Source organism: Passer montanus, unplaced genomic scaffold (assembly GCF_014805655.1).
Source record: "Passer montanus isolate IOZ18808 unplaced genomic scaffold, ASM1480565v1 scaffold57, whole genome shotgun sequence".
In the NCBI taxonomy this organism is placed as follows: domain Eukaryota; kingdom Metazoa; phylum Chordata; class Aves; order Passeriformes; family Passeridae; genus Passer; species Passer montanus.
The window spans coordinates 4254573-4395704 of NW_024370705.1; the positions used below are offsets into that span (position 1 = coordinate 4254573).

General features: G+C 53.2%; 1 protein-coding gene across 2 annotated transcripts; it reads right to left on the reverse strand.

Moving 5' to 3' along the window:
- Positions 1–23603: 23603 nt before the first annotated feature.
- On the reverse strand, positions 23604–75241 carry RBM19 (RNA binding motif protein 19). 2 transcript variants are annotated; one of them, XM_039726077.1, is made up of 25 exons: positions 75132–75241; positions 74313–74495; positions 73789–73911; positions 73528–73566; positions 72852–73056; positions 71664–71923; positions 71117–71191; positions 70810–70888; positions 70071–70142; positions 68923–69123; positions 68218–68348; positions 67742–67863; positions 66969–67065; positions 66423–66533; positions 65782–65982; positions 65054–65171; positions 64684–64823; positions 63650–63710; positions 62331–62410; positions 61871–61926; positions 60461–60577; positions 41946–42051; positions 36340–36460; positions 30911–31019; positions 23604–23989 (listed from the first exon to the last, which is right to left on the reverse strand). In XM_039726077.1, exons 1-24 carry the CDS (start codon positions 75165–75167, stop codon positions 30928–30930), a joined length of 2826 nt encoding a protein of 941 aa, XP_039582011.1. In that variant the 5' UTR covers positions 75168–75241; the 3' UTR covers positions 23604–23989; positions 30911–30927. The 2 variants fall into 2 exon arrangements, with proteins under 2 accessions (XP_039582011.1, XP_039582009.1); XM_039726075.1 differs by having other exon boundaries at positions 30906–31019.
- Positions 75242–141132: the final 65891 nt, after the last annotated feature.

Below are 141132 nucleotides of genomic sequence, written 5' to 3' on the forward strand. Positions count from 1 at the left end.
CTCTGGAGCCAGGCTGGCAGAGCTGGGGGGCTCACCTGGAGAGGAGAAGGCTCCAGGGAGAGCTCAGAGCCCCTGGCAGGGCCTGAAGGGGCTCCGGGAGAGCTGGAGAGGGGACAAGGGATGGAGGGACAGGACACAGGGAATGGCTCCCACTGCCAGAGGAGATGGATGGGAGATTGGGAACTGGGAATTGTTCCCTGGGAGGGAGGGATGCCCTGGCACAGGGTGCCTGAGCAGCTGTGGGAGTCCCTGCATCCCTGGCAGTGCCCAAGGCCAGGCTGGATCGCTCCAATCCCTGCTCCTGCTCCCACATCTGGCCCCTGGATGTGGAACCGAAGGAGATGCAGCCAGTGCAGGTGGTGGAAGGCTCTTGGGGCTGGCCTGGCTCTGGCTGGTGATGACCCCAGCGGCCACAGTCACCCCCACGATGCTCGAGGAAAGTCACTTATAATTCTGAGCAAAGGGGGGATCAAAATCAATTAAAAAAAAAAAAGAAATGAAAAGGTGGATGTTGTAATTAAAAGCTGATTTTTCATTGAAGCTGGGTTTTTAATTTAAACGAATTACATTTGCCTTAAAAACTTAATTGAATTAAAATTAAAGTTAACATTATGGTAAACCTATGTTAAAGCCTGAAGTTAGTATAATCTATTCACATTGAAATTAAATATATATGTACATTTTAAAGTACATATGTAAAAAGATAGCTGCACATATTTGCTGTTGAAATTTTAAAGGAAGTTAAATTACTGAACCATCCAAAAGTTGTCTGCTAAGTACCTAAACCCCAAATTACCAGAGTGGCCTTTGCTAATAACATCCAGTGTGTAAAATACTTCTTATTTTATTTCAGTTTTCTCCATGGGTGCTGCTCAAAGGCTGGTTTGTCCAAGTTGGGAGGGGAATTGGCAGGCTGAAGGCAGGAAAATGTGGTTTTGTCTTTCCCCTGGAGCAGGATAGAGCTGAGTGAGGAGTGGTTTGGGTCCCTTGCTGAGACAACATCCCCAACATCCAAGAACTGATCCTGTTTGATGCGCAGGAAATGCAAGACCTTTTATTCTTATCTATTCAGCATATACAGGATTTAGTTAATTTATATCAAAAATGTGAAGTGCTATTTCTGTACATGTTGGACTGAACTCCAGCTCCCATCTGACAGAAAGATTGATAATGACCCCCAGGGCCAGGTTTGGGGGCAGGACTGCTGGGCACTCCGGGCACCTGCAGGGAGTGGGGTGGCAGTGCCAGGGCTGGGTGACCCCAGCAGCTCCTCCCAGCACCCGTGGATGTGAATTCCCATTCTCCTGCCTCTCCCAGAGCCCCAGCCTGGTGACAAACACCCACCCACCATTCCTGGAGCACGCCAGAGTGCCCAGCAGGGCACGGCCAGGGTGTGACAGCAGCACGGGATGCCCTGTGGACACCCCTGGGCCATGCCAGCACCCCCTGGCACGGCTCTGCCCCTGTCCCTCGCTGCCAGCCGGCCCTGCTTTGTCCCAGGAGCTCCCCCAGGGCCCTGCTCGGGGTGAGCTCGAGTCCAGCCTCTTTAGATAACCTTCTGGTGGGTCTATAGAGAGCCCGATATCCCTGCTGGAGGATCTCACTACAAATGAGCCAATCCTCCTAATCTCCTTATCGTTGTAGGCCCCAGCCTCCGGGCCTGGTTATCTGCGAGGATAAAAGCAAAGGGACACTGCACAGCACCTAGCCCGGCACAGACCCCTCCCCTTTAATCCTGCCCGCCTTGTTTCTCCCTTTATCCCCGTCTCGCAAATCCCCGGCGAGCATCCCGGGCTCCCGGGGCTGGCCGGGGATGCTCTTATCGCCAGCACCTGCAGCGGGAGCGGGGCTGGGGGCGCAAATCCCCCCGGCCCGGCCGGCAGGGGGGCTGCGAGGGGCGGGGGGGGCTCCGTGCCTGATAAGTGCCTCAATCATTCCGGGCCAGGAGTCCCCCGGGGCGCGGGCTAAGCCCCGCGCATTCCTGCCGCACACAATTAGGGCTCTCTCCCCCCTCCCTCCAGACCTTTTTCCCTCGCTTTCATTCCTGCCCTCCACCCTTTCACCTTTGCAGCAGCCCCCTCCTCCCTGCTTGGTCCCCACCCCGTCCCCATTTCTTCTCAAGTCCTCTTTCCCCCCTCAAATTTCCCTCTTTACCCATTTTTTCTGCCTCCTTCCCTCACCCCATTTTCACCCCTACCTTCCTCGCATCCTTCCTTCCCTCAGCCCTGCTCCCCTTTCCCCCTTTTCCCTGTTTGCTCTTTGTCAGCCTGTTCTCCATCCCTCAGCCTGCCTCTAATTTCTGATTAATATGTTCTTCGCCAAGGAAAGGGGAGAGCGAGAGAGAGAAAGGGAGCGGCAGAGAAAAGAAGGAATCTTCTAAATAAATCATTTAGTCATGTGAGGAGCTAATCTCCAAGTGACGGCCTGTGTTTATCTAGTTTTTAGCAGTGCATGTTAAATAGTGATATGGGACTAATTTTTTTTCCGCTGGAGCTGCTGTGAAGGGATTTTTAACTTCATTTCCCAGAAAGAAAAATGGTGAAAGCAGAGATAAGGCCCCCGAGCAGCTCTTCCCCTGAACCGGCAGCCAGTGCAATTAAACACGATGCCACCGAAAGGGCAGCCGAGCCCACGCTGCCAATTACTGATGCCTTCCCCCGTGCCAGGCTCTGCCGTGCTGGGATCAGCATCCCTGGGACCCCCTGCCCACCCTGGGCTCCTCTGGCACCCCCCTGGTGCCCTCTGCCCCCTGCCTGGCCTGGGCTTGGTGCTCGGCACAGGCTCTGCAGGACACACAGAAATCACCTCTGTGGCCCGGGGGGATTGGGATGGGTTAGTTTGGTAAAGGAACCCTCTGGCTGTGCAACAAGGTGGGCAAATATTTCCAAACCCAAAAACATTTGCCTTTTCCTGGGGTTTCATAGTTTTTTTCCCCACTCTGCACTGCACCCCTTGGCAAAGCTGGCCTGAATTTTGAGCTCTTTTGGGATCCTCCTCCTCAAGAGATGAACACATAGAATATTTTTTAATATGTGTATTATTCCCTTACTAATTGTTTTTACCTTTTCTCATCCATTTCCCTCTTTCCCTCCTGGCTCGCTGAGCAATCTCACCTTGCCAGGGTCACAAAATCCTGCTGTGATCCCTTGCAAGCCCCTCATCCTCTGGCTCATTTTCCAGAGAGGCAAAACTGTTCCCTTGTGGTCCCATGTCCCTCCTTCCAGCAGGTGCTCCCTGCTCCCAGCCTGGTGCTTCACAACCCCTTCCCCTTCCCCTGCCTCTTTTTGAGGGGAAAAAGTCCCAGAATCACAGAACCACGGAAGGTTGGGTTGGAAGGGACCTTCAAGCCCACCTTGTTCCACCCCTTCCACTCTGACAGGTTGCTCCAAGCCCTGTCCTTGAACACTTCCAGGGATGGGACAGCTCCAACTCTTGGGTGACAATTTCTGTCTCTGCTAGGTAAGGAAGGGAGGTGGCAGAGAATGCCCCAGGACTGTCCTCCCCCCAGGAGGATAAACAGTGAGAAAAGGAAGGTGAAAGCCATCCCCACAGCTCAACTTCTTTTAGACGACTTCTCCTGCTCCCAGCAGCTCCTCCAGGCATTCCCAGGTGCTCCCTGAGCAATTGCAGGAAAACATTCAATTATACAGAATTATTTTGAACTCTCCAGGCAGCTCCCATGCTAAGGGGCCCTTCCCTGGAGCCCAGAGAGCCCCTTGGGAGCCACCCAGCCCTTCTCCCTGGCTGGCTCTGGAGCCTCCTGGGTTGGCTGGATAATGAGTGGGCAGGAGAAGCAGCTAATTCCTGATGAGAGCTTGGAGGGGGAGCTCGCCAGCGATTGCAATTAAGCCCTGAGCATTAAACCCCTGGTAATAAGGGGCTGGGCTGAGGGGAGGCAGAGCAGTAATTTAAATGATGGCCAGCTCAAATCTGGAACGTCTGAATGCTCTCTCTGAGAGATTTATACGAGCACGGGCCCACCTCGCTCATTTATTTCCTTAACGAGCTCCTCATTGGTGCCTCTGCTTGTGGAAGAGGGGTGGGAAGAGGGATATGGGATCCGTGGTGGGATCATCCCTGGCTGTGCATCCTGCTGAGCTCCCTGTGCCCCGCGAAGGCTTGGGCAATGCCTCCCATCCCAAAATGAGGATGCTGAGGAATTTCCCCCTCCTTTGCAGCTCCTTGGTGCAAGATCTGTGAGGTGATGGAGGGTTTGGGGCTGGGGGGCTCCAGGGGCACTGCGGGGCTGTGGGCAGCTCCCCTTTGGTGTGGCCTCACCCTGAGTGTGGCCAACAGCTTCCCATCCTGGGGAATCAGGGGGAAAAAAGCTAGATTTGCTCAAGAAGTGGGAAAATGGAAGAGGTTTGTGAGGCATCAGGGTGAGGGTGGGAGTGGGAGCACGTGCTGGAAGGAGGCACCCACCTAAAAACATCTGGAAAATGAGCCAGAGGATGAGGAGGTCTCAATGATCACAGTGAGATCTCATGACCTGTTCAGTGAGATAAAACAACGAGGGAAGGGGAAATTCCTTGAGACAGCAAATCCTCCTCATCCTCCTGGAAAGAGGAAATTCCTTGCGACAGCAAATCCTCCTCACCCTCCCGGGGCAGGGCTGGAAGCTGCTGGGAAGAACAAACCCCCAAAAGGCTGGAATGGGAACATTTCACACAGAAAGCAAAGTGCCAGCACCCAAATGCTGCCTGTCCCCAGTGGCTCAGCCCCTTGGGGACACGGCAGCGTGGGGACCCCTCCCGTGGCAGCGTGGGGACCCCTCCCGTGGCAGCCCCCCCTCCTCCCGGCTGCTCCCCCTCCGGAGCATCCCTCGGGCTGGGAACAGCTGTCGGAGAGCTGAGATCTAATGGCTGCCTGGAGAGCAGTTAGTGGATAATTAATATTTGCAGCACAGAGCTGTGATTGCTCTACATCTTCCTGCTGACAGCGGCCTGGGGAGGGAGCCCGCTCTGGCCAGGCAGGGAGACATCCCAAATCCAGGCTTGGAGCCCTGGGAGCAAGCAGGGAGCTCAGCCAGTCCCTTCACACAAAATGCTTGGAGATCCTTATCAGAGCATGGGAGAGGGAGCACAAAAAGCCCCTGGATGCAGCAAAAGGACGTCACAAGGTGGGTGTGGAGCCAGTGGGGCTCTGTCACTGCATCCCATGGCAGTGCCAAGGAAAAGCTGCCCAGGGAAACCCCCTCAGTGAGATCTGTGGGTGTGGAAATGCTCTCACCCTTCACTCAAAATTTCTTTTTTTGTCTTTGGAGAGAAGACCTAAATAGAAAGGTGACTCTGAGCTCCCGTGGAAAAAAGCAGTTCTGTTTCCTGTGCTGGGAGAGGCAGGATGGGGATGCTCCGTGTGCCCAAAGCCCTTGGGATGGGCAGCAGGAGCACCCAGCCCTGCCTGGCACAGGGAAGGGCAATGGGAGATGCAGGACAGAAAATCAGGAGCGAGGAGAGAGTGGGGGCATGAGCAGCCAGGGCATGAAGCCACCCAGGAGATGCTCCAAACACCATTTGGGAAGGCAAAACCCGAATGCTTGGCCTCGCTGAGCTGAGCTCTGCCTGCCTTGGGACAGACCCAGCCAGGCTTTGACCTTGGGCTGAGCTCCCAGCTGAGCCTGGAGCAAATCCCCAGCCCTGGCAAATCCCTCCTGGGCTCCCAGGAAAGGGAGGCTCCAGCCAAGCCACAGCTCCAGACATCCCCATCCCTCTCCTCTCCAGAGGGAGCTCAGAGCCCTCCCAGCTGGGGAAGAAAGGAAAGCAGGCAGAAGAAGAAAGAAAAGGCTCTGTGCAGCAGGCAGGGACCCGGTTATCCTTCTTTATTAGCGTTGTTTTCCCAGGTTTTTTTGGCGAGGAGCAAATCCAGCCGTCCCTGGCTGCGAGCGGGATTGCTGCAGCTCGTGGCACGCAGTTAATTCCCTGAACTGTTTAATTGAACAGGCTCTGAGCGTGCAGACAGAGCTCTGGCACCTGGCTCTTCCGAGAGCGGCCTCGGGACCCAGCCAAGAACAGGGAAAATGCAAACGCTGTGCTTGGGAAAGGCTCAGATCCCACCCGGGCCCTGCTCCCTCTGCCGGCAGCAGCTCCTGGGGCTGTGGGACGCACGGAGACCTGTGGGACACACGGAGACCTGTGGGACACACGGAGACCTGCATGGAGCCCACGGGGAGGGACCCCACTGTCCTTGGAGGGTGCTTGGTGAGGGGCATCCCCCCAGGCTGGGCCGTTCCATGACTGCTTTGGGGGGCTGGGAGGGTAAACACAACTGGTGCTCCATCCCATCCCATCCCATCCCATCCCATCCCATCCCATCCCATCCCATCCCATCCCATCCCATCCCAAACCCCCCTTCCATGGGGATTTCAGGGCTGTGTCTCCTCTTAGGCAGAGCACAAGCAGCTCCACACCTGGGAAGGTGCAGGAGGACGTGGGAAGCCTTTCCAAACCCATTCCAGCCCTGAGAAGGGGGAAAGGGAGGGAAACCCCTCTCTCTAGGGTGAGGGTAGCACTGTGTGACCCCACAGAGGTGGGGATGCAGCAGGACAACATGATGCTCCAGGAGAAGATCCTGTGATGCTTCAGGACAGCTCCCAACCCATCCCTGGCTCCAAACCCATCCTCATCCTTTCCTTCGGAGGCAGGATGGCAGCGGGCTGTGCCCCCACATCCATGCCCCCAGGAAGAAGAGAAGGGGGCTGTTTGTGCTCGGTGCCCGGATTAACAATCCCATAAATAGCGGGGCGGCCCCGCCCCGGCCCCGCGGCTCCCCTTGATCCCCCCGCCTCCGGAATTATCCCTCCAATTTCTGCCGCAAAGCCCGGAGCGCCTGGGCTTGCACACGCGGGAATTCACACCTAGAGAACAGAGCCTTATCTCGGCGCTGTGTGCAGGACAAGGCTGGTTTACTCCTCCCTCCATAACCCTCTTAGACTTAATCCCGTCTTTAATGCCGCTTGCAAGGGGGCTTTGAACGGCTGTGCAGCCTAACTGGCTCTGACCTCTCCGGCTGCTCTCTCATGGCCATTTGGAGAACTCCGACTTTCAAAGAGATAACAGAAGCCCGGTAAATCCTCGCTGGGCAGCTAAAGCGATTGTCACACTTAGGGGAAGTTTACTCGCCAAGCAAACTTGGAGCGGCTCCCTGGCCCTGGCAGAGCGGGGAGGGGGCTGAGCTGGGGGGTGAGGGGCACCCAGTGGGTTTTGGTGATGCTGGTCTCTGGTTTTGGTGATGTTGGTCTCTGGTTTTGGTGATGCTGGTCTCTGGTTTTTGGGGTGCAGCAGCTGAGGGAGGATTTCTGGTGGTTTTCATCCACCCGGGAAGCAGGATGGGTGCTCCCAGCTCCCCTGTGGTGCTCTTCCCTCATGGATTCCCCCCGAAATAAAGCACTGTGGGCTCTTAAACGCCTTGCTTGTTGTTCACACCCTGGTTTGGACTATCCCCCCCCACCCCACAGCGCAGGAGCAGCCATCCCAACGCTCATCCCACAAAAAAGGGAATGCAGGAATTGGGGCCCTCCCCGAGCAGCCCCGTGAGGTCGCCGGCAGCACTGGGAATCGACACCTTTCTGTTCCACTTTAAATTAATCAAACCCACAGCCCCTATATTAATACTGTGGTGGGAATTAAAATCATGCAACGCATTAAAGATGTAATTTAAAATTAATAACTCATAATTATTTATCATGGCGTATCAGCTGGGCTATGAATTTTCTCTTCTCACCCGGCATTCATTTCCTTCCCTTCCCTCCTTCCCACGCCTCTAATAGCTGCCGGACCATTATGGATATCTGCGAGGGATTTTTGGGGAGATGCTGAGCTTAAGACGTAACAATGCCAATTTTTTATTTATTTTTTTTCTTCCCCCCTCCCTGGTATTCCTTGGGGTGATGGGAGCAGCCTCGCTGTGGTGGAGAGGAGGAGGATGCTGAGCCTGAGGGTGCTGCCTCCTAAACGAGGCTCCAGGTTTTGCCACGTGCTGGTGACTTTGGAGGAGCCAGCTGTGCTTGGCGTCCATGAAGAGCCCAGGAATGGCCTTGGAATGGTGAGCAGTTTCCATCTCCACCCTGCTTTGGTGCACCAGGAGCTCCCTGGGGCCCTTCCCCATCGCCTCTCCAGGGGAAGCACGGCCATGAAGAGCAAGATGGATCCATCCCTCTGGCCATGCTCCATCCTGCTCCTGCTCCCTCGGCAGCCAGGAGGGACAACTCGGCCATTTTCCAGGGAAAACAGCGGTGAAATCAAGGTGGGAGGAGTAGAGGCAAGCCCAGCATCCCTGCAGGTCCTGCACTCCCCTGCCTCCCTCAGCGAGCTGTGCCTGAAACAATCCCAAAGAGCGGCTGGAGAAAACTCACAGGAAGGAAAAAAAAAATAAAAGAGGCAGGAGCAGCTCTGTCTCTTTAAAAATAAATAAATAGATAAAGACTAAAAAAATGCAATAAGTATATGCAAATGTGTTGAGCCGAACATCGCTGTCTGTGAAACAGATGAGGGAGAAAGTGCTTGAAGCTAGAGAGGAATGAGGCAGCCAGCGCTGACCTCGGGGTTAATAATTTTTACTTCTCCATCTCATTCCGTCCATAAAAAAAAATACGAGGGGGGAAGGAGGGAGGGAGGGAGGGAGGGAAGGGCTGGCAGGCGGATGCTGAGCGGAGCCAGCGGCGCCCGGAGCTCGTCCCGTCCCGTGGGGCTGCGGGAGAGGGGCTGGGGCCGAGCCCGGCCCTGTCTGCAGAACCATCGGAGATGCAGGACCCAGCTCTCTCCGGGTGAGGATGGTAATTGGGAATGAAACAGCGCCGTAAATACCCCAAATCTTGTGATTTTCCAAAGCCCCGTGCCTCGCGTGGGGCAGCTCTGTGAGGATGCAGGGTGATGATGGGGGGGAAAAGCTGCTGCTTCACCCAACTCCCCGAATCTCTGTCTGCCTCCCTGCCTGCATCTCTGTCTGCTTCTCCTCAGATCCTTGATGGGAAACCCATCCAAAGCCAAAATTCCAGCAGCAGCATCCTGCATGCCACAGCCCTGCTGGACCCCCCCACGCTGCACCAAGAGGTGCCTTCAAACTGGGCACACCAAGGAGGATAAAAATTCAATGTATTTATGTGTGTAAATATTTCTCATCCCCTCTGGTATTCCGTCAGGCGCTTTGGCTGTTCTCTAAATGAAGCCCTGAATTCCTCAGGGGTGCCTGGGAAGATGCAGCCCTAGCCCAGGGCTGGAGTGCTGTTCCCACTTTGCTGACCTGCAGCTGACTCCCAGTATTAACCAGACCATTTCTGATCCTTTCCAACCCAGGCTGGGCTTTTAGCTAAAAAATCCTAAAATCCCTCCCTGGGTGAGGGAGCTTCTCAGGTGTGCCCAGTGATTCCCACACCCCCAGGTGTCTGGAAGCACACACTCATTCTTCCTGCTTTTCCCCTGTTACGTATGACCCTATTCCTCAAGCACTGAATTAAAGGAAGAGCTGTATCATACCCCAAATAACCCCAAACCATCCCCTGCTGCAGCAGGTAGGGCTGGGGAACCCAGCTCTGGGGCAAATCCTGCTGCACCCACAGCCCTTCAAACACAGGGCAGTTCCTGTGGTAAGGCTGAGCCCCACAGGGCTGAGGGGTGCCCAGGGTCTCACTGGCTTTTGGGGGTCCCCCCTAAGCCCAGCCCCTCCCCTCTGCAGTGCTCCCCACACCCTGTGTCCCCACTATTCCTCCTGGGAGGACAGAACGGGATCAAAGGGGCAGCCACCACCCTCCTCCATCCCTGCTGGAGCTGCTGCTCCTTGGGGAGGACTGCAGGGAAGAACCCCAGCTCTGCCCAGCCCTGGGCAAGCCCAGGAGCTGCCTTTTCCCACGGGAGGGTCTCAGTGGAAGGATGGAGCTGGGCAGGAGCCTTGGCAGGGCAGCTGCATTTTGGGTGTGCCCAGCCCTGCAGCCCCTCCCCACGCTGGCACCCCGGAGCTCCTCTCCTGCCTGCTGAGGGCACTGCCCTCTCTGTGGCCTGGAGCCTGTGCCAGCCTCCCTGCAACCCTGCCAGGATCCCTGCCTGCATCTCTGCATCCCTGCCTGCAACCCTGCAACCCTGCCAGGATCCCTGGCTGCATCCCTGCCTGCGTCCCTGCATCCCTCCCTGCATCCCTTCATCCCTTCTGGCATCCCTGCCTGCATCCCTCTATCCCTCCCTGTATCTCTCTCTGCATCCCTGCATCCCTGCCTGCATACCTGCATCCCTCTATCCCTTCCTGCATCCCTGCCTGCATCCCTCCCTGCATCCCTGTATCCCTTCCTGCATCCCTGTATCCCTTCCTGCATCCCTGTATCCCTTCCTGCATCCCTGTATCCCTTCCTGCATCCCTGTATCCCTTCCTGCATCCCTGTATCCCTTCCTGCATCCCTGCATCCCTTCCTGCATCCCTCCCTGCATCCCTCCCTGCATCCCTGCCTGCCTCTGCCCCCACACCTCTCCCGAGCCATCCAGAGCATCCCCTCCCCCGGCACGCTTCTCCCCCACGTTTTGCAGCCTCCCGGGGCTCCCCCAGAGCCCGGCCCGGCCCGTCCCGCTCGGCCGAGCCCGTGACCCCGTGTCTGTCACCGCGGTGTCGCTGCCGGGGCCACGCCGGGGAAGCGCCTCCTCCCCCCCACGCTCGGGCGCTAAATGGAAGCGGCAGATCGATCCCGAGTGTGCCAAACTGACACGGAGCCTCATTAGGGGTTAGTTTTCATCCTCCTGCTCCCTGGCAGCCTTCACATTATCCCATAAAATTTATTTACTATTTCATGAATACATAAGCAGCAGGCAAACGCCGGCTTTTTATATATTTACACTGTATATATTTCACGGGAGAGTTATGTGTGTCTCTGAGGCAGAGTGGAGGGAGCGAGAGGGGAGCAGGAGCAGAAGGAGAAAGCAGCTGTGAGGGAAGAAGCAGGAGAGCAGAGCCGTGGGGGAGGATGGGGATGGAGCACGCCCAGCCAGGGCGGGAGAGGCGGCCCGGGGCACGAAGAGCCCCGAGCAGCCCCGAGCAGCCTCGGCTCCAGCTCAGCCTGCAGCTGGGAGCGCCAGGGGAGGAGGAATGGGGGTGGGTGAGGAATGGGGGTGGCTGAGGAGCTGGGGATGGCCGGCTCCAGCCCAGCCTGCAGCTGGGAGCGCCAGGGCTGGGGGAGGAGGAATGGGGGTGGGTGAGGAATGGGGGTGGGTGAGGAATGGGGATGGAGATGGAGCTGGGGGTGGCTGAGGAGCTGGGGATGGGTGAGGAAGGGGGATGGATGAGGGCTGGGGGTGCATGAGGGCTGGGTGTGGATGAGGAGCTGGGGTGCAGGATCTGGGCTGGGGGATGGATGAGGCCTCAGGATAGATGAGGAACTGGGGGTGGATGAGGAATGGGGATGGGTCAGGAATGGGGATGGATGAGGAGCTGGGGGCGGATGAGGAGCTGGGGTGCAGGGTCTGGGCTGGAGGCACACGGGGACTGTGAGCTCAGGTTGTGGGGGAGGAAGGGGGATGGATGAGGGCTGGGGGTGCATGAGGGCTGGGTGTGGATGAGGAGCTGGGGCTGTCCCTCCTCCCGGGGGGATGGATGAGGGCTCAGGATAGATGAGGAACTGGGGGTGGATGAGGAATGGGGATGGGTCAGGAATGGGGATGGATGAGGAGCTGGGGGCGGATGAGGAGCTGGGGTGCAGGGTCTGGGCTGGAGGCACACGGGGACTGTGAGCTCAGGTTGTGGGGAGCCCCCCTGGCACCATCCAGATCCCCCCAATCCCACGATCCCAGCAGCAGAGTGGGAGTTTCCCTGTCCCTGCTGGGCAGCACCACCCCACACAATTCCCAAGCCAGCCCAAGGGTACAGTCCTGCCAGCCTGGGATCCCTGGAGAGCCAGCAGCTGCCACCTTGGGAATGATCCCCAAGCCCTGGCACCCCGAGCTGGGCCAGGCAGCCCCAGCTGGAGGGGCTGGGTCTCCTCCAGCAGCTCCCACCTCTCCCAAACACTCTCTGCACTCAGGAATCATTTAATTCTGAGTGTGTTAAAGTCCTGCAGCTCTGGAGTCACTCATGGTTTGTCTGGAGACAGTGGGGAGAAGGAAGGGACAGCAGAAAGGGGGCTTCATTCACAACAGGGCCTGGCAATGTTATCTGATTGCTTCAAACCCAGCAGAGATGTTTCTATTAACCCCAGCAATTACAAAAGGATTGATTGTAATGTTGTTTGTTTTTCCCTCATTCAGCCTGGCTTGAGGAGGAAGATCCCTCACCCTCCTCATGAGTTTTGGGATGTTGTAGCTGCTGGTTGTGAGAAAAGGAGTTCAGAGAGGGGAAACCAGCATTTTTTTGGGGTCAGAAGCTGGTCTGAACTTCTGAGCAATAAACTTGGAGAGGCTGAGCTGCATGAATCACTAAGGCAGCTGGAATATGTGGATATGGATTTATATAATGGTGCAGGGAAAGCTCAGGGTCACAGCAGCCTGTGCCAGCACCCATCACATGCCAGGGGTGGTTCCAGCCTGAACATCCCATGTTTTGGGAACCTTTGTCCCCTGAAACACCCCACAGCCCAGCCAGGAGCTGTTCCCATGGCCACTCCGTGCTCCCAGAACCAGAATCCCACTGGTGCCCACGGCTCACAGGAGCACAGCACCTCCACCAGCAGGATGGGAGCAGGGGATTTCGAGGAAAGCCAGGAAAACCCTGGGAGCACCAAGCAGTAGGTGGAGCCCACACAACCCCTTCCCCCCCCTCAAACCCCGTTAGATTCCCTGTTCTGAGGACAGCTCCTCTCTCTGCAGGATGGTGGGCACCCGACCCAGCACTGCTCCCCCAGCTCCACTTGGTGTAAACATCAAAGGATCTGCTCCCTCTGGGCACCCCAAAACACAGGAGCATTCCAAGAGATCTCTGCATTCCTGGAGTTTGGCTGACATTCTCTCAGAAGGGGACAGAGGGGCAGGCCCAGTCCCTTGGGAATGCAGCTGGAGGAGAGCAAAAATCCCCATGGCCAGAGTGGATGCAAGGGGAAAGGAAAAAAGAGAAACCCATCGTGGTGGTGCTCATTTTAACTGCTCAGCCACTTGTAGCCTGATGCCATTAGAGGAAACAAACAGGTGAGAGGCACTCGAACAGGAGATGGGAACAGAGACAAAACAAGGGCTGGGAGGCAGAAGCAAGCACCGTGGCTCACAACAACCAGTCAGGATTAAACAGTACCCTTTAAGAAAAGAGGGCAGGGAAGGAATCAGGCCAGTGACTGAAACCTTTTTACAACAAGGATTACGAAAAGAATGTCAATCTGACTTTAATATGACTATTTTACCTATTTGGAAACCTGATGGATCATATCGGGTGGTGCAGGACCTATGAGCTGTTAACAAAATAACTGAGGATCTTAACCCAGTGGCAGCAAACTCATATACCCTACTGACATGTTTAATGCCAGAACTAACCTGGTTCACTGTTCTAGACTTGAAAGATGCCTTCTTTTGCCTTCCTCTCCATGAAGCCAGTCAGAAAATTTTTGCATTTGAATGGGAGAACCCTAGAAGTGGACGTAAACCCAGCTCACATGGACAGTGCTTCCCCAGGGCTTCAAACACGGTGTGAGCAGCAGGAGATGGGAACCGAGACTAAACAAGGGAGACAGGAGGAAGCACCACGGCTTCCAGGAGAATCCAGGAGCTGCAGCAACGCTGCCTTCCCGAGCTCCACAAAGTTGGCAGCAGTGCCTGTAAAAGTCCCTTTAGAGGCTGCGTGGGCACAGCCCTGCCCCAATGACTGTGACACGGCACTGTGACACGCTGGTCCCCGAGGGGCTGCTGGAGGGAGGGATTGCTGCGGGATGGATCCTGCCGCTTCTCCCCGCTCCCAAAGCACCGCTGGGCTGCCGGCGTGGCTGGCAGCGCTGTCCCCGGGCGGTGATGGACGAGGGGAGCTGGCACTGTCCCCGCTCGATGCCTCCTGGAGCGCGGCCATTTGTAGCCCGTGATGGATGCGCCCATCAAGGGCAGCGGCCGCGGCTCCTGCCGCCCCCTCCGTGCGCCGGCAAAGGGCGTAAATTTGGCAGAACAGCTTCACTAAGCTCTGGTTGTTTATTTTCTGCATCCCCGTGCAGCGGGAGAAGCGGGTGGGGGATGCTGAGGGACATTCCTCGCCTGGAGGAGGGCTGGGAAGCACGGCCCGGCAGCAAAGCCTGGCTATCCGAGCACTGCCTGCCTCCAGCGGGGGTTGTTGGATGTCTCCTGCCACCCCGAGCAGGCAGAACCCCCATCCAGTGTCACCCCTCCAGGTGCCCATGCCCCGGCAGCAGGAGCAGGGATTCGGGCCTTGGTGCCCCCTCCTCATGGCACTGCCCGGTGTGGGACCCCCGAACCACCCCAAATCCCCCTCCTCTCCCGCACCCGACAGATCCATCCACCGATCTCCCTCGGAGAAATCGAGGGATTTCTGCTCTCGAGCTGCGAGACGATTGCAGAAATGGGTTTGCTTTGCCCACTTTCTTCTCCCTTCCCACCGTGCATCACCTTCCCCCACGCCCGGGACACCGGGATGGGCTCGGAGCTCCCCCAGCCCGAACTGGGCTCATGAATATTCATCAGCCAAAGGGCTGGAGCAAAAGGCGCGCACAGCTGGGCAGCAAACAGGGCTGGGACGCGGAGATATCCCAAGGAAAAAGGGGGAAAGAGGAGGAATTGCAGCGCCGAGGGGGTCAGGGGTGGGTGAATAGAGAGCACCAAGCTGGAGCTGCTGCTGGCAGGGGCGGCGGAGGGGGAGCGGCCCCATCTGTCCCGCTGTCCCTCCTCCCGGCGCTCCTGACAGGCTGCAGAGCCATCGATGCCATTTGCCTCTGGCCCGGAGGCGTTTTGGTGATGGAAGATGCCCGCATTAGCACGAGGGGAAGCAGCAAATGTCTAGAGATAAAGAAAAAAAAATATATCTATTAAAAAAAAAGATAAAAACCAGGCGAGTTCAGGAGGTGGATGCTACAGGGGTTGGGGTGTGGCAAGGGTTAAGCACAGGGTGGTTTGGGGAAATGGACACCTGGAGGGGAGACACGGGAGCAGGAGAGTTCAGTCAGTGAGAGGAGCTGCTCCGGAGTGTCCCGGCCGCGCTGGGCTCTGTCACCCCCTCCCTCCATCCCTCCCTCCGGCAGCAACAGAGCCGGCTGTGAGGAGCCAGACAAAGGGGAGATGGCTCAGCCTCCTCTGCAGATGTGCCAGGTCACAGGGAGGCCACAGGTTCGGTGCTTCGAGGTGCTCCAGGCACACAGAGGCGCTGCCAGTCACCAGCCCTGGAGCAGCTCCCGGCTCTGTGCTTTGCTCAAAGCCGGGGAGGCCACAGGTTCGGTGCCTCGAGGTGCTCCAGGCACCAGTCACCAGCCCTGGAGCAGCTCCCGGCTCTGTGCTTTGCTCAAAGCCTGCCCAGGAGTGGAGCTGGGACCTTTCACCTCTGCCAGGGAGGTTTCAGACTGGGGGCTCAAATCATGGAATGGTTTGGGTTGGAAGGGACTTTCCAGCTCATCCCATCCCACCCCTGCCATGGCAGGGACACCTCCCACTGTCCCAGGCTGCTCCAGCCCTGTCCAGCCTGGCCTTGGGCACTGCCAGGGATGCAGGGGCAGCCCCAGCTGCTCTGGGCACCTGTGCCAGGGACTTACACCCTCACAGGGAACAATTCCTTCCCAACATCCAACCTAACCCCGTCCTCTGTCAATTTAAGGCCATTCCCCATCACTCCAGGTCTTTATTACCAGTTCCTCTCCAGGTTTCTCCAGTGCAAACCAGTGTAACAGCCCCAGCCCTCAACCAACCCCGACCCTTCCCAAGGATCAGCTTTTCCCAGGCCACCACACCCAGAGGCTCCTTTCTCCATGGCCAGGAGGTTTGTGATAAAAGCAGGCCCTGACCTTCCCAGCTCCCTGCACAGGCACTTTCCCAGTGGGAAAACCCTCTCCCCACCCAGGCAGGTGCTGCAGACCTCGGCTGAGGAGCAAACACAGCTTTTCCCCACACTTCCAGGCAGGGAAAAGGGAGCAGCCAGTGCCAGGGAGGTGACAAGGGCCACCTCTCCCTGTCCTTGTCCCCAGCCCCAGGTGTCACTCCCACAGAAGGATGCACCAGCTCTGGGTGGGTGTTTCAAACATCAAACTGGAACGCTGAAGGGAAATAAAGAGATGTTCCCAGCATTGCTGAAGTGGCTGCTGTGCCACTCCTGCTGGAACATTAATATTTGCCAAAAATCATTTGTCTTTAATCAGACACAGCCATATATTCAGTTTTATGTCCGTTCTGGATCAGACTTTATTACCTGGGGCCACTTCAGCTCCTTCATGGCCTGCCAGGGGTCAGCAGCCAGGAGGGCAGGAGCTGGTGGCACCCAGGGGAGTGTCCCCAGGGCTGTGTGTGCAGGGTGAGCCCCAAAAACAAAGTGCTGCTGGAGAACAACCCCAACAAGAAGCAGTTTTGTGTTTCTGTGGGTGGCACACAGCTTGGAGGAGGATCAGGGGGTGTTTAATTCCCTTCTGGGCTGGAACAAACCCCGTTATTTTGCCTGCTGGCCCCACCCAGCAGTAACAGGTTCTGTGCATGCCCAGGACAGCTTCCCAGGGATGACAAGCCCATTCCTGCCCGGGTTTGCACCTCCAGCTCGTGCCAATTATCGAGATGTCACCCCTGAGGTGTCACCCCGAGCCTGCCCTGCACGGCCCCCTGCCCACCCTCATCCTCCTACAAAGCTCTCTCAGCCCCTCTCCCCAAACAGGGGGTGCCCAAATCCCAGAGGATGGGCTGGAGGAGGAAATCAGCCCCCAAAGCCCAGTGCCAAGCCTCTGGCTCCAGAGCTGGGCAGAACACCCTTCATTCAAAAGCTGCTCCAGAACAGCCCTGCTGTGGCCCTGGGAGCAGGCAGGAACCTGCCCAGGGACTCTCCTGCTCCAAAGCCCATTTCCAGAGCAGGGCTCTGAAAGGAGGGCTCCAGCTGAGCAGGTTCCTGTGCTCCTGAGCTGGGCTGGCTCTGCAGCCCCACACGAGGCCAGGAGCAGTGATTTTGGGCTGGCAGAGCTCGCTGGGGTGGTTTGGGGAGCAGCCCCAGCACTGCCCTGCCCAGGTGAGAGCTGAGCTGCTCCCTGAAGGAAGAGCTGACCACACTCCAGATACAACATCTGTCCATAAATCCCAGGGCAACAGCCCAGGCCTGCCTGGAGGTACCACAGATGTTCATCAGGGATTTTGTAGTCGTGGACATCCCACCAAAACCACCCAGAGGTGTCCAGGAGCCTCCTCCAGCCCCCAAGGCCAGCCCTGTGCACCCCTCACCCCAAAACACATCCAGAACCTGCATCACTCAAGGCTTCTCCTCCCACCCAGCTCATCCCACAGACACTCAGAGTCCATTTGAATTAAAGATCATCAGAAGTGGAGAATTCTACAGCAAAGCTCAGAGCTTGCAAGACAAGGCCAGGCTGGATGGGCTGGGAGCAACCTGCTCTGGGGGAAGGTGTCCTTCCACCACAGGGCTTGGGATGGGATGGGCTTCAAGGACCCTCCCAACACAAGCCACTCAATGATTTTAAGATCCAGGCTCCCCTTGGTGGAACTCTGCCCCCAAACCCACAGCTGAATGTACAGGGTGGGCACAACCACGAAACAAAGCTCAGAATATTCACAACCAAGGCAGTCAGGAAAGGTTTGTTGAATACATTCACATAATTAATACATATGAGAACATTGCAATTCCCCTCTTTGCTGGTCCACAAACAGAAAGAAGCTAAATTCATTAGATTAATATTTGTTGAGACTTATTAGTTTAGCTCTAATTTCACGATCTGATGGCATTTTTGGGGAGTTGAAAAGCAAGCTCTAAAGATTCATTGGATCTAAATCATGGCACTAAAGAGCAAGGAATTTTAAAAATTTCTAGGAAAAGAAATTTCCTGTTGCTGGTTTGCTTCTAACACTGTTGTCTCACCAGCTGGGGAATCAGGTACTTCTGTTCTTCACTCAGCCCCAGCCCAGGGCCCAGGCTGGTTGATACTAAAGCAGATAAACAGCTTCTCAAAGCTTCCCAAAACAGGATGGCTTCCTGGCGCTGTTGGTGCCACCACCCATGAGAGCTCAGAAGAAGGTCCAGATGCCTTTAAGTCGTTCTCACTGAACTGGGTGGTGACGCCTGGGCTGGCTGGGGCGGTGTCCTCATCACCAGGGTGGCCTCAGCCCCGTGTGCTCAGCCCAGCAGAGCCCCTGCCCCGAGGTGGGGCTGCCCTGCAGCTGTTCCTGGAGCCCTCACCCCATAAACAAACACAAACCACGGCTGCAGAGCCCCTGCCCCGAGGTGGGGCTGCCCTGCAGCTGTTCCTGGAGCCCTCACCCCATAAAGCCACGGCAGGAACACCAACCACGGCTGCCGACCCCGCTGCGCCCCTGCTGCTCCAGGCGTGAGCTCCTGCAAGCCCCCGGAGCCGGGGGAATAAATCTCATCCCAAGGAAGGCTTTGTGCAGCAAAAAAAGGCTTCATTGTGTGCACCAAGAGCAAGGAATGCTCAGAGGGTGGCTGTCCAGCAAAATTCCTGCCCCCAGGCAGCTCTGGATGCTGGAGGATTTCCCAGGCTGGGGAAACCTGGCCACGTCCCCGTGGCAGCCTGGGGAAGGGCACTGCCCTTGGAGTGACACCATGCTGCATTCCCGCACCTGAAGGAAACTTTCAGGGAGGCAGAATTAATCCTGAAGTGTCATTATCTCAATTAGAGCACGGCAGAAGCCAAGGCTCTCGGCTGGCAGAAGCCCCGGCAGAGTTTTGGTGGCTTTGCCCCAGCTGGGGAGGAACCAAAGCCCAGGTGACCCTGCCAGGTGCAGGTTCCAGGTCCATTCCCAGGCTCAGAGGCACGCAGGGCTCAGTGCCTCTCCCGTGCCGTGTTCGCCGTGGCCAGGAGCTCCCTGGAGGGGTCAGCAGCCCGGCAGGGCAGGGTCCATCCCGGGGGGACCCCTGGGCCGGTCCCCGCGCTGGCAGCTGCCGGGTGGGTGACCCCCGCGGGTCCCCGCGCTGACAAAAGGCCTATCTTCTCTCCGCCTAAATGATTTAAATTCTAATCAAACATCATTTATAGCACATCTCGGAGCCGTCTCCCGGGAGCTGGTCCCACGTGAGCCGTTGCCAGGGCAACCGGGGGGTCTCATTTCAGAAATGTCAGATTGCATTATTGTCTTCACACTTCTCTGATAACCCGGTGTCTCTCCCTCTCCTGCCAGCACCCCCCCTCCCCGGCAGCCAACCCCCACTCTCCTCCCTGCCCCGCTCCCCGGAGGAAATCACCGGCTCCGTTTCACTCCCTGCCCTGCCAGCACCACCCTCCCGAGGTGGGCTCTGCTGCCAGCTCGGGGTCCCGTTATTTAGGATGGGAGGGAAAAGGAGGGCTAGCTTTGTGCTGGGATGGAGGTGATGCACGGGGCTACTCGCTGGGCTCCCAAAATATTGAGGGGAGAAGGGTGGGCAGAGCTCAGAGGGAGGTTTTGGTCTGTGTGGATGAGCTCCTGCAGCTTCCACAGGGCATGTCCCAGCACAGCCAGGGCAGGGTGTCCTGCAGGATCCAGCCCTGAGGGGACACTGCCCCATGGCAGGGTGAGCACCGGGGCCAGGCCAGTGAGGGACTGACCCCAAGGACACCCTCTGGAGCGTGGCTGCTCCTCTGCTCCGTGGTTTTCCCTTCCTCCCTTCTAGGGGGTGTCCCTGCCCATGGGGAGGGGGGGAACCACTTGAGAGGGTCTTGAGGGTCCTTTCCCACCCAAACATAAACTCCAGCTTCTCCTCATTCCCACATCTTCTGGGGCCACCACCAGCTCCCTGCAGCCAGCTGAGCTGCTCTGGTCCCCTCCATGACTCCAAGGAACCCCCCAGAGGTCCTTGTTCCCAGGTCCCACAGGCCAGCCTGGAGCAGTGACACCACAGATGAACCTTCAGTGAGGTCTGGCCCAGCCCTGAGATGTCCAAACCCGACAGAGCTGGGTCTGACACACTTGTGGTTCTCACACACTGCTGGGAATAAATCCTGGAGAAAACAGTCCTGGCAAGGGTTTGGCCAGGGGCCAGTGACCCAGGGAAAAACGGAGGTGTTTTTATGATTGTTCTGCCGCAGCTTAGGGGAGCTGGGTGCACAAACTGTGCCTGGTGTCGTGGTTCAGGGGGTTTCCTGCAGGAGCTGTCCCTGCTCATCTCCCACACCATCCCAACAGCCCCAGTTCCCCTGTTTTTAACCCTGTGTCCTGCTGGAAGGTGACAGGGCAGCGGTGGTGTCATCCCCACAGTCCCCAGGCACTGTCAGGAGCCCACATGTGCTGTCCCACGTCCGTCCATCCCTCCATCCATCCATCTGCCTGATAAACCCCTAATGAACCTCCCAACTCTGCCTCTTCCCAAAGAATAAACCAGCCCTGGCCCAGGCGGTTAATATTTAACTGAATAAGGGCCATAAATATGGAAAATGGGACTTTTAATTAAATAAGCAGCTTTTAAAAGGGCCCTTGGGCCGAAGAGGCTTTTGTTTAAATATGATTGATTTGACACGTCCTTTCCCTCCCGCTTTCTCCCGCTCTCTCCCTCTCCTGCTTGGTGCAGGGATGGGAAGCAGGCTGCAGCACGGGCCTGCTGCAGGACCCTGTGCCTGCCTGTGCCCCAAAACTGCCCACAGCCTCGGGCACCCAGCTCTGGGAGCGCTTGGATGGGCACCCAGGCAGGACAGCTCTCTGCAGCTGCTCTGGTTTTCATGGGAGCAGCTTTTCCCTGGCTGCTGAGCCCCCCAGCCCAGCCCAGCTGCTGAAACCAGGGATATTGGGGTGCCCCTTGCACCCTCCAGGGCAGCACTGACCCCTCGGCACACAACCCTGTGACTGTACACCCCATGGATGTGGTGTGTCCCTTACAGAGGTGACCGAAGGGAAACTGAGGCAGGCAGCAGCTGGGCAGCACAGCCAGGGGAAGGGACTTTTCCTGGTGCTTTGAGGCTGGATTCACTCCCCAGAATTTCCTCACACACACACACAGACTCGGGGAGCAAACACAGAGTGAAACCAGGTCCTAATGACTCTGCTGTCCCTGACATTTGGGCACTGCCTGCTGGAGCAAGCGGCACTAATTACTTCTTCCTCAGCCAGGCACGACAGGAGCAGGGGGTTCAGGGAGTGCCAGGATCTTTCCAGCCTTGGGGACACCCTGGGGGGGTGCTGGCCCTGTCCAGGCCAGCAGTGTCACCCCCTGAGCAGCAGTGCCCCATGATCCCAGGAGCAGCTCCAGGCCAGGCTCTGCAAGGAACAGGAGGGGGTGAAGTCATGGGGGGCTGAGGGGCAGGAATCCCTGGGAAAAGATGGGAAAAGGACCAGGGCCTGAGGGGCAGCAATCCTTGGGAAAAGATGGGAAAAGGATCAGGGTCTGAGGGGCAGCAATCCTTGGGAAAAGGACCAGGGCCTGAGGGGCAGGAATCCCTGGGAAAAGATGGGAAAAGGACCAGGGCCTGAGGGGCAGCAATCCTTGGGAAAAGGACCAGCACTGCACCCACACGGGCAGGGGAGGATGCGGTGCCCATCCCTGGCTGCCATGGGGCACAGAGAAGCTGTGAAAGGATGGCCCCAGACCCGAATGGCCCAGACTGAGGGACAGGTACAGATCAAGAGAAGAGGCAGCCCAGGGAGGGTTGCTCTCAGCTGGTTCCTCCTGTGTTTTCCAGCTGTGGTTCTCCCAGTCCATCCCCCACGGATGGCACAGGCCCCAGGCTGCCATGGCAGGTTTCAGCTGAGAACACACAGTTAATTATCTCCACAAACAACTCGGGGCAAGCAAAGTGCTCCCTGGGCCCAGAGCTGCTGCTTCCATGGGATTTCATGAGTGAAGATGTGAAAATGGGGGAAAAAAAATGGGAAAATTTGGGAAAGAGCAGGTAAGGATTCCCATCACTTCTGGGTGTCGCTGGGTGTGGAAATGCCCAGCACACGGTGCCCGGAGGCAGACTGTGCTGCTGAGGATGCTTGTCCCACAGAAATGCCAGTGGGATCCCCTCAGGTGGGTGGATCCAGGGCTGGAGGCACTCCCTGGGGAATGTGTCCAAACTCTGCCTGGGTCCCCAGAGGTCTCTGGGAGCAGGCAGGTGTCCCTCAGGGGTGGCACAGGATCAGCTGCTGGCACTGCTGGATACTTCCAGGCACCCTGGGGCGACTCCAGCTCCTAATCCTTCAAACTCATCACTGAAGTTTTGGTGTTTCCCCTTTAAAGCAGCCAAGGCACTGCCTGGATGAGTTGGTGATGAGCTGGTCCCTGCCAGGGCTCCTCTCCCCCAAACCCCTCTGTGGCACCCCCAGGTTTGGGTGCCCATTCCAAGGCACTGCAGTGTCCTCATTTTTCTCCCTCTGAAATCTGGGCATGTCTCAGCCCTGGTGTGCAGCTTCTGAGCAGCAAAACATCCCCAAATCCTGGTGTTCCCTTCATCCCACCTTCTCCCAGCCCTTCCCTCCGGGTGCCAGTGCTGCTGGGAGGACACGGGATGGTTTTTGGAAGGGGAGGCTCAGGAGGTGGAGCCAGGGGACAAACCTGGGCAGGGGTTTCTCAGCTCTGCTCATCCCCTGCTGCTGCCACCTGAGGGTTTTTAAGGTTTCCAAAGCCTGAACAGATGATTTGAAAAGTAAATTGTGAACCTATCCCAGCTGGAGATGGGAGAAACCCTTGGCCCATGGGTTGGGAAGGGGTGTCCTGGATGTCCCTGAGCTGCTGAGAGATCAAATGTGGTCCCCAGTGTGACACTGGGAGCCTGGCCCTCAGCACCACTGAGTCCCCCTGACCTCCAGGGATGCTGTGGCTGCAGCATTTTTGGATGCTGAAGGCCCCTAAAATCTCCACCCCCCAAACCCCGAGCCAGCCCATTTGATGTGCTCAGCCCTGATGGAATCAGTGACATTTTCATGATTCAGGCTCAAATTAACCTCAGTGAGAAAACCAATCTGGCCAGAGGCAGCACCCAGGGGCTCTGATGCCACCAGCAGATCCCAACACCAGGCTGCTCCTGGGGGCTGGAGGCAAAAGGCAGAGCTCCTCCTGGCTCTGCAGAGATAGAGATTTATATTTTTTTTAAGAAAAAAAAAATAGGGGGGGAGGGGGTTAAAAAAGGCCCCGTGTTTGCAGCCAACACGTGTAATCTGTTGCAGCCCTTGTCAGACAAAACAGTTTTGCCGTAAGACAGCGATTCCCAGAGGGGAAAGGGGCGAAGTGAAAATACTTTATCAGCTGCCTACATATGTAAAGCAGTACCCTGGTTGAAAAGCAAAGCCTCTTTCCCTTTGAAAGCTGGGAAGGGAGAGACGGGAGGCGACTGCGTGGGAGCGGGGACAGAAATGACACAGGCACAAAGCCCAGCTCAGCAAAGACCAGGCCTCCCTCCTGAGCTGCTCTTATCTCCCTATCGGCCCCAAAAACTACCTGGCTGTGGAGGAGAAACAAAGCCAAACAAAACCCAGCTGCAGCTCACTTTGGGAAACTAAAAATATGGTTTTTAATGTACAGGAATTACTGCTCTTATCTCCCTATAGGCCCCAAAACTATCTGGCTGTGGAGAAGAAACAAAGCCAAACAAAACTCAGACATGGCTCAGCTTGGGAAATTAAAAAATATGTTTTTTAATGTACAGAATGTGTTTTTTAATGTACAGGAGTTATTTAATTCAGACATTAAGAGCAGGTTCTGTCAGAGTCCCCAGGTCAGCAGGGAAGTGTCCATTGCTCCAGGTTCCTCTTCCCTCAGGTTGGGCTGAGATGAAGGGAATCACTGCCTGCCTGGATTTAAGAAGTGATGCTCAGCTGCCAGCAGACAAGGGTTTTCCTTCCTCTCTGAATTTCAAGTCTGCTTCAAAGGCTGGGAATCCCAGGACCTGGACACATGGCATAAATCAGCCCTTGGGTTCACAGGATGAGTGGACTCTACTGGCAACAAGTGGGCTGGCTCCTCATGGAGGCTTCTCCTGCTCCATCCATCAGCCAGAGACCTGAGGAGGTGGGAAAAAAATGAATTCCACGTAGCAGCTCCCTCAGGGGACACAGAGCTGGGCTGGAGAGCCCAGGAGAGGCTGAGATCCCGAGGCACTTCCATGGATAGGGATGCACAGAGGCAGGAGGGAGATCAGGAATGGGATGGGGGTCAAGGGGAGCAAAGGAAGGAGGGAAGCAGGAGAAGGGCAGCAGGGAAGCAGTGGGAAGGGGGAGAGGGAAGGAGCCCGCGTGCCCATCTGGGCCATGCATCACATTGAAATTGTCCCGCATTAAAAATTCACCAGCCAGTGAATTTTCAAGGGATTTGTAGTAATTAGATGACAAAATGCTGGCAAATCTCAGGCTTGCCAAAGATGTTACTCAGGGGTCAAAGACTCGACACTTTTGGCTGGGTAATTTGTAAGTGTCAATCACACTCAGGCATCAGAGGGAAAGCAGAGCTCCAAGGGCTGAATCCTAACAAGTCCAAGGCTCCTGCCTGCTGAGGCCCCCTCCTGCTGCCACCCAGGCCTGAGACCCCCAGCTGAAACCACACCGGGCTGATTTGGCTTCTCATTTTTTAAATTAAAACAAGAAACATCCCAGGTTTTGCTTTTCAGCAGGGAGAGCAGCTCTGCTCTGCCTGGGGTGATGTGCCTGTCCTGTTTATCTTGCTGGGGGCAGAACGGGCTGTGACCCCCCAGGCTGATCCTCTGCAGCCCTGCACCAGTTCTTCTGCCACCTGCTTGGAACTGCTCCTGGGACAGTCCACCCTGCTGCTTCCTGGGGCTGACACCCTGGGCTGAGTTGGGCTGAAAATGGAATTAAGGCATCTCCTGCCTTGTTCCTGCCTCCCCACTGGGTGTCACGGAGACTTTGGGGCCACCAAAGCAACCCCAGGGGCTGTGTCTGCCTGTGCTGGCTCTGAAAACCCAGGTTCATGCAGAGCCACAGGACACTCCCAGCCCTGGGCTGGAGGGGGGGCCTGCCTTAGGCTGAGCCCATGGCAGCAGCTTATCCCACACACCCACCAGAGCCAGGGAGAGAAAAGAAATTTTAAAAGTTTCTACATCATCAGCTTAAAATCAAACAAAAAAATGCAAAAATTAATACTTTGTCCAAAACACCAGGGGAGATCCCTGTCCTAGCCAAGTGTGAAGCTCCAGTGTGAGCTCAGCCTTGCTGAGGCTGAGGTTAAGCCTAGGCTTTGCTGCTGGGTTTTGGGGCAGAGGATGGCTCAGAGGGGTGGCTGCCTAGCCCCAGATCTCTCCTGGAGAGATTTTTGCCTTTTGTGGTCTGGTTTCTAAGCTGATGAACTAGAAAAGTCCTGGATTTCTCAGCCCCACCAGCACCAGGGGCTACTCTTACCTCCAAAAAGATTAGGGTCACCACACGTGGGAGAGGCAGGAGCCTGCTTTACTCTCCTTCTCCCGTGGCTGATAAAGCTGTCCTTGTTACCCCTGCCAAACCCCACCTCCAGTTTTGGGTGTGAGGGATGACTGAAGCTGTAGCGGAGGGATGGGGAGGTCCTGGCCCTCAGCTGTGAGGTGCTGAGGGATCAAACAGAAGCCAGCACACCCCAAGGAGAAGCACTGCACACCCCAAACCCCTTCCACTGGAAGGAGCCAAGTCCCAGAGCAAAGGAAGCTACAGGAGATTTGTTGGCTCCATCCCTCCCCGTGTGCTGGATTTGGGGAGTGTTCTTAATCCAGTGGCGTGGGGAGGGGAGAGATGGGAAAGGGCAGCAGGGAAATCACCTCTGGTCAGAGCTGCTGTGGTTTAGGTGAATGCAGAGCCATGCTTGCTGCAGGCCAGCAGCACTGGAGAGCTGGAAAAGGAGGCAGGCAGCAGTGTGATGCTCTGCAGCCACTGTGCTGCCCCAGACAGGGGAGCTGAGGGGACTGGGAACGTGGCTGGAGGCTCCTCCTCAACTTCCAAAGTCATTCAGCAGCTGCAAAACACCTTGCAGGGGCAGCCTTCCTCCAGCTCCTCATCAGCTGCCCTTCCAGCTCCTATTCCATGTATTTAAACAGCCCAAATCATGGGCTGGGGTCTGCAGGGGGGCTGGGATGAGGGGTTTTCCCCTGGTTTTATCTTCACTTGATCTAACAGTGCTTTTAGGTGCTGCTGGAAGGATATTTGTTGGGAAGCAGCAGGGAAGGACCCTGCCTGTCACGGCTCTGTCCAGTGCTGGGCACTTGGAGCCATTCCCTGCTCACAGGGGGTGTCCTTGGGGTGTTTCCTGCCTGTCAGAACCTGCTGCTGGCAGATGGAGACCCCAGCCCCACCCCACTGCACCTGAACACAGCTCCCATCACTGCCCCACTCACTCTTTCAGGAGAAAATGAACCAGAAAATGCCAAATTTTACTTGAGGGAACGTGAAGAAAACCTTTTTCCCCCCAGATCTCCTCTCCTGACACACACCACAGCCCTTACTGCCCTCCCACTCTGTCCCAGCAGCTTTGCTACACCCTGAGCTGGGATGATGTCACATGTGGGGACATGGTGACAGTGGCTCTGTACCCCCCATCCACACTCACCCCAGCAGCCCCCCATGGTCCTGGGGCTGGAACAGAGAGACAAACCTAATTACATGGCACTAATTACGGCCTGTGGAACGCAGGGAGTGTGCTCTGCAGCTCCCAGGGGAGGTGAGACCCTCCCTTCTCCAGGAGCCTGCCCACCTCCCCGCTCCTGTGCTGGCATCACTTCCCGTTTGTCACCGATCCAGGTCACACCCTGCACACCCCCAGCTCTGCTCTGCTCTGCCTCCCTTCCCAGCTCCAGTTTGGGGTGAAAGCCTCCCTGATTAGCCAATTTGGATCCCTATTTACTGTGAATTACTGAGCCTGATTATTATTCATGGCTGTCGAGGCTGAGCTCTCAAGCCCGGCCATGCGGTTTCTCTTCCTCTCCAATGCATATATTTAGGGAAAACAGGAGGCAGAGTGCCTCAGTCAGGGAAGCTGCACGCTGCCTCCTCCTCCTCCTGCTTTATTTCCTGCCGAGGAAGGTGCTGGTGGAAGCTGGAATGTGGTGCCAAACACTGGTGGTGCTGTGACCCAGGGTAAAGTCCAGATGTGTTGGAATATTGGTCCCTTCCAATTCAGCTTCTCCTGGGATTCTGAGATTAAGAAGAAGCTCCCCAAATCTCCCAGCCAGCATCCAAGTCAACTCTCTCAATCTGCATTTGCAAATTCCTCCTGAAGTCCAACCCGAACCTCCCTCTGGAGATTCCAGAGCTCCAGGAGTCAGCAGCTGGGCTGGAAAGCAGCAGGCAGGACACAGGGGATGCAGCATCTTCCTGCAGCCCTGCAAGGGTGAGTGAATGGCATTTACTGTGCCTGCTTGGCCTTTAAGTGCTTCCCAGATCTCATTCCACGGGACACACTTGGGAGGAAGACCAGGCAAGATGGGCCTGAAGGGATGAGAAGAGCTGGAATTCCTGAATCACTGCAGGAGCAGAGCAGTGGTGATGAAAAGAAACCACAAGAACTCACAGATGCTGCCTGCCTGTCCCTGCCAGTTCTCCTGTGGCACTGAGAGGAAAACACAGATGGTGATCAGGAGTTTTCCAAAGGGAATGGGTCACTTTGGGCACTCCCAGGGCACCGTGGCACAGCAGAGGGGCTGGCAGTGCCCAGCAGAGCCAGGCTCCCTGGAGATGCTCTGTGCCTCGCCTTGTAAGGAGATAAAAGCCCACACAGGCCTCTGGCAACAGGCAGCAATGAGGGAGAGCTGCTTCTACATTAAAACCCCTTAACCCTCTCATTCAGTAAAAAAGCTGCATTTGAATAATATCCTAATCCAATTGCAGAGCTGGCCCTGGGGAGCAGCTGCAGCCACCACAGCTCCTGCTGCTGTCCAGCTCGCCAGGGTCTCACCCTGCATGAGGCTGTCACAACCTGACAGACACCCACTGGCCAAGGCAGGGGGCTTCAACCCCCCAGGGACCCTGCAGTGTATGCCAGCAGCCAGAGCTGAGTGTAAAGCACTGCTTTGGGCTCTCTGAGGGGAGAGCAGAGGCTGAGCACAGCCCAGAGAGCCCAGCTGGGGTGGCTGTACCCCTGCTCTCATCTGCACAGCCAGGGCTCATGGATGACTCTGCCTTGGAGCTGCTCATCCTCTCTGCCACTGGCACAGCCTGGCTGCAGCACTCACACCCCAAAAAGGACACCCAGATGAGCATCACACCCCCCCTGTGCCCAGCTCTGCCCGGGGAGCACAGGGCAGCTGAGGGGTGACAGGCACACACGGTGACACCAACCCTGGGCTGCCAAGAGCCAGCAGAACGAGGGGGACAGGGCTACAGCTCATCCCAGCCCAGTTACAACCATCAGTGTGCAATCATTTGGTACAGACAAAACCTTCCTGAATAACAGAGCAGAAACTGTTCCTCCTCCCAAAGCAAACAAGAGCATTGCAGCAGCACTGCTGAGGTGAAGGACCAGGGGGAGGCTGTTCCCTGCTCTGGCTCCATGGACAGGTAGCAGAGTTTGCATTATTTTAGCATTAGGATTGCTTCAGATCAGGGGGAAAAAAGAAAACAGCCAGTGGGGAGTGCTGAATTTCTGCAGAGCTACTTAAGTGATCATTTTAATTCAGGTGTAGGCTCGTTTTCAGAAAATTCCTGCTGTAATTTTAGGAGTGCAAGGTGTGGGATTCTCTATACGTAACAAAGAAGTGGAGCAGGAATTAACTCCAACTGTTCTCCAGAGCTGTGATCAGCACTTCCATAATTAATGTCCAGGCACATATATATCTGTGTACACATACACAGCCCCCCCCCCGCTCACATCAAACAGATTTCCTTGATACCAAATTGCCTGAAAAATTAACCAATGTCAAACTGCTCCACAAGATAAGTATCATTAAGGGAAAAAGAAAATCTTCATTATGTTTGAAGGTACAGGGAAAAAAAAAAACCCTCATGAATGTTTTCCAGCCTGTTCCCAGCCTGGGAAATAACATGTTTTAAAACATATCAAAGGGTTAAATTAATTTTCATTAAAATTTAAATTTGAGAAGGCTCCCTCTCTTCTTTCCTCCCTCCTCCCCCTTTGAACGTTTGACTGGCAACCATTTCATATTTCAATCTCGGCAGAACAAATTGAATTAGATGTTGAAACCAAACTCTGCTCTGTTCTCCAAAGCCTACATGCTCTGCTTGTGCTAATCCTTTTCGTCGCCGCTGCAGACCTCAGAGACACTCAGCAAGAAACCTGCCCTGCCACAAAAGACAATGAAGGGAAAGAGGGAAAAAAAAAAAGAAAAAACAGGGAAAAAAAACCGCCACAGGAAAATCCAAGCCCAACCTGCAATGCTGCAGAGCTTTGCTGAAATCATGTGCTGGGTGATGCATGTGCCTGGAGGGGACCCTGCCCAGCTTCTCTGTCCTCTGTGCTGGATTTGGGCTGGTCCTGCCCAGCCAGGGTGGTCAAACATCCCTGCTGAGCTGAAATGTAACTTAGCTAAGGCTCAGGTTTCCCTGCAGGGACCCCCTGGTGCAGAGCTGTGCCAGTGCTGGGGCAGGTGGTCAAGGCAGTGGGGAACAGGGACAGGAATGCCACTCATCAATGCCAGGCCAAAAAAGGGGAATCAAGCTTGTCACCACTTCAGGTGACACTGCCACCCCCTCTGACAGGACTGCGTCCACCCCCATGCCTCAGTTTCCCCACCTGCTGCACAGGATGAGGGTTTCACACCACAGCCCTGAGACACCCCAAAGGGCTATTCCTGAATTTTGGTCTGTCCCCTGAGCCAGCACTGCCAGGTCCTGGCAGGAGTGGCTGCTCTTGGGTTTGGGAGGCCTCTCAGTGGCAGCAGCAGGGCTCAGGAGCTGCTGCACAGTTTGGGGGAGCAGCAAGGGGTGTCACAGCTCTGGTCCCTGGGCAGGAGCTCAGCCTGGGACTGCAGCTCCGTGCCGAGCCCTGTTCTTGGGAATTCTGCAGAGCAGCTGGGGCAGGACATGTCTGCAAGCACAGGGCTGGGCTCTGGGCAGCACCGTGTGCCCTGGCCCTCGGGCTGCCTGCTGGACAAGTGTGCACAGCACAACCCCTGAGGCACCCCCAGATCAGAGCTGGGCAATGGCACCCCAAAAGCCTGGCACTCCTGCAGGGGCCCTGCATGGAGCAGGCAGTGTGGTTTAAGCAGCTCAGGTGCTGTGAACAGGCTCCCAGCAGACACCCAGGGTTTCCACTGTGGCCACACACACACCAAGGACACCACGAGCCCATCTCACCTCTCCTGAGCCCACACAGGGTGAGCTTGGGGGCCTGGAAAGGATCAGAGGGGCTGGCAGGACTGCAGGGTTTGACCTCAGGGAGCCATTTCATCCTGCCTCCCTCCTGCTATCCCTTATTTTCCAGCCTTGAGATGCTGTCCTAAGACACACCAAGGAGGAGTGATGGCAGCCAGGACTCACTTGGGGTCTGGTGCTTTTGGAGGAAGAAAAGCCATGGAGTTTTTAGTGCTGGCAAGGAAAAGGCCTTTGCCAAACTATTTGTGACATGGTGGCAGCTGCAGGTTGGTGTCCAAACAGGGATTTTGATATTTTGGCAGCTCATCTGTTCTCCCCCAGCCACAGGGAGGGACAATTCACACCCTGACAGTGATGTCTGCTGCAGCAGAAATTCTGCTGCCCTCCCCTGGGGGGATGCCAACAGCCAGGGGAGAACACAGAACACAGCCAGGGCTTGCACTCACTTCAACACTGGGCTCAAAGCAAGCCAAATTGCACTGTAACCCTTGGCACCACAGCCAGGAGCCTCTGGGGTCACAGGGGGGAGAGGCAAAGGGTGGGATTCCTGCTTGGAGGCTGCTGAGCCTTTGGAATTCCACCTTCTCCTGCCCTTGGCACTACCGACCCTGCAGCAAGCCAGGACACTGTGACTTTTAGGGCCAGCTGTGCCCACCCTGCCCCAGTACCCACCTCACCAGACCCCAGGCAGCTGTTAGATGTCCTCATCCTTGTTATTCTCCTCCTCTTCCAGGTGCTCCATGATTTCATTCAAAAGCTCTGATCGTTTTTTCTTCTTAGGGGAGTCTGTCCAGGCCCAGGTGGGAGCAAAGGGAGAAGAGAAAAGCAAAAATTACAATTTGGACCCACCTTGGGAGGGGCTGAGGGGGCTGGAGGGAGCAGGATACCCTTCCAGGTGAAGGTCATCAATATCATCACCTTCTCCTCCCCAGGCAGGTCCTGGCAGGAGCTGGGATTCCAATACCTCCCACCCATGCTTTAGTTCACAGGCTGGGAGCAAACAGCACCCAAACAGGGGATGGTGATGCCAGCCCTTCCTGCTGACCCCAATTCATTGTGGAATTCACAATTCCCCAGTGGAAAAGTGGCTGCAAGCCTCAGCAGGAGCTCATCAGGGCTCTTGGCAGGACACAGCCCCATCAACCACCCCATCCCAGCAGCTCAGTGCACGTCCCTCACCTGGGTGGGACCACGTCCCTGCTCTGCCCCAAGTGCTGCCCTGGCACTGCCTGTGGCACACAGCACCATGCACACATCCCTCCCAATGCATGCAGCACAGGGGGGAACCCTGGGGGGCTGCCAGCACCTGAGGGAACATCCCAAGCCCAGCTCTGAGGTGACAAAGCCATTTGGTCCCTGACCTGAGGCTGACATCCTCCTTTATGCTGGGCAGGCAGTGCCCTCCCGGCAGGAGCCGTGGCACAGCCCCCTCTCCCCCCCTGGCTCCCCAGCTCGCTCACAGCACATGGAGAACAGCTGTTTAAATCCTGCTTTCAGACATCAAAAGCCTCGCTGGGTTTCTCAAACAAACAAACATACCATAGGACTAAAGAAAAGGTGTAAAATAAATAAATGGAACAAGCTGTGCATTTTCTTTTAGTATTACAGCTGCTGCGGGAGATAAACAACAAGTAAATGTCACAAAACATCAATACAGAAGAAATTAACCTGACAAAAGCTCACATCCCCCCCTTCTGCCTCCCCCCAACTCCCAACAATTTTGCATTTCTGGAGTTCCCATCTAATGATTTTATTTTTCAATTAATTCCTTGACAGAGAGCCAGAACCTGCCTCCCTTCTCCCTGGGGGCTGTGGGGACAGGAGGGGGACGAGGGTGCTGATGGACCCCGCTGCCCTCCCAGCACCCACCGCACCGAGCTCAGGGGAGCCATGGGGGCCACAAGGTGCCACCCCAAGACCCTCCAGCAGCTCTTCCCAGTTCAATCACCCAAAGGCACCCGGGATAACCCACCCTGGAGGAAGGTGCCAGCTCAGCAGTTATTCCCCTCCTTTACTCTGCTCCCAAGTCTCCTGCTTTGGAATGGCATCAAATTGGTCTCATCTCCCAAATCCACTGTAGGAGTGTGTCCTGTACCTGCCACCCCTTCCCAAGCAGAGCCTCGTGGAGATCCCACAAGGCTGCAGAGCAGAGGACAAGCTGGATATGGGACAGTGGGTGCACAGGGAACATCCCTCAGCAGGGCTGCACCTGCCGTGGCACAGGGTCTGGCAGGGAAATCCCCCCACTGCACCTCCCGGGGAGCACCAGCAGCATCCCCTCTAGTCTAACAAGGGGAAAATAAAAACCCAGGAGGGTGGGGAAGTGAATTGGTTGGACTTCCTTCCGTTCTGCTGCTCCAAGCTGGTTAAGGTTTGCCCGCTAACGATCCCATTTGCTTCCTTTAAACAATGGGCAAAGCCGGCGGGGGTGGGCCGGGAGGGGGATTACCACGGGATTAGAACGTGGCAGGGTTGTGGATGCCACGCTAATCCTGCAGGGTTTTACTCTCCGGCTCCGGCATGTGTTTGCATTAGTTACAGATGCTCTCGAGAAAAAAAAAAAAATTAAAAAAAGAGAAAGAAATAGGAAAGGACAAAGGAGAAAAAAGGGAGCCCAGCGGTGGGGAGGTGAGGGAAAAGGAAACCTGGCGGTCTGTGGTGAAAGGAGGAGCGATCTGGCAGAGGGGATGGAGGCAGGAAGACTTTCCCAGCCCGCCAGAAGGATCAGCACCATGCCTTCCCCAAGCCCCTGCTTCCAGCACCAAGTGTAAATAACCGGGGATGAGGCACAGCGGGGCTCGCTGCTTCACAGCCACCCACGGCCCTCAGCCGAACCCCTCCCCGCACGCCTCCTCACACACCCCACACACCACAACCCCCCCACAAGTCGTTGCTTCCCCTCCCGGCGTGGCGAAATTCCCCATCTGTCAATTTAATTCTTTGATCGATGGGAAGGAGCAGGGAAAGCGGCCCGGCACAGCTGGCTGCCCACGTTAGGCCTGGCGGGAGAGCGGGGAGCGGGCTGAGGAGAAGGAGGAATTGTCACTTAGTGCGATTGGGAGCCAGGGCCTTCCCCGCACGGCCCGGGCTCCCGGGAGAGAGCCGGGCAGCCGAGGGGTGGGCAGGGCTGGCCAAGCTCCCCTCAGGATGGAGCCGGGGGAGGAAAGGGGCTTGGAGCTGTTCCAGCCCTCTGGAGCGGTGGCTCTGTTATTTGGGGACACAGGGGTGAGTCTGGAGGGTTCCCCCTGCACAGGGCACAGCCCCTTGGCCCAGAGGGATCCCTTGGTCCCAGAGCCAGGACAGCCACCCTGCTGGTTCCCAAAGCTTCAGTGATCCTTGTTTTCCAAAGGGAGGATCCCCCTGCCCAAGCCAGGCCGAGATGCTGCTGCTGGCAGTGTTTGTCACCTATCCCTGCCCTGCTGTGGCATTTGTCACAGCCCTGCTCCAGGCTGTGGGCTGCACTAGAGGTTACAGGGATACCTGTTGGCCAAGCTTTCCCTGGCTGCTCCTTCCCACGTTAAGAGTCACTGATTTTACCACACAGACTGTCCCTGCCAGGCCCTTGTGCCCTCCAGCCATCTTGCAGCCATGGATCCCCCAAATTTAAAGTGGGGCATCCCACTCAAAGTGTCTTTTTCCTAATGTAGGAGCCTCCTGCCCCAGGATGAAAAGCAGATACTCTCAAAAAGCCTTAAACCCCTCCCAGACTGTGTTGGGAGCCAGCATGGAGAACAGGGCTGAGGTGCCAGGCCTCAGGGCTGGGCTGTGGCTTCACTCCTGACAGAACTACTGAAACCACCCATGGCAGTCAGTGACCACTCCTGGGCTCCTCACTTTCTCCTGGAACATTACAAAGCCTCAGAACAAGCCGTAAAGAATGACCTGAAAACTACACAAAATGGGAAGGAAGCCTATTCCATTTTATTGCGTCTATTAGACCTATTGAAAAGTCGGCTCAGAAGTGGTTTGATTGCCATGACAAATGCCTGCATGGAGAAAAGATTTGGGAGACCAGACCTCTCCTTCACAAATAACAGCAGAGACCTGGAACTGGAAGCCCAATCTCTCTAAATGGTTTCTAGAAATAAGGTGTGTAATTGTAGCAAAGAGCAGGCAGTGGTAGGACACGTCTGTCACAGCCCAGGTCAGGACCTTGAAATACTAAGACAAAGATGATGAGGCTGACATTAGAGCTGGGGACACCACAGACCTCAGTCTTGATTGTTTCCTGGGGCTTGATGATCTGAAAGGATCTTTTCTTTCCCATTCCCAGCTCGGGGTGGGGACCTGGCCACTGCAGCTGTGGGAAGACCCTCACAGTTCACCCACACTGTGCTGGGAGAGAACCCATGGGACCTTGACAAACAGCACAGGGATGTCTGAGCTGCTCCTGTGCCCTGTGGGGAGAGGAGGAGGCTTAGGGAAATGGGGATCAGTAGGAAAAATCCTGCTTTCTGGGCTGTACCACCAGTGAAAAGAGATGCACAGTGTCAGCCTGGCTGTGGGGTGCTGTGTGTGCTCTGCATCCTCTCCATCCCTGCTCCACGTGGGAAATGCAGCCTCCAGCCATGCCAGGGAGGAAAGCTGCAGGAGCATCCCCCTTCCAGAGGGCTGCAGGCAGAGTGGTGCCAGCCTTTTTGTCCTTCTTGATCACTATCACCCTCTGCACACCCACAGAAGAGACAGGGTGCAGCTCCCTGCTCACCCCAGAGCCACTGGGCACCCCACAGTGCCTTGAAATCAGGGGCAGGCACTTTCCAATGGAATAAAATCCCACCCCTGACCCTCCAGTGTGGCACAGAGAGGATGAGACCTGGTCCCAGGCACCAGCCAGACCCTGGTGCCTATGGGTGTGCCCCAGCCTGGCTTTGCTGGCACAGATCCCCTCCTGGCACACCCTGCTCTGCCACAGCATTAGCCACGGGCAGTTTGGCCAGGTCTGGAGTCACTGGATGTTCCTGAGACAGGCTGGAGCACAGCAGGGATTGTGCTGCCATCCTGTTTCCCATCCCTAAAGATGGGGAGTGCTACAGAAACAGGCCTTGCTCCTGTTTCTCAGCTGAGACCCCAGAGCCACTTCAGCTCCAAGGCTGCATTCCCGCTGGGATGTGAAAATGCTCTTCCTGCTGCCCTCCCCAGGGCCCCAGCTCGGTGAGGAAGAGCCCAGACAAGGAGGCTGGAGCAAAGGCAGGCAAAAATCAGGAATAAGCAGAGCTTGGGGGAGGTGACAGAGCTCACAGCCACATATGCTGAGAGTCTGCAAGGATCCCAAAGCCAAGACTGCTTATTTCCCCCTACACTGGGCAGAGTGGAAAGGGGGAAAGGAGATCCTGAAGATAAAACTGGGTGCTTGAAGCATCTCACCTGCTGTTTTCTCCACCCAGGTGGAGCTTCACGTGCATGACGTGTCCCCACACCAGTGCTGGGTTCTGGGTGGGCACATCCACCCTCAGCCCTGCCACCACCAAACTGCAGCTTCCCCAGGCTGGAATGAGCAGCCCTGCACTATTTCAGGGACGTGGGGATCAGTCAGGATCACTGAATAACCGAGCTGTGCTGCTCTTCTCTCACCAGGGATGTGCAGCCCCAGAACTGCTGCCAAACCCACAGGCCACGGGCATGTGCTGATGGAGAGGGGAAGCAGGGAGGGGATGCAGGAGGAGGAGCATTGATCTCCAGCTTAGCCCTGCAGCCCAGGGGAGCCCTTCCTACATAAATATTTGCCAAGCAATGCATTTGTGCCTGTCGATGGCTGTCAATAGCAGCCCGCAGTGCTGTCATCTGCGGAGCTGTCACTCCCAGCAGCCTGAGCCAAGCAGCCCCTTCTGCATCCCAGCCCATCACCACACAGTTTTCCCTTTTAAATCCATGTGCTGTGTACACAGAGCCTGTCCCCACCTCGGGAGCAGCCGGGGGAGGGAGCAAAGGCGCTGTGGCTGGCAGGTGGCACCGTGGTGCCCGGGCACGGCTGGCACAGGCAGAGTAAACAGCTCCCAGGCAGAGCTGTCAGACAAAGGCCTGGCCTGGACGCCTCGTGGCTCCCCAGCAGGGAGCTGGCAGCCCCAGCAGTGACAGTGACAGTGGCAGTGGCAGCAGGAGGGGTTACCGTGGAAGTGCTGGGCGGTTTTGCGGCGCAGGGCCTCCAGCGTCTCCTCCGTGTCTGCCCACTCCAGCACCAGCCTGCGGCCGTACAGGTGAGTGCTGTGGCACAGGGCCTGGAAGGCTTTCTGCAGAATTCAAAGAGAAAAAAAAAAAGAAATTAAAGGAGAAAATAAGAACAGGCTCATAGGAGGGAAGGCAGAAATGTTGCTCCCTCTGCCCCGGAGCGGAAAGGCCACCGGAGAACATCGTACTGGGAGTGCTTTGCTCTGATGGGGCAGGATCCATCTCCATCAGAGGCTCTGACTCGGTCATTTATCTTCTCTGCACTTGCAGCAGAGCACATTCCCATCACCACTGCTGCTGGCTGCTGCTCGTGGGGGGCAGGCTGGAACCCAGCACAGAGTGGGACCACCCTGAGCTGGGAATGCTTCAGCCTCTGGAGCTCTGGGTGGGACCCTGTGACTCCCCAGCACCCTGTTCTGTGCTGGAACACAGGAAAGCACAGCTCAGCTCTGAGAGAGAAGTTCCTTTCTGCTCTGGAGGCAAGATGGAAAACTGCCTTTCTCCTGCCAACCATTTGGTGACTTGGCCATGGTAGCAGCAAATGTGGCAGAGCAGAAGCCAGCACAGAAGTCCTCTGCTCTTTCTGCTCTAATGCAGAAATCCAGAGATTTCCTGGAGTTAGGTCCTGTTTGGTAACACCCACACAGCTGGAATCTCTTGCTGATGTTGAATACAAATGTGCCAGCCAGCCCAGAGCTCAGATGACTTTTTCTGCCCCTAGCCAACCAGCAGAGACACCCAGAAAACACTGACTCAGTCCAGGGAACTTTGATTTTGTCTTTATTTCCCACAGAATTTTAAGGAAATTCAGGACTGAGCAGGATCGGGCCCACAGTGCAAATATACAAACACATTGGCCGAATATTTTTATCCCCAGGGGCCCACAAAGTGTTGCACAGTAAAGGCTGGGCACAGGGGGAGAGAAATGCCCCAAATGTTTTATCAAAAACCCCAGCTGAGGCTGAGATTAGCTCAGGTTTTGAGCTTGTCAAGCTCTATCCCTGGAACAAAAATGGCAACTGTAGGATCAGACACACATCCTGCTGTCCAGCAGGGCCCTGTGCTCCCATCTGGAGGCCCAAACCAGCTCCCAAGCTGTCCTGTAGAAGCCCATGTCTCTCCTGTGAGCCACCTGCTAAAAGCAGCTTTGAACCGCTGCAGCTGTCCCCAGATGCCACATGTCTGGGCAGAGGGGCTTGTCCTGCTTTGCTGCCCACAGCTGCTCCTCAGGACCCTCCTTGAGCTGCTGGGTTATGAAACCCACTAAAAAACCCCATTTTCAGTAACCAGCACCCAGTAACCTGAGCTTTCCTCTCTTTCCACAGTCCTGTCACTCATATTCCCTCATGTGCTACACAACAGTGACCCGGAGCACCAGCTCCACCATGGCAGGGGTGAATCCCATTATCCCAGCACCCCCAGCCCCCCGGGGTGATCCTGGCAGGGCAGAGTGCCCCCTTTTCCAGGGGCACATTCCTCCTGGAAGAGCTGCAAGCTCCAGCTGTTTTTATTTGCTGCTGCTGTGTTTTCAAGGCCTATCTCCCAATTAGCAGAGCAATGTGTTGGCTTAAACAAACACTGGGGGGAGGTGGTGGGAGGGAGTTGTGAGGGCTGTTTACCTTGGCACCAGGAGCCTTTTCCAAAGCCTGGCACACAACCCATGGCTCTAAACACTGCATTTCCTTTGTTAATTCCTATTTTTGGATTCCTCCTTCCCACAGCACAAGGAAGAGGAAAGTTGGGTGACAGCACACAGCCCATCTGTGCGCCACAGGTCATGGAGGAAGGCAGACCATGATGAACGTGGCGCTTGGTGGGCTCTGCTCTTCTGAGCCACTTCTCTGCCTCCACCACCTCCTCCTCCCCATGGGATTGCCATCCTCTAGTTTTGCTGGCAGCCCTGGGAAAGGTCATGGAGAAACAGGGAAGGCAGATGCTGCCATCAAGTTGTGTTACGTGCAAGAAATCCACTGGGTGAGACACATCTGCCACCAGCCTGGTGACATTGGCCTTTCCTGGCCAAACACATCCCCAAAATGAGTTGGTTTGCACCCATGATGAAGGAAAACTCCAGCCTGTACTGGATCTCTGCTCCCTGTCTTCCAGATGGGCTCCAGGAGCTAGGAATGCAGAAGGGAAGCTGCACATTTCAGGTGACAAACACACAGATGTCACTTCTTTTGAAATGAGTTAAAAGACAAAACTAGCTGTTCATTGCTCTGAGAGGAATTAAGACTTTTTCAGGGGAGAAAAAAAAAAAAGAGAGAAAGCACTGATGATTTAAAAGACAAAGGGATGAAGGGGAGAAATGCCATCCCCATACATCCACACTGCTGGAAATCTTCCAGGGAGAGGAGGAAATCTGCCACTGCTGCTATTCCAAATGAAGAGATAGGTGGGGAAAAAAATATATTTTAATTAGGTGACAAGTATGAAATGAGGAGAAGCAGGCTGGCTTTCACAAAAAGCAGGAGCTATTTTTGGGGTGCAGCTCCTCTGTGTGAGCATCTGCCTTCCCAGGACACCTCTCTGGAGGAACAAAGAAGGGTCAGGTTTGTGGAGTTGTAACCAAATGAGGGAAAAAGGCAGGTGTAATGTGTGCTCATCCAAGAGAGAGACTCACCACAAAAGCCCTCTCATTCCCAGGGCTCCACATCTTCCTACACCTGAGAGGAGAGCCTTTGCCACAAAAAGCTCCTTTGGAAATGCCCAAACCTGACTCTGCTGCATTTGGTAACACACCCTCTGCCAGGCCACCCCAGATCCCTGGCAAACCTTCTCCTGGGCCTCATTTGCTTTCCAGATGCTTTAGGGGTTGCATGAAAAACACTATGGGCTTCTCCTCCTTGAGGACAGGATGTGAGCATGATTAAAAATGCTATTTCTGAGCATTTTTTGCAAAGTTTGGTTCAAGCTTAACAGTACAGCTCAGCAAGGCGGGAAAAAGCAGGGAGAGGAAAGGGAGCGGCTGGAACAGCAGCTTAAAAACATCTGTGGGATTCACAAAGAGAATTTCCAAGCAAAGAGGTGGCTGATAAACCCCCGGGAAGGGCAGGCTGCTGGGATGAGGCAGGCAGAGCTCTGGAGCAGAGCTGTGCTGGGAGGGCGGGAGCAGGGACAGGACTGCAGTGTCTGTCACCCGCGGGTGTGACAGCGCCAGCCCTGACTGCTGCACTCATTTGGAGGACAGTGCTGCTCTGCCTCCACATTCCCCCTTGCCCTATTAAATACTCAAGCCAAAGAGCCTCCAGGCTGGAATCATTAGAGGGACAAAGGGTCAACAACATTAGGAGATTGATAAATATCCCTCCCTTGCAAGAGCTGGTCCCAACTGAGGATGCTCTCTGTGATGCCAGCTGCACACAAGGATTTTTCCTTCCGTGTGTGTGCATTTTGAAAGCATTGGCTGTCTCTCCCAAATGGGCAATTTCTATTTGGAGACCAGATGTATTTTTATATCAACAGGGGAGAAAAGTGGGAACTCGGCTTCCCAGTTAATAGTTCAAAAATAAAAACAATTCTGCAACAATTCTGCACAGGGAACGTCAGGAAACATTTAGTGCTTCCTTAACTGGAGTTAATTTGGTATTGCCAGTGCATCAGAGTTGCAGGGGAGGCTGAGGAGATCAAGCCAAGCCTGATGGGGCAGATCTGCAGGCACAGCATCGGGGAGTTGGGAGGAGGAGCCCCCATCTCTGTGCTGGCTGTGGAAAATCTCCATGTGCGCTCCCACAGCAGCCGTGCTTGTTCAGAGAAAAGACAAACACGAGAGGTCACAGGCTTTAAATGCCCAACAAAGGCAGCCTAACTATTCTATTACAAACCCATCATGTTTTATAAGATGCTTATAAGCAATTTCCAGATTACCACTCTGAGCAAAAGCGTCACTGACAGTCAGAGCTATTCAGCTCAGAGGTCTCCAGGCCCACTCCCCTCCTCTCTCATTTCACTCAGCAATAAACTCTAAGCCAATTATGAGCGTGTTTACAATATTCAGGATCCTATTCATCAATACACCGTGCATCCTCTTCCAGACGGCCAATGGAGTGTACTTGATGTGCCACTTGTGAGACAATTAAATCCCTCAAAGAGATGAGGGTGGAAAAAAAATATGAAGAAGGAAGAAGAGCTGCTTTGCTGGGAAAGAAGAAAACCCCGCTGAGAGCTGTTCTACAGGGCAGCTCTCTCCCTGCATGCTCCCCTCCATGAGCTTTGGGAGCTGTGCCCTGGGCCAGAGCCTGCCTGGCTCTCTCCCCTCACCATGGATGGGCTGCCTGTCACTGAGATTCCCATTTGTCCAGTGCAGCTGGAATCAGCCCCTGAGGGGATGGGAAGGGATGGGAAGCAAACACTGAGCCTGTGCCTGTTTCCCCCAGAGAGCAGCAATAAAGAACCCTCTATGTACCTTTCCATCCAAAGCCCAAAGTTTCCTTGGGAAAAGATTAATTCAAACCCCAGGAACAAAGCCTGAGTGACTGCGGAGTGAAGCAGAGGTGAAAGCAAAGCTGCTTTGAGCAGAGCCACAGGCACAGCTCGAGGTGCAGGGAGAGGAACCAGGCTCCTGGGGGGATCCCTGCACCCCCAGCTGACCCCCAAGGGGAGGAGGAAAGCTGAGCAGAGGGAAGTTTGAGTTAGGATCAATACAGGACTAACAAAGAAACTCCATGTACTGTGTTATACAGGAGGTCAGGCTGGAAGGGATGATCTAATAGTCCCTTGTGATCCTGGATCAATGAATGCTGTCTAAAAACATAAACACAGGCTCTGGCTGGCTCCCCCCTCCTCCCTCCTTCATCTGCACTCACAGTCTGGAAAATCTGGAGTTTTGGGGGCTCATGTGGTCCCTTCCCTCCAGCAACAACATCCCATGGGTTGTGCTTACAGCCACTCCCTTCCAGACCCTGCCCAAACCACCAGGAACCAGCAGCAGGATGAAATCCACCCTGCTCCAGAAACTCTGGCAAAGGATGAGAGCAGGATACCATCAGCCAGGCTGCAATCCCCTTGTTTCTGCTAAAAGCATGGAACTTAAAGATATAGGAAAGCTTTCAAAAAATAAATCAACGAGGCCAATTCATAATTACTGATCCTCTGGCACGGTCATTGGGAAAGCAGCAGGGTAAGGCTGCTCACAGGGGGCTCTCAAAACACACAGAACTGGTGAACACAAGCCTTGCACAGGTTACATATTAGGGAACAGCCACAATACCCAAAACTCCCCTAAAATCAAGGTGGTGGTGGAGGTGGGACAAGTGCAGAGGTTTCCTGATGTGTTAATGTTGGGTCAAAACCATCCTCTTTCACCTTGCTGCTGGCAAACCTGAAAAATAAGCTCCTGTCCTTCTGCATTACAAGAATTTTGAGTTATTTTATCAGTAGCACCAACATTACCCCCTTTGGGGTTTGGGCTGTGGGTTTTGTTGCTGCCCACATGGGGGTTTCAGCCTGAGTGAATGCTACCAGCCCAAACCTGGGCTGAGCCTCAGTGGGACACAGCCTCCAGGCTGCCCTCCCCAGCTGGGGCAGTGCCAGAAGGGCACAGCTCACCTTGGCATCCTGCTTGGTGACGAAATCCACAAAGCCAAAGCCCCGGTGGGATCCTGTTCCTGCCATTTTCTTGGGCAGCCGGACAGTCTTGAGCTCTCCAAAGGTGCTGTGAATCCAAGGAAAAGCAGGGACAGCGTGAGATGAAGGCAAGAGTCACCCCTTCCCCACAAAGCCTGGCAGTGCCAGCTGCAGAGTGACACTGAGTGGTGTCCTGCAGCCACTCTGCTGCCCTGCAAGCCCCATTTCCAAAGCAAATATAACCAGCTAAAAACTCAGCTTGGATTTCAAGGATCATTCTGGATATAAAACTTAACAATACACAAAACTTCTTTAATGTAACTGCTTTGCTCCTCCTTCCCTCAGGAGATCCAGCCAGAATGGCATGCCCTGCTCAGGGTGGGCAAAGCATTTCCAGGTTACCAGGGCTGCTCCAGATCCCAGAACAGATTTATCTGCACCTTTAAAGAGGGGCTGGAGTGCACAGGAGACAGGCAGGACACAGAGCATGGCCCCACAGGGAATTACTCTGTTTCCAGAACAGCTCCTCCATCCCCAGAGGTGTCATCCCTCCAACTCCAGGGATCCTGGGCATTCTTTATGATTGGATTTCCTCGCTCTAACCCTTCAGCCTCTCCCATCCTGCAGCTTCTGTGCTGGAATAAACTGGTTTTATCTAAGCTTTCTGGATGTGGAAAGGGAAACAGGCAAATCCAGCACACCACAACAACCTCCATATCCAACAGCATTTCAGACAAGTTTTGCAGTGTCAATGGAAAGCCAAGAATGGGGAGATAAGGGGGTTCCTGTCCCACAGAAGGAACTTGTGGCTTGAGCAGCAAAGCAGACTGCCATCCCACTTTGTCCAAAAACCCTGAAAAGGTTTTTTAGCCCCAAAGGCAGCACGTGCTGGACACCCCTCTCCAGTGCCATCCCCTGGAGAAATTCCAGGACAAAGCCGGCGCTTTCCCTGCTGCCAAGCTCCCTCTTCCCCTCCCCTCGCACCCATTTATCAAACACATATGCACAAACTGCAGGCAATAAATATTTAATGTGGCCCAGGTCTGAAGAGATGTGTTATTTTATTTGAAAATCTCCACACAGGCGTGCATACACAAAAGGAGCCTGGGATACAGCAGTGCCAAAGAGCACCTGGGAATAAACACAGTAAAGGCCATAAACGCTCTCGTGAAATGATATAAGCTAAATCCTGGGAGTTAACCTGCTGCACTGGCAGCATGACCAGGCATTCATCCACCCAATTTCCTTAGGCAACGTGGTGTGTAAATGCACCATTATGAAGCTTCAAAATGAATCCGCACGTCTCCTGCTCGGTGCTTTCCCTCCCTCTCCCTCCTGCCCCCTCCGAGCTGGAGCCACGCAAACAAACAAACAAACCCAGCACAGGAGAGGGAGCAGCCTCAGCTGCTGGGAGTGCTCGGATCCTGGGGTTGCCAGAGGTCCTCCTGCAACGGGGTGACAGGGACTCCCAGGATCCCTGGAGCACCTCAAATGCTGCAGTTGGGTGAAGGGAGAGGCAAGGGGACAGCTCCTGAGCCATGGAGATGCCCATCTAGCTAGGAAAAATGGGAGGTAGGAGCCATGGGCACGCTCCAGTCTCTCTATCTCTCCATGAAAAATATCAAGGACATTGCCTGGGGGCAGCAGAATATTTGCTGAAGGAACAGGAGCAGAGTATTTGCTCAAAGGGAGGTCTCAGACAGCGCTCAGTCTGTGCATTCAAACACCAACGTGTCCTTTTGACACCAAGACCCAGCACTCAGGGTGGCCAGGGGGTACCTGCAGGAGCACGATGGCTCTGGATTCAGGGTGCCAGGGAACCTGTGCTGGCCCACATCAGCCTGGGCAGAGCTGGGAGAAACTGGCTCTTCCCTCCTCCCCAGCTCAGAGCACTCCAAGCCCCCCACACGTGGAGAGGGGTGCAGGGAGGGCTCCAGATCCGCAGCAGGGCTGGCCAGGAGCTTTCCCTGGGCAGTGGGAGCCAGCAGGGGCTTCCAGAGGGATGGATCCAGGGAACAGGCCAGGTGGAGGGGTGAGGGAAGCCGAGGGGACAGGGCTGACCCCAGAGGGGCCATGCAGGGGAACAGCATCCCCCCCACTGCGGCGCTAATTAGAAACCACAACACAGCAATTACCGGCGGGAGCTGCGAATGAAGGCACAGCTCCGGCCTTTAATGTTCTCCTCTCCGGTGCCAGGCACAGACTCACACCTCTCCTTTCCAATTATTTCTCCTGGATTTGGGGGGAGAGAGAGGCAGAGGCAGAAGGAAACCCAATTACCCCCTGCAGTGGCAGGCTCCCTGCCCAGGGAAGCCAGAGGGAAGCCAGGTGCTGACAGGTTTGCTCCCGCTCCAGCTCATCCAGGCTCCAGGACGGCCAGGCATGGATTGTGCCATGGGCAAAGCCATGGGAATGGGGCTGGGAGGAGGAAAAGCATGGAGCACATCACCCAGGCGACACCAGAGCATAATGGCAAGAGAGGGAAGAAAGCAGCTTTTCCATAAGATGTGGAGCTGTTTGAAAATGTGCTCCCAGGGGCTGGGATGGCTGTGGAGTCACAGCAAGTCACACCTGGTGGCACTGCCAGCTCCTTCCCCTTCCAGAACAGAGCTCTGATGGCACAGATGGAGTGAAAAACCCCACAGGCAGCCCAGGGTGGGGGTTTCTCTGGGTGCTGGGGCCTCTCTCCTCTCCAGGTGGGCAGAGATCAGCAATCCTGCTGCCAGCACAGCACCAGGCCAGGCTCCTTCCCTCGAGCAGGATGGTTTACAGGGAGGTTTCCAGCATCAGTGAGTGTGAAATCAGAGCTCTTTCTGGATTTATACTCACCCACCCCTCCATGCCTTCTCCAAGTGCTCCTGACCCCCTGCACCAGGGCTGGTGGTTGTGGGAACAAAGCCCTTTCAGGCTGGAGACATTGACTCGTTTGCAGTCAGCCTGGCTTAACTCTGCACAAGACCTGAACCTCAGTGCTGAAGAGCCCAGCAGCCCCCTGTGCCTGGCCTGGAGCTGCATTTCTGACAGGACACTGGCATGGGATTTCAGTGTGGCCAAGGTGTGCAGCAATCCCGAATCTCTTGTGAAACCCCCATGGAGCTGCTCACAACTAACACAGGAAGGTTTGGGCCAAAAGTAAAGAGTTTTGCTGCAGAGGCAGCGGGGTGGCAGAGCCCCTGGTGACCAGCCATGCTGCAGCTGCTCCAGGCTTCCTTCCCACAGATCCATGAAAAATGGTATCCAACAGCTACTCTCTGAAATCCCCAGTGAAATCAGGACCAGGAGGGGAGGACAGAGGTGTGGAGGATTGGCTCTGCCTGGGTTCCCCTGAGCCTGCCAGCCAGGCTGGCAGATCTGGCCTCACACCTCGCTCTCCCAGGCTTGGCACATTTTCCTGCTCTTGGCTGGGAGGGATGACAGCCTCCACAAACACTGCAACTCCTATTTCCTAAATGAGAACCTTTGTTTTGTGCCCATCCAGATTTGCTGGGAGACCAGAAAAAGCCTGTGCTGGCCCTGGCTGAGCCACAATCCACAGGGCTGCAGAACAGAGACAGCCACGAGCTCTCCTTTGACAAGTCACCCCTTCCAAGCTCAGCAGAATCACAGGGTGCATCCCAGAGATGCCAGCAGGGACATCCCCTCCCTCCCACCACAAGAGATGCAGCATTTCTCCATGGCACTGCTGGCTATCAGCTGCTCTCCTGCTGCTTTGGCAGCTCTTCCAGCTGCCATCCTGCTTCCCTGGCTGAACACAGGGAGGAAAAGGAGATTTCTCCTCTTCACTGCAAGCTGGCTGCAGGTCAGAGGAACATCACTCCTTGGGATTGTAATTATATCCTTCTGGCACAGGCCAGCTGGGAGGCAAGTCCTTTGCCTGCTAATTATAGGACATTATATTGCTATTAACCAGCACATTCCAGCTCAGGAGACAACCCATGGCTCTCTTGGCTTTGCCTGGTCACCAGAAGGAATCTGCACATCCTTCACCAACACAGCCCAGAGGCCATGGGACAGAGGAGAATGGGCACACAGGTGGGCTCCAGAAAACCTCTTCCCTGCCCTTCCTGCCTCCCTGCTCTCCAGAAAACCCCACAGCTTCAGGCAGCTGTGAGGGCCGTTCATGGGACAGGTGCCTGCAGATCAGGCTGAATCTGGAATCAGAGTGCTTTGCTTGGAAGAAACCTTAAAGCCCATCCTGTTCCACCCCCTGCTATGGGCAGGGACACCTTCCACCATCCCAGGGTGCTCCAAGCCCTGTCCAGCCTGGCCTTGGATGCTGCCAGGGATCCAGGGGCAGCTCCAGCTTCTCCAGGCACCCTGTGCCAGGGCTCACCACCCGCACAGGGAACAGTTTCTTCCAAAGAAGAAACATGTCTCCAGCTGGGAAGTGTTCCCTCCATTTCAACCCCTTCCCTGTCTCAAAGAGCAGCATTTAAACTCCAAAATCCTTGGGGCAGGCCAGACCTGTCCATCCCTGATGGGTATTTTCAAGTCCCAAACACAGAGGTGTGTTCATCTGACCTGATCTTGGTGCACCCCAAGCCACGAGCTGGTCAAGGACTCTTGGGTTGTCACGTTCTGAGTGGGAAAGCACAACTGACACCATCAATCTGTCCACTGCCAAAAACACAGAACATCTTGGAAAACAACCACAAAAATCACTCTGCGTCTTCAGCAGATGTGTACAGAGGTCCCACCGCACAGAGCAGTCCTAAATCCCCCTCTCTGGTTTATATTCCTTCAAGAAAAACAAAACAGCAAAACCACGCTGAAAAACTGATTATGAAAACCTCTATCAAGGCTACCAACCTTCTCCTGGGTTGGCATCTACTGCCACCACCACCTCCTCCTCTCCTCTTGCTGCCTCCCAATCCCAAACCCTGCCCAGCTCCCCCGTGGTGACTGCTGGCAGCCCCAGGCCAGGCTCAGGATGAGGCAGGCAGCGTGACCGCTCATCCCAAACGGCTCTGGGCAGGGATGACGAGTCCAAAAGAGACACAAGTCCTTCCCTCCCCTCCCTGCACAGCCTCAGTCCCAGCAGCCACATGGAATTCACTCAATCCCTTTGCAATGCTCCTCTTCATTTAATTCTTTTCCCCCACTCGCTCCCAAACAGGACCTTCCCCCCTCAGCAGCCCTGCCACTCTCTGCCTCTGAATTTGCTGATTAAAAGGGAGAGGAAAAAAAAATACAGTAATGGTCCTTTTTTTCTTTCTTCCTCCTTGAGGAAGGCAGGACCCTGGCAAATGGTTTTGCCCCTGGGCTGAGCCATGGCCAGTTCCACCCCCTGCATGAGGGAGTTAATGGAATACGCAGCAGAAGGGCCCTCCCGCCTCCTGCTCCAGGACTTCAGCTGACTCCAGGATGGCTAATCCCATTACAAGAAAATAACGTGGATAATTCAAGCTAATGAAATCGTTACAAGAATGTGGACAGCCAGGGGTGGACATTCAGAGCCAATTTAACACTCCTTGGTGTTGTTATCCCCAGCACAGGAAATATCTGAAAAGGAGGAAGGGAAAGGGAAGGAGGGAAGAAAAAAGCCTTCCTCTCTTGTTAGCTTAAATCTTGTTAGAGAGTTCAGGAATTATCTGGCACCCATCTCCCCTATTACCATTATCAGCAGCAGCATCAATAATGTCTCCTTCACCTCTGAAAATCAGCAAATGAAGGCACAAGAAGACAAGGTGGGAGGGAAACCTCTGGATCCTGGAGCCCAGTCAAACTGAGGCTCCCTCCAGCCCTGGTGGAGCTGTGGGTGGAGGGATTTGGCAGCAGAGCAGGGGAGCAGTGTCCCCCTGGCCCACACCAGGAAGCAGGTCCCCAGTGCAAAGCTGATCCTTCCTTCATGTCCTGCTGGATAATCAAAGCTCCTGCAAAATCCCTGTGAAAAGCCAGCGGGACACGGGACAGCCACGTCTGCACCTTGCTCTTCACCATGGATCATCAGTTTTTCCAGCTTCCTCTTTGCCCAGGAGCATCATCTTTGTTTGGAGGCCCTTGATCTGCTGCTGCAGCACAACTGGGTTTTGCTTTATGTGATTCCTCCTTTTCCTTGTGCTGGTGCCTGCCCAGGCTCAGCTGCTCCAAGCTGTGGATCCCTTCCCCAGCCTGGTTTTCTGGGCAGGGCTGTCCTTGCTGCCAGAGGCTACTGGGGCAGGGCCAAAGCCAGGCTCCCCTCACTGCAGCATCTCACACACCCCCTGCAGTAACACTGCTGCTGGTCCCAGCTCTGGACCTCCCTCCTCATGGAAGAAGTCCATGAGATCCACTAGAAAACAGTGCTGGGAAAGCTGCTCCAGCTTTTGGATTGCTCTCATTCCCCTGGCACCTCTGGAGAACTCCAAGTTTAGTTCTTCCTGGATTTATCAAATTTTGGCACAAATCCTCAAGAATTATTTAGATGCCCAACACCACAACTACTGCAAGTGCCAGGGACTATGTGGACATGGATGTGCTTCTTCCAAGGAGCTGGGAACTGACCCACAAATCCCATTTTTAGTGGAAAGTGGCAGCAGCCTCCCTTGGAGCTCATGGCAAAGCAGGATCAGGAGCACAACAGCTTTGGCCCCAGAGTAGGAGGCAGCCAGGGATCTTCCCTCTCCTCAAGATGCTGGATCAGGAGGCACTGGCTGCTTCCTGTGGCTTAACTGGCTTGTTTAAAAACACACTAAAACATTTTATCCCTTCTCGATTTATTTTCCTTAACAGTTGCTTATGAGGGACCTTATCAAAAGCGTTCTGAAATTCCAAGTAAATTAGTCATTAGGCAGGTTTTCAGAACAGTAATTAGGCCACTCCATGCCCCTGATGTATTATTTACCTGAGAAGATCTACATAATTAGGGCTCTTCTTTATAACTGGTATTACACACACTAAATTCTACTCCAGTCTATCGTGTAATTACGCAATTAGGCCGCATGCTAAACAGAAACCAATCCTGAAAACCAAGCAGAAAGAAAAAAAAAAAACACCCAACAGTAATTATTATTTTTTTTAAATCCTCCATCAGCAGCACAGCAGCAAGTCTTAAAATTTTAATATCCCTCCACTTAAGTCATTTCTAAGCAGGTGCTGCAACCAGGTTTGGTTTCTTAATTTTGCCGTGTTTAATCCGACTTTGGGAGGTTTTAACATCGGAAGATATCAGCTTTAGAGGCTGGTGGGAAAAGGGGCCTTTCCCTTGCCTGGATTTGCTGTGCTGGTGGCAGCAGCACCGGGTCCCTGCAGCCTCCCTTTGCAGCTCCTCAGCCCCCTGCTCCTCCCAGTGCAGGCTGATTTCCATCTGCTGGGGGCAGCCAGGTCCAGCTGCTCTGGTGACTGCCACGCTCGTTCTGCCCTCCAGAGCTGGCTCCCACGCTGGAATTTTAGTGTGAAGAAAGAAATGAGCCCTGGAGCCCCTGCAGCAGGAGCTGGGATGTGCAGACCCTCACCCAGTAGCCTCACACACCTTTACAATGGAGGGATGGACTTTGGCATCTCCTGATTTGTTCTTTGTTCTTTCTTCTGGTGCAACTGCAAAGGAATATCCCAGGATGTCCCTTCCCACCTGTGCCTGCCCATGGGTACTGCACGTGCTCTGCTCTGTTTCCTGCTCCTTGCTGATGGACAAGCCTGCACCACTGGGGTGGGAAGGATTTCTTTAATCCACTTCTTGCCATGAATCTCTTTTAGATTTGGTGACATCAAGGAAAAGCAGCCAGGACTCACTGACACCTCCTGCAGAAGACACCTGCCTATTCTCCACATTTATTTCAGTGCTTTAAAGACAACGATGATTCACTGTCTGATGAAAGCAGGAACAGATTTCCTCCTGAAATTTCACACCTCAGTGCCTACAATTTCCAGTTCCTAAGGGCAGAGGAAGGTGCAGAGCTGGCACGGGGAGCACCACAAACTTTAGGAAGCCCTAGGTTCAAGTAGCACTGCTGGACTTGAACACTGACAAGAGTTTGGGTGTTCAAAGCCACCCCAAAAGAGTTTGAGGATTTAAAGATAATTGGTGGATGTGTGATGGAAGAGGTCACCCAAAACCAGGATGGAGATGCAAAATCCCATTTTAATATTATTCTGGTTTTGTTGTTCCTTCTCTTCTCTTGGGCAATCTTACAGAGCTCTGAGCTGGTTCTGGTCACAGCAGGGCTCTTGTCCCCTCTGCTGTGATGGGCCAGCCACTCTCAAATCCCCTCATTTCACCCATCCAACATCTTCCTTCTTAATCCTACTAGTAATACCAGCTACTCCTAATAGTAATAACTATTCTGTTTTTTGCTGGGGGAGACAAAAGTTATTCAAGCTGGTGGAGGAAGGACCAGCTCTATCAGGACATTTTCCCCCACATTCCCTCCCTGGAGCACAGCAGGACCAAGCCACGCTGGCCTGGCAGCTGTCCCTGAGTTGTACAAATGCAGCAGTCACCTACAGACCCCTCTATCCCAACCCTCAGGAAATGTCAATCCTTGCACAGCCTTCAACAAGAGCCTCCAATGCCTGCAAAGCCTTTCTCAGAGCTCACACTCCTAAGCCACAATTCTCCCAGCACGCAGCACCTTGCAGGACCAGGGCTTAGGAGCCACCGAGTCACTGCCCTAATCACCACAGGGTCAGGATTTCAAAGGAACCTGCAGCTCCCACAGCGCTGAGATTTGGGGATTTATCTCTCCTGGGCTCTTTTGAAAATCCTGATCAGAGTGCAGCTTTGGTCAAAAAAATAAGTTATGCTAAAAATAGTGCTCACAGGAGGGTCTGGTGCAAATCTCTGCTCCTGGAGGATTCTTATGAGTCAGCTCCTTTCAAAGACAAGAGGAAATTTGTGCAACTAGGAAACACAGAAGGAACCCAAAGGTGTATCCAGGGCATGCTTTGGAGAAGGCAGCCTTGCTGTTAAGATACCAGCTGCATCAACAATCCAAAAAATAAAGAAATATCTTCTATTCAGCTGTAGAACCTCCAGCACTGAGCTGGAAAATAAATATAGAAGCAATGAGATATTTATAGGCACACAGCTATTTTAACACAGCTCTGCTTTAAAGAGAATCCTTATTTAAGTCTTGTCCCTGTAAAGCTGCAGGATGACTTAGAAAAATAACCTGATTAATTATTTTTATCAGGAGAACAGAGAAACAGAGGGAAGATCAAATGCACGCAAGCGCAGCAGGAACGTGGGAGCTGTGCTGGAGGCTCAAACACAGCCAGGCTGCCCAGCTCTCCTGAGCCCAGCACTGTCCCCAGAGCCCAGGCTGGCCACATGTGACACCTGCCAGGGGTCAGCACAAGGCAAGGCATTAAGAGCAGGCACAGAACAGCTCCTGGGTGGGGCAGGCTGGGAGCCACCACGCTCCAGAGACAGAACATCCCATTTTCTGCTCGTGCTGGAAAAGCCCTGGGAGCAGAGGTGGCTCTTCACTGCTAACAGTCCCATTTGCCCATCCTCTGCCCCAAACTGGAGGCTGCTGCCCAAGCTACAGTGGTGGCTCTCCTCCTGCTGCAGGACTTCAGTCACCCCTTGCCAACCTGCCATGACCACAGCAAAGCTCAGAGACCACTTTGCACAGTGGGATTTGCCTTTACAGGCCACCAAAAGACAGGACAGGGAGTCTGGGATGCAGTGATGATGTTCCCACTCCATTTCACGGAAAGCTCACCGCTCTCCACCTGTCTCAGAAGTGCAGGATGAAGGACAGAGATTCCACAGGGTCCCTGGATGGTTTGGGTTGGGGATCACCCAGCCCACCCCCCCTGCCAAGAGCTCCAAGAAGCGTGGCCATGATGAGAGAAGAGGGGAAGAGATCATCCTTCCTGCCACAACATACCGAAAAAAATGCAAGCACACACCTGGAAAAAAGGTGAGATGGGCTCTAGGGGTGAGAACAATCCAAAAGGCAGGGACAGAGCAGAATGTCTGCCATGGAGAGTGAGCTCCAGCCAGGATGGGCTCAGCAAGGCTGAGCTTGTGTGGGAGCTGTCAGAGGCCCAGCTGATGGCAGTAAGTCCCTGCAGAGGTGACAGCTCTGGCAGGTGCACTGAGCAAACAGCAGAAAAGGGGGAGAAATCAGACAGGAGGCAAAGGCAGCTCGATCTTTACAGGCAGAGCTGGGCTGTGCTCGCTGGCATTAAAAAAGGGAGGCAAGTGGTTAAAAAACAACTTTGAAGCAGCATCCTTGCTGAACACAGGTAGGGCAGGGCAGGCTGGCAACTCCCCTCCCTCCCTCCTGCAGACCTCCCTGCTGCAGCAGACCCAATTTCATGGGGTTTTTGCACAAGCAGCGGGGTGGAAAATGATCATCGGGAGGCAGCGCACGGCGCTCCCCACAGCCCCCCACAAGGTGAGCAGCCCCAGCCCCACCTGGGTGGGCACCTGGGTGAGGAAAGAGGCACCAGTGAGCTCCCAAAAAGGCAGCCATGGTGGGGATGAGGGGCAGCCACGCTCCCCCCAGCCCCGTCACCCTCCTGGCTGCTGCCGGCAGAGACAGCGCAGTCCTGCGTGACAGCGTGAAATTAATATGATTTTGGGGGAAGCTGGCAGTGAGTAATGAGCAGCTGAAACACCTCAGCCCCACCCCCTCGCCCCCCAGACTCTTTTAACCCCTCAGCTGCTGGCGTGGCATCACAGAGTGGGAAGAGCGAGAGCTGGGTTAAAGAGAAGTAGAGAAGGGCCATGGAGCACAGCTGAAATGGGATTTGCAAGGTGGGTTTTGGCACAAATCTCAGTGGTGCTGCTTGTGAGCAGCCCCAGCCTGTTGAGATGCTGAGATTGGCACTCCTGGGCTTGGAAAAGTCAACATTGCTGCTTCTCCAAGTGAGGTTTCACAAAGAGATGTCAAAAAAAGAGAGAAAAAAAACCAAAAAAGAGGGGCTGAAGGAAACCCAAGGCTGTCCAAAACACCCCTGGGCAAGGCCCAGAGCCCACCCCTGAGGGGACAGCCTGATGTGCACAGACCACTGACGGGCAGCAGAACAAAAAGTGGTTTTCCAGCTTCTCTGGCACCTAATAAATGGGAATATGGGCAGAAAAACCATCCCATCTTCACGGGCTGCTGATTGAATCCCTGGATGCCTGGTAAGGGTCAGTCCCACAAAGCACCTTCCTGAGGGGACAAGGCTCAGCAGCTTCCCCCTGGACTTAACTGCAGCAAATTTAAGATCTCCTGTCCTCTGCCAGATGCCTGGAAGTGCTCAGGATACTGCTGGGGAGGAGGAAAGAGAGGTGAGAAGACAGATGGTCATCCTGATCTGCCTCAACTTGATTTCTTCAGGAAAAACAACGTGCAGACAGAGATGCTGCTGGTGCCAGCAGCTGCAGAAGCCAGCACAGTTCAAAGGCCTTGGGCACAGGCACTGCCTCAGGGGAGCTGAGAGACTCTGCTTTAATTGCAATCACATCCCAAGGCTGAAAATCTCCCAGATTGGGAGAGGGAGAAAAGCTGCAGCAGGCATGAGGTTAAAAAAATAATGATGCAAACAGAGATGCAAATAAAGGACACGATGTCATCGTGAGGAGAAAGCTGTGATTCATTAGAGGCTTGTTCAGGACCTTCTCGTGAAGTGAGACTGAAAAATACCCACACAAGTGAAAGGCAGGGGGGTGGATGGATCAACATCACCAGGAAAGAACTGGAGTTAACAAATCCAACAGACAGAGGAATTTTAAGAGCAAGGAGATAATCATCTTGACTGTACCTTGATGAAAGGCTGAGACACAAGCTCAAAAGTTAGTCCAGTGGAAATTCAACATTATAAATTGTGCAGTGCCCCAGCTGCCAGCCCCAAAGGGCCAACTCTGAGAATGAACAAGAACTGGTCACAATATAAGGCAAAAAAAAAAAAAAAAGAAGAAATGGTTTTTCCTTTCTTAGTTAGACACACATGTACTCTTCTTAATTCAGACAAAAAGACACCTTGTAACACTAAAACCCTGAGTGGGTTATTTCCAGGAGACAGCACAAGCAGGCTTTGGTTTTCTCTCTATGGAGAGCCACCTGCCCACATCTGAAATTTTTCTGCACTGAAAAAATGGCAAAAAGCCCAAAGCAGAACCCCAGAGTGGCATTTGAACAAGACATTCCAAAAGCAGCCCCTTCCCCAGCTCACTCCACCTCCCCGAGCCCCTCCACGCTGTTGAGCTGAGGAATTTGTGTGGAAAACTAATTAAAGTTCCCTGGGGAAGCTCGGCTGGATGCCCTGGAGAGAGGTGGCAGGAGTCAGGAGGAAGCAGCCCAGAAATTCCCGTCATTTGCACAGGACAAATCCAGGTTTTGGGTGGGCAGAAAAGGGACCTGGAGTGTGTGGAGAGCAGGGGGGAAAATAAATAAATATAAAAATCAAATATGTAATGAATATTCAAAGCCAGGAAAGGGATGTGCTGAAAAAGAAAATCTTCCCTCTGCTCTTGGGAAGAGCCACCTTTTAAAGCAACTTTGCTAAGATAACACAGAGTTAAACATTTCCTTATCTATGTTAAACACCTTTATGATTCAAACTGAAAAACAGCACTGCAAACCCATTTCCCTCTCCCCCACCCCATGGCTCGCTTTGGAGAGTGGCCAAATTAAAGTGGCCACTTCCATTTCTGGGCTCTGAATATCAACCCAATTCTGCTGTGTTTGGGTTTCCAGCACACAAGGAGAAGGTAAAAAATAAAATGAGTTTAATTTATGCTGTTTGAAATAGAGAAATATAGCAGCCCAGCAGATCCCTGTATCCTACCTGCAGCTCATGAGGCTGGTGCACATTCCTGCAAGCTGCTTCCCAAAAATCTCCTGCACCCTGTATTTTCCTGTGCAGCATGCCCTGGCACTGCAGCCTGGGCATGGGAACATCAGGGCTGGTCAAGGGCTGCAAGGATGCCCCTGGCATCAGCTGTGCAGGAGAGCCAGGGCACAGCCCCACGGGGGCAGGAGCAGAGGGCACGGGGTGCCTCAGGGGGCAGCCTGTGCCAGGGTACCCACCCTCATGGGGGAATTCTTTCCCAGTATCCCATCCATCCCTGCCTCTGGCAGTGGCAGCCATTCCCCGTGCTCTGTCACCCCATCCCTGATCCCAAATCCCTCTCCAGCTCTCCTGAGACCCTTTAGGGGGCTCTGAGGTCTCACTGGAACCTTCTCTCCTGCATCTCCCAGCCTGGCTCCAGCCCCTCCATCAACTCTGGGGCCTCCTCTGGACCCACTCCAACAGCCCCACATGTCCTGTGTCCCCCTGGCAAAGCAAGGACAGACTGACAGCCAACAGTGGGGCTGAACCCTTCAGCCAGGACACAGGGAGCCAGCAACCAGACAATTTCCTTTTATCCAAAACCAAAAACCCAACTCAACACATGCAAAGGTGCAATCCTTGTGAGAACCTCGAAGCAGCGTGGGTGGGACCCCACAGCCAACGGGTGACAGGGACAGAGGAGGGAAAGCCTCAGCCCAGAGGAGCATCCTGCAGCCCCAGAGGCAGCCAGGCTGCTCTCAGCCACCGAGCAGCCCAGCACAGCCCCTGCAGTGCAATGAGGAGCTGCAGGGTGAGCACAGGCACCACAGCCTCTGTGCCAGCCCTGAGCCAGCTCCCTGAAGCTCCCGGCCCAGAGCTCCCAGCATGGGCTGCACCACGGGAAGGCAGCCCTAAAATGTTGTTATCCCAAAGGACAGGCCAAAACAAGGCTTGGGAATCCAGCCCTGTGCTGGAAACACAGAGCACAGCACATGTGTGCTGGGGTGCTGAGCCCTGATGATGATGATGAGTCCTGGCATGTGCTGGCCTGGAGCAGGGGCCTGGGAGGGCTTTGGAGAGCTCATGGCCCCACATGAGAACATGATGTGGTGGCCCACTCACCAATCAAACTCAGAGGCACCTTCCAGCTGCCAGTATACATCTCAGACACCTTCTGGTCCCTGCTCCCAGCCTGCTTGGTGCAGGTTTCCAGCTGAGCCCCCAGGCAGGGTGCACATTCCACAGTCCTTCCAGCCCTCAGGGGAGGCAGCAAGGTGGGACCCAAGCCCTGGTCCTGGCTGCAGGTGCCCAGCTGCCTCTCCAGGGCTTTCTGCTTCTCCAAGACTCATTTCTGAGCACTCCCTTCTTGCAAGCAGAGCACCCTGTGACAAGCAGAGGCGTCAGCACTGCAGGGGAGTTCAGGATTCATTCCCCTGCTCTGCCTGCTCCTTCTGCCACCCCACCACAGCACAGCTCTCCTGCCTCACATGTCTCCTCCTGGCTTCTCCCAAAGCACCTGCAGCCCCTGTGCTACCCCAGCAGCCCCTCACAGCCCAGGGAGATGCTCCCAGTGACTTCTGCAGCTGTCCCCAAGCCCTTGGGCCACTGCCTGCAGGGGGACAGCACGGGGACAAAATTCAAGCAGCTAAGAGGCAGCAGCTATCAGTTATGAGCCATTTCTAGCACAACATTTGAGGTTTTAGAAGTGAAAGCCAGCAGTCCTGGCAGCACTGGACATTCTGTTTGCATGGAATGCTCTAATTAACTCTGCCCAGCACTTCCTTAACAAACTCACATGTTTTTCCGCATTTTTTTCTCCTCCTGTGTCTTTCACCAGCACAGATTTTCCACATCTTCAACAGGGGAAGGAGAAATTGTCTCCAGTCATGTAGACTCCATTACTGGGAGAAAGGTGTGAACAGCAAGCATGTCTGGCAGACGGATTCATTATCCCACCGTGTCCTTTATAATGGGAAATGAAAAGCCCATTCTGGTAACTACACTTTATTATAATAGGTCAGAAGAAGTGAAAGGCATCATCTTATAAAATTAACTTCATAAAGACTGCCTTAAAAAAAATATCTCTGCCAGTTTATCCACTGCATCTCCCTGCAGAGAATTTTTTTCTTCTCCCAGAAGGGGCTGACTCCCAAGTCTTGTCCCACTTCACTTTTCCCCTCTTATCAGAAGAAATAGTCCTTTTTCCTCCTCATCAGGCCCAGACATTTGCTTTGCCAGATACAATAAATGCCAAGTCTTGTCAAGACAAAGAAAATAGTCAGCAAAGGAGTTAAAATTAAAAGACACCCACCCCAAAGGTCTCTGCAAGAAGCAGTGTTACTTTCTCTGCAGGAAAGCCAGGCTGTGGAGATAAGTGCACCTGATAACCTGTTCTTTGCCCTGCAATACCTTTCAGTTGCTTTTCTGCTCACTGCTTCTTTAGTCAAACTCGAGTCCAGCCTCCCAGCTGATGATAATTTTGTGATTTAACAGCTTTGTGCAACGTGTTTGACTTCAGTTCCTGCAGGTGCAGGCAAGGCATGGCCAGAGGGATGATAAACCACCTTCCACACTGAGTCCTGATCTCCCTCAGCTAACTGGCAGGGCAGGGCTGGAACTAACCACTGCTGCAAACTCCAGAGAAATCAGAGATAAAACCAAAATGGTAAGTTCTCAGATATACCCTGCAAAGAAAAGAAAAAACAACTTCATCCCCCAAACACACAGCTCCGAGAACTGCATCCTCTGGTGGGATGAGCAGCAGCTCTGCCAAACTCCAAGCACACCCTGGACTGAGTCCATCCCCCAGCTTGCCTTGGATTGGGCAGGAATCCTTTAAGAAGTGGTTTTCTAAATTTTATCATTCTCTTTTGGAGGAAAATGAAATCCCCATCTCCTCAAAACGTTATAAACCACTTGTAAAACAGCCTGATTTTCAATCTTCGTGGAGTTGGTGCAGCCAGAGGGAAGGAGGATGGAAGGGGATGCTCTGAAACAAAGAGTTAATTGGAACTCCCAATGAAGGCTGCATGGATCTCATGTGATAGATTCTTAAAGGAGCCCAATTTTCAGAAATTGCCAGGGCTCCAATCTGTGAAAATGTGGCCTTTCACAGATCTCCAATTCAGCTTGCCACGTTTTGAGTTCCTTTTGAAAAAAAAGAAGTCTTGCCATAAAAGCCCCACAATTTGGTAGGAAAAATTAGCAGCCTTCATGGGATAGCAATCCCTTTGTCTCTCCTCCCCTAACTGTGGCTCTTTGCAAAGAACTAAGCACCATTTACCTTTTGTTATTTTTCCAGGTAGTAAAGAGAAGAGTAGGATCTAATCAAGAACAAAAATGGGTGAAAAACACACACCCACAAAAGCTAAATCTTCACACCTCGCCCAAGAGCGGCCCCTGTAATTGAACAGCAGTTCTCCCTCTGAAGAAGATAACACCTATCTTAAAAAAAAAAGATAAATAAATCCCTTGAGGGTGCAAGAGAGAGCAGAACTTCCAGGAGAACGTGGCAGGACATGCTCTGAACCAGTGTCACACCCCAGAAAGCCATGGGGCTGGGTAGGAGCAGCACCTGAGCCTTGTGGAACTGCTAGAAGAGGATTATTGTGCAGGCAGAGAACCTGAGTGTTGATCAGAGCACTCCTGACTCCCACAAACACCTTAATTAAGCAGCACCTTTCTCCAATGCAGGAAACAGAACTGCTGTCCCCATGTTCCAGAATGAAGAAGTTCCTCCAGGCTGCTGTAGGAACACAGGGCAAGGCTGGAAATGTCAGTGATGGATCCATAAAAAACAAGATCCAAAAGTGTAAAACCAGGCAGGGCAGGGATCCCTGGACTGCCAGAGCTGGGCAGGCACAGCAGCTTGAAAAATCCACTCTTCACAACACCCAGCTCCCTTGGTTTGCTGTTCCAGTGCCATCAACACCTCCTGTGGGGCCATTTGAGAAGGGGCACCGAGTTCCTTCAAAGCTCAAAACAGAGAAATATTTGTTTTGGGGGAAAAATAAATATAGCTACACAAATATCATGTGTTATAGATATTTTTTAAACAATATTGGCATAATCTATGTATTTTTCTGGGGTAATGCATACATATATATAGATTCTGTGTGGATGTATATAATATGTGTGTGTACACAAAATAAATACACACACATATAAATTAATATTTATTCCTAAATTAATATTTATTTATTTAAAATTTATTATTTATTTATTTAGGAATTTTTTTTTTCCCTGCTGCAGGGCTGGAAGGGGACTCTGGAGCAGGGGGAACAATAGGGAAGATGCTCATCCTGTAAAACCTGGGGCATGGGGCTCTCACCCTGCCTGGTGATGCCTGGCTGAGTGGCCTGGTGGTCCCCAGGCTGGCTGTCCCTTGCTGTCCCCAGGCTGGCTTTCCTGGGCAGGCTAAGAGTGCCCCCTGCAGCCCTGCCAGCCCTTCCACTGCCAAAGGACTGGCTGCCATTCCCAATAAATCCCTAACAAAAGCCAAACCAAGGCAGGTTCTGACATGCAGAGCAAGCCCAAAGCTGCAGAGCAAAGGCAGCTGATTGAAGGGCACAAACAAAGCAATCCAGGAGGGCGAGGTGCTGGGCACTGCTCTGGTTTGGGCTGCTCCAGAGGACAGGAGGGACGGCAGGAGTGAAAGGAATGTGTCCCCCCACGCTGCAGGTTTTTGTTTTGAGGATAAAGCCCAGCTCTGAACAGCCCAGGTGAATGAAAGGGATGCTCTGAGAGCTGTCACCAGCTGCAAGCTGCAATATCAATCAGCTGCTCCCCTGCCCCTCCTCTCCACAGCTCTGAGGTGCTAGACGAGACAGGAGGGAAAAATCCCACACCAAAAACCCCCCACAGGCTCTGTGCTTGTGATGTACAAACCCTCCCAGCGCCTTGAACTTCACCTTAGTCCCAGCTTTGCTGGCTCCAGCTTTACGAGGGTCACGTCTGTAGCTCGGAGTGCTGGGATTTAAATTAGCAGAGCTCCACGTGCTGAGGAATCTCAGCAGGGGCACTGGCAGCCCAGGGGCTCTGCCTGAATCCCTCAGGGCAGAACTGAAGTAAAAGCAGCTGAGCTGCACAAGAAAAACCTTGTCATCTTCTAGAGGCATCTTGTGACCATCACCACACCCCTGTCCAAAAGCCAAGGCATGCTTTGCCTTTAGTGAAATCCCTGGAATTTATCCCAAATGAGTGCTGGAACACAGAGCTTTCCTCACAGCCTGCAAGGGAGCAGCCTCCCAGCCCCAGAGGAAACACATCTTCACACCAATAAAGGAGGTGCAATTCCATCAACACAGGGAAGCACAAACAAATCTGCCAGGGGTGTTGCACTGCGTGGCCTGAGCAGATTTAAAGGGTTAAGCAATACCTCAGACCTCCCCTTTGGAAAGACATGCCCCAGAAATGTGTCAGAATCACCCAGGTTCTGCTAGGACAGGCCCACAGAGGCCACCTCCCAACACAGCACCCTGTGGCAGAAAAATCAGCAATTCCTGAAAACCAAGAGCAGAGCAGGGACCACGGCCTGGAGCAGAGAGCAAAACATTCTTGTCCTGGGAGCAGCAAAGATGGTTCTCCTTTTACAAAGTTCCCCTTATTTTCCAGGATGGAACAAGGCTTAAATCACAGCACAAAAGGCTGAGGACACACAGAACAAAGAGGTGATCCCCAAATCCCTGTGTTCTTCCACAAAGACAAGAGAAAATTCACAATATTTCCAATGTGAGAAAGACCCTGTATGAAAATCACAGCAGCTCCACCCCAGAGTGACCCACAGAGCCAACAAAGCACTTTCCTACCTGAAGAGCTCCCTGATTTCCCTGACAGTGGCCTGGAAGGGGATGTTTCTGACCAGGATCTTGGAAGTTTTCTGCTTCTTGGCAGTCTGTTTCTTCCGGGCTGATTTCACAGCAGGCCTGCAAGGCAACAGGAAGGGCAGGTAAAGAGCAGGGAGCAGCAAAGCCCCTTTGAACTGTGGCTCCCTCAGGATCTGGAATGTGGAAAATTGAGGCACCAGCTCACATTGGCATCCTGGGCTGTGCCAGTGGCAGTGCCACACAGGACACCAAGAAGGATCAAATTCCAAACACCCTAAAATCCTGCATCTGAAGGTGAAATAGCCCATCTTGCTCCAGTTGAGGTCCTCATCTCACATCTGTCACCAAATCTTACCTTTAATTGTCAGGAGAATGCATGAATGAATATATTTTTTAAAAATAGCTTAATGTAAGCTAATTTTGATTCTTTTTATTCCTGGCTTATAAAACAGTACATGAAATTTTGTAACAGAATATTTTTTTTTTTTTTTTTACCTCTGGAATTGTATTGCATTTGGACAAGGTCAGAATTTACTTAACACAAAAGACAGCAGCTTATTCCATAAAGCAAAGCACTTCCCATTGTGGCCTGGATACCTGCTGAAGGGTTTTTCAAAATCAAACTGGATAAAAATGGTTTATGAAAGAATTGAAATACAAAGTGCAGACACAGGGAGCTGTCAGACTGCTTGTGGTCCCCAGGAACCAGATTTTCAAACAAATTTTGACATTTAACAGGTATCACTTCCAGTAGGGTTTCCAGAGTGTCTGAAGGACTGTTTAGGTGCCAACATTCGAGTAACTGGATTAATTTGCAACTTTACAGTTAGAATTTCTGTGCTGAGTAAGAACTAGGAAGGAATCCCTAAAAACTGAGGCTAATTCTAAGTAAATTCACCCAAAAGTAACCATCTCCTCTGTCTGATTGCCCACACCAAAGGAGCTAAATCCAAACTTTTATTTTGAGCAAGAAACCTGGTTTTGTCTTGATTTGATCAGAATATTATTCTTAAGCTCCTCTTCTCTCAGATGAACGGGTAAAAGACTTCATTACCCAAAAAAAGATTTCTCTCCAAGAACTTTTTAAACCCCTGGGAGCTCACAGTGCTGCCTGAACTGCCACCAAAGCAGAGGATTTTTCCTTGAGCAGGGAAGAAAACTCTGGTTCTCACTTTGGGCTCATTTTTAGGGTCCCACTTCAGCTCATTCCTCTTTTTTTTCTTTTTTCTTTCAAGCAAAACTGAGTCAGTAAAGCAGAGCAAAGGCTGATGTTTTCAACAGCTGGAGCACTCCTAGCCACATCCCTCAGGATGCAGATGTTGGGGCAGAAGGGAAGAAGCTCCCAAGGATTACTGCAGCTGAAATGTTACTGAGGGGAGAGGTGAGCCCTACCTGACAGCTCTCTCTGACAGCTTCACTTCCAGCTTATGGCCATCCACAGTGCAGCCCTGCAAGTGCACACAAAGAAACAGCAGGAAAAAAGGGATATAATTAAGAGAAATAAATATATAGAAGAATTAGAAGTCAAAGCAGCACTAAATTAACCTTAATCAGTATTTGTTCTGTGAGGGGATATCTGGGTCTGCCCCCTGCAAGGGGCACATGACAGGAACACTCATGAAAATTCAATCCTTGCAGATTTTCTGGGATTTCCACTTTGGATCGGCACAAAGAAACACTTTTCCACCAGTCTGTCCTTTTGCAAACCCTCTTCCCTCCAAAGCCTGGCCCATTTTAGAGGCTCCTCCACCTGTCCAGTGCAGCCCACAGCCCTGACCTCCCCAGCTAGGTCTGAAGTGCCAGGTGAAGCAAGGCTCAGGACAGAGGTGCAGGGTGGCAGGCTCAGGCTCACCTGGAGCTGGCGCAGGGCCTTCTGGGCACTCTCTGGCTTCTTGTACTCCACAAACCCAAAGCCCATGGAAAGCAAAGTGCCTGCCAGGAGAGAAAGGGGACTTGGTAAGAAAGCAGTGACAATGTAAGATATAAAAAAAAACCAGGAGCAAGCATTGATTGCCAAAACTGGGGGGACAAAAGCTTACTATCCCATGAAAAGGGCCAGCCTGTCATGGCTGACCTCATGAGCAGCCCTGGCTGAGATTTTTGAGCAAGGCTTTGCTCTGGACCAGCTGGTTTTGGTGCTGATGCAAAAAGGGGATAACATGTTACACACAAAACCAACGTTTTGCTTTGCATCACGTCATTGCAACTTCCTTAAACCAAACACTGCAAAGCAGCTGCTGGTCCCAATCAGGGGAAGAGATCCTGCTGTGGAGACACACATTCCACAAGCTGGAGTGGGCAGCTGCCACTTCCACAATAAAAGAACCCTGCACAGCAAAGGTCTGCAGTCCCACCACACCCCTGAGGAACATGCTGCCTAACACAGCAGCCATCATTAAGGGACAATTAATAATGAGGGGAGAAAACAACACCCCGTTTTTCATTTCAGAACCTCAGCAGTGGCAGAGTGCAGAGATGACCCCCAGTGCCAGAAGGGATCAGATGCTACAAGATCGGCCCACACTTGGTGCTGAACTGAAGAATTCACTTTATTTCTTTATCTCCCAGCAGATTTGAGTTTTTAAATATCACATGACAAGGCAGCTCTGTGAAGGGGAAATGCCACAAAGCTGTGCAGCTCCCAGAGAGAAGCCCCAGCCCCTCCAGCCAGGGCTTGCCTTAATCCAGCTCCTTGGGAAGGGAGAGCAGCCAACAACAGGCACAGCCACTCATCCCTGCAGCCTGGGGGGCTCAGGGCTGGCAGGGAGAAGGCAAACCCAGCCCACTCAGCACAGCTCTCAGCCAGGCATCCTTGAGGATCTGGCCATTTGCAGGATAATGCAGGGTTTAATCATCACGGGGCACTGGCTCCTGTCAGCCTGCATCCCACTCTCCTCTGTGATCCTGAAGGAGTTTGGCTTCTCCCATCTCAAGATCTCAAGAGAAGGCCACATCTCCACAAATCCCACAATGGAGTTTAACCTTCTAGACTGAACCCTGGGGGAAGGTTTGGCTGCTGCTTGCAGCCATTTCCACGGGAACACTTCTGGAAGCACTGAGGATTTTGCCAGCAGGAACACAAATGCTCAGCCAGATGAGTGCTGAAGCAATGCCACACCTGAGCCCTCAGCTCAGCTGAGGGAAGGAACTGAACAGCAACATCTAGAGTACCTGCTTTGTCTTTCTTCTTGGATATTGTGCAGCTCTTCAGGGCTCCCACTTTGGAAAACGTCTGCAAGGAATTTGGACACGTGACTCAGCTCCCTTTGTCACAGGCTTGCAACTCAACTGCCAACGTGGCCCTCTTCCACACAGGCCCACCTCCCCCAGCACACACCTGCCAGCAGTGCAGCTGAGCCCTTCCCCATCAAATTATTTCTGTACAAACACACAGAGTTTGAAAGGGACCAAGACAGAAACCCTCCAGTGCCCCTCAAAGGGCAGATCTGAGGTGGCTCTGGAGGAACACTCTGGATTACAAGATGCCCTCAGCCAGGTACAGGCCTTAAGGGTGGGTGCTGCCTGTGATGTCCCTGGAACACAGCTCTTCCCAAAAATGGGGGGCTAGAGGGTAGCAAACTAGTTATCTGACCCCCTTGTAAAGCCAGAAAAGAAAAGGGGACAAGTCCCAGCCCTCCTCTGGGTATTTATTTGTCCACAGCTGGAGCAGGGTCTCCACACAGTCTCACAGGTCTAGGGTGCTTGGGCCATGGAATGTGGCATTTTACACAGCTACAAGAAGTGCCAGAGAGGGAAATCCCAGCTGCTTTTCCTTATTTTGGTATCAGCACCCCACATAACTTCAGGAATGCCATTCTCTCTCCCAAGTGCTTATTGAGGTGAAGCAGCACAAGGCAGCACACTGTCAGCAGAAGCTGAGAGGAAAAGCACACTCAGAAATCATCATTTATTTATTCAATCCCTGCCTCTCACACACCAAGCAGTGGCAGAGCTGCAGCAGTGCCTGTCCCAAGGAGGAACACTACAGAAAACATGGCAAATCAGGAATGTTGGAAGATTTCCTACTGCCTCCACCTGTCTCTAGGTGGAATTAAACCCCACCAAAACAGCTCCAGATGCATTTGTCTTAACTGACACCTGGAGTGATGTTCCCAGTCCCAGTAGAACCCAGCGCTCTCTCATCTCCCACCAGATCACACTGGCTGCAGCTGAAATCCTTTAAGCACTGTGTCCTTATTGCTCACCTCCTTCAGTGTGTCTTCTGTGGTGGCAAAGTTCAGGTTTTTGATGAACAAGGTACACCCAGGAGTATTTTCTTCTTCTTCCTCTTCCTCCTCCTCTTCCTCCTGTGCTGCTGCTTCCTCTGAGTCTTTTATAGCTTCACCTGAACCAAGAAGAATAAACCTAACTTTGTAAGATGCAACAAAGCAGAATTTTGGGTGAGTTGCCCACTCAGACTGTGGGGGAGTCCCTGGGATGGGGAGAAAGGTGGTGTATTTAGGGAGGGAAGATCAGCCCTCACAGTGGGAGGTCACCCAGACAAAACACATCCTGTGGCTTGACACAACAGCAGAGGAAAACAGAGACCCCCAGCAAGCCAGACAGAGTTCTTACCTGCTACCAGCCCTGCTTCACCCTCCTTTCCTGGAGCCCCAGCTTTTTTTTTCTGAGGGGTTGGGCTGAGGAAAACCCCCATTGGAGCCCACTCCAGATACAAGGGCACGGAATGAAACTGTGAAGGGAAGACAGGAGAGAAATGAGGAGTGAAGGGCAAAGCCTGAAGGAAAAACTCTGCTCTCAGCTTCATTTTCACCTTGTTCTGTAATGGGAAACAGCAGTGAAAAAGCTGAGTAACCTCTGCAAGTGGCTAAACTGTCACGAAAGGATCCAGCCTTACAGGACCAGAGCCTAAACTGTCACAAAAGGATCCAGCCTTACCAGACTTCAGTCTAAACTCTCTGTCACAAAAGGATCCAGCCTTACAAGACTTCACAGTCTAAACTCTGTCACAAGAGGATCCAGCCTTACAGGAGCAGAGCCTAAAGTCTCTGTCACAAAAGGATCCAGCCTTACAGGGCCAGAGCCTGCCATGGGTCACTCCTGGATTGTGAAATGGAAAAGAAACCCTCCAGCTGTGTCACAACCCCCTTCTCCAGCATCCTCTGCAGGCTGAGCCCTGCTCTGCTGTACTAGGCACCTCCCTAAATCCAAAGGACACAGCTTGGAGCATCAGTGCCTCAGGGATAACAGCCTTCCCACACCCCCTGTGCCCCCCACGCTCAGAGAGCCCTCCTGCAGCTTCCCAACTCACCAAGACCCCCCTCCCCAGGCAGTGCCCCCACCTTGGAGTAGGCCAGCCTGGTGAAGGCTAGCTTGGCCTCTGTGGGCTCCAGGAACTCCACGATGGCTGTGATGCCTCCCTCGGGCAGCAGCACCCGGCCCAGGCCCCCGTGCTGGCCAAAGAGCTCCTCCAGCTCCAGCGCGCTCATGCCGGCCGGCAGGTTCTTCACCAGGATCACGGTCTTGCTCCTCTCACCAGCAGCCTGACACAGCCAGCAGGGAAAGTGAGAGAGAATATGGGATGGGAGAGAGCAAATCCAGCAATTTTCTAACTGGAGACTTTGGATCTCCAAGGCTGTGCTCTCCCTCTCTCTGTGTCACGCCTGTCCCAGATCCAAAAGGACTGACAGGCATTTAGGAAACACTCCCTGGAAAATCCACATCTCATGGATGGAGTCAGCTGCAGGTCCACAGGGCTCCTTCCCTGCCTACACCAAGCTGCCCACCATCCTAATGCCATCATATCATGGATTTCACCCATCCCAAGAGCTGCTGATTTTCAAATGGATACATTTCCCAACTCATCAGGGAGGCTTCAATCCTGCAAGATGTTGAGGATCTAATTACCAATTTCCAAGAGAGCTGGGAACACCAGGACTAGAAGAGGTGAATCCCCACTGGTGCCTCCAGCTGAGCCTCTCACCTGGCTGAAGGAATCCAGGCTGACTCCGTTTTCCACGAGGAACCGGCGGATTTCCTGGACCAGCTCTGTTTCTCCCAGAGCCACTCTCACTGCCACGCTGTCTTTGCTCTCCTGTGGGCAAGAGTTCAGTCACCTGCTGCTCTCAGAAGCACATGCAAAGGGAATGTGGCAGGCAGCTGGAAGGTAAAATGCTCCAGCTCGTCTTGAGCTGCTGGAAATTGTGCTGTTGGAATTCAAACATGTCCTGAAGTAAAATGAAATTTCCAGGAAGGATCTGAGCTTTAGGGTGTAAATTCCCACCAGCTGCTAGTTATGCAGAAATGCAAAATTCAGCCACAGGAAAGCAGAGTGGGAAGAAAGGCTGGGGACCAAGGGATCAATAGGCTCAGACCCCACAGAACTGCTGCAGCACCACAGCCCCAGCCTGTGTGGTGCCCATGGATGCATGGAAGCTTTTCCTGTGCAAGACCACGAAGGTCCAGGCCACAAAGAAACAGGCAGGAAAGTGATGTCCCACCCCAGCTGATCCACCACAACCCAACTCACAGCATCCAGCACTTGGCTTTTGGCAGCATTGTACTTGTGGGCCATGGCATCAGCCACAGCGTTTGTCCCCACGAACAGCGCGTTCCAGTTGTGGGAGCTGGCAAGAGAAAACACAGCCAGGGTCACTCATGGGCCCCCCCAGCCAATAATCCTGGGAAAAAGCAGCTCTGAGCACCACCACAAGCAGGCAGGGTGAAGGGAGAGGGAAAGAAGGGTGGAAGATCCCTAGAGAAGGGACAGGATGAAGAGATGTGACTGGAGAGCAAACGGGAAGCAGTGCAGGCAGCTGAGCTCTCCTCCCCAGACCTCACTGCCCACAGCTCTGCAGCTGAAGTTCAGGCACTGGCTCAGAGCAACACACCTTTCCAACTGCTTTCCCAAACCATGCAAACCCCTTGCTTGCAATTCCCTTTAACACAGAAAGCATCAGCCACTTCTTTCATTTGTCACACAGCAAGAAAAAGTCTCTACAAGCTTTAGAATTACAGGAGGCCAAGCAGAGGAGCAAGGCCCAACTGATCTGAAAGCACCCCCCTGAACAATTACAGAATCAGATTAACTCTTATTAGAGAAATAACTCATGCCAAAGCCATTCAAACCTCCCAGTTTCTGCTGCTCACTGAGCTACTGCAGCTACTTGGGCACAGCAGCTGGGGAGGTAAGAGAGAAAGGAAACAGAGCTGCACAGCAAATGCTTCATCAACTTTGGGAATCTCCACAGCCCCTGTGAAGATCCCACAAGCATTCCTGGGAATCTGCAGCTTGTGTTATACCTGGCACTGTTGGCTTTGTCCTTGGCCTCTTTGCTCTTTTTGTAGGAGGAAGATTCTTCTCCATCTCCAGCTTCCACTTTTTCCTTTTTGATCGTGGAGGGTAAAAGATGCATCATTCTGCCCTGCAAGACAGGAAGGAGAGGTCCAGCAGCTCTGGAATAATCCACAGATGTCCACATGGAAGAAATTTCCTGGCACCTTTCCCAGTCAGACAGCCTTGGTGGAAGGAGGGAACTTTCTTTCCCAACGGAGCCACAACTGCAAGTCAAAGCATGAGACAGACTCAGAGCTCCTTCCCCACCTCTATCAGGATTTTGGTGTCTGAAATCTGCTCAAACCAAGCTGCTCTACCAAAAGAACCTGCAGGAAAGCCTCAACCTTTTTAACAAAGCCCAGAAACAAACTCTCAGCCACATTCCCACCAAGCATTCCCACCAGCTGCAGTGCAAAGCAGAGGAGAAGCACCAGAGCTGTACCTGGAACACCTGCCCATCCAGCTCTGCCAGGGCCTTCACAGCATGCTCAGGGATCATGTAGGTGATGAAAGCAAATCCCTTGGGTTTCTTGGTGAGTTTGTCAATGGGGAAGTGGATCTCTGAGAGGGGTCCTGCAGGAGGAAAGGCTTGGTGGTCACAGATGTCCCTGCTCAGCTCTGAACTGGCACCTCCCAGACACAGCCAGGGATGAGGGGAGCAGCTCTGGATGGGTGGTGAGCCACCAGCCTGGGCCAGGAGCTGCACAGGGCAAGGAGGGCCCAGCACAAGCAGCCCAAGTCCAGGTGTGGCAGCTCATGGGCTCTGACAGGTGACACAAACCAGGCAAGCTCTGAGCAGCTGCCTTCACCTTCAGTCAGGGAAAAACACCTCCACAACCTCACCCTCTCTGGCCCAGGATGCCAAGAGAACGTTAAATGTGTTTAATTTGGAGGTAGAAGAGGGAAACTTCACATTTACACCCCAAGTTTGGGATGTCAAGTGGATCTGAAGGGTTCACCTCTAACCTGCAGGAAGCCCCCTGCCAAACAGGCTCACATAATCACACCAGAAAATAAACATGATGGGAGCTGGGCCATGTCCAAGAGATGTGGGACACAAAGCTTTGTCCATCCCCACCCAGCAGAAAAACGTCTGGACAAAGGAAAGACATTGCCCTGCAATTCCAGTCCCATGGCAAACACTCACCATACTTGGAAAAGATCTTCTCCAAGTCCTCCTCAGTGCTGGTGAAAGGCAGATTCCTGACAAAGAGTCTCCCTGATTCAGACAAGTCCTCTTCCTCCTCATCATCCCTCAGTGTCCTTTGCCAGGGCTGGTGCTCAGGTTTTGCTGGAACAGTTTCTTTTGGGGTGTTCCTGCACCGGGAAATCTCCACACAGCGTCCACCTGGCCCCCAAAGAACAGAGGGACCTTGCATGCTTCCCAAGGCCACAAACAAACAACACCCAATGCAAATGATGCCTTGAGAGGCTGCCTGCAACAGAGGCTAGGCAGTGTTAAAGGAATACAGGAGATACTTATTTAAAAGGCCTTCAAAGGACACACCTTAGGCAGTACAAGAGCCCAAGGAGGCTCCAACCTCAGGTCATGAGGTTTCACACTTTTATGGGTTTTGGTCCATTTACATATTGGGGTTTATTGTCCAATTACACCTTCAGGTTATGAAGTCCCATCCTCCCAGATTGCTCTCCTGAATTTTCTGCTGTTTATATTTTTTGGGCCTGAACTGGAGAAGGATTGTTTTGGCTAACTAGTCTGTGAGGAGAACTTGCTAACACTTGACATGAAGTTTAGAGTTATATACTAATGCAGTACAGAATGTGGATAATGTGAAAGCTAAAACTTAAGGCATCCCAGAGAGCCCAGGGTTAGACACAATTGCAGCCCCATAGGCTCTGAGCAGGACTCAAAAATAAGGGAGAGGTGGGGACCATAAGAGTCAGTCTTCATGAAAATCAGGGTATCAACCCCAGCCTCCTTTCCTTTCAGAGAGCCCCAGCCTGTCTGTGCCAGCCCACACAGCATTTGCAAACAGAATTTCAGAAGTTATTCCAAGGGTTAGGCCAAGCCCAGGGCTCCAACCCAGCCCTGCAGCACTGTCTGTACAAAGCTGGACTCAAGTAGTGCTATTTTTACCCAGCAAGAACCACCTCAAGCACACGGCAAAACACGAGGGCCCCAAAACCCCACTCCTGTCACAGCACCTGGTTTATCCCAGGGAACAACCCCCCCGTCTGCCTGGGAAAAACTCCAATCACAGGAGCTACTTGTGCAGGGAACACTCGAGCAGCTGAGCTCCCGGGCTGGAACAGGGAGGAACAAACAGCTCTTACCCAGGAATTCTTTTTTCCGCTTCAAGGCCCTTTGCATTTCTGCTTCACTCTTCAAGTCAACAAAGATGTAACCTTGGAGGAAGGGAAGGTTCAACTGAGCATCATGTGGAGAACACACACAGCCACTAATTGGGTAATTAAGGGTGAATTGGGCTTGCTTTAATATAGATTCCTATAGATAGAGCATTCAGCTCCCATGGAAAGTTTCAATCCAGCCTGGAGATGACGATGTCAGACTGGAAGGCTGCCTTTTTAAAGCTTATTCTTTACATACAAATCACAAAAACTTTACTTAGAGCTGAAGGAGGCTTTCACAGGTGCCTCTGAGAGCAAATAAAAGGTGCATCTGTTGTTGGACTATTAAAGGAAAAGAGCACACAGCAAAGCTCCAAGGACCTGCTCACACAAATCAGCACAGTGCCCTGGGCTGCTGCAGCTATCCCAGAGGAACAGGCTTTTCCTTGGCATGGTTTGGGTGTTTAGAACAAAGTTCTGGATGCAGCTCAAGAAAAAAAAAAAAAGCTCCTGCTGCTACTCCTAAGGGAGCACAGCCAACATTACTCTGCCCAGGGCATCCTGTGGACAGCAAGTAGGGCAGGAGAGCTGCAAAGTCACAGAAAGGTCTCCAAGAATCAGGCCACGAGCCAGGGATGTGGAACTGCAGGCTAAAAGAGCAGAGGGGTGACCAAGAGGTGCCCTAACTCACAGATCCCACCCCCCTTCCACACAGAACTCTCACCTGAATTCTTCCCCTGGGCCTTTTTTCCCATCCGGATTGCCACTGGCTTCAGAGGGAAGAAAAATTCCCGAATTTTTTGCTGTGGGAAGAATCAGAATTGTTTGAATAATTCTCAGATACAGGAACCAGCAAATTGCAGGCTTAGGTTTTTACATAAAAACACCCAGATCTCTGCACAAAGCTCAGAAGCTCCCCTGATCACCCACAAAGGAGTGAGAAGTGAAAAGTTTCTGCAAACATTTTGCAGAGGTACACTCTGAGACACCCCTGAGCCTCCCTCCCTCCCCAGCTGGGAAACCAAACTTGCCTCAGTGATGTTGGAGGGGGCCCCACGAAGTTTCACTGTGAATGGAGTGCTGGCTTCCCCTGAGCTGGCCTGGCTCTGCACAGAGGAGGGGGAAAAAAGGGTCAAAAAGCTGAATGAAAGAACAAAAATCACAGCACAGCCAGCTGGGCTTGGCCAACAAACAGGAGGCTGAAGAGTGGGAGGGAATATCAGGAGATTCCCACAGCTGCAGCAGCCTGGGGCAGGAGGTGCCAGCTGAGGGTGCACTGCCATGGAAAACTGAGTTCTGCTGTTTCCAGGACAGCATTTCCTGGATAAAAGCCTCTGAGAAGGGCACTAGCAGCACTTAGCTGGAAGCCCCATCTTTGGGAATTTAGTCAGCCCTGAGGGGATTCAGTGAAATTTGTAAATGGGTAAAACATTGTAAAACACCAAGAAGGCCAAGAAAGCTGGAACCCAGTGGGGCCTGCAGCCTTCCCAGGCTGTCAGCTCATTCTGCAGGGACTGACAGACACCTGCTAGCCACAAAGCTGCTGCTTCAAAGAAGACAAATCTAATCCAGCTCTACCTCTAGTGTGGATCCTTTTTTCTTCTTCCCCACGGGTGTTTTTTGCTCTGTTTGTTGGGCTTTTGGCTTCCCCCTTTTCTCTGGGTGGGTTTCTGCAATGCCTGAATCCTCCTCAGTCTCACTTTCCTCCTCCTCCTCCTCAGTCTCTGTTTCTTTCTCTGAACTGGATGAGGAGGAAGAATCCTCCACCACTTTAGATTTCAGGTAATCCATGTCTGAGAGGTCTTTGCTGGTAGCTGCTTTCTTCCCTTTTTTCTTTCCTGGCAGAGAGGAGAGAGCAGAGAGGTTTTTTCACACAGATGCTGTTGCTCTGCCCCCAGGCCAGAAAAAAGCTGAGAACTGACACAACCATGGCCATCACCTCCTCATCCTCCACCTTTTCCATAGGAAAGGTTTGAGAACAGCAGAGCAATTTCATCTTGGCACTCCCAGACTGACAGCCTGGATTTCAAGGCAACAGTTCATGAATAAAACACATCAGAAAGGGGTTTGAGGTGCTCCAGGATGAGCTATTTTGTCACAATTTTAACTAAATAGCCCAAGCAAGCCTCAGAAAAGGGTTTGAAGTGTTCAGTTTTACAGGGAAAAGGACACAAGCACAGCTGAATTTGAATTACCCAAGGAGAGATGAGCAGGAGGGAAAACACCATTGACTCCACCAGAAGAGATAAAGAAATCCCATGGAGGGAGGGAGGCTCCAAACCCACACCCACCCCTGCTGCAGGGACACTGGATCCTAAATGACACACACCAGGCTGTGAGGCTTCAGACAGAAGCCACTACTCCAGGTTTGCTCTCAGGCACTGAACCCTGGCCCTTCCCCCAGCCCAATTCCAGAAACATCCATCAAAGGCACACCAGACAAGTTCCCAGCCACCCACAGGTTCCTAAAGCAACAGGAACCACATCCAGCCCTGGAAATCCTGGGGATGAAAGGGGCTGCAAGCAGCCAAGCTGCAGATGTTTGCCCTGTTACTCCTCCCCAATGGCACAGGGAAAGCACAAATATCAAATATCAGACACGGCATTTGCCACAGTTCCCCAAATCTGGGGAAAGAACCAGGGGTTCCCAGCACACAGGAAGGTGAGAGCCCACCCTCCTGGTGACACTGAGTCCAGTGCTGTCACTCCCTGTGACAGCAGTCACTGGGACTGACACGAGCAAAGGGTGACAGCTCCCTCAGGTACCTTTAGCCTCCTCCTCATCCTCAGAGGGCTCATCCCCAGCCTCACTCAGCCCCTCAGACTCATCTGAGTCAAAGTTCAGGTAATCAGCTGCTGCTGCCTTCCCCTTCTGAGGCTCCTCTGCCAAAGTGTCATTAGCCCAGGTGGCCACCTGGGACCGCTTCTGGTGAACCACCAAGAACTCCTGGAATGTTTTATCTTCCTTCAGCTGTGGGAAAGAAAAAGACAAGACGTGAGGAGAAACTCATTGTGAATCTGAAATCCAAGATAGCACCTCATTTCCAGCAGTGTAAAACCAAAAATCCCTTAAGGGGAGCTCAATTTACACTGACAAGGTGACAAAAGTCTTCTCAAGGTGTCTCATTCATGCTCTTTTTTATAACTGGTGTTTAGAAAGCACTTTAAAGAGGAAAACAAAACAATAAAAAGATAAAAACCCAGCCAAGTTAAATGTGCCACGACTCACCTATGGTTAAACCCCAGAACTGCAGAACAGAGCAGAGCTGGGTGCAGTGTGTGCTCACAGGAGCTGACCATTAAAACCCCACACTGGGGTTGTTAAAATGATTTTTACACTAAAACTGGGCTGTCCCAGCCTGGATGAACAGCATGGGAAGTAGGAGAGACAGGAACTATTCAGCAGCAAGAGTGCAGGGACAGCAATCCAACCTCAACTCACCTCCTTTAAGTTATCCACTGGATCCTTCTTCTTTTTATCCTTGGAAAAAAAAAGAAAAAAAAAACCCAGAGAGGTTTATTGTAAACACAGGCAATTCCAGATAACCCAAGAGCACAGGGAACAGAGACCCTGAGGCAGAAACAGCAGCAGGACCCCAGGATCTGGTGTCCCAGCTGCTCTGTCCCCTCCCCACAGGCCAGGCCACCCCCCTGTGGCACTGGCACACTGCAGGGCCCCAGGAACCAGGCAGGGCTCACTCACTTTCTTTGTGCCTGCACTTGCCAAGGGCTCCTTGGTCTGCTTCTCTGGGGCAGGGGCCTTCTGAGAGTGCTTGCTCCAGGCTTTGGGCTTTGTGGGGTCACCAAAAGACTTGCACAACTCCACCTGGAACGAGGCAGGGCTGTAGTTAAACACAGGGCTGTAACTGCTGGGTGACCCCACTCAGGGATTACTGTAACCCTGATGGGAGGGAGGGGGTGCAGGAACAGCTTGGAAAGCACAGAGCTGCACATTCAATCACCATGGGAGGCAGGAGTGCACAGGCACAGAATCCCAGCATGGCAAGGGGCCTTAAAGTGCCACCCCTGCCATGGCAGGGACACCCTGCACATCCCAGGCTGCTCCCACCCCCCTCCAGCCTGGCCTGGGGCACTGCCAGGATCCAGGGGCAGCCCCAGCTGCTCGGGGCACCTGTGCCAGGGCTCACCACCCTCCCAGGGGAGAACCTCTCCCTGAGATCCCATTCCTTAGGAGTCTCAGGGAGCTGTTTCTGGAGATGAGCTCACTGTGACTCTGGAAGTGTCTATGAAGCTCTTGTTGAAGTGGTTCAGGGCTGCCTGAGCCTCATCCTCAGACTTGTAGCCAATGAAGCCGAACTTCCGGAACCTTCCATCCTTGGTGTACTTGAGGCAGCAGTCAGTGAGGGTGCCAAAGGCAGCAAAGAGCTTCCTGAAGCGCTCCTCCTTCATCTGGGAAGGGAGGGAGGGCAGCAGGAGGGGAAGTCAGCCCCAGAGAGGCTCTGAGGACAAGTCCAACCCAACACATTCTGTCCCAAAGAGCTCCTGGAAGGCTGCAGGGAGCACGAAGTGAGCCAAACCCCGCTTCAGCCACGCCATCCCTTCGTGTTCCCCCCGGACCCACGCGGGGATGGGGCACGGGCGGGATCCTGCCGGGCACTGCAGCACCGAGAGCACGGGCACCCAGCCCCGACAGCGAGGGGGCACAGCGACCACAACGAGACCACCGCCCCCCCTGAGGGGCTGCCGGCTGCCAGCCCATGCCCCTCACGCTGCTCCCTGCACCTTCCTGGCTGCTCCGGAGCGCTCCCTCCATCCTCCCCCCCAGGTTTCCCGTGTTCCCAGCACTGACCGCGACTCCTCAACCCCGCACAGCCCCTTCCCCCGGGACATCCGGCCGCTCCCCCTCCAAAACCTCATCCTCCCACCGCTTCAAGCCTTCTCTCCCGGGGGAGGTCCCCCCGCTCTGCCCCGTCCCCACCACACGCTCCCCTCCCTGCCCGGCATCCCGCTTCCCCCCGCAGCGCCCCCACACCTTTCCTAGGCCCCGCACGCCCCCTGCGCCCTCGGCACCGCACAGAGCCTCACCCCATTGGGGAGATTCTTGACGATAAGCCGCGACATGGCAGCGACAGACACCGACGAGGGAGAGCTCAGCGCCGCGCACGCCGCCCCATGGGCGCCGCCATAGTCTCCGGGTCACGTGGCCTGCGGGCGGCACCGCGCATGCGCGCGCAGAGACCCGGATGCTGGTCCTTAGCAACGGCCCCTTAGCAACGGGGCCTGCAGGGCTGGGGCCGCGGGAGCGCCCTCGGGGCACCGGGGACAGGGAGCGGCGGGGAGGGGAGCAGGGGCAGGATGAGGAGGGGGTGGTCACCCCCGGGTTTCCCCGCAGAGCGGGCTGCAGCCTCCCGGCCCGTCCGCGCTGCTCGGCGGGGCCGCAGGAGGGAGCTCCGCGCCTGCCGCTCCCGGCTCCGGGCGGCCGCTGAGCCAAAAAACCCTCCGGGGATGATGAATTTGGGCGGGGGGATGGCGCAGAGAGCCTCGATGTCACCCCTAAAAGTCATGCGGAAGGGGGACAGAGGGTCTAGTCCAGAGAAACTCTGGATTCCTGGATGTTTTCACGGTGCCAGGTTGGACGGGGCTGGGAGCAGCCTGAGATCGCAGAAGGTGGTCCCTGCCATGGCAGGGGATGGAATGAGATGAGCTTTAAGGTCCCTTCAAATCCAAACCATTCTGTGGTTCTGTGAATAAATGCAGCTTCCCTCCAAGGAACAGCTAAATAACCCCACAGCCAGAGGATGTGCTGTGAGAGCACCAAAGGATAAAACAGAGCAAAAGTGCCGGAATAAAACAATTCCTGGAGGGTTACTGAACACTGCAGGGCCTTTCCTGCCTGAACATCACCCACAGCTTCCTCATGAGGGGCAGCTCCAGTCTCTGCTGTGCCCGAGGGAACAGCTGCAGCCGTGCCAGGGGACAATCGGGTTGGATGTTAGGAAAAGGTTCTTCCCCCAGAGGACTCCGTGATCCCTGTAGGTCCCTCCAACTCAGGGTATTTTATGCTTCCATGATCCATTGCTGGAGGCTGAGCGTATCAGGGGGAGCAGAACTGTTGTACCTCAAGCATCTCCTCCTGCTCAGAGCCCTCAGCCTGTCTGCCTGTCTTACACCAGCTGGAACTCTGAATTATGTTGTTATTCCCGGAGGAAGATGCTGGGAACAGCTCTGGGCTCCGGCACCAGCCCTCACCCACTCTCCCCACGGTTTGGGGTTACCCCAGGGATAACAGGAGCAGTTCCCCCCCTGACACCCTCTCCTGATGGCCCTCGGAGGCTGCTCCAGCGGCTGAGCCCATCCCAAAGGCTGAAGGCAGCAGGGAGACAGGGCAGGAGCAGTCTGGGGGAGGCACCCCCAGCCCAGGCACACCCCAGCATCCTGGCAGGAGTGGGCTGCAGCCCCTGCTCTCCCGGGGTGAACAGCAAGGGAAATGCATTTTCCAGGAGGCAGAGCAGAGCCAAGGCCGGGCTCGGGGCAGGGGGAGCAGGATATTCTGGGAACGCCATCAGTGCCCTGCTCAGAGTGCACAGCACAACCCCCCTCACCCACAGCCATGGCTGGGGCTCCCAGGGCAGCTGCTGCTCTGTCCCCTCACGGGGCTCTCTGTCAGGTGTCACAGCACAGGGACCAGCTCCCTCCCCCTCTGCCTCTGCTCGTCCTTGTCAGGGCTGTCACTTGGCAGGAAGGCTGGCACTGACAGGACCCTCACGCCATCACTAACGCATCCAGACCTTGCCCTTGTCACGCCTGTCCTCTCCGAGACACTTGTCCCCTGTCTCCCTGCCCGTGTCCTCCTCACCTGCTGCGTGCAGCTGGCAGCAGTGCCCACACTCAGCAGTGCCCACGCTGCCCAGACAGGGCTGCCCCTGCCTGTTCCTGCCCCCCGAGCAGCTGGGCAGGGATGGATCCCGCCCGTGTCCGACCCCTCTGCTCTGGGCAGGGATGGATCCCGTCCGTGTCCGACCCCTCTGCTCTGGGCAGGGATGGATCCCGCCCGTGTCCGACCCCTCTGCTCTGGGCAGGGATGGATCCCACCCGTGTCCGACCCCTCTGCTCTGGGCACGTCCCCACCTCCCACCACAGCTGCCCCTGCAGCCTCCTCGTTGCCTTTTCTGCAGCCAGGGGTGATTTTGCCCACATGGGAGCTTGGCCCCAGCGCTCAGTTGCCCCAGGTGTGACCCCTAAGCATGCCTGGGATCAGAAAGAGATCTGTCCCTTCTCTCAGGAAGTTTGGGGGAGCAGGGCTTAACTGAGACCGGGCTAGGTACCCAACTGACTCTTGATTCCAGTGGCCACGCAGGAATGTGGCCAATGCTGGTCTCACTTAATTAAAAAGAACTGATTTTATCCCTCCCCACATGCAAAGCTTCAGTACAGAAGTACAAGATTTACACACGCTGACTTCAGGTTTGATTTTGTTTGTGGGTTCTGCTCCTCAGGGTGGGTCAAGATTTTAAGTTTGCAAATGCAAGAGTGGGAACATCTTTTTTTCTGGAGAGCTTTTTAGCTTTTTAGAGAGGGATTTTAAGGGTATCAGAGAGCTAAGAGCGTTGTCCCCTCAGCAGGTGGTTGAGCTGCATCATGGAAGGTCCTTCCCAAGGCAGGCTCAGTTCCAACCTGAGATCCCAGCCCTGTATATGTGGAAAACTGTCCTGAGAAAGCTCAAAGGACATTTTGGAAAGTTCCCATTGCTTGAATGGCCGCTCTGAAGATCCTCCTTAACCCTTCTGCTGCTGGCACAGAGCATGGGCAGGGACAGACCAGGCACTGTGGATGGCTCACTGGGGGCAGGTCACCCAGCACGTGCTCTAGAGCAGAGGCAGGGGAAGAGTCAGAATCAATGATTTGGGATGATTTTCCCCATGGGAACCATTGTCTTTGATGGTGGCAGTGTGACACTCTGTGTCCCAGTGTCACTGTGTGTCACCTGTCCCCACAGCAGTGGCAGGTGGGAGCTGGCTGTGGCAGGGAAGGAGGAGGCTGTGCCAGGCTTTGTTCCCTGGAGTGGCTGAGAGCAGCGAGAGGCAGAGGGTGACTGGGAGGTGACAGGTCCAGCAAAGGTGACACATCCCCCACAGCTGGGTGCTGTCCAGAGAGAGCCCCACGTTTGTCTGCTGTCCCCCCACTCCGTGCTGGGTGCCCACACACTGGTGGCAGGGTCCAGCTGACAAGTGTCCCTTGTCCCTCGCTCTGCAGAGCCAGGCTGGGCACAGAGGGGCACCCAGGGCTCCACCAGCCCCAGAGGAGGGACAGGAGGGGTCCCTCGGTGAGCTCCAGCCAGGGAAGTGTCAGACAGGGCCGTGACAGATTGCCCAGAGCAGGGGTCAGCTGGCTGTGAGGGGTATTATGGGCTGCCTGCAGCCAGGGAACTGAGCTTTGCAAAGCAGGGCACCACGGTGCCAGGGCCACCTCTCTGTGGGGAGAGGCAGGTGTGGGCAGAGGGACAAAGGGACGTTGTGCTCCAGGTTTGAGGACACCGGGGCAAAAAGTGCTACTGAGGAAGAGAGGAAGAAAAGAAAGGAGCTGCTGCAGAGCCTGTCTGCCCCTGCGTGGGAGAAGGCAGAGGTCAGATGCAAAGGCTGCTGGGCTGTTTGGAGAGATGCTTCTCTTGCTCTGTGCCCAAAGGGGCACTGTAAGTGTCCCCTGACTTCTCCAGGTGCCACTCATGCCTTGCAGAGAGCTGTGACCCCGAGCCAGAGCAGCTGCTGTGCTGTGGTCCCTGCCCTGGCCAGCCTGGCACTGCCAGCCCTGTGAGAAGGACGAGCACAGCCCCGGGGTGCCCTTCATGCCTGTCGGATCGGGAGCGCCTCGGCCACGGCCGGACGCTTCCAGAGGTGAACAGGGAAGGTAAAAATCCCTCTGAGCCGGGGTCACCTTGGCTGTGACAGATTCCCCCACGCCAGGCAGCCTCTCTGGTGCTCACAGCACGCTGATGAGCAGCTCTGGGGGGTTCTGAGTGCACCCCCACCCCTCATGGCAGAAAGCACAGGAGGTGCTTGGCTTCCTTGGCACCCAGACCTTGAGTCCTTCTCTTTTCTTTTAGATGTGGGAAGTGAGCAGAGTTCAGCCTCAGGGGGTTATTGCAGAGGGCTGTCACCTGGCTAGGACCTTCTACTGCCTAAATTCACCCACAGATAGCAGCAAGGACAGGGATGGATGGGACCCAGCAACACTCACAGCCTGCTTTTGGTGTGCTGGCCCTGCTTCAGTGGGTAACATTATTTTAATAACAGCACCATGGGAAATGCTCCCTGAACCTCCTCAGTTCTGCTGCTGGAGACATTAAATTTTGAGAGGGGAGACAGCCAGAGCCTCCTTGTGTGAGCAAATTGCCCTGACAGTCCTGAAGGAGATAAAAAGCTGCTTTTAAAGATAGAGCTGGTGCTTGGAAAGGCAGTGCCTGGGACACTTGTCCCTGCTGTGTGCTGCACAACGGGATGGAGCCAGGGGAGGAGGAGGAGAGGGAGGAGGAATTGCCCTTCTGAAGGGCTTCATCCCTGGGACTCTGCCCAGCCTGCCCTGCCAGACCCTCTGCTAGAGGGACAGGCTGCTGCAAGGATCCTGTCCTTGCCTGGGGGTGTGACTGCTGCAGTGTCACTGTGGGCAGCACAATTTGGCTTCCAAGCACACCTGCCCTCACCTGAACCTGCAGCTAAGGGGACAGGCTGGAAGTGTGTCCATGCTCCTGCTCTCTGCCCTCTTTTTACCTGCAGTTTTTTTTTGGTGGAGATTGTGTCTTTTCAAAGCCTTCCAGCCAAACTGCAATGCTGAGTATCAGTGATGGGGGAGAGGATGAAGGGCAAGGGGGGATTTTCCCCCTCACACTGGGCACAAACAAGCTGCTGATGCCAGCTTGACTTGCCATGGAGGAGGATTCACAAAGGACTTGGAAATCCAGATAATCCAAGTGCTTTGCATTACAGCAGCTGGGGAGCAGAGGTTAAACCCTGTCCACGAGCAATAATTAATTCATCTGCCAGAACAGCTAATGGGACCACACCTGCCCAGGAGAGGAGCCACCACCAGAGCAGGTCTCAGACCTTGCTCCTCTCCCTCTGGAGCAGTGGATGGTGGAGGCTGGCAGAGCTGAAGGAGGTGATCCACGAGGTCAAATCCCTCCTGGCACCCTCTACCCATCACAGCCCATGTGTCTCCCAGCAGAGCCTTCCATGGTTCTCCAGAGGGGATGGGCTGGATTTGGCACTGAGCACACACAAACTGCCAAGACTGGGGTGGGATTACAGCAAAGCTCGATCCAGGCTCTCTCCTGACCCCTGAAGCTGGGGGAGATGTTGGCTGTGCTCTGCCACAGCTGCAGCTGGCCCAGGCTGCTGCTGTCACCCACCCAGCACAGTTTTCTCCAGCTGGCAGATAAGATCCAGCTCATTTTCCAAGCTGTCCCAAGCAGCAGCTCCCTTCAGACCTTGACAGACTCCCCACCAGCCTTCCTGAGAGGTGTGGATGGGACCCTCCATGAGGAGCCCAGGGAGAGGGATCTTCCTGCTGCTGCCCTTGCCCCGTCTCTCCTTCATCCATCACCCCTTCCGCCGCCCTGAGTTTCCTTTATTTCTGTATTTTCGGGTGTGTGTGTGTGTGCAAATGGGCTCAGGGGAGGGTCCAGGCAACAGCTGCCTTTGATCAGCACAACATGTGGGAGATGGAGCACTCCAGGAATGCCGACTCCTGATCAAAGGTGGGAACACAGTGACAGCCGGGACTTGGCAGAAACCCATCCAGCTAATCCTGCTGGGGAGCTGGGGGGTCGCTCAGGGACCCACACAGGCAGAGCCCCCAGCCCAGCAGAGGGTGAGGGGAGCAGGGCTGCTCCATCGGCCCCGGAGCTCTGTCCTGAGCAGGGTGTTATCCTCTCTGCAACAAGAAATGGGATTCCTTGGGATTCCTTGGGATTCATCCCTTCCTTGGTTCTCCATTGTGGAATAGGTTTTACAGCAACTTCTGTGAGCCAGAGAGAAGTTTGATAAGAGGATCCATGTTTGCCCCTGAAAGAATTTTCTACCAAGTTTGTTGACATAGAAACCAAGAAAAAAAGGATAAAGAAGAGAAACCTGCAACTGTCTATTCCAATAAGCACTTTGCGTGTTTTTAGTGACCAATGAGTGAAGTGTAAACTTCTGAGTTTTATAAGAATGTATAAAAAGCATGCATGTTATAATAAAAACAGTTTGAAACCTTCTGAAAATGGAGATTTGCTTTGTGTTGTGACACTCCATCATCCCTGCTCCCACACGCCGGCACCCTCCAAACCCTGCAGCTCCTCCCTGGAGAGGCAGCTGAAGGAGAAGAGGGGCAGTGATGCCCTGAGACTTTTATCACCTCCAAAAAGATGGATTGGCAACGTCATTTGCTCTAAAAACAGCTGGGAGGAAAAGAGAAGACAAATCGGCCCCTCCTGACAGACAGCAGGGACACAGCGGGGACACAGCGGGGACACAGCGGGGCACAGCGGGGCACAGCTGCAGCCCCTGCTCCGTGCCAGGTGCGTGGGTGGCAGTGCGGGACAGCCCCGATGTGCGGGCTGGCCCCCGTGCCAAGGATGTCCCGTGTCACCTGCCGCTCTTATCTCCTCTGATAATCGCGGCAGGAAGCCTGTCTGGAGGAGCAGGTGGACTCAGGCACGGCGTTTGTCAAACTCAGCCCCCGCAGCTCCACCCAGCCCCTCTCCACTGCAGCACTCGGCTCTTCCCAGCCTCAGGGACACCCTCCATTCCCAGCAGGAATAATCCCACCCCACGCGCCTGATGCTCCCTGCGCCCCTCATCCCGCCCGCTCACACCTTCCTCCTCCTCCCGTGGCTGCTCAGGCTGGGCCGGGGCTGCTCTGTCACGTTAAAAAGGGAAGCTTTTAAACAGGGCCGATAAGGGCGGCTCCCTCGGGGTCACCCCGTGTCCCCGCGCGGGTCACAGGTCGCTTCCTCGCCGTGCCGTGCCTGATAATGAGTCCATCACGGCCGGGGCCACGGAGACAGCATTTATCAGCAAGCCCTGGGAAAATAAAGACATGGAAATGCTTGTGCTCCAGGCTGGGAGTCTGGCAGGGATGAGCCTTTTTTTTGGGTGGATGGAGAGTTTGGAGTTTAGGAGCTGATTGGGGTGGCACAGAGGAAAGGGGAAGCAGGGAGCAGTGGAGGGTTGGGATCCCCCATGACTCCAGAGGTGCCTCCACCACCAGCTGAGGGCTCCTGGAGAGGCTGCCAGGGCGAGAGGGGATGGCTGAGCTCATGGGGTATTTAGATTGGAAAAACTCTGCGTGGTTATCAGGTCCAACCACATCCTTCAGTGCCACACTCACCCATCTCTTAAATTCCTCCAGCTTTGGGACTCCACCACTACCCTGAGCCAGTGATTGGCAACTCTTCCCAGGAGGAAATTTTCCTTAATATCCAAACTAAATCTCCTCCAGTGCAACTTGAGGCTGTTTCCTCCATGTCAGTCTTTACCTGGGAGAAAAGACCACCCTCCACCTGGCTCCAGCCTCTGCTCAGGGAGTTGTGGAGAGCAGGGAGCTCCTCCTGAGGCTCCTTTTCCCCAGGCTGAGCCCTCCCAGCTGCAGGTGGCCCATTGCAGACCAGGACAGGCAGCAGGCAGGGAATGAATAGGGTGCCCCTGTGCCAGACCCGCAGAATATGGGGCTGAGGAGGTGCTGGGTCTTCCCAGGGAGAAAGAGAACCTGAAGACTCCTTGGAAAGACTTGCCAGAAGAATGAAGTCCCAGAAAGTGTCAATAAGGCAGGAGGGATGGTGTGGCCAGCACTGCCACGTCATACGAGTCCCAGCTCAAAGGGTTCACCTGCCAAAATATCCCCCACAAACCAAGACCCACAGCCCCCACTACAGCCACATCCTGCACCAAAGAGCAGAGGAAGAAACTGAGGCACAGGGAAAAGCCTGCTGACACAGCCAGGGTGCCACCACAGCCTTCCCTTGCTGACTGTTTGTGCCCCAGCAGTCAGGACAACCCAAGGACCCTCACTCTTGTGGGGGTTCTGGAAGTGGCCAGAGGCTTCCCAAGCTGTGAAATCAACCCTTAGCACAGGGATGCAGCTGCTCCATCCCATCCCATCCCATCCCATCCCATCCCATCCCATCCCATCCCATCCCATCCCATGGCACGGATGGAGGGGAGTTTTGGAGAGGGAGCAGTGAGGGACAGACAGCTGTGGCAGGGGAGGGGACAGCACTGGGCACTGCTCTGAGGCAGCACAGGGTGACAGGCCACCACTGACACCTCGGGAGAGCCACACTCGGTGACAGCAGCACGGGGAGGGCCCGATGTGACAGGGACAGCTGTGACACGAGGCCACGGGGCAGCCCCCACCAGGGACTTGTCACCTACCCTGGCTGAACTCCCTCCTCCTCCAGATGAACCTCACAAACACTTTTCCCTCTCGGAGAGGCTGAGCAGGGAATGTTGGAAGCACCTGCCTGCCTTGGCTGGGAATCAAAGGCCTGGTGCTGGATCCCTGCACAGAGCAATGATCCTGGGAACTGCCACGTGTGGGAATGTAGGGCACCCTCTCTCCTCAGTGACCCTCCCTGGGAGCAGCACGCAATTAAAACAAGCAAGGCCAGATGGTTTATTGGCAATCACAGAGCTGGGAGCTGCCACTTTTCTGGTTCCAGCTCCAAGGCATCAGGAATGGGTCCATCTCAGAATGTTTCACGCACAATCCCTGGCAGTGGGGTGGGAAAAGTTGGATTTATTTGGGAATGCAGCACTGATACTACAGCAGTGAGTTTGGTGAGTGGAGAGATGGGACTGGAGCAGATTGTGGCATTTAGGAGGCAGATAAGGGAGAAATAAAAATTGTCACCTGGCTTAACAGTCATTTGTTTGGAATTTTGGAATCATTAAGGTGGGAAAAGGCCTCCAAGATCATAAAATCCAGCCTTCAACCAAGTCAATTCTGGAATTTCAGCGTTTTGAGGGCCCTGTTCTCTTTGTCCAGACCAGCATGGTCAGGCACCACATTGCATCTCCCTTAGCACGGTTTGTGAGAGCAAACAGGACTTAGCAGCAGGGGGAGGAGAAACCTTCATTGGTGCCTGAAAACGTGCAAACCTAAGGCTGCTGTGTCACCTGGAGCATGATGGTGAAGTCCAGTTCAGCAGAGGGATCTGCCAGGCCCCCACATTTGCAAACAGAGCTGAATTCTCTGCATTTTTTTTTTTTGCCTGTTCCTCTCAGATTTTTGCAGCAGCACTGGGAGGTGACCTTGGACTTGACCAGGACTCACACGGGGACACTCTCCAAGCTGGAGAGCCCAGCAGGACCCACAGGGGACTCCCAATCTTCAGCTCATCTCCTGCCAGCACCAGCTGAGGCCCCAGTCCCTCCTGGGAAGGGTGCAGGGTCCAGGGGAAGCAGCCATCCATCACCTCCCTCTGCACAGTCCCCTCCTCTGCCATGCCAAACACACCTGCAGGGACATGTTGCTTGGAAGGGGAGCTGTCATTACCCTCTGGGCAGGTGGAACATCACTTTTCTCCCCCTCTTTCCCTTTGTCTTCATGCTCCCATACCAGAGCACCCACCTGAGCTGGTGGGGCTTTCCCCACAGTGCTCCATCCTCGCCAGGGTCAGTAGCCTCCCTGGACACCTCTGGCAGGTTATATCCCATGCTGGCAGTTTATATCCCACCTCTGGCAGGTTATATCCCATGCTGGCAGTTTATGTCCCACCTCTGTCAGTTTATATCCCATGCTGGGCTTCCTCACTGCTGGCAGGGGGAATTTGAGTGTCCTTTTGTGGTGGGTGAAGCATTGCAGCAGAATAAGCTGTTCCAGCAGCGGGGAGAGCTCCAGCTCTTCCTCCTCCTCCTCCAGGGCTTGGCAGGCTCCCTGCACAGCCCTGCTCCATCCCCAGATGCTCACAAGTGGCACCAAGCTCCCTGCCAAGCCCAGCACCCAGGTGGGGCTGCAGAGGAGGCTCCCCCCCTGCCCTGGGCAGAACAAAGGTGTGGATTTGCTGAGGTTTGCTGCGGGTGGTTTGCTCCCAGGATGCTCCACACAGGTGGATCAGCCCACAGGGAGAAGCTCCTGTGGTCCCTGAGCTCCTGCCTAGAAAGGGTTTGGAATTCCTGGAAGCAAATGCTGGCTGTGGGAGAGCACAGTGTGTTCTGTGCCCTCCTGCTGCTCTCCCTAAACAAATCCCTTCGTTCCAGCAGGCACCACCTTGCACCTCACTTCCATGTGTTTGGCAGGAGCAAAGAGCCTTCCCCAAGCCCAGATTCCCCACTGCAGGAGGAGCCTCTGTGCCTGCAGCAAAGCCTGGCCAGGAAATGAGCAGAGCCACCAAACCTCACTTTTAAAGTTTGTTTTTTTTTTTTAATTTTATTTTACTTAAGGGTGGTTGCTGCAACTGCAACTTTGCCTCCTGCAAAGTTTATTTTTCTGCTGGCAAAGCCTGGATGCTGGAAGCTGCCAGGCAAGGGGCTCTCCAAGCAAGGAACTACAAAGCAGGCTGACACCTCTAATGAATTACAGTAATACCAGCTCGGGGTGAACTCTAAAGTGCCTGTTTACACAATCACTGACCTCTCCTCACCCCCTCTCTGGGGCCAGGCCCCCCCTCCTTGATGGATCACAGCTGAATGGAGGCAGCCCCGGTGTTTATCATCTCCCAGCTCTGGGAAGGGAAGGAATAGCAGCATTTCCTGGCCACCACGGACAATTCAATACCCAACCAGCACTTGTTCAGAGAAATAACCCCTGCATCTTCCTCCGAAAATCCCATTTTGGTGGGAGGGCTCTGCACGCAGGGGTGAGGCTTTTGCAGCATCAGGCACTGGGACAAGGCAAGGACACTCATGGAGCAGGGTCCAGGGAGCAGGGACAGCCCCTGTGCCCTGCAGGGATGCTGCTCTTGGCCAGGAGATCCTCTTTGGGCTGTTATTCTGATTTTTTGCCATTTTGGCACAGGAATTTTTTCCATTTTCCCTGGTCTCCTGGTGCTCAAAAGCTGCCAGCTCCTGGGTCTCATGGGTCAGGGATTGCTGCCTCTGACAGGATCTGGCAGGATCAGTGCCAGGCTGGAGGGAACAGGTTCTTCAAGGAGCCTTGAGCTCCTGAGGTGTTCAGATCAAGTGGGGTGAGACAAAAACCCAAAAAAGCCAATAAAGCAGCAGGTTCCTCCTGTCCCACAGCATTTCCAGCCAGAGCTTCCCACAACCACCACAGGCATCTCCCTCTGTCCAAATCAAATCTGAACTGTCAGGGGCTGGAGATGTGTCCCCAGCCCTCAGGTGTCCCCAGAGGTCCCCAGCACTCAGGAGTGCTCAGCTCTGCTGAGATCTGAGCCCAGCAGAGCCCAACCCTTCCTCCCTCTCTGCTGAGCTCCCCTCCCTGCAGGTGAGCCTGGTGAACGCCACAGCCCTTCCCAGCCTGGGGGAGTGCCATCCTTCCTCTCCAGCACAGACACCCGTGGGCATGGAGCAGCTCTTCCACAGATGAGGGACCACATCCACGGATGTGACCACAAGATGTGACCATATCCATGGAAAAGGGACACAAGATGTGACCACATCCATGGATAAGGGACACAAGAGCCCCTCAGTGTCCTGTCCTGCCCTGTGCCAAGATCACAGCAGTGGGTGGGAAGCAGCTGCAGCATCACCAGAGACAAGGCAAGGACAGGTGCCATGGCCATGTCCCAGCGTGTCCCAGCCCTGAGCAGCTGGAAAAGAAGTTTGTTGGGAGGATGCTGAGCTTGGAACATGCAGTGGAGGAAGGGCAGTGGTGCCCTGTGCCACCATTCCCTGCTGCTCTCACACGTGCCTGTTTTAGCTCTGCAGCTGGGGACTGTCTTTAATACAGCCAAGCTTTCCTGCTCAGAGGATGAGAACTCCAGGGCTGCTCCCTGGAGAAGGCACTTCTCTGTTTCCCGGCTTGCCCTCTGCCCTCTTCGTTTTGTTCCAGAGTTATTTTTGGAAGTAAAAGCTTTTTTCCTTGCCCTTCCTCTGGCCCCCATCTCTCTGCCAGCCAAAGTGGCATTTTAAGCCTCCTGCCCACCCAACCAGAAAAATGGTGGCTGAGGCAGGGTAGAGTTAAACCTTTCCATCCTTCTCGAATCATTAGCTGCCCATCAACTCAGCTGCCCAGAGAGGAGCTCTCAAAAGCCTCTGTGGGGACAAGCTCCCCCCACCAGGGGTTCATGAGGGCAAGGAGAACCACAACCCCCAAAGTGGGGTCTCACTCCACATCTTCTACCCTCCAGCACGACACAATCCACTTGATTAATTCAGCATTGAAGTACCTACAGCTGCAGTCCTCCACTGAATACAAAATCCCAGCTGCACTCCAAGTCCTGCTCCAAAAATGTTCCACCCCAAAAAGAGACTCAAACCAGGGACTTTGTGCCACCAAACACACACACAGAGCAGAGGAGGGACCTGCTGGCAGCCAGGGAAGGGATGTCTGAGCCAAAAAGCAGGAGCCCAGTGACCTCCAGGTACCAACTCCCCCAGGCCTCTTGATTCCTTGATTGCTGCTGGAATCCTTTGCAGCTGGAGGGATGGACACTGCAGGAATTGCTGGTTGCTCCCTCAGCATCCCAGAGGAGGCAGGTCCCTGTCACTCACGGGGACCAGGAAAGTGGCAGGAGGGTGCTGGGAGCCAGGAGCCAAACCACACTCCAGGGGAATAAAAAAAATCCCAGTCCCAACCAGGGATGAGCCTTTTCCTGCACAGGACAAGCACCCCAAAGAACCATAGACTTCCAAACCTCCCCATTTCCCAGGAAAGCAGGGTGCTGGTCCCTCCTCCGCGTGCTGGAGCACAGGGAAGGAACTGCCAGCAGTTTGAGGAATTTTCAAAGCTTTAATGTTTTATCTCAGCATATGGGAGTGAAAGTGGTCCCCAAAAGACACAAAGCCCATAAAAACCAGCAGGAAGAGGTGAACACCCAGAGAGCTCAGCATCCTCCTCCCACCAGCCAGCATCAGGCACTCAGGCAAGGAAGCAACACATGCACAGAGTTATTCCAGCCTCGGCTGCTGCTGGTCCAGGGACATCTCATCCCCAGTTATCTCCTGGTGTTTACATCCCCTGACAGACAGCCCTCTGCCTCCTGAAGGTTTCCAGAGCCTGATGTTGTTGGCTTCCCTGGCATCCCACAGCAGTGAGTTCCCACCGGGTCCCAGAGCATCCGCCAGGTTTGAATCCAATATGTAGGAACAGGATGGGCCAAACTGAGCACCCCAGCAAGGCAGCACCCAGGAAAACCCATCCACAGCCCTGCTGCTCAGGGTGGCTGGAATCTTCACCCCCGGCACAGATCCTGATTGGCACAAGGAGGGAAAAAAGGGCTTTTAGCCTCCTGCAGGACACCGGGGCTTCCTGCCTTAGCCCGAGCTGTGCGGGCGCTTCGGGCAGGAAAGCTGCCCGGGGATGTCTCCCCATGGCAGCCGCCGGGAGCTGAGCGGAAGGGCCCAGCGGGCTCTGCTCTGGTGGCACAGCCCGGCGAGGAGCCGCCACCACAAGGTGTCACCCGCCCCCTTCGCCCCGAGAGCCCCGCGGGGCCGCCGCTCCGGAGGGGCTGGGGCAGCGCCCCGAGGGCTCCCCGGCCGCGTCCCCTCCTCCCCGGCCACATCAGTGGGGACCAAATCGCATCCCAGGCTGGCTGTTGTCCCGTCTCCATGGCAACCCCCGGCTGCAGCATCCCGCAGTGACCGGCGCTGGATCGTGGGATGCTCGGCACAGCCCAGCCCTGAACTCCATAATGAACAGGAATTATCCCTCCTTAAATCAAGAGAGCTGCAACTCAGACTATTCAGATAAAAAGTAACTTGTTTTCAGTTCATAACTTTAAGCTTTCTATCTCAGAAGGGCAATACAGTCATGGAATGGTTTGCGTTGGAAGGGACCTTAAATGTGTTGTTCCAACCCCTGCCATGGCAGGGACACCTTCCACTATCCCAGGTTTTCCAAGCCCTGTCCAACCTGGCCTTGGACACTGCCAGGGATGGGACAATAGCAGGTACCTATACAGGAAAATGTGCAGCTGAATTATCACAGAGGGGTTGAGTGGAATTATCACAATTGGCACCAGAACATCCTGGGCTTGCAAGTAAAGAAATCAGAAATTTATTTAAAACACAGACTTGAGATATTTTGCTCCAAAGTAATTCTACTGCTTTAAACAAAAACCTCAAAATCAAAGATAAAAAACAATTCAATGACAAGGTTGCTCCAAAGCAGAGAAATGACAGGACACTTCTGCAAACACCAGAGGTGAACACTTGGGATTCAAGCAGAAATTTACTCTTCTCCAGCAATATGCTACAGCCTGGAGCTCCCACAGCATACTCAGATTGTCAGATCTCTATTTTTTCCTACTAAAAACACTGATGAAAACTGCAACCCAGCCTCGGTGTTAGCCCACAGTCCTTGGGCATTGTCTGACAACTCCTTTCCCTCCCCCAGCCTTGGCAGGGAGAAAAGGAGCTGCCATCAGGTAAAAGCCTTCAAGTGAAACACTGAAAGCACTGGGGAAGGACAAGAAGACACAGGTCCTCTTCAGATGACACGAAGATGTTCAGCTCAAGTGACAGCAGCTGAGAACCAAGGGCAGCCCCTGCAGAGGAAGGACAGCAGAGGGCTCAGCCAGGCCAAATTTAATGTGAAAACTAGTGGTTTGTTTGTTTTTCCTGCCCCCCACCAAGTCCATATCAGTTTTGTCCCAGCCAGGTGATCTCCAAGCCCAGCAGGCTCAGCACTGCTGGATTTCCACGCTGCTGCCTGAGAGGGGAAGGGCTGGAGCTGAGGGAAGAGTTCCAGTGCTCTGGGTGGCTGTTTCTTGAGAAAACACCAGCAAGCCCAGCAAGTGAGCAAGGCAGGGAGTGCCTGTGCCCTTGCACACAGGGAGGGCAGCTGGGGGTTGTAAAAACCAAGTGCTTAATCCCTTTTTCCTCCCTTTTCCTTGTACCTCCCCTCCCAGCACCAACAGCACCACAGAGAGAAAGTCCCTCACTTGATGTTGGGAGGCAACAGCCCTTCCTTCTCCTTCAGCCCAAAAGAGAAATAATAGATCCCCAAAATTCAGGCTGGCTTTGGCTGAGGCACCTTCCAGAAATGTTGGTGTTCTTGGCTGCCCAGAGCCAGCACGGCCCCACCGTGTCCAGGGAGAGCTGGGGACATTGCCCAGCACACACAGAACATCCTGAGTACAAAGGGACTCTCAAAAGTCATCAAATCCACCCCATGGCCGTGAACAGACACCCCAGCAACCCCCCCTTTTCCTGGGAGTGCTGCGCAAACACTCCTGGAGCCCTGGCAGCCTCGGGGCTGTGCCCATTCCCTGGGAGCCTGGGCAGTGCCCAGGGGGAAGAACCTTCTCCTGATATCCATCTTAAACCTCCCCTGACACACCTCCATCCTTTCTCTAGGTCCTGCCACATCTCCTGGACTGCACACCAAGACCTCAGGAAGAGAAACCTCAGCAAAGATCCCAAAGTCACACACACACAAGGCTTGGCCCATTATCAGAACCAGCAGCACTTTGGCCAACTCCTATAGCAACAACCAAACCCCGAGGAAAAACCCCAAGCCCGGCCCTTCCCACACTTGACCTTCCCTTCAGCAATACATTAGCCTCCGTGCCCAGGCTGTTTGCTGCTGGAATTCTGTGAGGGATGCAGCTGAGTTTATTGCAGGAGCAGAGGGCTTGGCTCACAGCATCCCCGGGGCTCCGTCCCCTGCCGCTCTTTAGCTCTGCTTGCCGTGTTTAATGGACTGGGCTACAAAAAGCTCAGCTGTTGGGAGCCCCCACTGTGGCTTGTAAAAGCCAGCCCCAACAATGAGCTGCAAACTGGGCCGTGTGGCTTCCCTGCTCTGCTTCCCAAACAGGTTATTGCTTGTAAAAGCTCTCGCTGGAAGCGGCAGCGCTCCGAGGGCGAGGCAATGAGGGCTTTGGAGATGTTCAATAAAAAGGCCCCCACACTTGATTCCTTTCCCAAGGAATATTTGATATTTGTTGCTCTGGGGTGCCTAGAAAGGAAGAAAATTACTGGCCCATTAACAACTGCCCCTTGGCCTGTTTTGCCAGATTTAAAACAATGCACTCAAAATTGGCAGTTGAGGCAGCCTTAAACATTTGTTTTGCCTCAGATTATTTGCAACACCCTGTAAACTCAGGGGCTTTTCACTCCCTGGCTGAGGGGATTTCTCCTATGTATTTTTCCATGTGTCTCCAACATATGGAACAATTAAAAAAAAAAAAATCATCAAGCTCATAGCTGTCACAAAATATTTTGGGGGTGGGGAGGCCTTGGGGAGGTGGTGTGGGACTTGGATCAGTGTGACCTGGCAGAGACCTGGGCCTGAAGGAAGCTCATGTTTTTATGAGCCAGGAAATTGCAGGCTCAGCTTGGGCTGTGCCAGTTGTCCAGAAGCGTTCAAGTTTCACATCATAACTCGGGTCTCGGTGGAGGTGAGGAGGTGGAGGGAGATGTGGCAGCTGCATGGGAAGGTGGGCACCAAGAGATGCAGGGATGGCTACAAGACATCGAGGTGGTGCTTGGGGAAAACATCTAAGAGCCTGTGAAGGGAGAAAAAATTCATCCAGTTTCCACTCCCACCCACGACTGCCCAAAGCTGATGAGTTGGGAACAAGTTGCCAAGAATCCCCATTAGCCAGGGGCACAAAGGAGCCTGGAGCACCTTCCTGGGCCAGCTGGGAGCAGAAACACCCATCCCATCTCCTCCCCATGCAGCTGCTCCACCCTGTCCAACAGGCACAGGGGGGATTGCTGGGGCTGTCCTGCATAGGGCCAGGAGCTGGACTTAAAGACCCTTGTGGATCCCTTTTAGTTTCTGATGTTCTTTATGAGTTTTGGGGTTTTTTTTGGGTTTTTTTTTTTTAAGGGGAGAGAGAGCTAGGAAAGAAGAAAGGGTGTGGGACCAAACTATGGAGAGCCAGAGAAGCAGGAAAGAGAGGAACACCAACCCACAGAGCAGAGACAGGAGATGCCTGAAGAACATTGAAACCCTTTCCCTTTGTCCATCAGCAAGACAAGAGTTCAGCTCTGCCCGAGTTTCCAAAAAAACATTTTTTCCTTCTGATGTTCTTTATGAGTTTTGGTTTGTTTTTTTTTTGTTTTTTTTTTTTTTTTTTTTTTAAGGGGAGAGAGAGCTGGGAAAGAAGAAAGGGTGTGGGACCAAACTATGGAGAGCCAGAGAAGCAGGAAAGAGAGGAACACCAACCCACAGAGCAGAGACAGGAGATGCCTGAAGAACACTGAAACCCTTTCCCTCTGTCCATCAGCAAGACAAGAGTTCAGCTCTGCCCGAGTTTCCAAAAAACCATTTTGTCTGCTTCTATCTGAAGATGTTTCCATGCTCAGGGGTTTTTGGAGGGGTCCCTGGCTGCCTTGAGGTGGCCAGAGCCCAGCTGGGCACTGCCCCTGAGCTGTGAAGAGCCAAACACACCGAGGAGTGCAAGACATGCTGGACTTTGGGCAAAGCTGGTGTTCCCCAGAGCACAGCAGTCACATGCTCAGCCACATCTTGTTCTCTAGGAAAGCCTGCTGGGAAATTTGGAATAGTATGGGAAACTTTGGGGGGAGGCTCAGTAGCCACAGAAAAGAGTGAAGCACTGCTGAGTTCCAGGTGCTCCCTCTGCTCCTATCCACAGCCTATTCCCTCTGAATTCCAGGGCTGAGAGTTCACTTTTCCAGCAGTGGGTGGGCATCCCACAGTGCAGGCAAGTGGCCAGAAAATCCCAGCTGCTCCCAGCACCCCTGAGCCAGGGGCTGTGAGCAGCCCTTTCACACCAAACACAGCACAACCATCGCTGCAGCACCCCCAGGCATCTGTCAGAGAAACCCTCTGCAGGCCACCACAATCCGAGGGAGGGGGTGTATTTAACCTCCTATTTAAATAAAAGGCAGAAAATTCATCAAGCAACCCAAACTGTGGTGTTTCCCAGCTTTCTTCATTTGTCACTTCAGCATGCTTTCAGTGCAGCTTTTAGTTTTGACTTGGACAGGCCAGCTGCAGCACCAGGGCTCTTGGCAGGCCCAGCAGGGCAGGGAGGGAATTCCCAGCTCTGGGGTCTCTCAGCTGTCTCTTCTCACCCAGGCTGCCCCAGCACAGTGCCCACAGCAGCCCCATGGAGCCAGGCAAGTCCCTTGGGCCCCCAGAGCCAGGTCTCTCCAGGGCAAAACACGTCCAGGGGCAGCTTTGGAGCTGGAGCCTCATCCAGAAACTTTCAGCTCAAACCTTCCTGTGTAAGGAAGAGATGAGTGGGTTTTCTGCTTGGCTTCACTCCTTGCTCTGGGCACACAGAGGGTGGCAAAACCCCATTGTTCTTTTGGAAAAATCCCCATTTACCATCTCTTCCTTCCTTCAGTTGTCCCATTTGTCTCACTGTGCTGCTGCTGGGATCCAGGCACCCATCCCATGGGGACAGCCAATATCCAAGGTCCAAACAGACCCTGGGCCATGGCTGTGGGCTCAGGGTGGGCACCACACCCAAACAACCCCACACAGCCAAGGGGAGCACAGCTCTCCCCCCGAGCTCTGGAGTTTGTAATGTCCAGCTGTCATCGCTGGCATTTGTCAAATGAAGTGACCACTCTCGGGACAGGTACTATTTCAAAAGTGGACATCACTTTTAAAAAGTGCTAATGTACAAGGCTGTCAGGTCCCGGCCTCGGGAGCAAATCAGGTCTCTGATGTTTGGGGGAGAGATAAGGCACTGCTCCCCGCCCGGGCCTGGGCTCTTTCTGAGAGTCACTCAGCAGAGTGCTCACCGAGCTGCTCCTTCCCAGATGTTTGATCAGCAGCTCGAGGCAGCTCCAGCCTGCCCAGCTGGTCCCCAGCACTTCCAGAGCTTCACCTCCATCTGTGTGCTGGAGCCTGAAAATAGGGGCAGCAAAGGCTCAGTGAGATTCAGCACAGAAAAAACCTTCCAGAGTTAAAACATCCCAGGTTTTAAGGCTCTATCAAATAAATCCTCTAGCACAGATTTTTTCCAAGAAATCTGTGCTAGTGGATTTATTTGATCGAGCAGGCAGTGGCTTCCACTGCTGCTGCTGCCCAAGTGCCCTGCTCCATCCAAAGAGTTTGAGGGCTTTTCTCAGGACCTCTGCAGGAGGGGAGGGAAGGTATAAACCTTCACCGTGGTGTCTGTCACCTCTTGTCCCCAGCAGGGCTCAGGGACACACCAGACTCAGCTGAGCCCTGCTGAGTGAAGGCCACTGGGGCAGAGCCTCGCTCACCCCCTGGAACCTGCTTCTCCACCTTAATTTGGGAGAACAAGGAAACAAATACCCCAAAACTAGAGCTCAGCACATCCACATTGCCTCCCTGCTTGCAGTTCTGGAGCCAGCCAAGCCCCAAGGCAGAGGCTCTCAGGATTTTTTGGGATTAGCAGCTGGAACAGGAACCTTGGAAAAGCACAAAGCAGCCTCTGCCTGAGGAGGGGACTCAGTGGAATCACTCAACAGGACAGGGAGCGACTTAACTCTGTCCCTTGGTCCAGCCCAGAGCATTTCCTGCAGCCACCCCTCTAAATGCTGCTCCCCAAACACCAGCAGCACCCAGGGCAGAAGATTTCTGCCCCAAAAAAAATAACACAAACATGCAAACAACACCTTCCCCACCCTTCTCCATGTGGGAAAGAATTCCACCTACCCCAGGGACCGCTCACCTGGCCAGCACCCACTGCAGCATTCCAGCAGCTCCTGCAGTCCCAGGGCTTTATATAGGATTTAGCACCCCAGGGAGGGAGAGTCCTCCCCTTTCTCTGATTACTGGCAGCTAATTAATCCTCTCTCCTTCCCTCTTGGGTGTTTTACCAGCTGGGCTCATCAGGACATCCCATTCTTTGTTAAAATCAGAGTGGAGATCAACTCCCTTGTGCCTCTCCAGCGTGTGGAGTTCTACGGTTGGTCTGCGGTGCATGTCTGGGAATAAAATGACATTTAAAAAGTATTTTCCCCAAATGATGTCATATTTACCATGGAAACATGAATAAGTGAAACCCAAAGAACCAAAATAATGCCACAGAAACACGGAGGGTACCTTCCTGATTGTTAATTTTTGGGTGGTTTTTTTCAAATGATCATTTTAGGGAAATCCAGTGGCAGGGGAAATCTATTTAAATCAAAACTTTTTTTTAATGTCAAAATTCCTATTCATGGGTAAGAAAATATATCTATTTATTTAAATTAGAATGACAATTCTTTATACCTTATTAATAAAGGAGGTCATGAGGGGAGGACAGAGTTTTGCATTGAGCTGTAGAAAAAAGTGAATTAATCAAACATCCAAGATAAGCAGCCCGGAAAAGCTCTCCAAGCCCTTGCTCAGGGTGTCAGGCCAGGAAGGTTCTGTGATTCTGCAAGGAAAAAGAAAAAAAAAATTAAAAGAAAATCAAAAGCTGAAGCCCTGCAAATTCCAAGCAAAGCCAAGGCACGCATGTTTAAGTGAGGGTGATTAACGCTGGCACAGCTCTCCATGGGAAGTGATGGATTTGCCAGCTCTGGATGTCTTCAAAGCACATCTGGATGATTCCAGGGCCTGGATGTGACCTTCCCTGGCACTGGAATTGCTACTGTTCACCTTGCAGCTCCACAAAAAATGCTTGGAGAGACCAAATTTCTCCTCCCAGCTCTGCTTCTAACCTGCTCTGGGCTCTTATTGGAGTTGTTTCTTCTCCTTGTGATTTTTGCTATCAGTTTTTCACCCTTGCTGGGAGTGGGATGCCCTGCATGGTGCTCAGCAGGATAAATCAGGCTGATTTTAGGGCTTTACAACATTGGTTACATAGGAATTTTCAAGGGTTAGGTAGTTTTTGGTGAGGATGAGAGGTCTGGGGGGATTCCACTGCCAGCAGGTTCCATGAGCACAGTGACTGTACAAAAATCCTTAAAATTCTTCATGCAAAAACTTTATAAAAACTTCTTTTTATAGGTAGTAAAAATAGGGAATTGAATAAAGAAAAGGATCAGAGGATTTTGCAAAAGAGAATAGATGAGTGAACTCTGTATCAATGTAAACACCTTAAAATACAAATCACCAAAGGTGGAGCATCAATTTCTAAGTTATCCTTTTCTGGAAAAAGGATGAGTTCGTTTAGGGACAAAGAGCCTAAAGGGAGAGATTTCCATTGCTGAGACATCTCCAGGGGATGGAAAATCAGGAATGATCAACCAGAAGAGCACCACGGGCATGAAGAAATATAAAGGAGGGAAATATCTGACCAAGCTGGGCTTGAATCAGAAATGTCCTTTATTTCTCAGGGATTTTAAGGAAAATTGTTAATATTAAATGTGGTGTAGAAGCAGAAGTTTTAACCAGCTGGGCTGGGAGGCAGGAGATGTCAAAGCAGAGTTGCCAGGCTTTTTTTTTAATGGACCTTTTGTCAACCCAGTGGTCAGGGCACTGCGTGAATTTTGGCTTTGAGTCATGGGAACCAGGGGATGCATCAACCCAGGGGTTTGTAGGGTGCCAGGGCCGGGGTGGGACAGTGGGAGGAGCAGCAGGGATGTGTCCAGGATCTCCTGAGAGCTCCTTCCAGCATGAGCCACACAATTTTGTTGCCTTAGTAGCTGCAGAGGAAGGGTGGGGTTTGCAGCAGGCCCATGGAGTGGTTTGGATGGATTAGCAAACACAGAGAGACAAAAATTCAGGTTTTTAAAGGGCATCTTCACGTGGGTGCTGAGAGCTCCCTGAATCATTCCCTTTTGCTGCCTTTTTCCACAATTTGAGCCTTCCTAGGCCTGAATTTCTGAGCTGAGCTGAGCCTAAGGTGCAGGCAAACAATATTTTGGTGTTGCTCCTCTGTCCTCTCCTCGCAAGGATCATCCCAGTGGCTCGGTGAGCCCTGGGGAGGACGAATCCCAGCACATCCCACCCCTGCTCCCCATCCATCCCCTCAGCAGGCTCTCCCACCACCCCAAACCCCACCTTGATTCTTTTTCTGCTGGCAATGCTGCAGGGAAATATCAGAGGCACCCATGTGGCTCAGAAAGGAGGCACTGGCCGTGGAAGAAACACCCAATTATTTAGCAGCTGTCAAGGTTAAGCTGAATAACCCCGGCATGGGGAAGGCTGGGCTTTGGGACAGGCACAAAAGCATCTTCCCCAGGGGAAGCACAACCCCCGGAGCCAGAGCAGCGCCCGGGGCTCTCCAGGAATGAAAGGAAGCCGGGGATGTCCTGGCAGACGCCGGGGCAGGGCTGGGCAGACGAGCTCTGCCCATCCATCAGCGCCCATCAGGCTCCCCGAGCCGGCCGTGGGATAAATCAAACCGAGAGGGGAAGGGGGGAAAAAAGTGTCCGAGGGGGAGCTGGGGGGGCTGCGAGCAAGGGGGAGAAGAGGGAACGAAAAGGCAGCGCGAGGGAGAGGAAAAGCCAGATCAAAGGCAGAAATTCATCAGAGATAACGGAATTATTTATTTTTCCTGCTGCTAGTGGGGATTTTTTTTTTTTTTTCCCCCTTTGAGGCCCCCCAGGCCTTCTGGGCTGCTCCGTCTCCAGCCAGTCTGTTATTCTCAGGCGTCCCATCACCCCACCCCAGGCACAAAGCAACATGTTCACTTCATCACACGGCTCTGCTCGGCACAGCGAGACCTTTTGATCTCCGTCTCTGCTGTGTTTATATGTGACAGTGCAAGAAATGTATTTACAGTACACGGGGCTCTGTTAGACACTGCCTGCCTTCATTTGAACATTAATATTGGCAGCAGGGGAGGGCGGGGAGCAGCTCTCCTTTAATTCCCCCCTCATTTATTAAAATGTTTATTTGGAAATCCGCAGGCCCATTTATCTGGTTATTACTCAGAGCAGGATCAAATAATAACTCAGGTTCTCTGTGTCACACAAGACAAACCAAATATACGCCGGATGAGGGCTTTCAATGGCCCTTGGATCCATCCTCATCCTGGCACTGGGCCGGCTGCAGGGCCCTGGGTGGGCTCCCTGGACCTGTGGTGCAGCTTTTCATCCCTGGTTCCGCTCAGGATCCAGCCTGAGCCAGTTGCTCCTGCTGGAGGTGCCCCCAAAATCCCCCCGACAGCAGGGGGTGCCTCACTGGTCAAGGGGGATTTCAGCAGAGATTCTCCCCAGCTCTGCCTGACTCAGGCTCTGCTTTCCAAACCATCTCGTTCCATCTCCATCACCTTTCCCAGGAGGAGATGGGTAAAGGACCACGTCAGCACCAGCAACTCACTCGTTGAAAGCAGTCAGAGAGCACAGAGTCACCACAAAGATCCTGTTCCCAGACCCAAACACTGGGCTCTGGTTGTTCTGCTCTCCTTCCTCTCTGTCCACCCCACCATCTCCTTCCAACATTCACTCCCCATCTCATCTTCTACTTCACTTGGGGTTTGCCAACTATATTTTGAAAAATGCCAATTTCAAGTTCTCAGCAGGTCTAGGCAGCTTTCAGAGGGTGTAAGAACCCCTGGCACATTTCTGGTGAGCAGCTCTTGGTCTTCAGAGGCTCAGAAAACATTGAAGCCACTTCTGGGTGGAGCTTGGTGTGAATTTTTGAGCAGACAGCCTTTGGCATTGAAATGGCAAAGGAAAGGTGACTGTGGCTCATCTCAGGTGATCACAAAGAGCTGGGCAGGAGCTTTCCTCACACAGGTCCAGAAGGGAGGCTGGAGGTGCCAACCTCCAAAACACTTGGGAAAACATCAGTGCTTGAGGAAAGGAATCATTCCAGACACTTCCTGGTGCAAGGAATGGTAAATTCAGTAATGAGAGTGGACACGTGGGATCTTTGCATTTCACATCCCTCTCACTCTTGATTGCAGAGGCTGAGCAACCATCAAATCAGCTTCAAGAAGGGCTTCCCATCAAGAGCTGCTTGCAAATTTGGGGTTACAAAGTCCTGATTTGTGCTCTGAGAGCTTCTGCATCCCACCCAGCTCCTGAGCCCCAGCTCCACCACAGCTCTGCTGCCCCACAGTCTCTCTGGGGTCTTTGGAGGTGTTAGAGGTGGTTTGTCCCACCCTTGGAAGTGTCCAAGGCCAGGCTGGATGGGGCTTGGAGCAGCCTGGGATAGTGGAAGGTGTTCCTGCCACGGCAGGGGTGGAACGAGATGGTTTTTAAAGTCCCTTTAAATCCAAACAGTTTTGTGGTTCTGGGTTTTAACCATGAGGTGACTCTGCCTTGGTGGGTCCCAAGTGCTCCCAGTGCAGGGTGATCCCAGTGGGAGCTCCCAAACACACACACCCATGGCATTCACCCCAAAAGCCTGCAGGGAGCTGGGCTCACCCATCCTGGAGTGGGATATTGTGGAACAGGGCACTGCAAGTTGGCACTGCCCCCACAGCCTGCCAACCCTGAGCCCTGGGGAATCATCCCTGCTGCTGGAATCCTCCTGCCCCACAGCCATCACTGGAGCTCCTCAGGCTGTACAAATGCTCATTTTTAGTGCCTCCTTTCCCCACACGTGGATTTAAGGTGCCCAGGATGAGGTGTCACAAAAACCTCTGAGAAGCCAGGAAACCCCGAGCTGCTGCTCACCCTCTGTCCTGGCACCATTTGGAGACTTGGCTTGGGAAAATCCTGGGATTTTGGGACAGAAGTCACTGGTGGCAGGAGCACAGAGCCACTGTCACCTCCTGGGAGCCTTCAGAGCCCTGGGCTACCCCAGGCTGGGGTATCAGGCCCAGCAAACACAAACTGGTTCCCAGTGGAGCTGTGATCACACTGATGAAAATGGCATTTTAGGTAAAATCATATGAACTGGGGGGAAAATTTGCTTTAAAAAAAAAAGCATATTCACATTTTCAGTGAATATGAAAATGTTCACTGAAACATCAGGGTTTCAGTTTTACACATCCTTTGCATCTGAGAGTGGATTTACTTTCATTATTTAGATTTATAGTTATATATTTTTCCATTAGATATGGATTTATTTAGTTATCTATACAGTTATTGCAGGGAGGGAAAAGGCAGTTTCAGTTCCAAGCATTTGCTACATGAGTTTATCTACATTATTCTCAAATAAAATGTTTTGACTATATATTAAATTATTACCATGACTTCCCCTTTCCTGCCTTATCCTTTGTTAAAAAACTTTGAATTTTGGCCTTTCATTTACAATCATTTTATTTCTTCCAACCTCCCCTTTCCAAGGCCAACCATTCATTTTGTAGCCCTTGCTACTGAAATCTTTTAGTGCTTTTAATCCTTCCTGAGCTCACACACCCAAAACTCCCTGACACAGAGGCTCAAAAATAAAACTCAGTAATTGACCACTTGGAAAACGTTTATTTTTAATTTTTTTATTACCTTTTTTTTTTTTTTTCACTCCTAACTCTGCAAAGAAGGGGTGAGTCACAGCTTTGAAATCTGCACTGGATGCCAGCTGAAAACAGAGGCTTTACACGATCAAATTGACAGATGATTCCAAGGCAGCCCCGCTCCACACAGACCCATCCATATTCCCAGTTAAAAGAAATATTGCATTTTTAAGGGTAAAGAAACATATTTAAGAGATAAAGGAAAAGAAAAGTTTGCTGGTCATCAATTATCATAATAAAACAGAGCAGTGGTGGGGGGGATGAAATTCACTTTAAAGACATGTTAAAGCCCCCTAATCTTCAAAGAGATAAAGGCTGCCCCTGAGAGAGCCACTTTGCCAGGAGGCAGCCACGGGCCTGGCCTCAGGGGAGGCTGATCCAGCTCCAAAATAAACTTGGGACCAACTTGAACCGAGTGTGGCGGGGTCCAGGGGGTGATGGAGAAGGAGGGGAAGGGGCATGGGAGGACATGGAGAGGCCAGGGGGACAGCCTGTGGGGACAGCCTGTGCTTTGTGGTGGCAGCAGGGCACACTGAGGGATCCCTCATGGTGGTGTTGTCCCTCCAAGCCCCGCTGGTGCTGGCAGACAGCCCCAAAGCAGCTGGAAATGGGACAGAAACAGAGAAACGGGTGAGGCCCAGGCGCGGCCGGGCCTGCAGGGCAGAGCTGCCCCTCAGCGCTGCCCCCCGATCCATCCCTCGGGGAATTCCTGCCTGGGGAGGACACGCCAGGCTGAGCCAGCTGAGCTGGGCTGGGACTTGTGCTTCTGAGCACAAAATGGGCGTGCAAAGGCCAGGGTTGTGTCAGAGAACTCTCCTGTCCTCGGGCCTTGCGATGGCTGCTGGCAAAGGCCAAGGCCGAGCCTGGAGCCTTCCCCTGTGGTCACTCACAGGGCGGAAAATCCTTCCCCTCACGGTTTGAACAGACAGGTGTCTGCTAAGGAAGGCAGGAGCCTCCCCTGAAATGGAAAATGTAAACCCCCTCCCTCTGAATTGTTATAAATTTGAAATTAAGAGGCTCTCAGGCAAAGATATGGGAGCAGGAATAACAGTTCTTTATTAGGGAAGAAAAAAAAATAAAATAAGCAATACAGTAAACCAAAACAACACTGCCAGAGTCAGAACACAACCTGACACCCTGTTCTTCAGGGTGTTGGTAGCATCCAATTGGAATTGTGGCTGAGCCCTCCTGGACTGTCAGGTGTGGTTCCAGAAAAATGGGAATTTGCTGCAGCATGCATGGATTAGGGATCATGCATTGGAACTGCAGTATTGGATCATTCATGCTAACACAGAAATGCTCCCCATCCATCCATCCATCCATCCATCCATCCATCCATCCATCCATCCATCCATCCATCCATCCAGCTGAGCTGTGTCCCACTAACCAGCAGCTCCTCAGGTTTTTCCAGAGTTTCTTCCCCCAGCCAGAAGAAAACTGGCCCAGCTCCACCCAGGAGCCATCCAGAGCCACATCAGAGCTTGGCAAGATCCCAGCCAGGTTCTCTCCAGCCCCTGCAGCTCTGGCAGAGTCAGAGCACAAAGCTCATTTTACACCCATGAGCTCAAGCAGGGATCTGAGAGCAAAGCTGGAAAGGAACCTGCCAAGGACATGTGAGGGGTGACCTGCCACAGGTGTGGAACAACCCCAAAGCATCCCAGAGAGTTTTGGTACTCAGAGCATGGAAATAGCTGGATTCCTACAGGTTTGGCCAACTCACTTTGCTCCTCCAGCATGGGTCAGCCCTGAGGAGAAGAGTGGCCAAAGCTTTGGAGAGCTTGGATCCTCCAGCAACGAGGGCTCATCATGCCCCAAAACACACCCAGGCCTCTTATCTCAGCCCTAATGGTCACTCAGCTCGTGCTGTGCCAACCTCTCACCCTCATGGGTCTTGGAGGCTTAAAAATGTTGTTTCCATCCTAAGATGGAGGAGAGTTTATCGTAAAGTTCAGTACCAGACTTTTTCTGCAGCTCATAAGCCAAAACTAACACAAACAGCAGGCTCCTCATTCATTATTCTAATTCCACCATAAAACATTCCCAAGCCAGCTCTGACTGAGGGTTTTAGCTGATTTACTGCCTTTTCAACAGGCAGTGTCTATGAACTGGGTGAGCTCGTGGGTCAGATTTACACAGGAGCAGCTGAAAGGAGCTCACGCTCAGAGCAGGCTCTCCACATGCCCAGGGCAGCAGGAACACTGATGGCCTGCTGAAAAATTCCCAAAATGTTCCTGTTTCCCACCACATGGAAGTGGCTGCCTCCAAAACTTTTCTCAAAGAGGAAGGGAAAGGAGAGCATGGGGGTTGGAAGACTTATTGGCTTGGGCTCAAGGGTTTTCAAGGTGGGGATTAAGGAGCGTGGCTCATCCCCTGCCAGGAGACATCCAGCAACATCCAAGCCAGGCTGGATGGGGCTCTGAGGCTGAAGATGGCCCTGCCCAGGGTAGGGGATTGGATTTAATGGCTTTTAAAAGTCCCTTCCAACCTAAATCCTTTTATCCAAGCCACCAAGCATGGAACAAGAGGCTCTGGCACGTGCCACTCACTGAGGACACCCACACTGTGGTGGGTCCTGGCACCACATCAGGGGGCTTGGGTGGCCAAGGAGGTGTCAGTGACAGCCATTCCTTGTGCTTCTGGCCACTGCAGAGAGCTGGAGCCAACACTCAGCCTGGATGCACTTCTACAAATCCATTGCTCCTCCTGGACCCCCTTTTTCCTCCCTTCTGATGGAGGGAAGCATTCCCAGCTTCAGCTTTGACAAGTGTCACTCATTGCCCTGCGAAGTTTCATCTGACCAAGTGACTCCAAGATGTGCTTTATCAAAAAGATTCCCAGGCAGCTCTGCTTCCAGTGCCTCCAAAATCGCCTTGCAAGGTCTGTTCCAATGACTGGGGCAGCAGTGCCATGTGTGTCCCACAGCACAGCCTGCTCTGCCTCCAGCTGTCCCCACCAGAGCCCCCTGAGGAATGGTGCTGTCTCTGGATGCTTCTTAATCCAAATAAAATAGAAATCCTTTGCCATTCTCCCATTTTTCTGTATCAGGTTAAAAACCAGATTCCCAGGGAAGCTGGTGCATGGAAAGAGGAGCTCAGTTAAGCATTAACCCTTTGCATCCCACAGCAGGTATTCTGGAGTTCTTTCAGGAATCCTTTTTGTCCTTGAGATATTGCAATTTTAATCAAGTCCAACCTCCCAGGTAAAGCTCCTGAGCATCATTTTCCCAGCAACATCAGCAATTAATCCAGCAGCATTCCAAGGATGTGGAGATCTCTTGGGAGCAAACAGGGGCTCTCAGATCCAGCAGATCCCAGTTCAAGGCACAGTGCAGTGATGCCTCATTGCTCCCTCAGCCACAACCAGCTCTGACACCAGCCAGATGCTTTTCCTTCCTTGAGCTGATCCAGCTGAGTGAGCCACATCCCTGGGGACTTTGGGAATTGGATAAACCCCTGCTCAAGCTTCTGGGGATGAAGCCACTCAAGCCATGCTGCTAACGGGGCAACGATGCAGCTCCCACCCAGAGCATCCCTCAAAGGCTTTCCAGCCATGCTGTGCACCCCAGCCTGCCCCCCTCCAGCTCCCCAGGCCCTGGCTGTGCTGGAGACAGCTGGCAGGGCTTGTGGCTGCCTGGGTGTCCCCTGGAGTGCTGCAGATGTGTGGAGGGGAGGCAACCTGGCTTTCACATCAGGGCTGCGTGATGAGGGAATTTTGGTGTTTCAGCTCACTTTGGCACAGGGGAAAATGTATTTCCCCTCCTTCTGTGGGCTGGACTCTTTAACAGCACAGCCACTTTCATGTTTTGGACAGGATTTTTCTTATTCCTGCTGCATGGAACAAAACCAGTCTAACACTAAGAGCAGGAATTTGGGTCCTTCTTGACTCTCTGGAGTGCTGGAAGGTGCAACTTTCTCCAGTCATCTCCAGGCTGCTTGGGAGGAGGTGCAAAGAAGAGAAGGAAAACAAGGCTTTATCTAAGTGCCAACGTTGTTCAGGCTTGGCTAAAATCAGATATAAACCCAGCTCAAGGATTGGAGTGAGGAGCTCCTGTGGATTTAGCTGTTGAAGTCAGCCACACTGTCGGCCTTGTTGCTGGGACCATGTGTCTGCATGGTGACTCTTCAGTTGCCCAAGCCATTTTCACATCAGCCAAGAGCAGGAAAAAAGCTTGGGAATCCTTTTCTCCCATCCTACAGCCAGCCAGAAAACCACCATTCACTTGGACATCAGCACTCCCAAATCTTCCTCTGGCATCAAGCAGCTTTAGGTACCTTGCCTTGCTTATCTCCCCAGATAGCCACAAACAATGGGGTGTGTTAGAGCAGAATTTGTATTTTTCTGTGGGTTAAGGGCAAGGACACACCTCTCTGCCAGGAAGGGACCGTTCTGCATGGCTTGTACACAGAAATCCAGCTCCCCCAGCGTGAGACAGGCCCTGGGTTTTCTCTGCCTTCTCCCTTATCAGAGGTGAGAGTTGCCAGCAGCTCAGCACGGTGCTCCCCCAGGAGCTCGGGGAGAGCTGCAAGCCCTGACTCCAGCCATGCCCCCAGCTCCACCAGCTCTGTGCTAGACCAGTCACAGCAGAGCAATCAGCTCCTCCAGCCTCTCCATCCCTGCCTGCTGCTGTCCCTGCAGGGGAAGGGGATCGCGGTGCTCGTTAACCAGGTGACATTCGAATCCAGCAGCCTCCCCCACCTCCCCCTAGGCACAGCCCCTGCAATTTAAATTACATCCAGGGGTAGGATTTAGAGGGCTGCTGGGAGCAGACTTGGCGCCCAGATTGCCATATCTGGAAGAGCTCTGTCCTTTGTGAATTGTGTTATGAGACAAAGGCGGAAGAAAACACCTGGAACGCTGAGGCCGGGGCGGGGGCGAGAGATGTGGCTGCTTGCAAGATTTGGGCCAGATTTGTAGAGGTCCTTGGAGATCAGCAACCTCTGCCAGAGGGACCTGTGAAGCACAGCTCAGAGAGGTAACTGCACAGAGATGTGGGTCAGGGCTTGCTCTGGATGGCCAGAAATCCTGGCCCATCCTCCCTGAGCATACCCGGAGCAGCTCTGCTGCATCCCGGCAGCACCGACCTGCTCCAGATGTCAGGCAGAGCCCATCTCTGCCTGGGATGTGTTGGATTTGCTGCACACACTCAGGCAGGACCACCTCCTTCCCCATGTGCTGACAGGGCTGTACTCAAGCACCTAAAGATATAAAAATGTGCCTGGTGGGACGGAGCGCGAGGCCGAGCCGACTCCTCCTGAACTCACAGCTTGCACCTTCCAGAGCTGCTCCCTGCTCCTCTCAGCCCCTGCTTCATCCTCCCAAAAACCGTGGCACCCTTTTTTGGAACTCTAGCAATGAGCTCTAACAAACTTCAGCTCTTCTCTACATGAGGACACTGTCAAAGAGGTTTCACAGTGACTTCTGTGAGCCAGAGAGGAGTTTGAAGAGAGGATCCATGTTTGCCCCTGAAAGAATTTTCTACAAAATTCGTTGACATAGAAACCAAGAAAGAAAGGATAAAGAAGAGAAACCTGCAACTGCCTATTCCAATAAGCACTTTGCTTGTCTTTAGTGACCAATGGGTGAAGTGTAAATTTAGGAGTTTTGTAAGAATGTATAAAAAACATGTACGCTATAATAAAACCAGATTTGAAGCCTTCTGAAAATGGAGAGTTGCTTTGTGTTGTGGCCTTCTCAACTAACGACAGGACACTGCACAAACCTTTTGCAGCCAAGAGAGGGATGTAACAGCCCAGGGTGGGGAGGAAAGGCAGATAAAGCCTCTCACTCAGCTTTTCAGGGGAATCCTCCTCGCAGGTGCAAAGAGAGCCGTGAGAGCTTTGCGGGACGATGATAACGATCTCCACACCCTCCCTTCAGAGTCTGCAGCATCGCAGATGGTGAAGGAGAAAGTTGGAGATGTGGAGACACCAAATGCCACCGCAGTGTCCCCACTGTCCCCCTGCATCCCTGATGACAGTGTCACTGCCCCGCACCCCGGGTTGGGAGCTCCAGAGAACGAGCTGCAGAGCTCAGGCTTCGCTGTGTGAGACACAGCCCCTCCCTGCCTAGCGGGAGGAAGGGAAAGCCCCATAAATAAATGGCAATAGCAAAGAGATTGCAGGTCCTGCAGCAGCGCCTGGAAGCCGCCTCGCCTGGGGGGAGGAAGGGAGCCTGACTGACAGCCTGATTTAAGACCTGCCTGAAAAGCAAACAAAAGCAATTGAAAACTGCATCATCTAGGAAAACTTAGTAGGTTGTATTTTCACAAGTGAGGACTGATGGTAAGACCAGCTTAATCCCCCGGTGGACTTTCCACACCTCGGCAGGGGCCAGCTGGTTTGTCTTGCAGCTGATTGCTGAAATAAGAGCGGTGGGCTGGGGGCTGGAACAGGATGGGCTGCAGGGAGCAACACACAGCAGAGGCCTGGGAAGAAGTGGGCTTGTTTTCCAAAGCCTCCTGCTCCCTGTCAGAGGCCGTGGCACCTCCTGGGCTTTGCAGCAGGGAGCGAGGATGCTCCAGCCTGGCAGAGTCTGCTCGCAGCAACTGGAGAAGAGTCCCTGGAGAATCTTCCTCCCCATTTCCAGTTAATTTGGGGGGAGCAGGGAGCATAGCCAAGAGGTAAAGACATAACTTAAGGCCTTATCTTTCCTTCCCAGGGACTGAGCTGGGGACACAACGAGCTGCACATGAGCTGCAGAGCAGCGCTGGGGCCACACCAGGCTCACCGAGGGCAGATACGGTGCCTGACACAGACAAGTGTTAAAAGATGACATCATGTGCAGGCAGATAAAAACCCCAACCCACAGCATTCTGAAACCTTCTATAGATAATATTTCCATTTAGGTTTGGCTTGAACAAAACTGCAGTTTCCTTCTGCAGAATCCAAATGAAGTCCAGGAAAAGAGAGAAAAATGCCCCTTTGCCCAAGCCAGGTGATGTTCTGAGCCCTGACTCCCTTCTATCCCCTCCCTGGAATGATGAACCAGGATGACATTTCCTTTCCCAACATCAGCCTTGTTAACAGGGCAGAAAACCACAGGTTTAAGTGGCCCAACATAGCCCTGAACAGATCAGACATGCAGGCAGCAGATGTACGAGCCTCCCGTGCTGAGCGTGAGCCTTTTTGTCAGCTTGTGGTTTCCAGCACAGACCTGATGGCTGGAGAACAAAAGGCAAAGCAAACGCTCCTCAATCCTTTCCTTTCCAAGCCATCTATTTTCCCCTACAAGCTGGGAGACTGGATCTATCTGTAGGAGTGGAGATAGATAATTAAATGAAGATGGGAGGTGTCTCACCTGGGATATTGGAACATTTAGGGCTGACAGCCTAACAAGTTCCTGCAGGGGAATAAACCCAAGCCTGGCATCTGGGAGCTCAGGGCATGTCCAGATGATTAAAAGCAGCTGAGGTAGATTTGGTAGCTGGGTCTTTAATGACCGTGGTGTGAAGTTCTGTCCTTCAGCGTTTGGTCAGAGAAAGAATTTAAATAATACTTCATGTTTGCAATGGGTTGTATCCACTCAGTGATGGGTGGTAACTCAGCAGGAGATGGAGCAGGATGCTCCAAAGGATGGAGCAGCTCTGGTGTCCCCAGGGATGTGCTGCTGTTGTCAGGAGGGCCCAGAGCTCTCCAGATCCAAGGGCTCTGCTGAGACTCAGCATCCCAGGAACTGCCACACATCTGGAATCCAGACCAGGCAGGGAATTTGCTCCTTTCCTTGCCTGAAGGAGAAGATGAATGAAGCTGCCTGGCTGACCTGGGGCTGCTCAAAGGGACAGGTGATATATCAAGGTCTCTCCCTCTGCCAGCACCTATGCAGGGATATGGACCTGGTCTCAAGGCCATCAGTCCCCTGCTCTCTCCCCTTTCCTGCCCTCACTGTAGGGGCATTATTTGGGCTGAATGACTGTGCTTGCTGACCCAAGTAGCCATTTAAGACCTGATATTTTGGCTCAGACAGTTTTTGCTTTAAGAAAACATGACATTACAGCCCAGACCACTGGATATTCTGATCTTTTCAAAGCAAAAAGCTTTTTGAAATCCATTTTCTTGGTGGTGTTTGATCTCTTAAACTCATCTCCATCTTTGCAAAGATGTAGTTTGGCCCTTCCTGATTAAGCCAGTGCCATCTCTTCCTCCCATGCTCAGGCCTCTGTGCAGCCAGCAGATGGAAAGGGTTGGGTAGTTTTGATTTTTGGGGGATTAAGTGAGGAGCAAGGCAAGCAAGGTCCCAAACCACCAAGGACAAGTGACAAAGAGGATCTAAAGATCAGAGGTTTGGTCTCAAAGCTGGGTCACCCTCAAATCCCAGATCCAGACCCCTGGCTAGGTCTGCTCCCAGATACAGCCAGCCCTGCTGAATCCATCAAGCCTGACCCATCAATTTTCTGCTCTCCTGGTACCAAACTCCTCATGCTGCTCCCTCACTTTGGTGGTTTTCCCTGAGCAGAGCTGGATTTAACTCTCTTCTCAGCCTTTCCTCACCTCTGATCAAGCTCAGAAGCCAAACCCTCCTCTCCTTCACCCTGAGCCTGCAAACCTCCACACCCTGCTCTGGGAACTGCTGGTCAGGACCAGCTCCCAGGCTAAAGCACCTCCTTTGGGATGCAAACAGCTCAAATGTGTGACCCTGGAAACCTTCCCAGCTCCATCCCCAGCTTCCCTGTGGATGGGGGACAGGGAGCAGCACAAAGCCCCGGGGTCACGGGCTGTGCTGCACTTCAGCTGAAAGCAGAGGGACCAGCAAAGCAGCAATTGCTCCCACAGCCTCACCTTAGACACCTGCCTGGAAAATGGAAAAGACGAGGGGAAGAGAGGAGGGAAAACAGGGGAAAAGCCAACCTGAAGGCCCCCTCCCATCAAATTGATTTCCTGCTGGAGATGGCTGCATCCTCACTGGCCTTTACTGAGCACTGCAGCGTTCCTGCTCCCGGGGGCTCCTGCCTGGCTGCCCCTCCCAGCCTGCAGGGAAGGGGATGGATGGCTCCAGCCACTTCCATTTGTACCCCCAGCCCTGCCGCCCATGGATGAGTGCGTTCTGCCTTTCCCTGCAGCTCCCACGTGGCCCTGCCCCGCACCAAACCAAGCAGATTTCCCCCTAAGAGTGCTGGCTTTCCCTGAGCTCTGGCACTGAGCCATTGGAAACTGAAAACCTCTCATCCAGAAGCATAAAAGTGCATTCGTTTTCAAATTAATTATTAATTTTCAGCTTTCCAATTAAAGGAAAAAAGCAGATTTTTTTTTGTGTGTGTGATGGACATCACAGAAAGGGATTTTTTTTTCTCCTACCACAGCTGTAACTGCAACACATTTATCCAGGTTTTCCTGGTGTTGTTAGTACCCCAAAGCTGTTATTTTGTCCAGGTTTTCCCAGTGTTACGAGTGTCCTGAAGCTGTTATTTCATCCCGATCTTCCTGCTGTTGTGAGTGCCCCAAAGCTGTTACTTCATCCAAGTTCTCCCAGTGTTGTGAGTGCCCCAAAGCTGTTATTTTATCCAGGTTTTCCCAATGTTGTGAGTGCCCCAAAGCTGTTATTTGCTGTTCCTTGTCCCCAGTGCTACCAAGGGGACAGCAAGAGCCACCAGGTCCCCAGGAGCAGCACTTCTGACCTGGCCTTTTGAGCAAGGAAATCTCCCCAGAGCCATTAACTCTCCCATTTTCTTCCAGCAAGCATCCTGCCTCCCAGATCCATGCTAGTAATTCCCAGACAAGGATTTATGCTAGAGTATGACTTTTAGGCTGGGATGCTCCTAGGGAGGACACCATTCCATGAAAAGGTGGGATTTGGGCTGAAGTTATCCTGTGTCAGCTCCTGAAGTCATCCAGCTACACCTGAAGCTCCATGGCAGAGCAGTGCAATGAGCACACTCTCTGTAATCCATGAAGGAGGAATTGTTTTTCCTCCCAATCCCTTTCCCAGGGCAGCTATAAACTGTTCCAGCACGCAAAAAACTCCAAGAAAATTCCCTGCAACCATTGCAATCAGCCTGCTCAATCCATTTTCACACCCTGGGGGCTGGTTTGTGGGTCTCGTCCTCACCTCCAGAGCACCAGCAACTCCCCTGGCATCCAGGAAATGGATTTCCTGATCATGTCTCAGCGCTGGAATCTGGAATCCTGCCACGAGTAACCATCCCTGCAAATGGTTCCCTTTGTTTGGGCACCTCTCCCTTGGAGCAGACTGGGCAAGAGCCACTGCAGCACTTCAAAAGGAGAGTTCACGCATGGGTAAAGGTCATTTACAATGGGATTAAAAATGCACATTTTTGTCCCGCATTTTTTTGATGTTTCTAATCAAACCTATCCTGAGACAGAGAGGAGGGCAGGCTGAACTTGCTGTTTCTCAGTGATAAGGCACGGGGAGGTTTTGGTGGGTATTTCTAATCAGCTTTTTTTTTTTTTTTTTCATTTCTAAAAATAAAACCCCTCTGAAGCACTTATCTGAACTCCAAAAGTTGCCATTGAAAATGTAGAGTTTTCAATTAAAAAAAAATTAAAGCCAGATATATATCCAGCATTTTCTCCACAACATTTCACTTGCTACATTTTCACCAGCTTGGCTACACCAACAATGTTCTGTTCCCACCAAATCCTAACCAAAACCAAGCCAGGTTTAACACTCCAAAATCCTATTTTAGATCTAGCCATGATGCCCAAAACCTCAAGGGGCTCCTCTGTGCCTTCGTGCCCTGTGGAAGTGGATCCTTGGGTTGCTCTGCCTGCTGAAATGTCATTTCCAGCGGGGCAAAGCCCTTATTCCAGCCTGCCAGCCCAAGGGATTTGTGCTCAGCAGCAGGTAAATGGCCTTTGATCCCACGGGGCAGCAGGGCTGGTGGCTAAGACCCCAGGGAGACAGACTCCCCAGCCATCCCTGCTTCCCTAATTCCCTTCTGAAGTGCTGGAGCCACTGTCAGCTCTCATTAAAAGAAGGGAATGCCCTTGTTTTAATTCCCAACCAGAGCCAAGTGGATAATGATATTAACCCCGGCAGGGGGTGGCAGGAGAAGGCACCTCCTCGCTTCAAATGTTTGGACAAAAAATTTGCTCTCATTAGGGCACAAGCCCAGGAGATGTCCCTTTGTAGGGAGGGGGACAGGGCTTTGTTGGGTTTGAATTTCCCCTCTGGGAGAGCCCCAGGCTGTAATTGGGGCTGGGCCATGCTGGGGGAAGAGAGGGAGAGACAAAAAAGGGAAAGGAAGGCATCAGATCTCCTCTGCAATTCCATGTTCTGCTGCAAAATGTGCTCCTGGAACAGGGTCCCTGAAATCAGGAGCAAGGTGGTGACCATCAGGCCATGGATGGCCTTGGGAAAGGTCAGATCCTGCCCCGTGCAGGATGGTCCCACTGCTCTGGGAGAAGGGCTCAGGAACTGCCAGTCCTGAGGGCAAAGAGATTAACTCAGCTTAAAATATCAGGGCTGGAAGGGGAAATCCATGCCAGGGACCCAGAGGGGTCCTTTCTACCAAGAAATAGGGAGGGAAAACCAGCCCCTAACTGAGCACAGCATTCCTGTTTCTCCTCAGGCACAGAAACATGATTCCCATCATTTTCAGGAGCTTCCACATATTTGCAGGTGGCAGAGATGCTGCAAACCAGGGAGGAACAGGACTGGGGAATTCCCAGTGCCGGGGACACCTAAAGTTGAGGAAAAAGCTCATTTTCCCACAGCAGCAGATATTTTTCTGTAGCTGGACACTTCACCTGGGAAAAGGAGGTTCACTCACAATTCACCTGCTCTTAGGGATCCCAGCACCTCTCTGAAGTCACTCCAGACCTGGAGTATCCAAAGGTGCAAGCAGGGATGTGATGGGAAACTCTCAATCCATGATCCAGCCCGTGGTCTGCAGGTGCTGCCCAGGATGAGACACCAAGGAACTGAACTGAGTGAGAGAGGCTGTGGCTGCCCCACCCCTGCAAGTGGCCAAGGCCAGCTTGGATCAGGTTTGGAGCAACCTGGGATAGTGAAAACCAGCAGGGGGTTGGAACAAAACAAGCTCTGAGGTCCCCTCCTGTCACTGTCGTATTTTCTGGAAAAATCCCTTCACCAGGATTTCTGTCCTGGGAAGCTGAGAAGCCTCAGAGAAAAATGAAAACAATAATTATCTGATTTGCTTCTCCTGTGTTTTGCTGCTTTGGAATGTGGTGGGTGATTGTTTCATTGGTTGCATGTGATTTGTTTTTACTTATTGGCCAATTACAGGCCAGCTGTGTCAGACCCTCTGAGAAGAGTCAAGAGTTTTTCATTAGTATCTTTCCAGCTTTCTGTCTGTATCCTTTCTCTATTCCTTAGTATAGTTTAGTAATATAATATAATATAATGTAATGTAATGTAATGTAATATTTAGCAGTCTGAGAATATGGAGTCAGATTCACCATTCCTCCTTTGTCCTGGGGACCCCAAAAATACCACACCTCCTCACCCAAATTCCATCCTGGAATTCTGGGATTGACTAAATATTGCACTCCCTGCTGCCATTGACATCTTTTCCACAGACATTGTCCCAGATTTTCCTCTCGGCTAACCATGCTCGGGAAAAGAGACGAACTGGTGGGAAAAGAGGAAAAAGAACTGGCAAAAATCCACCCAAATCGAGCAGAAAATTATGGAAACCCCAACCAAGAGGGGAAAATTGCCACCGTGCCCCTTTCCTGCAGTGGGAAGAACGTTGTCCAAGGGATCTGAGTTTGGCTCAGTCTTGGGCAAGGAGGGGGGAAATGAAAAGCAAGTGTCCAATTAATTCCTCATTGTGGCCGAGGAGCCCATTTATTGCTTCCCTCATTCCAGCTCAGCACTGTCAGAACCTTTGGAAACAGGTTGGAAATGAGGGCTGTCCCTGCCACAGGACATCAGGGATCTCTCTGGAGGTCACTTTTGCAGGGCTTTGCTGGAATTCCAGCTGGGTGGAACCTCAGAGCTGCCCTGGTTATTGCCATGTCTGGCAGCTGTGGAGTCAATCCTTCCAAGGACAGCTGGGATGGTGAAGATTTGGGAAGGGACAGATCCCACTCGTCAGTGGAATGGGAACACAACTGCAGCTGCACATCCAGAATGGTGCTTGGAAAAGGACAAAAAATGCAGAAACATTTGAATTCACCTGACCTTGTGGAGACTTCCTCCTGTTGGCTTCTCCAAGGAGAGGAACAGACCCTGGAATCCAGAAGGTGGGACCTTATCCTGCTCCAGGATCTTAATTCCAGCTCATTTCAAACTTGGGTCAAAGGGCCTCATGCAGCAAGGGCAAAGCTGCTGTGATTAACTGAGATTTGGAAATTAAATATAATTTATTTATTGTATTTATTGTTATCAATTTCAAGCTAAAGCTGGTTCATTAGAGACGTTTAGCATGCACAGAACTCGCACATCAATATCTTGGGTTATTAAAACTTGTTACCATGAAAACAAACCCTGATGGATGCCAATTCATAAGGTTATTTATTTGTTTTCAATAGGAATTTGTGAAAAAAATAAATTAATCATGTTCCTAATGTTCCCTTTCAGCCTGAACCAGCTTTTAAGACTTTAATATTAAAAAAAACCCCCCAGTTTATTCAATCACTCTTGAGTCTTCCCAAGGACTCCAGAGAACTCCTCCAGGGGAAACCAGGCACTTTCAAAATAAAAAAGAAACAGGTTTTAACTCTCAAATCTGGTTGCAGATCTGTTGAGGGTGACTTGACGGGACACAGCCTGACTGTGATGGGACAAACGACACTTGTCATGTTGTTTTCAGGAAGCTTCTCCTAAAATCAGGATCAAGGAGAGCCTGAGGAAACGGGACACAACCTTCATTCAACCCTGAGCAGTGCGGCCTCGCTTCCAGTTTGCAGCAAATAAACAGAAAATTGGGGAATATTCAGGGAATTCTTGGTGGGGGCAGCCCCTTGCCAAGGAGGTTAGACTGGGAAGTGGCAAAAATCCAACTGGGAAATGGCAAATTCAAACTGGGAAATGGCAAAATCAAACTAGGAAGTGGCAAAACTCAACTGGGAAATGGCAAAAATTCAGTCAGAAAATGGCAAAAATCAAACTGGGAAATGGCAAAATTCAATCTGGAAATGGCAAAATCAAACTAGGAAGTGGCAAAAATTCAGTTGGGAAATTGCAAAAATTCAACTGGGAAATGGCAAAAATTCAGTCGGGAAATGGCAATAAGTTGAAGTAACAAGCCTGGCTGCAGTGAGTAAAAATCCCAGTTTATTTGGGATACAGCACAGCAAACCCCCCAAAAGTGGATTTACCAGGGAGGTTGATTGCCACAGTCCTCCCACAAGCCCTAATCCAGAACATTCCTCCTTTGCCTTGGAGGAACATCCATGTTGTGGGAAGCACCGAGCTGGCTACTAAACCTTGGCTTTCCCTCCTGCTCTCCCTAAAACTTGGCTTCCTGGGCAGTAAAATGAGGATAATGACCAATTCTGCCTTTCCTTCTGGAGGGATGAGATAATTTGATTTAAGGAAATGACAAAAAAAGCATATTTTGGAGTTCCAAGTGCAACTAGAGAGCCATGGATCCAAAGGAGTTGATCAAAGAGTTCCTGGAAGTGAAGTTCTCGCTCCTTCCAAACCCACACTTGGATCAAAGTCAGAATATTTTGCAAGAACTTCTCAATTTCTCTGAAATTTTTGAAGAGGGACAAAGCTTTTCCTCAGTTTTCCAGAGGCACTGCTGGAATATTGCATTTCACTTCAGGCATTATTTCACTGGACCATTTTGTTTAAAAGAATATTAAAACATATAATGACAGATTATTATATATTAAATGTCATAATGCATTTTGATGCTGGTAAATGCCAACTATGTATACAAAAATCCAAACAAAACATTTTCTCCTAGTAAAATGGCAGATTTTTATTGAAACAAATTATTAAGGAAAAAAAATGCCCAGAGTCAGGAAGCATTATAGACTTCCTCCACACTTAACTGCTTTTCTTCCATTTTCCTGCATGAAAAATGCTGGTTTCTAATTGCTTTGCAGAAGGGGAAAATTTCATTTTGTTATTTTTAAACTAAACGGCTGCAGTTTTCAGTCAGCTCTCAAGGCACTGGCATTCCTCAGCTTGTAATTTTCCCACAGAGGGGAAAAAAGGAAGAAAAGACCATCATTTCCACCAAGATTTTTGAGTTCTCTTTTAAACAAACAACTTGATAGAAAAGACTCTGTTCCTGTCAAGCCAAGGTGACAAAGATTTTGTATGAAAAACCCCAAATTTGCAAACAGACCTGGATCCTGTGGAGCATCAAAGCCATTTTACCTTTCTGGGATGGCATTTGCCACATCTTGGTCCTCCCTCATTTCTTGGCAAATCCTGTTGATGTGAGAAGGGAAAAAGAGAAGTTTTCTTTGTTGGGTGTTTGTCTTAAGGTTGGGGAAAAGAAAAGGAGGAAAAAGAGGAAAGAAATAAACTTGTGCTGTAATTTCCCAGCAGCTTCCTCTGTTTCTGCTGGGAGAAGAACAGGAGCAGGTGAGTTGGAATTCTCTGCACAGGCACAGAAATTATTGTTGATATCACTTCTGTGGTGGTGAAAGTCCTCCCACAAAACTCCGTCTGCAGGATCAATCCCTTATTTAGTGCTGAGAAAAGAGAAAAAACCCCATGGAACAACCAGTGCCTGGTACTGGTGGGAGTGGTTTCCTCATGGATGAGATTTCATGGAAAAGAGAGGCAACTCATGCTCCTAAACACCCCAAAAAGGCACCAAAGTCCTGTGGAGCCACAGAAACACCAGCTCAGAAGATCCTTGGGCGGCTTCCAGTCCAACCTGACCCACTGAGTTCAAAGTGGGTCACTCCTGGCTGTGTCCAGAAGGCAGGACAGTCACATCCCTGTGCTTCCAGGCAGCTCCCTGAGTTCTCCCTCCCAGGTTTCTCTGAAGAAAAGCTTCTTGCTCCATGGAAAAGGAGTACATGGAGGTGTGGAGGCCAGGAGAAGGAGAACCAAGGAAAAGCCAGGTGCCCTCAGCCTCTCCATTCTGAGATTCCACATCTCTCAGGCTCCAGTTCCTGGAGCCCTGTTAGTAAAGGAGAGATTATCATCCCAAACAATTCACAAGATGAACGCAGGGAATAAATGCAGGGAATAAAAGAGGAGTCAGAGAATATCCTGAGCTGGAAGGGACCCAACTGGACCAACAAAACCCAGCTCATTCAACAGGGTTGAAGCTTTTACTGAATGGGTTTGGAGTGCAAACCTCTCCAATAGTTCCCAGGACTTGAAAATCCCCCTGGGGAGGGGAGCTGGGGGTGAGCAGAGGGAACCCCTCACCCCAAGGAAAAGCTGCTTTTCCCAGGATGCTGGAGGCAGAAACGGCAGCATCCAGGGCCTGGGGTGGGAGAGTGGGTACTGACACTGGATCGAAATGATCCCCACAGTCTGGGGCTGGAGGATTGATTCCCTGACAGTCCTGCCCTACCTATGGCTGGAGTTCTTGACTGTTTTCATTATTTTTTCATTTGTAATTTTATTTCAGAATGGTAACAAGACACCCCTGGGCAATGTGTTTCCAGGGGATTATTGCCTCCAGCTCTTTGCTTTATGACACATGCCATAATCACCAAGAAATGTACAGCCTGCCACAGCTCATTACTTAAGCCTGGCTTATACAGCCACGTATTAGGCGTGATGGAGAGACCGGAGCCATAAAATTATATGGACATTTGGTGGCAAAAGTGAGTTTGTCCTGAGAATGGCTTGCAGCTGGGCCAGCTGTGCTTGGAGCCATCCTCAGCTTCAGAGCTCTCACCAGTTGGTTTTGCTCTCACTCTGCCCACAGAAGGTGTCTGAACTAATTCCATGGTTTCTCACTCCTCTGCTGCCCCTCTTAGCCTGGCAAGGCTCACCCACCTGCAGCCACCAGCAAGAAACCCCTTCCAGGCAAGCTGAGCCTCACAAAACTCCCCTGAGGCCTTGCAAAAGCAAATCCCAGCTCAGCCTTCTTCTCCCTTTCAGTGCCCAGAAATCACCATCACCAGATTTCCTGGAGAGCAGCGAGGCACAGGAGGGAAAAGAGAGCACAGAACGTGGGGCATGAGCTGCTTTCTTCTAGGGAATGGTGTCAGCCTGGGTTTGTTTCACAGTTTCAGGCAGTCTGGGCAGCTGGCACAGGAAGCCAAATGTCTGAAAGCAAGGGGCAAAGGTTTTGGGGGCAAAGGGAATTTGGGCAGCAGCCAAGGGCCAAGAGAGGAGCAGGGAGTTGGTGACCCCCAGGGAATGTCCTTGGCCAGCAGGGCTGGGGAGATGGGCAGGACCCAGGTGCAGAGCAGCCCCACAGAGGCCCCCCAGCACTCCAGGGTGTTTAACCAGAGCTGTTCCACCACTGCCAGGACAGCTGGTGCTTCCAAGCTTTTCCCTTTAGCCCCCGGGGTTCGGATAGGAGGCCTTTCATGGGATCCCATCGCTCCCAGCTGCTGGGCTGGCTCTGGCTCCCAGAGCTGTGGCACTCATGGGGCTGAGCATGGACAGGCTGGGATTCCTTCCCTCCACAGAGCCCAGGGCTGAGGTTACAGCTGCAGGACGTCAGCACAGGGCCAGGCAGGCAATGAGGCTGAAGAAGAGCACTTTTGTACAGCTCCAACACACAAACGCTCTTCAGAACAGAGGTTCCTGAGCCACCACCTTGAAGAACAACCAGGATGAAGCTGGAGACAATGAAGAACCAGCAGGATGAAGGCACCAGGATGAAGCTGGAGACAATGGAGAACCAGCAGGCTGAAGCTGAGGACAATGGAGAGGCAGCAGGACAGAGGGGATGTGCATTGTGAGAGGCTGTCATGGTGTGACACTGGCCAAAGGCCAGGCACCCTCAGGAGTTGTTCATTCACCCTTTCCTGCTGTAGTTGGGCAGAGGAGAGGGAAAAAAAATAATGAAGGGTTCATGAGTCGAGATCAGGACTGGGAGAAAAACACTCTAAGGGCAAAACAGGTTCAAATTTAAAGGAATAAAGTCTCAGCAAGCAGGAGAATCCCCTCACACAGATTGTCAGAGGAGTCCCAAGATGCTGTAGGAAAGCTCCTCAGCCTTCCTGGGAACGCTCACAATGAGGCTCTGAGAGCTGGACCACCAGGACAGGCGTTCCCCAGAGGGCAGCTGAGATCCAGGGCTGGCCTGGCAGCTCCTGGCTCTCAAAGCCAGGTCTGTGCTAGCCTGGCCAGCACACAGCACCACCCTCCTGGCCACGTCCCAGCCCCACAGCAGGCTCAGGCCCCGCTCAGTCAGGCCACGGTGGAGATGGATTTTGTTCTTTGGCTGGGGACAGCCTGCCCTTAACCACAAGGCCTGAAAGAACCCACGGCCCAGCCCTGTGCAGGGAATAAATTCACAGCAAGGCCTTTCATCCCCAGGGAAAGTTCATCTTACCCGAGTCCTGGGACAATGCCACAGGGACAGAGCCTTCCTTTCTCCAGGGAGAGGCTTTTCCATGTTCAGTGCCTTTAAGCTCACTCTACTTCTGCCCCTCCTTCCAAACAGCCACCTTTTTGTTCTCCAGCTCTGCAGCTCAGATACATGCACCACCCCGCCTTTCCCTGAGATTTTTGGGGTTTTTCATCCTTCTTGCTGTTCTCTGTGATCTAAAGTTAAAGACATTCAGGTTAAAAATTCATGGCTGAGGTGATTTTTTCCAGACCCCCTCAGGAACCAAAGGTTGAGCAGGATCAGCCTCCCACAGGTGACAAAGGTGATTTAGGAGGACAAACTGCAGTTGTGCACAGTGAATTCTCCTCTTGGCTATATGGAGACAAATCCCCTTTGCCCACATCCCTTCTGCCGTACCTGCTCCCGCTCAAGATTCCCTTTATTCCTGAGAGCAGCTTAACGTAAATCCCGGCCATCCCTGGAGCTTCTAAAGGCTTTTTTCTCCCTGCCAAGTTTCCTCCAGCTCTTGGAGGGCAAACAGCATCCACACAGCCCCTTTTGTGCTGCTGCCTTGGCTCCTGGTCCCCCCGGGCTGGTGGGCAGGAGAGGTGCCCTGAGCCACGCTCGGAGGGCTGGCACAGCATCACAGCAGGCTTTGAGCAGCAGCTGCTGCTGCCTGGCCACGCAAAGGGCACCTCACCCAGCCCGGGAGGGCAGAGGAGGAGGGATCTGCAGGGCAGAGCCTTGGGCAGCACAGGGGAGCTGGGGCTGGGGGCTGGGAGCCTCCAGGGAGGATGGTGCTGCTCAGGGAATAAGAGCTCAGCCTGGGAGCAGGGAGCTGGGTTATCCAGATTTCAGTTTGGAAGGCACAAAATACAGCACCCAGTGTCACTGGGTCTCTGAGGGACAAAAATCAGAGCCTGCAGCTTCAGAAATGAGACCTCCTCACCTCTGATCTCCCTGGGAGACAAAAATCCCAATGCAGGCACAGGGTTCAGCTCATCAGTATCTCCTCATTCCCTCCCCTCTGCCTGTGGGAAGGGACACAAGAGATTCCTGCATGGCAAAATCAGCTTTAAGGGATGTTCCTGTGCTCTTGTCCTGCTCTGAAGGGGCAGCAGCTTCCAGGGGAGGAATGGAAACTCCAGCCAGGACCCTGCAACAACACCTGAGCAGCTCAGCTCTGGCCCTGCAGCCCGGAGAGCCACGATGAGCCCCATGCTGGTGTGGCTTGGGGACAGCTGGGGCTGCTGGAGCACTGGCTGAGTGGTGATCTCCACTGGGGCCTGTCCTGAGCCATAAAACCCTTGAGGGGTCACACAGTGAGATAATGAAACCCTACAGTCACCCAGGGAGAGATTCAGGTAATGGAGACATAAAATCCTCCAGGTGAGAACAATAAACCCTCTGCAAGGGCTTCACTTCCTTTTGCTTTCTCCCAACTATTTCCTCTCCCCCATTATTGCTCTGGGGTTGTTTTTTTTTTCCCCCACATGGTCTTCTGACTTTCTATATCACTTTCTCAGTCTCTCCTTTTGTTTCTTTCCCCCTGCCCTTGTGTTTTTCTGTGCAATCCACAACTCACATTTGATTTATCCCTCACTGGCACCTGTGGTGCAGTTTGTGCACAGTGTCACGGTGTGGGCTGTGGTTTGCATGCATTGCTGATGTGCTCCCATACCTTCTCTACCCTTGTTTCTTGGAGACAAAAATATTATCTATGATTTGCCGTAGTGGCAGCTTTATATAAAAACTTCCACACACTTTAAAGTCTCACATAATTCCCTCTCCCATTCCCATGTCAGGCAGTGGGACACGCCAGGGTCACGATCCCAGTGCTGCCCATCCCTGTCCCATATAAACCAGGGCTGGAGGAAGAGCCCAAAATCTCAAACCTCTCCAGAAGCACTGCAGAGGATGGGATGACACCACATTTCACCCTCTCCTGCAGCACCTTCTCCCCTTGCCCAGCCCTTTGGGACCACCCCAGGGAGGAAACGTTCCTGTAGCCTTCCCTCATGTCTCCAGCCCTGCCAGGACTGTATTTATTTATAAATGAGAAACGAGGCTGTGATCTCATGTCTGGGGTGAAGCAGGTCCTGACAAGTCACGCAAAGGGTTCCTGTTACTGCAGGGACCAGAATAGCAACGTCCAGCTCCACGAGAGGAGGGATTCGTTCAGAACAACACTTTGGGAACAGAACTCCGGCAAGAGCAGGATATTTTTGCTCTCCAAAAAGTCCTTATGTATTAAGATAAAGGGGGAGGGTGAATATGGGCAAAATGTGCCATGCATGGCTCTTCCAGCACTCCTGAAAATCCACAGTGATTCTCCAGCCTCTCCCTCCCTGCATTCACAAGGCTTTCCATCAGTCCCAGGAGTTACACAAAGTCCATTCCCCCTACAAACTTCCCTCCTTCCCTGAGTTTACCTCTCCTTTTCCTCTGGTTCTGGTGGTGGGAGACTCTGTTGGATCCCATGTGGGAACTGGGGATCCCTCTTGGCCACGCTGTCAAGAGCAGCAGCCGCTTTCTTATCTCAAAATTAAAATATCATTCCCTTCTCCCAACTAACAACCATCAGGAGGAGAGGAAACAGCCCCAGGTTGCGCCAGGGGAGGTTCAGGTTGGATATTAAGGAAAATTTCTTCACCAGAAGGATTATCAAGCACTGGAAGCTGTGGGGTCACCATTGTTGGAGCTTCTGGGCAGTGCTGGGGGAAGGGTTGGGCTCAATAATCCTAAAGGGTTTTTCCAGCCTTAATAATTCTGTGATTCTACAAAAATACATTTCCAGTAAAGCTGGGGAGAACTCCAAACTGAATTCCCCATTCCTCCAAAACCTCACCTCTGAGATTCCCTGCGTGGGGGAACCGCCCCAAAGGGCGGGATGGGGGCACAAGGGCTGTGCTGGGGCTGCAGCCAGCTGTGCTGCACACCTCACCCGGGACACACTGCAGCCAGGTGTGCTGCACACCTCACCTGGGACACGCTGCAGCCAGGTGTGCTGCTCACCATTGTTGGAGCTTCTGGGCAGTGCTGGGGGAAGGGTTGGGCTCAATAATCCTAAAGGGTTTTTCCAGCCTTAATAATTCTGTGATTCTACAAAAATACATTTCCAGTAAAGCTGGGGAGAACTCCAGACTGAATTCCCCATTCCAACCACCCTCCAAAACCTCACCTCTGAGATTCCCTGCGTGGGGGAACCGCCCCAAAGGGCGGGATGGGGGCACAAGGGCCGTGCTGGGGCTGCAGCCAGGTGTGCTGCACACCTCACCTGGGACATGCTGCAGCCAGGTGTGCTGCACACCTCACCTGGGACATGCTGCAGCCAGGTGTGCTGCACATCTGACACGGGACACGCTGCAGCCAGGTGTGCTGCACACCTACCTGGGGACACGCTGCAGCCAGGTGTGCTGCACACCTCACCCGGGACACGCCCGGAGCCCGAGGGTGGCTGTGCTGGCACAGCCCGGGGGACAGGGACCGGGATGTGTCCCCTGGCACAGCCCAGGGGACATGCAGGGGACAGAGACGGGTATGTGCTGCTGGCACAGCCCAGGGGACAGGGACAGGGTGCTCTGCTCCTGGCACAGCCCAGGGGATGCGCAGGGGACAGGCACCGGTGTGTCTCACTGGCACAGCCCAGGGGACGTGCAAGGGACCGGGAGCCCTGCTCCTGGCACAGCCCAGGGGACAGGGACCAGGTGTGTGCTGCTGGCACAGCCCAGGGGACATGCAGGGGACAGGGACGGGGTGCCCTGACCTGGCACAGCCCAGGGGACAGGGACCAGGTGTGTGCTTCTGGCACAGCCCAGGGGACATTCAGAGGACAGGGACTGGGTGCCCTGACCTGGCACAGCCCAGGGGACAAGGACCGGGTGTGTGTCACTGGCACAGCCCAGGGAACATGCAAGGGACAGGGAGCGGGTGCTCTGCTCCTGGCACAGCCCGGGGGACAGCGACAGGGTGCCCTGACCTGGCACAGCCCAGGGGACAGGGACAGGGTGCTGTGTCGCTGTCACAGCCCATGGGACACGCAGGGGACAGGGACTGGGTGCCGTGTCGCTGTCACAGCCCAGGGGACACGGAGCGGGGCTGCTGAGCCAGCCACGGTCCCGGCTGGGGGACAGGGGGTGGCAGCGGGACCCCGCAGCCCTCCCCAAGGGACAGGGAGCCCCCTTGCCCGGGCCGGGGGCCACTAGAGGGCAATCGTGGAGTGTCCCACGGCCGGAGCGGGCCAAGGGCTGCTCCGCAGGACACGGCAGGGCACCTGTCTGTCCTAAAGGTAAAAAACCGGAGTGTTTTCTAACTGCGCTCGGTTTAAGCGCTGCAGGTGGATAAGGGGCTGGATGTACCTCTAGGATTCATGCAGACACTCACAGGTTGCTGCGGCCCAGCCCCGACACAAAACAGAGGGTAGAGCCCAGCTGAGCTGCGTTTTATTCCCAGCTAATTAAGCTGATTTAGGGAAAATCTGTTCCTAAGGCAGGCAGGTGCCACAGTTGCTTTCCTTAGATAGAAATATTGGAACCGCCCACTATGGGGAAGTCAGACTCTTACCCCAACGGGGGACAAGAGGAAACATCCTCAGGTCGCACCAGGGAGGTTTAGATTGGATAAAAGGGAAAATTTCTTCACAAAGAGGTGTCAAGCCCAGGCAGTGGTGGTGGAGTCCCCATCCCCAGAGGGATTTAAAAGCCCTGTGGATGTGGCACTTGGGGACACGGTTTCATGGTGGCTTTGGCAGTGCTGGCATAACTTGATGATCCCACATAAATTATCTGTGATTAGCATACCTCTAATTCCCCCAGGGATGCATTTCCTTGCCCCCACACCCCCTCACAAGATGTTCCCTCTGCCCCAGGCCTGGACGCTGCTGTTCCCAAATTGCCCAGAGGGATCCTTTGGGAAAGGCTCTGCTCTGTTCCTTCTCTCCACCACATCCTCGGTGACACAAGGGGCTCCCTGGAAGAGTCCCCAGCCCTGCTGGCTTTGCTTGGCCGGTCCCCAGCTCCATCCCCTGCTCCGGGCGCTTCCCCCGGGTGCCAGCAGCCCCTCCTTTTATCAGGCTGGGGCGGTGGGAGATAGGCAGCGAGGCTGATAAGCCCTCAAGTGGCAGCGTGCTGTAAACATTCCCACTGGTGCTGTTAGATTAGAGCGCTGGGAAAATGCCTCCAGCCCCCGGGCCACCAGCGCAGCCGGCTGGGGCTGGGGGCTGCCGAGAAGCGCCGAGGGAGGAGCTGTGCAGGGGCTGGAGTGCTCCAGGGCAGGCTGGATGCTGCTGCCAGGCAAGCAGGGCTGGCAGGGGCTGCCCAGGATGCCTAGGAGGGCTCATTTGGCATCCGAGGCTGCGCTCAGTTCCGTCTGCATCCATGGGCGTCGCTGCCTTTTTTGTCCAGATGGAAGGAAAAACTCACTGCTCCCTCCATCCCTCCATCTCCCAGGCTTATGGTATCCAGAGGGCTCAGTTGGAAGTTCTGACTGCGGGTTTTCACATCTGCCTGGAGGATGGCACAGAGCTAAAGGCTGTGCTCCTCCTTCCAGAGTAACCTAAACCCGTTTTCCACCAGTAAAACCAACCCATCCCAAGAAGCTCCAGAAGATCACTTCCTCTAATTTGGAGTGGGCAGAGGAGGGCAAACCCTTCAAGCCACTTGTCCTCGAGGCCAAGGGCTCTTTCCCTGCAGGAGCCCCTGTGCACGGGCTCAGCTGGAGGTGGAGCCATGCCCTCCACCTGAAGTTTGAAGTTTTCCCCCCATCAGTTTGGAAATGCTGACGGCTGTCAGGGCTCCTCGGCCTGGCTCTGCAGAGGGAGCTTTGCCAGTGCCACCAGCAGCGGTGACAGCGTGCCCTGTGGTCACTGTGGGTGCAGGAGCAGTGCCCCCGGAGGAGGGGACGTGGTTCCAGCATTCCCACTGGAGCAGGGCACGGCAGGAGGCAGCAATCCCCCCTCAATCCCCATTCCTGCGTGTCCCTGCTCAGCATCAGCGTCACCCTGCCCTCCAGCTCCAAGGGCTGGACACCCTGGCTGATGAAAGCTCTCCATCCTCCTCTTCCCGGTACCCCGAGAGGGAAATTCTCCATTTCTCGGGAATATCCAGGCTCCGGGAGCTCGGGCTCGGCAGAGCGGCCGCAGCTGCCTTGCAGAGCCGCTCGGAGGCAACCTTCCCTCCTCTCGCATTGCCAGCAGCTTCCAGAGCTCGCAGCCAGGCAGCGCCGAGCCTGGGAACCTCCCACTCCCACTTTCTCCCTAATATTTCCACAGTGAGTAAATCTCCATCCTTTTAGGGCTCTCAAATCTATTATTTTTACATTTGCAGTGGATTCCCTGGCCCTGTTATTAATGAAAACCTCCAGGAAAGCTCCTCAAATACAGCTTTGACTTTCTGCCCAGGACCTGTGGACAAGGGGAAAAAAAAAAAAAATCAGGCAACATTAATAAAGCAGGAGGTTTCTATTAAGTCTGAGGGACTGGACTCTCTGGCTTTCTTGGATGCTGAAATCCTCTAGTGCAGGATAAATCTTATACACTTCATTTTCCCAATCTCTCCTTCAATATATTTTAAGAGAACGCTGCAATATCGGGGTAAATGATGTCCCAACTGCAGCGTGGGGTCTGCAGAGCGGCCCGGGGTCAGCCTGTGGGCCAGGGCATCCTCCACTGTGGCTGCTTGTGTTCTCTCCCTAATCAGGGGGCTGAGCTCGGGGAGCTTTTAATTAGCTGTGAAAACAAATAACGAGCAATCCCTGCGAGGCCGGGGAAGGAAGTGGGTGAGTGGATGTGCATGAAGTCACTAAATATGCAAATCTCTGCAGCCAGCACCTCCTTGGTGGGAGCAAACCTCCCCCAGGTCTCTTCCCTGGGAGCAGGACTGGTTTCCCATCTGCCTGCGAGGGAGTTTTCCATTTGTGGGCTCTGCTGCTGCCTTTGCGCGGCACCTGCTCCTCCTAGAGCTGCTGCATGTTCATGGAAAAAGCTGTTACCTGGAACGTGCACGCCAGCCTGCGCTGCAGCAGGAAAAGGAGCAATTCCACGGGGTGCTGCGAGCCCCGGGTCAGCCTGGGAGATGATTTCCCTCTGCTTTTATCCCTCCCAGAGCCTTGCAGAACGCCCTGAACGTGAGTTAATGCAGCATCTCCAGCACGGGCAGGGCAGGGCTGCCCTTGGGGCTGCTTTGGCACCCAGAGCTCGCACGCAGCCCCGGCCAGGGATGGAGCTGGGAGCAGGGGATTTTGTTTGGATCCTGGCACCTCCTTCCCCTTGGATTGCCGGGGATGGGGCTGCTGTGTGGCAGAATGCACAGGGAGAGGCTGGTGCTTCAGGCCACTTCGGGGCATAAATACAAAGGAAAACTCTCTCCGTCCTTAGAGCAGGAGCCTGAGCATTCAGAGCTGCTTGTGACTCTTGGGGGTTGTTGCAATGACGGTGCCAGAGCAGCAAAACAATATTTTTCCTGCCTGAGAAAAAAAAAAAAAGCCAGGCTAATCCTAATATGCAGAGGCAGCAGAGTTCAGCCAGCACAAGGCAGGGCCGTGAGCTGCCAGCAGCCTGGTGCTGACACACCCACCTCCATCAGGGGGATTGAGAGCAGGGGGTGGCACAGGCTCAAATCAATCAGGTCCAGTGCAGCTCACAAGGCAGTCCTGGGGCTTGGGAAGCCAAGGGTGAAGGGCTGTGACCCAGAGCTGGGAATGTAGGGCTGGAAAGCACCATCTGGGTTATAGGATATCCTGAGTTGGCAGGGACCCACAGGGATCACTGATCCTGATCCTGTCTCCTGCATCTCACAATCCCACCCTGCTCCTGGGAGCAGTGTCCAAATGCCTCTGGATCTTTGGCAGCCTCAGGGCAGTGCCCAGCAGCCTCTGGGGATGGAACCTTTCCCTGATATCCATCCCCAAACTGCCCTGGCACAGCTGCAGCCATTCCTTTGTGTGCTGTCACTGGTCCCCAGAGAGCAAAGATCAGTGCCTGGGTGACAGGCCCCAATCCACTGGCTCTGTTTTCATCCAACCTGGAAATCTGAATTTATCCTCCCATCAATGAAGTGCATCTTCAGAATGCTCTTCCTCTTTGCCCTGCACCTTTCTGGATCATCACAGGGCAAACTCAGCCCTGTCTGGGGAAATCCACGTCCTGCTCCTGTGGGAGATGTGGCTCTGAGGACGATGACAGGCTGACAGCTGGGCTGGAGAGGAGCAGGTTGAGTGGAGACCTCAGAACAGCCTGCCAGCATCTGAAGGGGCTGCAGGGAAACCAGGGAGGGATTGTTCATCAGGAACTGGAGAGACAGGACAAGGGGAATGGCTTCAAACTGACAGAGAATAGGTGTAGATGGGAGATTGGGAAGGAGTTGTTCCCCTGGGAGGGTGGGCAGGCCCTGGCACAGGGTGCCCAGAGCAGCTGTGGCTGCCCCTGGATCCCTGGCAGTGCCCAAGGCCAGGCTGGACAGGGCTTGAAGCAGCCTGGGACAATGGAAGGTGTCCCTGCCACGGCAGGGGTGGCTTTAAGGTCCCTCCCAAGCCATTTTGGGATGCTGGGAGCAGCTCCCATCCGTGGCAGATGAGGCATGGAATGAGTCCCTGAACAAAGGACAGGACTTGAGGTGTTTCCCCTCTGCAGGCTGTGCTCTGGAAGCTCTGCAAGGAGCTGGGGACCAGATCCCTCTGACTGCAGCCCCTCTCTGGGGTTTTACAGGTCCTGGCAGCCCGCAGGGCAAACTCACTCCAGTGAATTTAGGAGAGGGGGCAGAGAGGAAGCTCCCTGAAAGGCCAAGTGTAATAAACAGAGTCACCAGGCACTGGTCAGGATACACACAAAATAATGTGTGGGAGTTATAATTTTACCAGCCTGGTGGGATGTTGGCAAGTAAATCAAATTTCCCTACCCTGACCCAAATAAATGTCCTGGAGTGGAAATAACAGACTGCCTTTGCCTGAAATCACCATGTGTTCATTCCAGGGGGATATCAGTGAGCAATCCTCACTTCTCTGGACCACTTACAGCTTCCCCCTCTTCTCCCTGAGTTCTGTGAGGACCCACTCCCATTGGGCCTCATCCAGATTCCATCAAAGTTGAGGGTAAATCTCCATCAGGTTCACAAGTTTTCAACAATTCCTCAGCCATTAAAATGCTGAAAAGGATGAGGGGGGCATAGTCCACACTTCTCTGATCCTCCTCAGAAAGGTCCTTGCCCAGATTCCAGCCCCAGTTCCTGAAATGCCCCTCCATTAGGAAGTCACAGAGGAGCAATCCCCAGGAAAGGAATTCTCACCCCACACATCAACCCCCAGCCTCTTCCTCTTCCTCCCATGGCAGGATACCTTTAAGGCCATGTTCTTATTAGGATTTTTCCTCCTACTCCTTTCCATGTTGTCTGGAGCCATCAAACCACAAAGCTGCAGCAGAATCTTTTCTCATCCTGTCCTACTTGTCCAACCAAGCTCCTCCCTGGTGCTTCTGGAGGGGACATCTCATTTCTGTCCAGGATATGGGTTTAGTAGGATGACCAATGTCAATTAAAAAAGCATAATTGAGGCCCCAGTTGCCTCCTGTTGATACCTCAGGCATCCTTTGAAATCTCCAGGATCTCCGCAGGTTTCAGGGCCCTCGGTGTGGTCAGAGGCCAAGGATTGAAGAATTGGTTTCCTGTGTGCTGTGGGCAGACCTCAGATGGTTCAGGTGGGGCTGGTGTCCCCTGGCACTGCAGGGGCTGCTGAGGGGTCATTGTCTCAGTTCAGGCTCCGTGCCTCTGACACCAGGAACAGCTGTCAGCCCCTCTCGTGCCCTTGATCAATAACGCCCAATCTCGGCGTTCGATGGCATCAATTATTTATCTCTAATTGGATTGGATTCTTCCTCGGCCCTGGTGAATCAATTAATGAGGATTTGCCACCAGAGCTCCTGGTGCCCTCCAGAGAGGCTTGTCACAGCAGCACCAGTGGAAACTGGGGCGGGAAGGTTGGGAGGAGCAGAAAGGAAATCTCCTGGGGCTCCTTTCCTTGCAGGATGGGCTGAGCAGCCGTGGCAGCTGGGCTGGGAGAGGGGCTGCACAAAACCTTTGTTCTCATTGCAAGACCTTTCCTCGAAAACTAAAGCTCCTTGAGGCCCATGTGGAATGGGGAGAAGTCCTCAGCCACGCAATCCCAGAGTGATTTGGCAGGGGAGGGATCTTAAAGCTCATCTCGTCTCATCCCATCCCTGCCATGGGCAGGGACACTTCCAGTGTCCCAGGCTGCTCCAAGCCCTGTCCAACCTGGCCTTGGGCACTGCCAGGGATCCAGGGGCAGCCACAGCTTCTCTGTGCCAGGGCCTGCCCACCCTGCCGGGGAACAATTCCTTCCCAATCTCCCATCTAACCTTGCCCTCTGGCATTTTGAAGCCATTCCCTGTGTCCTGTCCCTCCAGGCTCTTGTAAAAATTCCCTCCCCATCTTTTCTTTGTACACTGTCTTCCTGTCCTGGAAGTCAGCATTGTCCACTCTGCATTTCCACCACTTTCCTTTCTGCCCGTGAGCAGTTCCCCACCCCTGCTGTTGTAACCTCCAGCCCCTTTTCCAGGGCAGTAGCCTTCGTTCCTATAACTGCAGGATCCCTGCCAGGATCCTCTCCCATGGATGCACAGTTGGGCAGCAGGGATCCCCTGCACGCCAGCAGCTGCCTTTGATAATGAAGGAACTTTGGGAACTTAAACGTTCTCCTTCTGAGCTCTGACAATATTTAAGCATGTGTTAACAGTTTAAAGAAGCAACCCACTAGAGGAAGTCTCATTTGTCAGGAGCAGTTGCTCGAAATTTCATCATAACTGAATTAAGGCAGCCCAGAATGGAGCGGGTTAGAGCGAAGACAGGAGCACTGATGGATGGTTCACACCAGCTGCTGAAACGGTCCTTTGAAAGCTCCTCAAGCTGAGGTTCTGCAGATCAGCGGCCCTGGCTCCTGAGGGAAGGCTGGATGGGATTTCTGAACCCTCGTGCAGAGCCACACATCAGCACAATGCCTGCCAGCAATGCTCCTCGTCCTCCACACCATCCCTGGGAAATCAGAGTGCCTGCCATGGATTGCAGTGCATGGGGAGGCTCAGAAATCACCTTCAGACTTTGGATAGCAGAAAATCCACCATGGCAGGTCCAGGACACCCTCACAGTTCAGAACCTGTTCTGCATTTTTAGCCACAAGGCCATGAAATACCTTTGGAGCCCCAATGTTCCTGATCCCTTGTTTTCTGTGTGACTGAAGTTGCTTGGCAAAGCCAAGGAGAGGTCCTAAAGAATGGTTTAAATCTTGCTGCAACTGCTGAACCTCAGAATCAGCAAATTCTGCTGCAAGGGGTTTTCCTCCAGCCTATAAACCAGGAGGACCCTGGAGTTTGGCTCCTCAACAGGCCAGGCAGGAAACAAAATCAGAAAGTCCCTCCTGAAGTTATCCACGAGTTTAGTTCACCTGTCAGAGGAATATGGGAGAGCTGAGGGCTTTTTGGGGCAGCTAGGGCAGGGCAGGTCTCTGTGCAAGGCAGGACAAATGGCAGAAAGTTCCTTTATCACTCTGGATTTGTTATGAACCAAAGTTTTCTTGTATTGACTGCGTTGAGACCGAGAACCTCAAAATGCAGGAAATGGGATCTTCATCCCATGGTGTGACAGTGAAGTGGTGACATGGATTAAACCATGCAAAGAGCTGTGCCAGGATGGAAGAGACCACTTGGAACAGGCAGAGGAGAAGGAAGAGCCTCAGCCAAGCCCCCATGGGTGGGCAGGCTGGCACCTGCTGCTCTCAGTGTCCCCTGTCCCCAGCAGCTCAGCCCAAGGCTGCCCCACGTGTTTATGGCTCATCAGCATGAGCCACCCCAGCAGGGGAGGGACATTATTCTCCCTTTTGGGGGAGTATTCTCTCTGTGCCATCCTGAAGCTTTTTAGCACCCTCAGCAGCCTTCCCCACGCTGATTTCCAGCAGATGTGGTGCTAATGAATAACACTGTAATCTCAGTGCCTTAATATAGTGCTGGGGGGTGATAAGTCAGAAATTGCTGTCATCGTCGGGGCGAGGACGATCTGGTCATTGTTCAGAACTGTCCTCCTCTGATGATTACATCAAGGGCAATGCATTTTCTCCCATCTACTCCCACTCTGCTTCCAAATTTAAAGCTATTCAGGCATCAGACACTTCTATTTTTCTAAGGGCTTAATAAGAGGCCGGGATGCAGATGTTCAGATAAAGCCCTGACAAATTGCAAGTGGAGGAGCCACATTAAACTTGACCAATTAGGGGATGCAGGGCAGGGAAGGGCCCCAGCAGCTCTGCTAAACCAGCTGCCACCTCCATGGTGGAGAGGGCAAAGATGGCTCAGAGCCCAAGCGAATATTGCCACTCAAAGCTGAGAGCTGGAGATTAAATACAGGACTTGGAGGGAGCTGATGGGTGAGGGGATGTCCTGCCTCCTACATCTGGGAGAGAAACACACTGAGATCACAGGATTTCATCAGCAGAGTCCAGCCAGAGGAGACAAGGCCCAGGAGAAGCTCCCTGGTTGGGCAGGGTGGGAATCACAATGGGGCTGTGGAGCTCCCACCTCTGGAAAGGTTGGGAAGGGATGCTCCAGGCAGTTCTCACTGTCAGCACTGCCAAGGTGGGCCTGGGGACACCACAAAGCCCAGCTGAGGATGGTAAACTCCATCCTGCTTTTAAAGAGTCTGAGGAACATTCCACATGCCCAAGAATCAGGGATTTTTGTGATCCTAAAACCCTTGGAGATCATCATATCCAACCATCCCCCAGCACTAAGACCACCACTAATCCTTGTCCCCAAGTGCCACATCCACAGAGCTTTTAAATCCCTCCCTGGTGACCCCACGACTGCCCTGGGCAGTGCCTGACCACCCTTTCAGGGAAGAAATATTTCCTAATATCCATCCTGAGTGTGCTCAGGAAGGGAACAGTGCAACTGAAATAGGACAAGGAATGACAGCCCAAGCATGGGGAGGGGAGAAAGGGTGAGACACAAGAGGAAGCTTTTCCTAGGAGAGAGGATAAGGGGTGGGAAGGCAGCCTGGGAGCAACAAAACTTCCCAGAGTTCTGCAGAGTGGACGAGTTGGGGGCAGAGCAGGAGACAGGGCAGGGGTAAAGTGCCAGGTGTGAAATCATTCAAGCAAAAGGAAACATCCCAACACCAATCTTGGTGACTGCAGGCAGCTGCATCTCCAAGGACATTTAATTCCAGCATTTGGAGAGGCACGTAGGCTGGGAGGGACCTCTGGAGATCTCCAGTCCAACACCTGGCAGCTTGTCCTGCTTCCAACATCCCCATTTCATCCTCCCAGAGAGCCTCAGGAGGAGGAATCCACCTGCAGGGAGCTCAAAGGGATATCTCCTCTCTTCTGCATCTTCATTTCTACATCACCACACCAAGTCCCGAGCCCAGATTGATCCTCTTGCCATTTCTACATCCCCACAGCAAGTTCTGAGCCCAGACTGATCCTCTGGCCAAGCCCCAGAGTGATTCTGGAAGCCAGCTATTGAAGTGTCCCTGTGCAGGCTGACCAGGGAGTGGTCCCAGCCCCACGTCTGCAAGTGCTGGGACAACACTCTCAGGGACACGATAGGACTGTGGGGTTGGCCTGTGCAGAGCCAGGAGAAGGATTTCAGAGATCCTCGTGGGTCCCTTTCCATTTAGGACATTCCATGATTCCATGCTGGCAAAGCTGATAAAAGCAGGATGATGGAGGAGCCAGCAAACACAGCTTAAAAATGCCTCTTGTTACCTGGGGACAAGAGAAAAGTGGAGATCCAGCTAACTCCCCCAGTCCTGGGGAAATGCTGGCTGTGCTCCTTTCCCTGGGCTCTGCAGGACAGCTAAATCCCACCCTAAGCTGATGAAATATCGCCTGCTCTTTATGCCAGGATCTGCTGCATTTGCTGACGGCCAGAGCCGGCATCTCCGTGGCTCCTCTTCCCAACCCCGTGGTCTTTGGAGCTGAAAAAGCCCTGCTGAAACAGCTGGAAATGCAGGGCTAAATCAATCTCGCTTGCCTGGTGTCAAATGTAATAAAAAGGGGGCCCAGAGCCCGAGCCTGAGGCTGTAAATTTTCCACCAGCACCGAGCCTGCCGTCCTGCTCAGGCATTTCTGCTGCTCTGCCTGCTCCCACCGCTGGGACTGTGCTGTCACTGAGCCTTGCTGAGCCAGGCCTTTCAAAGGAGCTGATTTAACCAGCCTCAGTTGCACAGATAGCCTGGCAAGGGCGAGATGGCTGAAGGGAAAGGCAGGGGAAATAGGATAGTCTTTGCTTTTGCCTGAGAAAAAGGGAGGGAGGGATGTTTGATACACAGAGAGGAGGGAGAGCCTGGCAGGGCTCCCTTGGAACAGCATGGGAAACACCACCAGAAGCAGCTAATTATTATATCTTAATGAATGGCTTCATTACATACCAGGGAATAAAGAGGCAGAGGTGTCACACACTGTCCCAGCCTCTGTCTCGCTCCCAGGGCTGCTCTTCCCCAGGTTGTGAAGGCAGGGATGTGAATTCCAAGCCTTACCTGCTCCCAAGCTCTTCCCTGGCTGTCCATTTTCACCTCCCTTGTGCAGGAACAAATCCATCCCAGCTCAGGTCACACCTTGTGCTCAGAAGGTGAATTCCACACTGGCCAGCAGGGAGGGAGCTCTGAGTGCTCAGCCAGGCTTTGGGATATCCCAGCTCAGCTGTCTGGGCTCTGCTGCAGGCTGGGAGGGCCAGGCCTGCTCCAGCAGCTCCAGGAGGGGGATGGCACCCATGGGGTGACACCCCAGCCCCATGGCTGGAGGCTCAGAGCCATCTCAGCATCCAGGATGGATAAAAAGGCTCCTCTCTTGGGAATAGAGGCTGCAGCTCCAGGTGAGATGCAGGTTTTGCAGCAAACTCTCCCAAAATGGGTTGTTGCAGCAAAGATTTTCATCTCCAAGTAAAGAAATAAATACTTTTGTGGAAAGCCTGATGATTTTTATCTAGAACAGATACTTTTTGGTTGTTTGAAGTTTCCCTGGCAGACCCACTCCCCCCAGGGAAGGGGGATGAGGATGACACTGCCCAGTTCAGTCACCCCAGTTACACAGCAGAGCAGTTCAGGGCTGGGGGAGCCTGGATGGATAAAGGGGGCAGAGACAGAGACTCCAGAGCTCCAGAAATCCCACAGGCAGAGCTTCCCAGGCAGCCCCCTCTCCCAGGGACCCCATCCTGCACCCCTGGGAGCCAAAACCAACCCCAGCATTCCAGAGGAGGGGGACACTTCTCCCTCCTGTGCTGCCTCCAGAGCTCAGACTCCTGCCTTGGCTTACCCAAATCCTGCACATCCCTGGCTGCCAATGGTGCTCAGAGCCAGGAGCTGCCCCATCTCCAGCCCAGGAAGGGGAGGAAACACAGCCCTCCTCCTCCTCCTCCTCAGCTCCCTCTCCCCCATCCGAGCTCTCCTGCAGCCGTGGCAGAGCTCCAGGGCTGGGATGCTCCACACGTGCCTCTGGCATCCTCCCATCATTATCCTCCCTGTAATTAGGGAGGGAGCAGGGAGATTGGATGTCCCAAATCACATCATCTCTATTGCTTTGTGTTAAAACATCCCATGACACGCTGCAATAAATAGACAGACAAATAGCTGGGTTAAAATGTGATCCTGCTTTGGGCAGGAATTATCTCAGCAGAGTTCTTGATACTCACCCCTCCCTCTGCTTGCCTGGAAAAAAAAGGAAAAGCCCTGAGCCAGCAGCTCCTGATTCATGGTGCTCGTGACAGAGTTATTGGGGGAGCTGCTTTGAAACCCTTCCTTAATAGAGACACAGATGGCAACGTGGGCTCAGCCCCAGATCTGACCTCCAGCTCCAGGAAAATGATATTCCAGGGTCCAGCATCTTCCTCCAGAGCCTAAATACCTGTCAGCACCTGGACATGCACAGGTTGCCTACGGAATGGGATAAAGAGGCACATTCCAGCCCCAGCATCTGCTGCAATCCCAAAAATAAACACCTGTGCTGCCTCCCTGAGGTTTCCCTGGTGCCAGATACTGGCACAGCTTTGAATTCCTAAAAGCGGGAGTTTGGCTTCCAAAGGGCTGCTAAAACTGGAGTTTGACTTCCAGGGGTTTGGGAAAACAGGAGCTTGACTTGATCTCTGCTGTTCCTCAGTCAAATCCTTGAGTGTCAATCGACCAATTTAAATATTTCTGAAATATTTACAGCTTCCTGTTGTAATGTCAGAAGTGCTTTTGTAGCCAAAAATGGAACTGAACATATATCAAAAATATAAAAACTGGAGATATTTTCCTCACCATCTTTCTTATTCTTCCCACCAGGGAGAAACTCTTCTCTAGAATTAAAACCCTGCCCTGCTGTGTTGGTGATGAGTGAGTATTCTCTCTTGATGCTAATCTTCAGGATTTTAATTTAATGGCATTCCATTTTATTTTCAGAGCATTTTTGGAGTTTTCAGTTGGCCTTATGGCTTCAGAATGAAAACCATGAGCTCACCCTGAGCCACTCTGTGCCCTCCAGTGCAAACTTTAATAACCATCCTGTGGAGGAAGCTGCCCTGAAGTTCTCATCCCACTCCAAGTCGCCCATCTCTTCCAAGGTATTTTCCCACACCTATACACAGGAATTTACAGGGTATGGGGAAAATAACATTCTACAAAATCATTCTTCAAACCCCCCTTATTCCTCACCACACCCTTTTCCTGCTGCTGTGCAGGCAGGGCCTTTCCACAGCACCTGTTTCAGCTTCTGACTGCACATGGTCCAAATACTTTTGTGGGGTTTTCTTGATTTTTTTTTGTTTTGTTTTTTGTTTGTTAGGTGGGGTTTTTTGTTTTGTTTTGGGTTTTTTGTTTGTTTTGGTTTTTGGGGTTTCTTTTGGTTTTTGTTTTTGGGCAGTTTTTTTGCTTTATTTTTGGGTTTGGGTTGTTGGTTTTTTTTTGTTTGTTTGTTTAGTGGGTTTTTTTGTTTTGGTTTAGTTTTTTTGTGTGGTTTTGTTTGTTTTGGTTTTTTTTTTATATAGAAATTAATGGAAATTAGACATTCCTCCCACTCCTTTCTTTTAAAACACTTCCCACTAAAATCTCCCTGAGTGCTGACACCCTGTGCCACAATACCCACCAGCAGGAGCAACATTTGGGACTCCCTCCATGGCTAGCAGCCACTGCCAGCTCCTGAAGAGCCAGCACTGGGTGCAGAGCAGCTCCAAGCCGGCCTCTGGAAGCCCATTACAGTTTTATGGAGGTCACCCTCACCTAATTATGCCACTGTTCCTCCCAGCCCCGCCTGACCCCCTGTGATCCCCAGGAGGATTAACATGTCCTGGTGTCCTGGGCACCAAGTGCGGCCCTGGGCCAGCAGGCCCTGGCTGCTGCAGCCCTTGGGGAATTCTGACCTCGGTTGTTTTTTTTCTTTTTCTTTTAATGGAAATGAATGGAAATTAAGATATTTCCTCCCTACTCCTTTCTTTCAAAATGCTTCCCACTTCAAAATTGCCCTTTCCCCTTCTAAATTGCCCTGAGTGCTGACACGACGCCCATCAGCAAACCAACATTTGGGACTCCCTCCATGGCTGGCAGCCACTGCCAGCTCCCACAGAGCCAGCACGGGCAGAGCACCTCGGGCAGCTCCAAGCCAGCCACTGGAAGCCCATTACAGTTTTATGGAGGTCACCCTCACCTAATATTCCACTGTTCCTCCCAGCCCTGCCTGACCCTCCGTGATCCCCAGGAGGATTAACATGTCCTGGTGTCCTGGGCACCGAGTGCAGCCCTGGGGCCGTGGGCCAGCAGGCCCGGGGTGCTGCAGCCCTGGGGAATTCTGACCTCGGTTGTTTTTTCCTTTTAATGGAAATTAAGACATTTCCCCCACTCCTTTCTTTCAAAATGCTTCCCACTTCAAAATTGCCCCGAGTGCTGACACGATGCCCATCAGCAAACCAACATTTGGGACTCCCTCCATGGCTGGCAGCCACTGCCAGCTCCCACAGAGCCAGCACTGGGTGCAGAGCAGCTCCGAGCCGGCCTCTGGAAGCTCATTACAGTTTTATGGAGGTCACCCTCACCTAATTATGCCACTGTTCCTCCCAGCCCCGCCTGACCCTGTGAGGATTAACATGTCCGTGGCTCTGGGGCCGTGGGCCAGCAGGCCCGGGCTGCTGCAGCCCTGGGGAATTCTGACCTCGGTTGTTTTTCTCCGTGGCCAGCCCTTGGAGGAGCTGTTGAATGGGGCTTTCATTTGGCTGACCCCCGGGGTCAGCTGTTTTCGGAGCATGAAATATGGCAGTGGCTGGGCAGGAGGGAAGAGATAAACGCGGCTGAGGAGCCTTAACAGGCCAATGAGCCGTGACTAATGATGATTGGGGTTTGTCTTTCCAGGCCCTAATTTATTGGGCTGCTGACCACTTAGTGCACTCCTCGGGGAATTAACTCCTTCAGGGGCAGCAGGGATGGAGATCCTGCTGTCCCTTTGGGGTTTGTCTGCTCCTGGCTTGATGCCTTGTGAGTGTCTGGTGCCTGGATGTTCCTCTGCTCTGCTCCAGGGGTTTCCACATGCCTTCTGTCCCCAAGAGTCACCAGAAACTGATGCCTTGGGAAGGCTGACCTAGAACAGGGGCTAGACAGGGGTAAAGAATAAAGTAGGGATTTATTTAAAGCCTCAATGGATCCACCTTGGGCAGCACAAGAGCCCAGCAGGGCTACACCCAGGGTGACCCCAAAATGGTCACAAAATGGATGGTTGGTCACAGAGACTCTCACTTTTTAAAGTTCTGGTCCATTTACAGATTGCAGTTCAATGACAACTTTATGTTATGCAGTTCCATCCTTCTTTTTGTATCTTCAGCCCACATTGTTTGTGCTCTTAGGCCTGAGACTTGGATCATTTGTCCTTGGTCCCAAGATAGAGAAGGAATTGTTTTGTCTCCCTATTTTGTGAAGAGAGCTCACCATCCCCTAATATGAAGCCCTGACACACACACTAAAGCAGCACAGAATCTGAAAAATATAAAAGCTAAAACCCGAGGCATCACACTCCTCCTTCCCCACTTTTTCAGGGTGAGCAAACATTTCTCCCTGCATCCTTCCGCGCTGTTACACACCCTGTTTGTTTTCTGATCTTTTTACCCCATGACCCCCCCCCAAAAAAAAGCTTTCTGAAGCTTTTCTCTGGGCAGATTTCCTATTGGCCCAGCTTTTTTTTGTAGGCAGAGAAAGTGCCACGAGTCCCTGTGACCCTTTTGGGCAGGAGCGTGGTGGCTCCTGCGTGGCAGGCGGGTGGCACGAGCCACCAGTGCCCCAACAAAAGAGCTGGCGTGTCAAACAGGCTCTTACATCTTCATCAGGGGCTCCTAAAGCCTCCAGCTTTCTCCTGGGAGGACAGCCCCAGCCTGAGAGCACGTTCCCAGCAGCACCATCATCCATCTCTGTCACTGCTGGGCAGATGGAGATGGACAGGGATTCTCTGCCATGGCTGCTGTGGCAACAGCCCCTGCTCAGCAAAATGCAGGCTCAGCACTCTGAGATCCAATTTTGACTTTTTGTCTCCTTAACTTTCAATTTTTTAAGGGTTTAATTGCCAAAATTTGGATTTCTTGTTGTTTAGCTGGCGGAAATGTTGACAGCACAAGGAACTCCTTGGCAATGTTATTTCATTTTGTGGAGGGACCCGTGTCTTCTCCAGCATCCTAAAAACTGGATGATAGAAATCAGAGTTATTTTAATGGCTAAGTTCTGCCATGGGTGTGATTAAGGAGGCTCATTTTGTTTACAAGTGCCTCAGTTTCCCCACCTGAAAATAAGATTTGGGGAGAGGGAGGAGGCTGCCACTGACATTCCATGGGTGTGTTTGGGGATCAGCAGGAGGGAAAGATCCAGCAGGGGCTGGGTGAGGGATTTGGAGCAGGGAATGCTTCTCACCTTTCCTTGTCACCCCACACATGCCTGGGTGCTGTGTTTTGGGGTGCTCAGAGCCATCAGTGGTGGGGCAGTGCAGAGGAGAAATCACAGCTTTGGGGAGAGCCCTGAAAGAGCCATTTTCAAACCAGCCACAAACTGAATCAATTAATTGAATTATCAGTCAAGCCCTGTTTAAACACTGATCCCATAAATTGAGAGTGGTCTCCTTTGGATAATTCCCTTAAGAGCACAGAAAAAAAAGATATCAGCATTCCTAGGGGGAGATGGGATCCCCAGAGGCTTGCATGGGCTCAAATCTATTTCTGCCCTTAAAAAAGCTGTAATTATTCCCCAATTAAGAGCCATTCTGGCAGAGCAATTCCACAGGAGCTATTCCTGAAGGAGAAATTCCCAGCAGTAGGGTCCTCCAGGACAGAGGGACTCCAGCAGGACCAAGGGTGACAGAGCAGAAGCCACAGGATGTCCCCAAGAGCTCCCTGGCAGGTGCAGCTGGCAGGGAGCTGGGGTGAGACACAGCCACAGGTGCCTCTGCATCCCTCAGCCAACCTTGCCTGCCCTTCAGGGATGTTTTAGGGCTGGTTTTGTGCTGATTTACAAGGCCAAGCCATAAACCCGAGCTCTGGAATGGCAGAGGGAGCAGGGGCACAGCCCCGCGGTGACCTGGCACCCTGCAGCCTCAATCACCCTGTAACTCATTAATGCAAATTAAACCGGAGCCCCTGGTCCTGCAGGGCTCGCTGAGCGCTCCTGGGCAGGCACCGGAGCTCTGCAGCTCCTCCAGCTGCACCTGGGACCAGATCCCACTGCAGAGCCAGGGCTGCTTTACCAAACCAGCTGAAGTGAGCTCAGGTGAGGGGCTTGTGCTGGGCTTTGCAGCAGCTGAAGCCAGTTCTGTAAATAAATGTGTTTGGCAGAAGGATTCTGAGGAAGGTGAGGGTTTTACATTATTATTTGTGGGGAAAACAAATAATTAAAAGAAATTGCAGGCAGAGCCTGGGAGCTTCTGTGTGTTCATACCTCCACATTTCCAGACTTCTAACTACTTCTCAGTGATAAATAGCAGGGTTATTTATCACTCTGCTTTTTGGAGGGCAGAATGAATAGATTTTTGGAAAGAAAGGAAGCAATTAAAAATAAAAAAATAATTATATATTGCTTAAAAATATTGCTTTAAAAATAGCGGGGTTATTTATTACTCTGCTTTTTGGGGGGCAGAATTAATAGATTTTTGGAAAGAAGCAATTAATTTTTTTTTAAAATGCTTAAAAATATTGCTTCAATATATTGCTTAAAAAATAGCAGAGTTATTTATTTCTCTGTTTTTGAGTGGCAGAATGGATGGATGGAAGGAAGATGAAAGGAAAAAGGAAAAAGGAAAAAGGAAAGGAAAGGAAAGGAAGAATTGCCTCTTCCCCTGCCCAGGCAACACACTGGCACCTCCTGGGCATCATCCAAGCCACCATTCCACGTCCTGCTGGATGTCCCCTGGCCACTGTCCCTGTTAGCAGTGCCTGGTGCCCGGGCAGGAGGGCTCCCTGCTGCCCCAGGTGAGGACCACACACGAGCAGAGCTGTCCTGCCCAGGGGATGGACAGGAAGGGTGCAGGGATGGTGAGGGATGGCAGCCGGTAACGATGTGAGAAACGTGAGGCTGAGTCAGCAGAGAGGAGGGGAGGGAAAATGCACAAAGAAGAACTAAAAATAAAAAAAATAAAAAAAAAAAAATCCTGGGCATCATCCAAGCCACCATTCCACGTCCTGTTGGATGTCCCCTGGCCACTGTCCCTGTTAGCAGTGCCTGGTGCCCGGGCAGGAGGGCTCCCTGCTGCCCCAGGTGAGGACCACACACGAGCAGAGCTGTGCTGCCCAGGGGATGGACAGGAAGGGTGCAGGGATGGTGAGGGATGGCAGCCGGTAACGATGTGAGAAACGTGAGGCTGAGTCAGCAGAGAGGAGGGGAGGGAAAACGCACAAAGAAGAGCTAAAAAAAAAAAAAAAAAAAAAAAAAAAAAAAAAGGGAAGGCAGGCTGAGAAAGTGAGCTGCTGCATGGCAGGCTGGGTGCAGCCCCTCAGGGCTCTGGTGATTAGCCAAGACATGATCCAGCCTTGGCCGGCCCGTGCAGGGTAAGAGGTCAGAGCAGTTTGATAACACAGAGCATCCCCAGCTCCTCGGGGCTGAGCGGCTCAGACTGCACTGCAGCCCCTAAAAAATACCAACACCAGCGGCCACTGGGCTCAGCGCTGCTTGGAGCCCCAAAATGGGCCCGTCTGGGGAAAGATGAGTCTTGCAAAGACACGGGGCAGCTGCTTCTGCCTGCGCTGTCAGAGCTGGGGAGGGGAGGTGGAAACGGGTTCTTTTGAAGTGACCCCGGTACCTGCTGTCACAGCGCCCTAATGGATGGGAGATGGCTCCTGAAATCCCCCAGCCCAGCCTTGTAAAAGAGGAGCTGAACCTAAAAGAGAGGGGGAGATGTATAACAGAGACAAGACC

Bases quoted from the DNA above. Each gene is read 5' to 3' on its own strand.
- RBM19 (XM_039726077.1), bottom strand. From the start codon at position 75,167: ATGTCGCGGCTTATCGTCAAGAATCTCCCCAATGGG. The intron at 71,924-72,851 runs GTACCTGAGGGA...CCTCTCTGCCAG, and splicing joins GGATGAGGAGGAGGCTAAAG to GAAAGAAAAAAGGGAAGAAA. The intron at 62,411-63,649 runs GTACTCTAGATG...CTCTCCTGGCAG, and splicing joins CAAGAAGAAAGACAAAGCAG to GCACTTTGCTTTCCATGGGC.